Source organism: Crocodylus siamensis, chromosome 1, assembly GCF_052110815.1.
Source record: "Crocodylus siamensis isolate JL-2025a chromosome 1, ASM5211081v1, whole genome shotgun sequence".
Classification (NCBI taxonomy): Eukaryota; Metazoa; Chordata; order Crocodylia; family Crocodylidae; genus Crocodylus; species Crocodylus siamensis.
Genome location: NC_143395.1, coordinates 380,921,800 through 381,065,978, shown reverse-complemented (window position 1 = coordinate 381,065,978; position 144,179 = coordinate 380,921,800). Strand labels below are relative to the sequence as shown.

At 44.5% G+C, this 144,179-nt stretch overlaps 1 protein-coding gene across 1 annotated transcript; it reads right to left on the bottom strand.

Moving 5' to 3' along the window:
* Positions 1-29,429: 29,429 nt before the first annotated feature.
* USP12 (ubiquitin specific peptidase 12) lies at positions 29,430-124,068 on the bottom strand. The gene is made up of 9 exons (XM_090028425.1): positions 123,777-124,068; positions 84,095-84,175; positions 72,559-72,772; positions 64,933-65,162; positions 54,274-54,350; positions 53,926-54,009; positions 47,823-48,020; positions 45,391-45,469; positions 29,430-40,485 (listed from the first exon to the last, which is right to left on the bottom strand). The coding sequence occupies exons 1-9, from the start codon at positions 123,822-123,824 to the stop codon at positions 40,384-40,386; spliced, it is 1,113 nt and encodes a 370-aa protein (XP_089884551.1). The 5' UTR covers positions 123,825-124,068; the 3' UTR covers positions 29,430-40,383.
* Positions 124,069-144,179: the final 20,111 nt, after the last annotated feature.

Here is a 144,179-nt window from a genome sequence, read left to right as displayed (position 1 = left end):
GCAGCCCCCCATATTTTTGGACTTGCCCTTCAGAAGGACTTGGAGGAGTGGAAGGGATCACACCCCGCAGTGACTCTCCTCCAGTATGTGGATGACCTGCTAGTTGCAAGCCCAAACTTGCAGCTCTGTGAGGAAGCCACCAGGTCACTCCTAAACACTCTGGGGGAAAAAGGATATAAAGTCTCTAGAGAGAAAGCCTAGATATGTCAGCCTGAAGTCACATTTTTGCGATATAAGCTCTCAAAAGGAGTCAAAGCCCTGAGTGCAGATCGCATACAGGCAATCCAAGGTCTAACCCCACCTAAGTCACCCAAGGAGCTGCGGGCATTCCTAGGGCTAACTGGGTTCTGTCAACTATGGATACCAGATTATGGTGGGAAGGCTAGACCACTGTATGAATCCCTGACTAAGGAGAGTCTCACTAAATGAAAATGGAATAAAGAAATGCAGCATGCCTTTGATCTGCTGAAGGCAGCATTAACTCAGCCCCCTGCCCTGGCCATCCCAAATAGTAAAAAGCCATATCGATTGTATGTTCATGAGAATCGAGGGGTTGCATCAGGGGTGCTGACACAGCCATCGGGCCCGACCTGGAGACCCGTGGGATATTACTCAAAGGTTCTAGATCCAGTTGCACTCGGGTGGCCAGCCTGTCTTCGGGCTGTGGCAGCCACAGCAGTGGTTGTTGAAGAAGCCCAGAAGATAGTCATGGGTGCGGATATGGAAATACTCACTCCTCATGGAGTTCCCCAGATCCTAGGGACTGAGGGAGGGAAATTTCTTAACCCCTCCAGACAATCACGGTATGAGATATTTTTGCTCTCTAATCCAGGACTTACTTTCAAACATACTACAGCCTTAAACCCTGCAACCTTGCTGCCGGAGCCAGGGAAACTGACGCATGATTGCCTTGAGGTCCTGAATCAAACCACGCAGGTGCAACCTGATCTTGCTGAGGACCCAATTGAGGACCCAGATGTTGAATACTTCGTAGACGGCTCCAGCTCTGTCATCGATGGAAAAAGACGAACAGGATGTGCAGTGGTAACCTTGGATAAGGTAGTATGGAGGGAGTCATTGCCGAGCTCATGGTCGGCACAAGCCGCGGAACTCACTGCGCTCACCCGAGCATTACAGCTGGGGACAGACCAGCGGGTTAATATATACACTGACTCTCGCTATGCTTTTTCTACAGTCCATGCGCATGGACTATTGTGGAAAGAAAGGGGTTTCATTACGGCCTCTGGGAATAAGATTGCTAATGGCCCCCAGATTATCAAGCTACTAGAGGCACTCCACCAGCCTAAGGAGGTAGCAGTCATTCATGTGCGGGCCCATGGGAAGGCTGCTGAGGAAAAGCATAAGCTTGGAAATGTAAAGGCTGATGCAGCAGCAAAGGAAGCTGCATTTATTGGAGGAGAAGCGGAGGAGATATCCAGGCAGGCCATGTCCCATGCCACATGGCCACACGTCCAGGATTTAGTCCCACAGTATTCCCCTGAAGAAGATAAATTTACACAGAAAGCTTGTGCAAAAAAGAATTCCCAGGGGTGGTGGATAGTACCAGGAGGGAAAGTCATGATACCCAGGCCATTGCTTCGGGAGGTGCTGCAACAGCTCCATGCAAGAACCCATATGGGAGGCTTAGCCATGGGTGATCTAGTGATCCGCCAAGCAGTAGCCCCAGGGCTATATGTAGAAGCTCAGCGCATTGCTACCAAGTGCATCACATGCCAGAAAGTAAACCCTCGAAGGAAACCCCCTGTGCCAATGGGAGGTAGACCCTGGGCGGCGTACCCTGGACAGGCATGGCAGATTGATTTTGCTGAGCTCCCATGGTCCGGACATCACGGGTTTTTACTTGTCATGGTAGACCAGCTCTCTGGTTGGGTCGAGGCCTGGCCCACCAGAACTGCCACTGCGGCTACAGTAGTGAAGTATTTGTTGCAGGAGATCATTCCCCGGTATTCCCTGCCTGAGTCCATTGAGTCGGATCAAGGACAACACTTCGTGGGAAAAGTGGTTCAAGAAGTCGCGCAAACTCTCAAGGTTACTTGGAAATTACACACACCATGGAAACCACAGAGTTCAGGACAAGTGAAACGCATGAATAGGACTTTAAAGACTCTGCTCACCAAAATCTGTATTGAAACACGCCTTAAGTGGCCTCAAGCACTGCCGCTCACTCTTACTAGCATTCAAAACACTCCCCGACGGGGCCTTAAATTGACCCCATATGAAATTATGTTTGGCAAGCCGCCTCGAGTCTTACCCCCTGGGATGCGAGAAAATGTAACTTTTGAATTAGGTAATAGTGAACTTCATATGTACGTTATTGCTTTGCAGTCTGTCTTGTCTTCTCTTCACAGGTATGCAGCCTCCTTTCAGCGCCTGCCTTTAGACGTACCGGTACATGACTTCTCCCCGGGAGACTGGGTCTTGGTGCAGCGGTGGAAAAAGGAACCCTTGACTGAGAGGTGGAGTGGCCCGTTCCAGGTACTTCTAACAACCCACACCGCTGTAAAGATTGCTGGCCATGACCGTTGGATACACCATACCCGTGTGAAACGACATCCACAAGCGTCAGAGGACAACAACTCCCAAGACGAACTCACTCCGGAAGCTGAGTCATCTTCGGAACAAGAAGCCAGCAAGTGGAGCTGTGAACCTACTGGTGATCTCCAAGTGCGCCTGAGACGGCTTAATCAGAGCTCAGAAAATTAGTCAAGAAAGTAAAAGGGAAAATATGGTGGGAATTTTAATGTGCCTTATTGTTATCTGCATAATAAAAGAAGCAGGATTGCGTAGCCTTAGCCACTGGCCTATGCCCCCGCTTTCCCAAATTGCTCCCCCAGGGACAAATTTGTATGTTGATATGATGGAAAGAATTGCAGGTACTTTTAATCTTACCAACTGCTGGGCCTGTGGGGGGCTCCGAGAAGCCGGAGAACAGTGGCCTTGGAGGGCTTTTCCTTTGGCCCCAAAATGGTTGGTCAGTGACAAAGCGGATGTTAAGAGTACTGGTCAAGAATGGGATGAGAACCGCAGCTGGGATCTTTCCCAAGTGGCATTAGGAGAGTACTGTATTAGCAGTAATGGTACAGGGAGGAGTTTGGGACATAGTCAGTGTACATGGACATTGAAATGGGCCCGAATATGCAGCAAGTATGCTGATCAATGGAATTCTGCTGCTGTTAGGCTCCCAATCTCCACACAGATGCAAAATCTCAAAAGGACAAGAATATTACCTTTCGATCCTGACCCTACCAGATGTCAGGCATATGAAAAGGCCCGAGGCGAACGATTTACCTACATCTATAAGTGGCAATGGGCACACCCGAATGGCACGGTGGCAAGGTTTAATACATATTGGAGTGCCTTAAATGACACAAATGAAATAACCAAGTGCGAGTATAGGGATAAAGATGGCGTATGGAAATGTCAGTTTAAACTGAGTAACTATCACACTGGCCCTTTAGGGCATAAGGGCACCAAATACTATCCCCTTCTTTTCCACAGCCGTGACCTCCTAGCCTTGGGAGGGGAAAACAGGGCCCTAAAAGGACATTATTGGATTTGTGGAAGGCGAGCCTATACGGTACTACCACGAGGGTGGACAGGAACCTGCTATATTGGAGTAATTGTACCATCTTTCTTTTTGTTACCATCTGAGGTTGGAAATAAGCTGGGAGTCTCTTTGTATGATGATTGGAAAAGGGCCAAGAGAAGTATTGATGTAAATTTGACACAGGGTGGCTCCCAAAAGTGGAAGGAGGATAAGTGGCCTCCTCAAAGGATCATTGAGTATTATAGACCAGCTACATGGGCTAATGATGGGAGTTGGGGATACCGGACACCAATATATATGCTAAATAAAATCATCCGGTTGCAGGCAGTCTTGGAAGTAATTACTAACCAGACCGCCACTGCTCTTGAGTTGCTGGCCCGACAGAGTTCTCAGATGAGGGAAGCCATATACCAAAATCGAATGGCTTTAGACTATTTACTCACAGAGGATGGCGGAGTCTGTGGAAAATTCAACCTTTCTAATTATTGTCTCCAAATAGATGATAACGGGAAAGTGGTCTTAGAGATTGCCAAAGAGATTAGGAAAATAGCCCATGTACCAATACAAACGTGGGAAACCACATGGAATAAGGACTGGTGGTTTCAATTATTTGGAGGACCCTGGTGGAAAAAAGTAGGATTTGTGCTTCTGACTGGTTTGATTTTTATCCTTTGCCTTATTCCTTGTCTCACTAGATTGATAACCACCACAGTAGAAGGAATGCAGGTCGCAGCAGTCCCTTTGAAAGCACAGACTGTAGCAAAAGTCATGGTCCTCAGAAAAATTCCTCGTAATTGTCTTGATATGCCCAAATGAAGTAAAGAGCAGAAAGCATCCTGAGGGGGGAATATTGTTAGAAATATTATCGAAAATGCATTATCAATAGTGTTGTTAAAACAGCACAGCTGCTAGCTCTCATCAATAGTGTTGTTAGAACAGCACGGCTGCCAGCTCTCCCTGTCTCCCTGGTGTAAGAAGGAGTGGGTTGGAGGGGAGGACACTAAGGGCTTTTTATATTAAGGTATCACTCCCTCTTTGTTTTGCAAATTTACTATCTCTTTGTTACAGTAAAGCTTATATTCCTTAGCGTTCTCATGCAGATAAGAGTAATAGCCATCTTGTCCTTGGGTTTGAACTTCTTGTAACCTAAAGTACTTTCTGAGCAAGCGCAATTAACTAATACATATAAGCCTATCCGCCCCGCATACTTAAGTAGTTAATTATAATACACATGCGATGTATGACGTGACGTCGTTTCATATATGTTTGTATGAACCAGAAATGAGTTGTAAGAGTTCCTGCTTCTGTACACGTGCTCAGGAGAGAGGGGATAAAAGCCTGCTGGGGAGTGTTCCCTGCGGGCAGAGAGTTTGATCTTTTGTCTTCTCTCTCTGACCCTATTTGCAAATATATACCTTTTGTATCACCAACAATGTGTGCCTGAGGGATCATTAATATTCATGAGCCTCCAAAGAAACGAACCGTGATTTTTACATCATAACCACTCTTTTTAACACTGGTGTAAATGTATTGTATATCCAAACTTAATACAGCCTCAGCTCCTCAGCTGCAAAGGAGTTAAGATAAAAATGGTTGGTCTATCACTGTTGGGGGAAAAAAGGAAAGTTACCTAGTGCAGTCCATCTAGGCTATCAAGTTATTCCTCCCAAAGGTAAGTTTGGTATCAAAGGAAACCTTAGAGGTCATAGATCCTAAAAAAAGGAGGGGGCTTAGATGAAATGACAGGCTAAGATGACTCACCCAGAGATATGAGGAGGCAATATGGATATAAGCAGGTCAAAAGCTGAGGAGCACCATAAAGGTAGGACCCAGATGAACCTGCTTTGGTACCTAGCAGCTACAACCCCAGTCATGCTCAGAGAATTGGTGAATTAAGGATCTCCACTCCTTGAGAAGTTAAGGCCCAGCTTTTTTTTATTATCCCAACTTTGAAAGCAGGTGACATGGTAGCTCATAACCCTATGGTTGGCATAGTTCACAAGTTCATGCAATATCCTGTTGTTGCCTATTCATTGGTCAGGAATAAAAGTTCAGAATACAGTCCAAAGGTCCAGTACTGATTAGGACTCTAAGAAATCATAATTAACAACATGAAGTATGTATTACCAGTCCTTAGTCTGTTACAATTCTGCAGCTATTCAAAGTAGAGCAAGCTCGGCATATAACTTTACACCATCCTTTTTATAGCTGAATTGTTTATGCTACATAATTCTACTGAATTAGCTCATTCTCATGTGTTTATCTTGAAAAATAAGTATCCCAGAAACACCACCACACTAAGTATGCGAATTATTTTTATCTGTAACTCTCTGGCATTCTTAAAAGAGGAAACAAAAATGCAAGATACATACAAACCATGTGCTTTGAGGTAGAGGTGGGGGGAAAAATGTTTACTAAACCATTTTAAAAATAGGTGACTAAGCTAAGGACACACAAAGTTTTGCTAGGCCCTTGACATGGCTTACAAACCATTATGGGAGATAGGTCAATTATTTCACATAGCATACAGAAGCCCCATCCATTATAATAGGCATACAAGCTAAAATAGATACCCAGATAATAGCATAGGGCAACATTGCTTTCACCCTTTGTGAGAATAGGATTAAAAGGCCCTTTTTTGTTCTACAGAAGGGGTCAAGCATGTAGACCCCTGGGGTCAGAACAACTGTTTGACAAAAAACTTTTCTGCAACGTTTTCATCCAAGAAACCACTGCTGATGAAACAGTCTGGATGATGAAAATATGGGAAGCATGGTAAATAACTCAAGAGCCCTCTAAGCAGTCTGTTCTGCCAAACTGCTAGGTTTGGGCACATATAGAATTAAAGTGAGTAGACAGGGCCTGTTTCTTGACCCACAGCTCAGCAGTAGAGACACAACTCTAAACCACTCAATCTGTTTCATTCATAGAAAAGAGCGAAGTCAAGAACAATGTTGACACAAACACAAATAGGTAAAATTGATCATGAAAATTTAATCTGGACATTAGGAAGTTTCTGACAATCAAAGAATTGAAATACTTGAATAGCTTCCTAACAGGAGTAATGGGGAGTAAGCTGGACCATGAAGTCAAGTATATGACTGCCAGGAGAACAACTAGAACATAGGCAGTCAGGCTTAGCATAACACAGAAGACGAAACAATGGCTGGAGACTGAAGTCAGACAAATTAAAACTAGAAAGAAGAAATGCATAATTAACAGTGAGGGCAATAGACCACTGGAACAAACTACCAAGAGAAGCGATGGATTCCCCTTCCCTCAGTGTCTTCAGATCAAGTCTAAATGCTTTTCATTTGGTTATGCTTTAGCCAAAACACCTGCTATTGGGCTCAGTGTAAAGGTAATTGGGGGGAATTTACTGGCCTGTGATACACAGGAGGTCAGAGCTAAAAGACAGATTGGTCCCCTCTCTCCTTAAGCTTTGGAGAGTTACTTTTGTAGAGGGTTCTGGGTGGCTGTGTTGTGTGTGAGGGGCTGGAGTGGGTGTTCTTGTGGCTCCTTATGAACAAGTGGCTGCCTGTAAATGTGGAAGAAAAAGGACTCAATGATCCAGAAGATTTCCTCCAGTCCTGCATTTCTGTGCTTCAATAAAACTAAGTGAAGTGTTGAGAACAGCCTCTGCTGTTTTACTGAAGAGCCCTGTTTGATCCACAGAATCAAGAGCAAGTAAATGGGATGATACAGGGAGAAAGTCAAATATTTAAAGGAGTTAGCCAGAGGCAGGACATCAGCTGTTCTGGGAAGGAAGACGTGCAGTAACTTCACTGGGCAAACTCCAGCCTATTGGGAAAGGTGCTAAATATGTAGTTACCTCAGAGAAACCTATGATCTTGTCACCGCAAGAGTCTTTTTCAAGTCTCATCTATCTTATGGAAGTGGTACAGACAAGCCTTCTGAGTCTCTTCCTAAAGGACTGTGAGAAGATTTGGCTTAATGCACCTAAGCATTGGGTAGCAAAATCTAGAGAGTTTTCTTCTTTCCTACTGATTTGTGTGGAAAACCAGCCTCCCCCATTTAGGAAGTAAAGATTTCACTGAGATTTGAGACTATGCCTGGACCTGCCATTGGCCCAAGTCCAGGCATAGTGTAAGATAAAAGAAAAATACCCCACCTGAACAATTTCCCTTAGAATCACTGGAGCCAGAAGGGTTTCTCCTTCTTTAGCTCCTTTTCCTTCTTCTTTTCCTTCCTTTCCTTCTTTCTTTCTCTTTGCTCCAGTGGTGCTCTAGACAAGTTCTGCTAGCTTAATGAAAAGCCCTCATAAAGAGGCACAGCTGGAAGAGAGCTCTGACAACCACCCTCTTTCATAGGGAGGGAGCAGGCTCATGGGCCTGTTCTGTTGAGAAAGTTCAGTCCCCAGGCTCTCACAGTGTCAAAGTTGATTGGCCAAGCAGGGGGATGGCAGGCACTTGTTGCTGACCTTTAGCCTTAGCAAATATCTCATATCAAATCACTTAGCCAATTAATATTACTACCTCTGCTTCACTAATCGTCTGTGCTGGTTTATGATTCTCATAAACTTACTATTCTTCCAAAATAGACACCCAGTAATTTCAGGAAAAATGTCTTGGTGTATATAGCTCCTTTGAGGACACTGTATTGGGAGTATTCACTGTGTGAAATTCAAGCTATGTTGATCAACTTGAAGGGAAGGGACTCCAAGCTCCAATTCATCCTAGCAGTTGGGAGTGGTCTTGCAAGGTAAGGCAAGACTCCTTTCATAGATAGTAAGGACAGAAGGGACCTCAGAAGATTTTTGGGTCCAGTCCCCTGCACCAAGCAAGAAAGATAACTGGGGGCCCAGCTAACCCCAGCAAGGTGACTGTCTAGTCTCCTCTTGATTGCACCATCCCTGGAAGAAGCTAATTTCAATCTGGACATCCTGACTGTGAAGAAGGTTTTCCTAATGTTGAGCCTCAATTGGTCTTACAGAAGTTTGTGGCCATTACTCCTAGTTTTCCCCTCAGGTGTCCCGGTGAACAGTTGCTCACCGAGCCCTTGATATACGCCCCTAGTGTAGTGGTAAGCTGCTATCAGGTCCCCTCTCAGCCTTCTTTTCTTCAGGCTGAAGAGTCCCAGGTCCCTCAGCCTTTCCTTGTATGGCTTGCCATGTAAGGCTCCGATCATATGGGTGGGTGTCTCTTCTTTGGATTCTATCAAGCTTGTCCATGCCCATGTTAAAGTGTGGTGCCCAGACCTGGATGCAGTACTCCCACTGTAGTCTTACCAGTGCTGAGTAGAACGGAAGAATCACCTCCTTGATTTTGCAGGATATGCATTGATTGATGCACGCCAGAGTATTATGTGCCCTACTGGCTACAGCATCACACTGCCGGCTCATATTCATACTGTGGTCTATTATTACCCCCAAGTCCCTTTCATTTGTGGTGCTAGTCAGCTTGGTGCCTCCAACCCTTAGGTGTGTTAGGGGCTTCTCATCCTGAGGTGGAGCACTTTACATTTCTCAATGCTGAACTTCATCAGATTCTAATCTGCCAACCTTGCAAACCTGTCTAAGTCCTTCTGTATCTTTAGCCTATCTTCAAGCATGACCACACATCCCCATAACTTGGTGTTATCCATGAACTTGGCCAGTGAGCTCTTCACCCCCACATCCAAAATATTAATAAAGACTTGAAAAGTACTGGACCAAGCACTGACCCCTGCAGGACACTTCTGCCTACTTCTTGCCAGGACAACGCAGATCCATTTACTATGACTCTCTGGGTCCTATCCTGTAGCCAGTTTCTTACCCACCTGACTTCCTTGGAGTTAAGCCCACAATCCTCCAATTTTCTCATGAGGACATCATGGAATACTAGATCAAAGGCCTTTTGGAAGTCTAGGTAATACAATGTCCACCTTCTCTGTCTTATCCAGGTTGCAAATTACCTGGTCATAGAAGGAGATGAGGTTGGTAAGGCAAGACCTGCCTGCGATGAAGCCACGCTGGCTGTCATTCAGAATCTTACCTTCTGCAAGTTTATCGCAGATAGATTGCTTGATGAATTTTTCTAGGATTTTCCATAGGATGGAAGTTAGGCTGATTAGGTCCATCCTCCTGGCCTTCTTGTGAATGGGCACATCCCTCTTCCAGTCCTCAGGGACTTCTCCAGATGCCACGAGATGTGGAAAAGTTTCGCCAGGGATTCCACGATGACTTCAGCCAGCTCCTTAAGTACTGTCAGATAATGATCATCTGGTCCTGCTGACTTTTATATTTCTAATTTTTGTAATTGGTCATACACTAATTCTACAGCAATAGTAGGAAAGTGATTATTCCTACCATGCTCATCCTGTACTCTACCTGGCATTGTTTTTCCCTTGGTCCAGTGAAAGACCGAGGTGAAGTAGTCATTCAGGAGTTCAGTTTTCTCCTAAGTGCCAGTAACCATCTCCCCTAAGTAGTTGAGCAATGGCCCCACACTCCCATTTGTTTTCCTCCTGTTCCCTATGGACCTAATTGCACTTTTGAAGTCTAAGACTTCAATCTGGCTATCCAATTTGTCAGCCTTATGTTGGACAGCAAACATGATGGTTTCATTGTTGCTGTTGCCCAGACATCCCTCTATATTTAAGTTGGTCATGAAGTCATCTCCTTTGGCTAGGACCAAGTCTAGCAGAGAGGCCCATGCACCTCCTGAGACAGGAAGAGCTCCTTAACACAGGTCAGGAACTAACATTGTAGAACAGTGAAAGTGCATGCATGTGCCATATGACTAGATGTGAGAAGTTTCTAGAGGGTTTGAACTCTCAACCTTGATGAAGTCATGACCTACTTTTAAGGTTTGGGCATGTGCAGTGTATAATGGAAATGCAACTGTTTATCAATGTTGATATGTTGCTTGTATTGAGTTGAAATAGTTTGAATTGATTGGTCCTTTTAAGTATTGCCAGTATTTGAATTTGATTGGGTAGTGTGAAAAGGCCGATGATTGGACCACTGGGCGAGTGACAGGTGGCGTTATTAGAAGGCTATAAATCCTGTTCGAAGCAGCCAGCAGGGGCTCAGGCTTGGCTTTGCTCTCACTCTGGCTGGACAGTTCTGACTCTGGGCGCTCGGGGAGTGGGAGTTTGTCGAGTGCAGGTTCCTTGATGTGACCTGGTCATTGGGAAGCTACAGTTGGGTAAAGTGTCACCCTTTCCCTCTGTGGTGCTGAGTACCTAGATAGGGAAAAGCTAGAAATTCTCAGCGACTGTCAGAGGATTTCTAGCTGACTAGGCCCAGAGTATTTTTGCTGCCATCTGTGGTTTCTGGGTTGTCTTTTAAGTTGCATAGCAGTTAACTGTGTAATGAGTGAAGCTCATTGTAATGTGCAGTTGATTGGTTGTCTGACCAGGGACAATGAGTCTGGGATGTGCGTCAGGTTATTTTCCCATCAGGTGTATTTTATTGTGTTGTGGCTCAGGTATTACGGGAATATTGCATCAGATAGTTGTTGTGTGGGTTTTGTTGTGTAATACATCTTATATTGCTCAATCTACCTGTGTTGTAGTATGTATCTACTCTTTCTAACTCTGGGTGGGGTCAGGGCAGTAGATTAATGCTCAGGGAAATTAATTTACTTTAATGCCCTGAACCTGACTACCTGTGGGTCATAGAGGATTAATGACCCTCTGGATTAATTAGTTAATTGGCATCCCCATGGGCGGTCTTTCAACATGACTTAGTTATAAGAAATGAACAGTGCTAAATTAAAACAACCTCCAAACTAGGTGGTTGGACTAGATGATCTCCTGAGGTCCCTTCCAACCCTAATTTTCCACGATTCTATGACATGGCTTCTTCTCTGATTCTGTACTGACCCTGAGCCAGTAATGATTTCCTATCATGATCCCAATCCCTGCTGCTCAGGCTTCTGGCATCTCCAGTCATGGCATGGTCCACATGGCAGAGCTGCTCCTAAAAGCTGGACTCTCCATCCTGAGGGAACTGCAAAGGTTTTTGAGAGAACCACATCTGTGGTACTTCAGGCATATGTTAAAATGGCACTGCCACAAAGCATTTCAATTTGACAAAGCAGCATTTTTCAACAAAAGGCTTTTGATACTCTCAATCAGCTGTAGCACCAATTTTAATTGGGGCAAGTAGGTAGAGTGTAATACAAATAAATAACAATAAAAAGAAGTGTTGTCCTCACTCTGTCTTTAGCAATGTTACAGAGACATAGTTAAACTATGCTAGTACCCTGGTCATTGACAATTCCATCATGTGTCTTACTGCTGGTTCCGCCAGAGAAAGAAATTAAGGAAGGGTAGGTGCATTGCAACTAGGGCTTTGAAGATCAAGAGCAGTACCTTGGATTGGATCCAGTGCTACAGGAAGCCAGTATGGTGATCAGAGCATTAGGGTGATAGGTTTGCAGTGACTAGCATAGCTTGATAGGTGGCCCGTTACAAGCTGAATTAACCGGAACTTCTTCAAAGCTCCCTCTCACAATCCCACTATCTGCCCATGAAAATTGCCAGATTTAATTTTTGACACCAAAAAACAATGATGCATTTCAACAGTATTAGATTCCCCCCTGCTCCAGAGCTCCTTGGACTGCCTTAGTTTTCAAAGCTTGTAGCCCTTACTCAAACTTAATTATGTTTCTCTTCCATGGGACTCATTATCCCAAACAAAAACAAAACATCCCTAAAGCAGAACTCACCATTAATGGGATTCTGGATACTGATCAAATATCTAGCAAGACATTAATATGCAGTTCTAGGTCACCTTATCTTTCATTTTCTTGCCTTGAAAGACCTGATATAAGTGTAATTACTGGATTTAAATTGGAAGTGTCAAACAGATTGCCCACAGGCTGGATCTGGCTCATGGGTTCCTGGACTGATCCCACATGGAGGCCTAGGTGCATGGGCTGGATCCTACAACATGAGTGTTGCAGGCAGCACAGGGAGTTGGTCTGGGGCACTGCATGAGGCCCCCAAGGTCCTCTGTTCTGCGGGTAGCATGCATCCCATGCCAGTCCTAGGAGACACATGCAAATAGAGTCCAGGGCCAGTGTGTGTTGCATGAAGTACATGAGCTCCAGCCTGCAAGAGCTGTTTGCAAACAGAGCAGGAAACCCCCAGCCCTGCCAGGAGGGGAAAGGAGAGGGGGAAGGTTGGGGCCTGAGGCTTTCAGTCAGCCATGGCTTGGCTCAGTTCAGCTCAGCCTCACTCTTTGCTCCTGGAGCCTGTAAGGTAAGTGGGGCTTGCAGGGGGCTGGTGCCCCTCTGGCAGGGCTGCAGGGTTGTGGATCATGGCTGGGGGCACCAGCAGGGCTGGGGAGGGAGCCAAGAGTTGGTGCCAGTCCTGGCCCTGCCCCACCTGAGCAGGCAGCAGCAGTGGGGGAGCTGGCTTCATACTACTTCTGCTACAGCTTTCTGCTGTTGGGGGGAGGGAGCTGCAGACTTGGGTCCATGGCCCCATAGCCTTGGCAGCTCTGGGGCAGGGGCTGTGAGGGGCAAGAGGTACGAGTAGGGTGGGGAGTTTGTTGTGGGGGCAGTGAGGGGCACCAGCAGGGCTGGGGGAGGAATTAGGGGCAAATAAGGGGCACCAGCAGGGATGGGGCAGGCACTGGAGATGAGTGAGGGGCACCAGCAGTGCTGCGGGAGGCATTGAGGGTAAGTGACGGACACCAGCAGAACTAGGCAAGCTGCAGGGGGCTTTTAATTTTAATAACAGATTTGGGGGGTTTTATCAGAGAATTTGCGATTTTTTTATCAGAGAAAACCAGGATCTCTGGACATAGCACACAATGATACTTGGTTATATGCATATACAAATAGATATGCATACCTGAAACTGTCATCTGACTCTTTCATAGAAAATTAGGGTTGGAAGGGACCTCAGGTCATCTAGTCCAACCCCTGCTCAAAGCAGGACCATTCCCAACTAGATCATTCTAGCCAGGGCATTGTCAAGATGGACCTTAAAAACCTCCAAGGACAGAGACTCCACCATTTCTCTAGGTAACCCATTCCAGTGCTTCACCACCCTCTGAGTGAAAAAGTTTTTCCTAATATCCAACCCAAACCCCCCTTGCTGCAACTTGACATCATTGCTCCTTGTTCTGTCATCTGTCACCATTAAGACCAGTCTAGCTCCATCCTTTTTGGAACCACCCTTCAGGTAGTTGAAGGTTGCTCTTATATACCCGCTCAGTCTTTTCTTCTCCAGACTAAATAAGCCTAGTTCCCCTCAGTCTCTCCTCAGAAGTAATGTGCCCCAGCCCCCTAATCATTTAATTGCCCTCTGCTGGACTCTCTCCAACTTGTCTACATCATTTCTGTAGTGGAGGCCCAAAAATTGACACAGTACCCCAGATGCATCTTCACCAGTGCAGAGTAAAGGGGAATAATCACTTCCCTAGATCTGCTGGCAATACTCTCACTAAATCAGCCCAGTATACTGTTAGCCTTCTTGGCAACAAGTGGACACTGTTAACTCATATCCAGCTTTTTGTCCATTTTAACCCCCAGGTCCTTTTCTGCAGAACTACCGCTTAGCCAGCTAGTCCTAAACCTTTAGCGGTGCATGTGATTGTTCCATCCTAAGTGCAGGACTTTACACTTGTCTTTCTTGAACCTCATGAAATTTCTTTTGGCCCAATCCTCCAATTTGTCTAAGTCACTCTGAATCTTAGTTCTACCTTCCAGCATATCTACTACTCCCCTCAACTTGGTGTCATCTGCTTGGGGGAGTAGTAGATACTTTAGTTTCTATTACCAATAGTTAATCTCATCTGGTAAACTGTGCACTGTCTTTACATGAAATTATCATTTTAGATGTCTATGTTTTAACTCAATAACACCTCAGTTAACTTCACTGTTGTGCTGTATGGACTAGTATTGGTCATTGCTTCACTGAGTATAAAACACTGAGTACATAGCTTGTATAGAGAGGTCTGTGGCCATCTTCTCTCTGCCTCTAATTTTGTAACAGATCACCAGATGTGGCTTTATTATTGTGGCTCTCTGCAAATCAGTCTGGGACATATATTAGGAGGAAGGAAGAATATCAACATACTATCCTCAGAGTATTTCACCACAGAAATTCTTCTGTTGGCCAGCCATTTTAAAGTTCAAAGTTAGGCTTGAATAGTGTAACCTGGGTGTATGTGGTTGTGTACTCCTTTCTCCAGTTGAAGAAAGATGCTGGCTGGGCAGGTGTGCTGTGTAGGAAAACTGCTGGCAGCATGCAGTTTCCTTTTTCTCCTATAGAGATCCAGGCCAACACTATATAACTTAACTATATATAAGTTTATTAATATTACAATATAAATAAGAAAAAGATTAAAAGAATATTATACACACACAGACACAGACACAGAGGATAACAAGGATTATAGGCAATATTTACACAGTTCTATACCTCTCTCAGGATACAGTTAACTATTATAATGAAATTCTAACCTAGTTTCTACAAGTGTTTTATAACCTTAAACTCTATCAAAATTTAAATCTACTTAGATATTAAATATAAATCTACAAATATTTTATACTCTTTCAAATATGCATCCTCATAATATGAGATTAAATATTTCAATATAACTCAATAATTTTAGACTTTATCAACTTACACTTATAAAACATGAAATTTAAACCACACCATACCTGGAAACCACACACAAAATATAAGGCGCAACACCTTTGAATATAATTGACTCTTCTGGGAACCTCAAAGCCCAGGCTACTCTGGAGCCTTGGCTGCTTTCTGGTGGCCATGGGGGGTAGGGGAGGAGGGGGAAGCTCCCCCAGTGCCCTTCAGGCTTCCCCCAGCACAGCCAAAATATCCTTTAACCCAAAATAATACTTCAAACTTGGGGAGTCCTGTACTTCTGGGCTTTCCCCTCCCCTGTGGGAACTCACAACTCCGGCAAGTCAGGTGGATGGTCCTCGTCTCTCTCCCAGAGGGTTGCTGCCTTTCCTGCTGAGGCTCCAGCTTTCTCTAGCTCCCTCTGGGCCCACTGGATGGCTGTGGCCCTGTGCACTGTGGTATGCACTGAGGGCTTTACTCTTCTGCTCGAGGTTGGGGCCCCTGAGCTGCCTTGCAGGGTTCCAGGGTCTCGGTTTTGACCAAGGTCCTCCATGTGATGCTTTAGCTTTAGATGCCTGGCCTTGTGCCAGGGGTGTGTGTCCATGCACCCGTCAACGAGTATGCTCGTTCGGGCGTCTACGGATGATTGTCCATTAATCTCCGGTTGGGACCCCTGCTCCGGGGATGTTCACGCCAGGTCCGCCTGCCACAACTTCGATGTTTCTTTGGTTCAGTGTGTCTACAATGGCGCGTGCACATCCGGAAGTGGGACCTCCCGTCGATCCAGGTCCAAGACCCTTGAGGGCTCCTTCCTCCCCTACACCCTCGCCCGGGCCTCCATATACAAGTCCGGGTTGCCCACCTAGCCTCCCCTCTGGTGAGGGGGTGGGACAACGCCTCAAATATCAAACACAAAGTTGGTAACCCGTAAGCCGAACAGTCAGTTCCCATACAGGTGTCTGACTCCGGGTCCCTTCAAGTCCCGCTCGCCTCTTTCGGGAGGCCTTCGTCCCTCTATTGCGGTCCACCGTCTGTCACCGGAGCGTCCCTGCCCCACCTGGGCGGCTCTGCCTCCTGCCCCCAATGCACTGTGGCTGAGGCCCGTAGCCTGCTTCTCCTGGCTACTGGCCAAACAGCCTTCAGCTAGGGCGAGGTGCCCCCCCCCAGCCTTCACAACCACCTCAAATGACTTCGGGGCTTGTCAACCCTGGTGCCTTGCCCCTACAGGGCCTTACCCTTTCCCCAGAACACGCGTGCCGGACGCATGTCAGCAAGCCTCCGCCGCTCCAAGCTTCTGCCGGGAATCCGCTCCTCTCCCGGCCCTTCCGGTCCGCCGCTTCTCCGCGCCAGTGCTGCTTTTGTGCCTGCTGGCACCACCACACACCTGGGAAAGGTAATTAAGCCTCGTGCCCTGAGGCACCACGGGAAGCTCGCCTCCGGAGTCAGGCCCGCTCAGTGGCTTGCGTGCGATCTCACCCCCACCACGGCTGCACCGCCTATATCGCGCCCCACGCCCCGCAGCCGCCAACAATTTACTGATGTGGCGGGACGCGCCTCGCTGCTCCCGAGGCTGCTCGGGGCTGGGGCTCTCTCACAGTATGGTAGTCCCCAGCCCTGCCATGCAGCTCCTGGGGCCTGGGTCCACTCCTGGACCCTCCATGCAGTGTTGCCTGCACCGAGTCTTCCTGGCCTCATGCCAGGGATTGGAGACCCGAGCCACCTCATACAGCTCCAGGGCCTTGGTCACACTTAGACTACGCCATGCACCATCCATGCACCAAGAATCTGGCTTCATGCCAGTGGATGTAGACCTGATCTGCCTTGTGCGGCTCCCGGGGTCCCTACTCCATGTACCAATTGTTTACCATGCCTCTGGCCACATGCCAGGGGTGCAGACCTGAGCTGCCTCCTAGGGTCTGACTCTGGGCAATGAACAGTGCACTGCCATCATGCTTGTCAGAGGCTTGGCTGTGGGCTGCACCACTCACTGCTTCCATCTGGTGAGGAGGTCTTCAGGCTTTTCAGTGCTACTACTTCCCCCTGCTGGGCAGCTCTCCCCTGCTCCTCTTAATTCTGCCCTCTTTTTCATCCCATGACACAGTGTATCTGTGTGCTGGGCACACTGTTCTTTTATACCTTTTGGAGGCTTTGCCCCTGGATTGCAAGAGGACCAATCAGGGTGAAAGGAAGTATAGCCCTCACCCAGGTCCAGGCTCTTTGCCACCTTTTGGAGGCTCTGCCCCTGGATTGCAAGAGGACCAATCAGGGTGAAGGGAAGTATAGCCCTCACCCAGGAAGCATAGCCCTCACCCAGCCTATTACTCCTTGTTTTGTCATCTGCCACAACTGAAAACAGTCTAGCTCCATCTTCTTTGGAACCACGCTTCAGGTAGTTAAAGGCTGCTATCAAAATCCCCCTCAGTCTTCTCTTCTGCAGAGATGATGATGGAGCTAGACTGTTCTTAATGGCGGCAGATGACAGATCAAAGAGCAATGATCTCAAGTTGCAAAAGGGAAAGTTTTGGTTAGATATTAGGAAAAGCTCTCTCACAAGGAGGGTAGTAAAGCACTGCAACAAACTACCCAGAAAAGTGGTGGAATCTCCCTCCTTGGAGGTTTTTAAAACCTGGCTAGACAAAGCCTTGGCTGGTATGATATAGGTGGTCCTGCTTTGAGTAGTGTACTGGACTAGATGACCTCCTGAGGTCCCTTCCAACCTTAATTTTCTATGATTCTATGATTCATATTCATGCAGAGATGTAACAAAGCAGCTGGACTCCTTGGGTAGCTGCGATGCATAAATGCAGCAGCAACTTCTGGCTGCCACCATGACGCTGGCACAATTGAATGACAGCAGCAGCACCTGCTATTTTCCCATCCCCTCTTCCAGGTCAGTGCCTGGGACAGCTACCCTGCTCACCCAACTTTAATGAGGCTGTGTGCATGCTATTTTGCAAGCCTCACCTAGAGTACTGTGTCCAGTTTTGGGCCCCACACTTTAAGGAGGACATTTGGAAAGAATTCTGTGCAAGGGAAAAAATGATCAGGAGCCTCGGAGACCAGGCAGATTAGGAAAGGCTGAAGGAAGGAATATGGTTATTTAGCCCGGAAAAAAGAAGACTTGAGCAGGGATTTATAAGTCTTCATATGCCTGAAGGTTGATTAGAGAAAGGATGGAGATGGATGGTCTTTATTATGTGTCTTTAGGGGACAGGATTAGGAGCAATGGCTTCAAGCTACAGCAGGCAAAATTTAGGTTGAAGACGAAGAACTTTCTGGCTATGAGAGTGGTCAGCATTGGAACAGGTTACCTAGAGAAGGTGTGGATTTTCCATCCTTGGAAACTTTTAAAAGCAGGTTAGACAGACACCTGGCTGGGATGATTTGGTCCAGGATGATCCTGTCTTGAGCAAGGGGCTGGATTAGATTACTTTATTAGATCCCTTCCAGCCCTACTTTCCTCTGATCCTATGAGAAGAAAAGGTACTTCATTTAGGTGAAGTGGTTTATCATTGATAAGAAATTGGAGGTGCGACCTGAAATTCAGGTTATCATTTTACATAGTTATGAAAGCAAAATAAAAAACAAAGCTTTTAATCAAAATAAGCACATTCCCTAATACTGTTAATGAAGTCCTAAAAATATATTCCCACAAATTTTATATACATAAGAACATTTTTGTGGTAGTTTGTGTAAGGTTTTAATGGACATATTAATCACAATGTCATAGTGTGGCTGCAGTTTTTAAATCAGTCCTAAAATAGAATTTGCTTCCTTCAATTTATAAGGAAAACAAACTGTTTTTCCTAAGCTCCAGGACTCATCACTTACTGAAAGCGTATATAAAGAGTTCGCATTGAAGATGCTATCTGATTCCACTGAATATTTTAAAAGTTAATTAAAAACAAAGAAGTTTTTTCTCTCTCTTTTCATGAGAGTGAGTTAGCTCTTGATCTTCAAATTTGTATTTTCATATCAATGGAATTAGTCATCCTAAAGCCCACGCCAGCACAGATTTGTGTTTGAATCTGCTTTCTGGTTATGGCAAGCCTTGAACTTACCGCAAGCATTGGTTACTGCTAGTTTTAGTCTCTAATTAACCAGAGAAAGAAAAAATTTTATCTTCTTAATCAGGGGTGCTTAACCTCCAGCTCACAGGTCACATATGGCCCAAAGAGCAATCACATCTGGCCCATGAGGATTCCCATGAGTCATGAAATTTGCAGTGCAGGAGCAGTGGCAATGAATATGGCCACCCTGTGGTTTGGCACAAGGCCATGTCCCCTCCCTATAGCATTTGGATCAGGGCTGGACCACCCCTTCTCTCTCCACCAGGCCTGGGACAAGTCTTCTTCCCCTGTGTGGCCGGATTGGGGCTGAATTTCCCCCTGCCCCCTCTGCACAGCTAGATGGGACCTGTTGCACCCACCCCAGGCACCAGATTGGGTCCACTAGCTGCATCCAGCCTGTGGATATACCAGTCACTGCCCATCCGACCAGCCAGCCAAAAAAAATCCCACCTACAAGCTACTGAATGGAATCCCCTTACCTGGATTAACTTTTGTGACTCTTTTGTTCCTGTGAGTTTACTGCATGATTGCTTGTCTATCTCTATATTGCCCCCCTTCCCCCACTTCCCCTTGTCTTTTATGTTCTAATTTCTCTCTCCTTACACTCTGTTTTCTGCACGTCCTTTCGCAGTGTCTGATAAAGTGCGCTCCAGCTCACAAAAGCTTATGCTATGTATATATCTGCTTTAGTTAGTCTATAAGGTGCAAGTGTAACCTGCCTTCTATTGAGTGGAAACCAGGAGTATCCTATGGAAGTTTATCCTTCCACTCTCCATTTCATGTAAAACTAACCTGGACCCCTGTGTTACATCAGGTAGTTAAAAGTGGTGTTAGCAAGCTATATGATGTGCTAGTTAAGGCTTAAGCCTCTTTCATGACTCATTTATAGAGACATTTCACATTATAGAGATATCAACACCCGGTACAACAAAACCATCAGAATTTAAGGATCTTATACATGTCTATCATAGAATGTGATATATCTTATCCAACGCACCAGATGTCTTCACAGAAATTATATTGGTGAAACTAAACAACTATACTCCAGGATGAACTCTCACAGAAAAATGATAATGCACAGAAACATCCAGTTACCTGTGGATCTCAGAACAACTGCTCCATTTCTGACCTCACAGTCCTTGTACTCAAGGGGAAGCTACAAAACACCTTCAGAAGATGTGCCTGGGAAAAACATGTTCATAACAGTATGAGCTAAACATAGATAATGGTTTCACAATTTACATAGCAGTTCTTCCAACTGCTGTGAACTCCATAGGTAATAATGCCCCTTTTCCCTTTGAATGGTTTTGCTTTTTTACATAATTAGGAGTGCATCTACATGAAATGCTGTACTGTGCAGTAGAGCTAAAACTGCACAGTAGGAACCCACATCTGCATGTGCAGATACTTATTGCACAGTTATAGGTTCTAACTGTGAATAAATTTGCTACCTGCAAATGTAAGTAGCAAATTTACTTGAGATTACTTACTGTGCAGTAGTGCACATGTAGACTCCTGAATAGGAGCAAAGGTGCTCCCAGTCAGCCAGGCAGCTGGGGGCAAGAGATTGCTCCCTGCCCTGCAGGAGCTGCCTGCTGCCATGGTGGGCTCTGACACCAGAGCCCAGGTGGGGACAATGCCCCCCTGCCCTGGCAGCACAGAGCTCCCAGCCACTACTCTGTGATCATGGGCTGGGGCTGGGAGATTCTTATTTCCCAGTCCCAGCTCTGCAGTAGCAGAGCCAGTACTAGAAGAGCCTTAGCTTGTAGCCCGAACCCTGAGGTCATGGGATCTGGGCTGGGAAATTAGCTCCCAGCCTTGTGCCCCATGACTGTGGGGCTAGGACTGGGAGAAAAGAATCTTCCAGCACCAGCCCTGTGACCACAGAGTTGGTGCTGGGAGATAAGGATGGGAGATAAGTATCTCTCAGCCCTGGCCCTGCCATCATGGACTTGGGGCTGGGAGCTCCCTGCTGCCAGGGCATGAGCATGTCCCTGGCCAGGCTCCAGTGACAGAGCCTGCCTGGGGCAGCAGACAGCTCCTGGGGATAAGGAGACTACTATGTCCTGGGGGATGTCTAGAGCTCCCCCTGACTGTTGCACGGGCTCATTGCAGGGGTCTAGGGAGTGAAAGCAGTCTGCTTCTAGGAGCAGCAAATTGCTTCCAGGTCTCTGCACATGTAGACACATGCTCAGGAGAGTTTTCTTCTGGATTATTTGCACATGTAGAAGTGCCATAAGTTATCTTTTTTACAGTACTTCTTTTGTATTGAAGCTACTTCTCTTTGCTGTCATGTATCCTTCTAAGTGTCTGTTTTTATTTACATATGAAGTTATTCACAGGCCACTGCTTTAGCTGAGGCTATACCTGCTTCTCTCCCAGACCTGAGGAAGGGCATTTTATGCCTGAAAATGTATCTAGCATCTCTCCTAACTACAGTTGACCCAGTAGAAGATACCACCAAAAATACTTGGTTCTTGCATATTCTCTGGACTATCTATCACAACTACAAAACTTCAACCTGACTACCATTTCTGTGGATGCATCTACATGTGTGCCCAACTATGCAGTTGTTATGGTGCAGTCATTTAGTACTTGCTTTAGCAAGACATCCATGTAGATATTCATATAGACTTGCTTTAGCAAGTACTAAATGACTGTGCAGTAACTGCTGGTATTGTGCAGTCCCCCCACTGCCCAGGTCATGTCTGACCCTACTGCACAGTAGCAGTGGTGTCACAGTTCATGCCTGCCAACACTATGTCTCCATGGCTCATTGCTATGGTGACATAGCATCTCATGTAGCATCTCATGTAGGTATGCCCTGTGTGTCCTTCTCTAGAAGGAAACTCTAGAGGGTTCTACTTTATTTGTAAACTGCTAATTTCTGAAGACTGTTCAACTAGAGGCAAGGGAAGTAAAGAAATTTCAAAACAGAGAAAACTGGAGTTGCTCTTAGGATGTATTTAGTCCAATGGCTATAGCCACTCAATAAGGGCTTTCCGGGGTAGCTGACTATTCAAACACATTTGTTTGATATTCAATAGAGGTTCACAAACTTACTGACCATGGTACCAGCCCTTAATTCCTAAGCCAGTGGGAGCTGGGAGTGCTCAGCACTTCTTGGAGAGATTCAGTGCTTTGGAGGGTTGCACCATTTTCATTTTTTGGCAGTATCCATTAGTTATGGATGATTCAAAAAGCTGTACAGAGAATCACTGAATATTAATTATTGTTGACTGACTGCATGGGTCCTTAATATAGACTAAGAGGCACTAACTCCATGTCTAGGTTAATGTTAGTTTGCAAGTACAGCAGAACCCAAAAGATCTGTATGCAGGTGGCTCATAAACAGGTTATATTGCCAAATTAAGGACAAGTCATTCCGCTGATTGCTGTAGCTTTTATTTCAAATTGTGTCATTCTGCTGATGAACTGGAACTCTTTTTGAACCTTCACAGTTGTTTGCTACAGCTCTGACTGCCGCTGGCTAGCTCACAAACACTCATCTTCATTGGGGAGTTTAGTTAGGAACCTAACTTGTTAAGTATCTAGGTTCTATCATATAAGTTGTTTCCATGTTTTCATTTCTTGAACAAATTAACTTCTAACTTTCCAAGCTAGAGCTCCAACGACCCATTGCCAAATGCTAAGTCCAAGCACAAGCACATTCTTAATAACCATATACATGATGGTATAGTGAGGGGTGGTTATGTGCCTAGACACTTTAGTGGTGGCCACATAATTAATGCTTTGTTGCATAACGTGATAAATTCATTGGTGGAACAGATTTTGGTTTTTAAGTCAAATTTATGGTGTGAGAGCAGTTGATGATTGTCACTGCAGTTTAATGGTAATACATTTCCACAGAGCAGATGATTCGAATTTTTTTTTTTAAAGGTTTGGCCAAAATTTCATATATGTACCCAAAGTCAGACTTACTGACCTCGCAGAAAGACTGCTACAGTAGGACTTGACCTATGTAGGTATGACTCGGAAAAACAAAGGCGATATCCCAAATGAAATACAAGAAAATTGAAGAAGGGAAACTTTTTCATCCATTTTTACTTTTGATGGGGAACTCACCCTAGTTTCCTATGTTCCAGAGGATCGTGGTGGAGCCAAGGCCACAACTGGCCATTTTGGCCAAAAGGTGATCATGGGATACCAGATCAAAAGCTTTTTTGAAGTCAAGATATATGACATCAATCTCTTCTCCCTCATCCAGGTGATAGGTCACCTGGTCATAGAAGGAAATGAGATTGGTCAAACAAGACCTACCCGCAACAAACCCTTAGGATGTTAGCCTGGGCCAGTCCATCAAGGATGGCCTCCTTAATAAACTTTTCTAAGATTTTCCCCAGGATAGAAGTCAGGCTAATGGGCCTGTAGTTAGCCGGATCCACTCTCCTCCCTTTCTTGAAGATCGGCACCACACTGGCCTTCTTCCAGTCTTCAGGCACTACACCAGAGCGCCAGGAGTTTTCAAAGATCCGTGCCAGGGGCTGGGCTATGATGCTCGCCAGCTCCTTGAGTACCCTGGGGTGCAGGTTGTCAGGGCCAGCTGACTTGAAGGTATCCAGTTTCTCGAGGTGTTCCTTCACGAGGTCAGCATTGATGGAGGGTAGGGGATCCCCCTCACCCAGATTTCCCTGTCCCATAGCAGGCATGGGCATCCCGTGGGACTGATGAAAGACTGACGCAAAGTACCTATTTAATAGGTTGGCTTTTTCCTGGGCGTCAGTTGCCAGTTGCCCCATCTGGTTTAGCAGGGGTCCAACATTGCCTTTGCTTTTCCTCTGGCTCCCCACATATCTGAAAAAGGACTTTTTGTTGTCCTTGATGCCTGAAGCTAGTTGGAGTTCAGTTGCAGCCTTGGCTTTCCTGGTTTGCTCCCTGCAGGACCGGACCAGCGCGGAGTAATCCTCCTTGGAGGTGAATCCCATTCTCCATCCTTTGTAGGCTTTCCTTTTTAGCCACAGTAGGTCCGCTAGGTCTCTGGAGAGCCAGGAGGGCTGCTGTGCCTTCTTGCTGCCTTTCCTCCGTGTTGGAATAGATTTAGCTTGTGCACTGAGGATCGCTTCCTTGAGAAGCAACCACTCTTCTTGAACTCCCATCTCCCTGGGGTCATGGTCCCTGAGGGCCTGACCGACTAGCCTCTTGAGCTTGTCAAAGTTGGCTTTTCTGAAGTCAAGGACTTCTGTGTTGCTGACTGACTTGCCAGCTTTACAGCAGATGGTGAAGGTGATCAGCTCATGGTCGCTGTCACCCAACTTCCCATCAATCACTAGGTCGCTGATTAGGTCATCCCCCGTAGCCAGTACCAGGTCAAGCAGCGCTTTGCCTCTCGTTGGCCCATAGACCTCTTGGGTCAGGTAGAGGTCATCCACGCATGAGAAAGCTTTGCGCCCCAGAGGTTTCTGTGCTCATTCACTGAAATTCCTGTAAAATAGGTTATCCAGCCCAGACCCTCATCCCCTAACATACCGGAAGCAGGGTCTAGCAATCTCCCCTGCCAACACCTGCACACCCCTGCTTGCCAAGCAGTCAATGTTCACCCCCACCCTCAGGTCTTAACTCTCTCAGGGGTCTACCCTATGTGAGGAGAGCTCACATCCCCTAGCTCTGCCTCCCACCAAGAGCTTACAGCAAGCGGGATCAATCTCTCTCCAGTCCCCCCGCCCCCCTATTGCACCTCACGTCACACAGGGGCTTGGAGAAAAGTCCTCCTCACTGGGGGCTCTCCAGAAGGGCCAGGTGCTCCTCTGAGCAGCTGGGCAAGGCTCCCAGGAGAAAAGGAGCAAGAGAGGGACTGTGGCTGGGCTTCCCAACCCCCCAGCCCGCAGCACAGCCCTTGCTTTCCTCAGGCTCTCACAGCTCTGAAGACAGGACACTGCGCCCAAGCGCTCTCTGAGCTTGTCTCACAGCTCTCCCTTTCCCCAAAATACCTGCAAAGAGTGGGCTTCATCTGCCCTTATCACATGATCTCTGGGGAGTCATTTCCCCCTTTCCAAACTGGCTGCCTCCAGAGAGGGCTTCAGTTGCCAGTATCATGTGGTTTCCCAAGAGCCACTCTGTCCCACATTGCTGCCTGGCTGAATTCACCCTGAGACGTTCTCTCAGGTAAGGTGATTTTATTGCTCATTACATAGGAATTACCACACAACATGTACGTTTCCCCCAATATCTCCTCCCCGCCCTCAATTGAGGTATGTGTGTTTAAGCAGGGAAGATGTTTTCTTTGCTGGAGAAAGAGAATTCCTGGGGAAACTGCATGCCATGCACCTGCCAAGATAGCTGTCACGTGTGTCCACACAGCAAAGTGAAAGGAGGGAGTCTTCTATTAAAACTCTCACCTATTGGTTGAGCATTGTAACTTTTATCCAAAGCAGCAAGTGAACTGCTGGTACTATATTGATGAGGCTTGGTGAAAAAATACTTTATTTACAGGAACTTATGCAAAAAACTATAGTTGAGCTTCAAATTACACAGTATTTTTTTGCACGGTTTCAGTTATGCATGGTCACTTGTGACCCTTTATTTTTGTACATGGTATGGATTCACTTTTACACAGTGCAGCATGGTTGGGCAGCCAGGAGCAGAGCCTGGCAGCTTGGAGAGCTGCATGCAGCTGGTAAGTCTGGTGTGGTGGAAGAGGAGGGCAGAAGGGAAGGGGCATGAATGGGGCAGATCAACACCCCCATGATGAGGGAGGAATGAGGCGGGGGCAGACGCTGCCCAGCCAGGGTGGGGTGGGCATGGGATGGAGCCGTGGCTTATCCAGGAGGTGCGGGGGGAGGGGGAGCATCTCCCACTGCTGAGTGCACCCCAGGAGGACACGGGGGCGGGGATATGCCCCCAGATCTGTGCGGGGTGGGGTGGGTAGGCTGCAGCTGTGGGCTGGAGCCAGGGCTGTGCTGGGCTTTTCTCAGCAGAGGCTAGGCTTGGGGTGGGCAGTGGCAGTGCTGGGAAAAGGCTATGGAAAGTGGGGGCTGCAGCCTCCACAAATATCACTATAGCCCCTCCCAGTGCTGCTGCTGCCCATCCTGTGCACAGCCCAGACTCAACCCCCATCTCCACCCACACGCTGGGAAGAGCCAAAGTGGTGGCAGCACTGGAAGAGGATTACAGTGAAATTTGGGGTGGTTGCAGCCCCTCCCCATGGCAGTGCTGGGAGGGGGCTATCACCTGCCCCAAGCCCAGCCCACATTGAGAAAAGCCCATCACAGCCCTCGCTCCAGCCTCCTGCTGCAGTCTGCCTGCCCCACCCTGTGCAAATCCAGGGGCACGTCACCTTCCCATTGCCCTCCTGGGGTTCACTGGGCAGATTCTGCTCCTGCCCCATTCCTCCCTCACCACAGGGGGCATTGATCTGCTGCCCCCATGCCCCTTCCTTTCCCTTTCCCCTTCTACCACAATGGACTTACCAGCTGCACACAACTCTCCAAGTTGCCAGACTCTGCTCCTCACTGCCTGTGTGCTGTGCTGCACGCATGCATGGGCATTTATCAGCCAAATTATTGGCCACATGTGGAACCTAAGCCCTTGTTTCCCATAGTATCTTTTTACACTATTTCTATTTGCATGGTGTTTTTTCAAGAACATAACGACCGTGTGAATTGAGGCCCAACTGTACTTAATGATAAAGGGCTAAGTCTTACTACTACTCTTTGTGAAGGTCTGGGGCCTAATCATGTGTGAGATAGTGTCCAGGAAGTGTGGCATGGCAGGAAACTGTCTGCCACACCAGGAAGTTCCTGATACTACACTTCTTGGATACTCTGTTCCCATGAGGGGCTAAATCTTTTTTCCTATGTTCTGCCTTCCCAACATGAGACGCATATTTTACATATTTGCATTGTGTGCAAGAAAATATGTTTTCATATATTTTGCACTGCACTTTTTTTAAGGATCTAGACCAAGATGCACAAAGGTATTTAAACTCCCTTTGACTTCAGTGGGTATCAGCCACTTAAATACTCCTCTCCTCTCCCCTCCCTCTGAAATATTTATTCAGCAAGTCCAAGCCCTGAGAAAACTAGATAGATAAAATAATGTTGTCAATTTTAATATTCACCTAAATAATGATGGACAGCAGGAAGTGTCCTCTATTTGCACCTCAGTACATTAGCTTGATGTCTGAATATGTCTGAGCAGTATTTCTGCTTACAGATATTATTCTTCATGGCACTTTAGAATGAGGTTTACATGGCAGATTTTGGGGCTGGTGAACAGCTTACTTATCCAGGTATTATCAAGACTGTGGTTTATGCATTCTTTCAATGACAGACAGGTATTTCTGGACAGAAGAATTTTGACACCCATGACAGTGGTATCATGTGGGCAGCATTGACACTGAACCCTATTAGCCTCAGTTTACGGTCTCACTTTACTTTTTCACCTTATAGATCATGTACTGTAATGATTTCAAATGGCATTCCTGGGTCTAATGTTGCTTAACATGTTTATTAATGATTTGGATGATAGAATAAATAACATTCTGATAAAGTTTGTAAAGGACAAGAAACTGAGAGAGCCTCAACAATTTGGGATAGAACTAAGAAGGATCTTGAAACAGTGGAAAGCTGAGCCAGAGACAAGAAGATGAAGTTGGGTGAAGAAAAATGTGAGGTGATACACCTAAGGAAGAACAATCAAAAGTACAAATACATAATGGCTGAATGGGTGACAGCACTGCTGAGAAGGATCTAGGGGTTTTGGTGGGTCAGACACAGAAACAACAAAAACAAAAGTTTGGACTCATGATCAGAAGTATAAATTATGGGATGATAGTGCCACCTAACTTGGTGCCGGTTAGGCCTCCTCCAGAGTACTGCATGTAGTTCAGAAATCCACATTTTAAGAATCTGGAGAAGTTAAAGAGGGTTCAGAGTTGGAAACAAAAATGATAAATGGGGTGGAAGGCATCCTGATTTCAGTAGAGCTAGCGGCATACACACATCATCCAAAGATGACTTTTTTTTACCAAATACCTAAAGTGTGCAAGCCATTTTTTGATGTTATGATTTACAATTCACTTAATGTGAAGAGTGTGGATTATTCAGAACAGGGGAAAGCATTCCTATCCAGCTGCAAGGCCCAACATGATTCTTTCAGGGTACACCAAAACTAGTTGTTTCCTCTGCATGGACAGTATTTCCAAAATGAAGATTGACTCACGCAGTTATAATGACCTTAGTATGCAAACCCTTGTTAGTTGTTTTCTTTTGAAAGTCTGCTGCTAAAAAAACCGTACTTAATTACTTCTGATGTAGCTTGGTTTTTACTTTTTTAATGAAAGGGAGTAAATATTAGGACAATCCATTCCTGGGACATCTGCATACATAATAAATTAATGCAACAGAACAGACTGCCCACATCAGACAGCACATGGCTCCTCATTATTTCTGGAATATTGAAACAGTTCTGTCATCTCACTATAATTCACATTAATAAGCTTGCAATATCCTAGCTAGTTTTATTTTTAAATATTTACCAAATTTGGCTAAAAACAGTCTTTTGCTAGCTTACATTCTTTACTTATGGAGAGCACATTACTCACTGAAGCATAAAATTATCAAGCACTGTATTTAAATCTGAATGCCCAAGCTCTGGTTAACTACATGCTGGCCAAGAGAAACCTGGAACACTGAAAGCGAAGACGAACGTCTAGAAGCTGCAGTTGCTTTAGTCTCATTTCTACTGGCTGACTTCACAGGAAGTATGAAACACAAGCACATAGGTTTTTCTTGGTTTTCTAAGGTAAAGCAGCTTCCAAACATAGGAGGGTTATTTCGCACTCCTAACTCAATCACAACTCATTAAATCTTGCTGCTGGTAAGGTTATAGTCAAGCACTAGGATAACATGGAAGTAATGTGTGAGAAGAAAAATTTCATTTCGGAACAGATCCTGCAACCCACATTCATAACAAGTAACAGTCATGGGAAGGGTCCTGGTAAGGCTAATGAGACTATAGATACATTGGGTAGCAATAAACCAAACAGACTGTAGAATCCAGTGTCAAAATGCTTTGAGAAAGCTGATAACAGAGCAGTAATTTTACTTTCTGACGCTGTCTCACAATGGTGTTATGTTTGAATTATTTGTTTCATTTGCTAGCGAGTGGGTGACTAGAGTTATTGGGTCAGATTTCATTACTATATTTTTTTAAACTAGTAAAGAAAAAAAAAATCACATGAGACTTGGAGCCCAGATGACTGCAGGGTTCATGGATAAGGAAAGAACATTTTTATTTATCAAGTGAGAACATCTTAGATTATATCACAGACACACAAATAAACTTTTTATGCAAATCCACTTGTTAAGCTGCAATATATTTTCTTTTGCCCATGGTTTTATTTCTTCATAAAGTTTTTTCAGGTACAGGACTAGTATGTCATTAATCCACCTATAAATCACTGATTAGAACAATGTTCAGACATGGTATCTCAGGCATACTTAACCTGTTGGAGCCGACCTCCAATAACAGCACCATATGAGAGTCTAATTAAACACCCAGTGGAATAAAGGCAGCATCTAGTGAGACTACAAGGTTTAATAAGATACTGCATGCTCAGAATCTCAGAGTAGCTGCCATGCATGTGTATGTTCCCTCAACAGGAGTCAAATATTGAACAGATACATATCTGGGAGCAAGAACCCTCCCAGGCATCCAAACAAGCTAGGTCACTTCTGGGAGTCTAATACAAATATGTTGGGTATTAATTTAAACACTTATTTTTCTCACACTAACAGAAAAGATTATAAAAATGAAAACTGTGTTGCTAAGTACTGTCAGTTATTTAGGCCTGATTAACTGTAACAGAGTTACTCTTCATTGACCTTAAAATTATGGGGGTGTACATCAGAAATATTTCAACTTAACTCATTTGGTTGGAATATGAAAAAGGCAGTACTTTTATGCATATACCACTTCATTTTTTTGTTTAAATATCAAACATCAAACTTATATAAATGTTTAAAAATAGAAAATAAAGCCCTAATTGGTGTTGCCCAGTTTCTTTAGACCATGAAATCCTAACATGACAAGCTATTTTGAGCAAACCCTTAAATACATCTGCAAAATACCTGTTTTAATATGTCTAGTTTGTTGTCACATAACTGAAAATTACTTTGTAATTACATTGTAATTATTCTCTGAAGTTAGTATGCTACACAGATCCCATCTGTTGGGCTGCATGACATACAAATCAAGAATGCCACTAGTAAGCCCTTTTCTTGGTCCCACTGACATCAATAGTTCTGTACACAGAACAAGGAAGAAAATGCCCTTAGTTTCTTCAGAGCTTTTGAAATCCCTTATGTAGGCATCAGCCACAAGCTATTAGAGGGAAAGGAAGGCTATGTTGTACTGGCGCATAGGGGAAGGTTCTCCAGTAGAACAAGACAAGCCACCTCTACAGTTTGTTTCAAAGTAATGCAATAATAGCTCCAAACATGCCTGATCAAATGGTAGTTTATTTAGATGTAAATCCTAAAACAAGGATTTGAGACATGCTGTTGAGGAATCATGGGCTTAAGCTGACAAAAAACCCAAACAAAACTTTATTTGAAGAAGTGTATTTTACGGCCAACTTGCTCCAGATTCAAGCAAAAATTTTAACCCCACCACTTTTTTTTCATAAAGAGGGAAATCTTCATTATCTTTGAAAAGAGTGATGGAGTCTCTCAGGTATCACACAGCAAACAGAAGCAGCTTATGTTTATCTGTTTTTATTGTATTGGTTGATTTAGCGCTCTTGTGTCTACATCACTACTATATGGGCTGTAGAATGAAGACTGTGGATTATGCAAAATCCTAATGGGAAAGGACAATTAAAAATACATAATCTAGTCTTTTTCTACTGAGAAGTTTCCTACATATCAAAAATCTTTAACCTCAGAGACTATGGCCATTATATGCATTTAAAAAAGCCAACTTATCCAAAAGCCCAAAAGAGGAGAAGAGCAAAGCATAGAAAAGGGGAAATATTATAAGACAATTTATAAAAAATATAGGTAAAAATTAAGAACTCAAGTCAGATAACCACTGGGGGCATAGTGGGATATCCAAGCCTAGGAAGCCAATCTTGCCAAATAGGTAAACTGTATTTAGATTAAGCATCTATACTGTGCTCACAACATGTGTCTATCTGTTTGTACTGTACTATGATTGTACAGTACTGCCATTTTAGCACTGTACAGAAGATGGATATAAAGTTTCTTTGAAATCCATTTTCTTCCTTACAGGTCTAATGAAGTAGAGGGGACCTGACTATAATAGGTGTATCATTGTTAACCTCTTTAATGGAATAATTAACTTCAAGTGACAGTCCCAAATTATGATCAAATGAAGACATTTTGGTTTGATTTTCGGGCTCAGACTGGTGAAAAAGTCAGCATCTGGAGATAGTTGAACCTGTCTGAACTACATGGATAGTTGAAAAATTAACACTAACAGGGCACCTCTACCCGTGCAAGTGATGTGAAGCAAAAAACTCTGTACCTATTTGCTCTGGAGTTTATTGCACCTGGGCGCACTATTTGAATGTGCGCCTGGGACCGCACCACATTGAGCTGGGTTGGAACAGCCCTGGCTGGCAGGAGGCCCCAGGAGTCAGCCGGTCAGCCTGACACTGCTCCCCCCACACCAAGATACTGTGGAGAAGCTGGCTGAGGCATGAGGTTGCTCCAGGGTGGGGCTAGCTGGCAGGCAGCTTCTGCACTGAAGCACCCTCATGCCCCAGTCAGCTGCATCAGTGTCTACATGTGTGCTTCTGCGAAATAAACTCTGCAACAGGATAGCACTTGTATTTACAAGTACTTATATATACCAGAACTATTGGGCTGCAAAGTTAATTAATTTACTCCGGCCTAATTGCCCTGCACGTATAGATGCCAAGACATTTACTGCAGGGCTAATAAGTCAACTTCCAAGTAAATGTCTCATGCAGACGTGCCCACGAAGATGCAGTTCATTTCCTTTAGCCAGATTTTAGCAAGTCAAGGTATAGCTTAGCAGGACCTAGATACTGGAGCTCATATATTCTTTTAGGCTAATTATTACTACTACAAGGAACATCACATAATCTTGTTAATTTATGTAAATAATCTTGTACTACATACTGGATAAATTTATTCTGGTATTGTGCTCTAGGCTGCATCAAATTAACACATTGAAGTATGCATGAGAAAGTGTTAGACGTTAAATAGGTGACATCTCTTTTCTATTTAAAGTGTATTCCCTTCCAATTAACTGCATGACTGCACAGAGATTTTTAAGTGCACAACTCAACTCTTTACTAATGATGTGCAGAAAGCAAGGCAAGGTGCCACCTTAGAAATAAACCTTTCAACTAGTTCAGAGAGGCATAAGTTGCACAGGCAACAGCCAATTGATGAAGTAGGCTATTGCCCATGAAAGCTTATGCCTGAACCAGTTGGTCTCTAAGGGCATTTATACATGTGCTCTAGGAGGCGGGGGGTGGGGTGTGCTTTAATTAGAGCTGCTCCGTGAGCCACTTTACTAAAAGCACCTGGAGCATCACATATACCAGCATCCCTATGCTGAAGAATGGCGGCAAGGGCTGTTTAACTAAAGCTCATCAAATTAGCTTTAGCAAAAGCACCCCCACTGCCATTTTTCAGCATGGGGACACTGATGCACATGACGCTGGAGTCTGCTGGAGTGCAGTAACTACTACACTCGAGCAAACATGACAGTCTGCTCCAACGTGTTGTAATTACAGCACATTGGAGCAGCTTCAGTTTACGTGTAGATGCCCTAACATGCCACCCTGCCCTGCCTGACTCTAGACTAAATGACTAACTGCCTCTCTCTAATGATGCTGTAAGGAAGATGCTGCAGTGAATGAAATGCATTGATTTTGAATGATCACTTAGTGAAAATTTACTAATGCTTCACAAAACTGAACCATCAAAAATCAGATTTTGTGTGGTGCAGTAAGTAGTATTGACAATACAGTTGTCTTTAATTGCAGTATGAGGCAATGGATCTGTTTTAGGTAGATTCTGTTGGGTTTTAAGTTCTACACTTCCCAGTATTTATGTAAAACTAGCCAACTGCCCATCAAGAATGGGGGGGGAGTGGGTGGGGACAGAGACCAGTGTCCACCCTGCTCTGTCCGGGCCCACCTTCCCCTTCCCTCCTGCCACTTGGGGTCCGGGCCTACTCCCCGCTTCCCTGCGGTGGGGGGAGGGGAAGAGTGGGCTCAGGCCTGACATGGGGATGTGTGGGGGAGGAACAGGCCTGAGGGTGGGGAGAAGTTGGCTCACCGTGGCAGCCAGGAGACAGAGCAAGGGCCCAGGCCAACGCAGCAGCGGCAGGGGGTGGGAGGAGCGGGCCCTGCTTCTCCACCCCCGTCTTGGACCTAGTCCCCACTGCTGTACCACATCCAGGACCATTTTTCTCCCCCTTGGCACCCAACCGCCTCAGGCAGGTGGGGGGAGGGGGAGGCCATTGCCATTAGCCTCACCCCTGCCCCCACACCATTCTCTCTGTTGCCACTACCTCAGGGCTGCTTCAGGCCACCTTCATTGAGGGGGTGCACGCGCTGGCCAAGCCCAATGTCCAGCCCTGGAGCTGGTCGGTGGGGGAACAGGCGTGCTCCCCCTCCCCTCCCCACCTGCCACTTCAGGGCCAGTCCGCTCTCTCCAGCCTCCTCTGCCACCTGGTGGGGCAGTGGGGGGCAAGACCAGCTGTGATGACCTTGTGTCCCCCCCCCCACCGCCCTGCTGTCATGGTAATGCTTCACTGCCCTGTCTCCTGTCCCAACGCTCTTGGAGCACTTCAATTGGCTGTTTTAGTCAGCCACTCGGAGTGCGAATGAAGAGTTATGGGCAGACAGAGACAGACAAAACTTTTATAATATTAGAATTATATTCCATTCTAGTAATGAAGATAATGTTGATAACTAACCAACAGCTATGAAAATGCAGTAAGTGTACAAGTATGCGTATGATGCTCTTCCGTGAATTCTGATGGGAGATTAACAATTTTGGTTATCACATAGGAAGATTCAGTTGTCGTTTTAAAAGATAAGATATTACAAAGAATAACCAGAAAGCAACTATAAGCAGATGATCTACTTGAGCTTAAGGACTGCTGCACAAAACAGAATTTAACCACCTCTTACACATACACAAACTTCTAAATGTCCCAGTCCAACGGGAGGTGGTCTCCTCCAGATTGACATGATTTTCATAAGCAAAAGCTCTATATTGGGTTTAAAGTCAGGAGCAAGTGTATATAATTCAAAACACTTAAACACTGTGCTATATCATTTCTGAGTCCACATGACATATATCCATGAAAGCATTCAATGAATTGCTGCATAATAAGTGTTAGATTTCAATTCTTTATTTGGTTGCCCACCCAAGTACAAACTTCACTTTTCCCCTTGGGTTAAAAAAAACCTTCTTGGGTAATTCAGGTCTGTATTCTACATCAAGATGCCTCATTATTTGGGTCCACAAAGGACAGTCAGGTTACATGAAATCTTTTTTTTTTTTTTCAGATTGTCTTGAACTTTCTGATGAATTTGGCAATCAGTTTATTGACAATACAAAGACTTTTCATTTTATTTTCTAGTGGCCATGCATGCTCTTCTTTGTGGGCTTTTCTTACACTTGAAAATTATGTTGTGGTGGAAGACATGTTTGTTAATATCAGTATGTTAAAATCAGTACTGACATTTTTGCTTAACAATTATATCAATTGGTCATTCATAGAATCATAGAATCAATGAGTCAGAAGGGACCTGGACAGATCATCAAGTCCAACCCCCTGCCATGGGCAGAAAGGAGCACTGGGGGTGGCAGGGGTCATAAGACCCCAGCTAGGTGCCTATCCAGTCTCCTCTTGAAGATCTCCAGGGAAGGTGAGAGCACCACCTCTCTCAGAAGCCCATTCCAGGCTCTGGCCACCCTTACAGTGAAGTAGTTCTTCCTAATATCCAACCTAAACCTATCCTCCCTCAGCTTGTGGCCATTGCTCCTGGTGACTCCAAGGGGGGCCCTGGTGAACAGATTTCCCTGAGTCCCTGCTGCTGGCCCCTGATAAGGCTGTAGGCAGCCACAAGATCCCCCCTCAGTCTCCTCTTGTGGAGACTGAAGAGATTCAGGTCCCTCAGCCTCTCCTCATAGGGCTGGGCATGGAGTCCCCACTCATACGAGTGGCCTCCTCTGGACCCTCTCCAGGTTCTCCACGTCCCTCCTGAAGTGCGGCACCCAGAACTAGACATAGTACTCCAGCTGTGGCCTGACCACCACCACATAGGTCCAGAGAGGTCTTGCTCCCCCTCTGTTAGTGATGCCCCTGTTGATGTATGACAGGGTGTGGTTGGCTCTGCCTATTGCTTCGTCGCATTGCCGACTCATATTCATCCTGGAATCAATCATGACTCCAAGATCCCTCTCTGCCTGTGTGCTGCTGAGAGGGTCAGCCCCTAACCTATAACCATAATGCTGGCTCCCTCTCCCCAGGTGTAGCACACTGCGCTTGTCCTTGTTGAACCGCATCCTGTTCAGATCTGCCCACTTTTCTAACCTATCCAGGTCTGCCTGGATGCGGTCCCTGCCTGCCAGTGTATCCACTTTACCCCACAGCTTGGTGTCATTAGCAAATTTGAACAGGGTGCTCTCCACATCCTCGTCCAGGTCGCTAATGAAGATGTTGAACAGCACCGGCCCAAGGACCGAGCCCTGGGGGACTCCACTGCCCACACCTTCCCAGGTCGACATCAACCCGTCCACCACCCCCTCTGGGTGCGCCCCTGGAGCCAGTTTGCCACCCATGTGACTGTGCATTCGTCAATGCCGCAGTCCCTCAGCTTGCCCACCAGAATTGGTGGGACACTGTGTCGAAGGACTTCTGGAAGTCCAAGAAGATGACATCAACATCCTCCTTCATATTTAAGCTCTTTGTTACCTGGTCATGGAAAGAGACCAGGTTAGTTAGGCAGGATCGGTAACCCCTCAGCTGGTACTCCTCAACATCACTTCCCCTGCAGGGCTCTCACAAATGTGGCCCTTGATAATTTTTTTAAAGACCTTCCCCAGGATAGAAGTGAGGCTGACTGGCCTGTAGTTGCCAGGCTCTTCCTTCCACCCCTTCTTGAAAATAGGGACCACACTGGCCCTTTTCCAGTCCTCAGGGACTTGGCCCCAGCACCAGGAGTCCTCAAACAGCCGTGCCAATGGTTCCGTAATGACACCAACCAATTCCCTCAGCACCCGTGGAAGAAGGTCATCCGGGCCTGCTGACTTGGACACATCTAAGCCCTCCAGGTAATCCTTAACTAGGTCTGAACTAACAGTTGGGGGACTTGCATCCTTCCTGCACTTCTCTACGCTATCGCCTGAGAGCACCCCATTGTTAGCAGACACAGAGGCAAAGAACTTGTTAAAGAGTTCTGCCTTTTCTCACGCGTCTGTCACCAACTGCCATGCCCTGCCCTGCCCTGGGGTCCAATGTTACTCGGAGTCATTGCAACTCTTCATGTCCTCTGGAATGACAGGGAACAATGAATGCAGCATCCTGAGTTTTTTTCCTAGTAGAAAAAACTTACCTGGAGATCCCTGAACAGACGTTCAAATACTGAGCCACTATACAGTCAGGGGGCCTCTGAGCACACATCTCAATGTGCTCTGTAGGGTGTGTCACCCTGCAGTACAATGTGAGGATTGTGAAGGGCTCTCTGCTCAGCTGAACCAAAGAAGTCCAGCCCCAGTGCCTCTCTCGCTCTCTCTAGACCTGTCGGAGGGGAGGGGGTTGGAGGGGAAAGGGTGAAGAAGACTTGGGCTGAAGCAAAGCATGCTAGGAAGCCAGAGCACTATGCTGCAGTTTCTCTTGGAAGGTAAGTTTACAGAAGTTCAGTCTCCTGGGAGCCATTTAACCCTGGCTGCCCCTAGGTTATTTTTGTCTTGGAACAGCCATTTTTGCTCTGGAAGAAAAAAAATCTCAATGCCTCTACACTTGTGGTTTCCATTCAGAAAGCAGTGACTTTCCCAGTTGAAAGTTAATGTCTATTCATGTCCATGGTGTCATTTTCCAGCATAGTTATTCTACCCCTTATGTATCCCAATGTAAGCTCTCAAACATTTAGGTCTTGACAGCTCAAGTACATGCTAAAACAGATCTTTCTTTTAGAGTTACAGTTCACCTTAAAGGTAGAACGCTGAACCAGAAAACAGCTGTTAAAGTAAAATGTCAGGTTTTTTTCCTGATTTTCATCAGTTCCAATAATCTTTTCCTCTATTTCAGAAAAACAACAGAACTATCTACGTCACAACCAATTAAGTGTAGTACCAATGTGAAGTAAAAAATCCTTTCCTTTTATAAAAGTAGAGTTTTTTAAGTGTTCCTTCTAAAAAAATCCTCCTTCTCCTGTGTGGCTCCTAGCTGTTGCCTTAAAGCAGAAAATTCCAAACAAATACAGTTTACAGAACAAGATAAATGACACTATAGGCCATGTAATTCAGCAGTAGGGATCTACATAGGATACAGTACTTACCTTTAGAGAACATACTTTATTTAATAGAAGTTTTTGCTCCAATATACAAAATAGGGGACCGCAGTCCCAATTAACATTTACATAGTTACACAGCAGTTATTTCCACGATTTACAACTGAAGAGTTTCCCCACACTTCCCAATGTAATTACAACCAAGACATAATCCTATAATACTTTATATATATTGTTCAGTTATATTTTGTACTTTCTTGTCTTTTATTTTTAAGTAAGCTGCAGTTTCTGATATGGATTTTATCAAGCAGTTACTTATATTTTCAGCTGCACTAGAAGAAAAATGAAATACATCATTTGGAATACTATCTCAAAAACCCTATACAAAATTAAAAGTTAACATTTATAAAAATAAGGTTGGAGGAGTAAAACAAAATATCTTGTGGTTACCAGTGAAACAAGAAAAATGCTTTAACGTTAGTCACTGTATAAAATATATAGCAACTAATCTTGGCTTTTAACTACAGACAGTTTTAAAAGTGTAAAATAACTAAACAAATATTTGTCAGTTAAAAAAAATGCGATATTTGTTTTACAATGCTTGTACCTTTATGCAAGGGACTTCATCTTCCTAGCACACTATGGTCCAACTGATTTTCCCTCACCCTTTTTTCCACTGGAAAAACAACTGTAGAGTTGAAAATAATTTGGTATAAGCCCTTAAGAAAGTAAAATCCATTACATTTCCCACCCCCTCAGTATTTGTTAAGTTTTTCACTGCAGTGCTGGTATTTTGTCAAGCTACACAATTTATATAAAAAATTCTAGCCAAGCCAAGTCTTTACAAACTTCATATTTTATAAAATTAATGTTGAATAATATGCCAAGATTTTTCTTCCACAATTGTTATAATATCCCAATTTACTTAGTGATCCTGTTAAAGATGTGTTCAATTGAATGAAAAGGTGAAGTCATTTCCTGAGCTAAAAGATACAGGTAAGTAAAAATGTTAGGTATAGCAGCAGACAGGAGACATTCTTTTAAAACATTTTAACAGTATCAAGAGAATAACAATAAAAAATGCAATAAAGTAAAAATTAGCATCTGAATAGGGGTGAGACGGACAACCAAGGCCTGATTGCCATAAACTGGAATAGGTGTTCCACCATTTTCCAGAAATTACATTCAGCCACTGTCAGACAACATACTAATGCATGGAAAAAGTGTCAAGTCACAATAGTCTACATATTTCTTACTACACAAAGTATTTTGTGGTGCCAAATTTAAATCTTAATGCTGATTTATAACCCTAAAGCAAGGTACATTTTTTAATGTCAGAAAATTTTACTTCAAACAACTTGCAAAACCTTAAAATAATGAACTTATCTTTTTATATATCCAAGTCATTTATTACTCAAAGACATGTCATGTTTAAAGAATTTTCTGAGACAGGCACCCAGGTTTCTGGGAGTCAAAGTGGCTCAATTTTTTGAGGAGGGAAAGCTATTCTTAAAACGATTTACTTTGATCCATGTTTTCCTAACGTCGTTTAGAAGTATGCACCATTAACATTATGATTAAAGAACTGTAAATACTGGTACACCGTCATTGCACCAACATTGCTGTGATAAGCAGCCCTGTAATCAGCAGTCATTCAAACAACTACACAAAAGTTTGTTTTATCACTTGACTTTTTAAGAATGAAAATAAAGAACTTTAATTTAAGCAAATAATATTAAATACTTAGATACTAGGTCTTCCTGAAAGGTTCTCCTCTTGTCTTTCTTCAAATTTTGAAGACATTTTAGGCATTGCTTTTAGAATTTAAAATCCTCTCTCTCAAATACACAAACACTTAAAAAAAAAATCAATCTAATTCAAATTAATATATAAAATTATTTTCAAGACTTGTTAGAACCAAGGACAATACACGAGAACCTAGAAATAACAGTAATTCATAAATAAAAATAAACTATTATTATAAAACTAATCTTTCCCCATAGGGAGATTCAGAACCATAAATTTTGATTGATTGTTCCCGCCTTTATAAGTATATATTACTATATAGAAGCTTCTCTGGAGAAGCAAAACATTCTTGCCTCCTTGACACTAGTTTATGTTTTCAGCATATTGATTACGTTCAAGAAGGCAATTGTGTTAGGCCCAAATATCTCTCTTGTTTTCATAAGAAAACCCAGTGGGAGGATAGGTGAGAAAGGGAAGGGGGGTACCAGACATGCATTCTTTTAAAATTGAACACAAGCAAATCAATGCACAAAGATTCCTCTCCCTTTCACTGTAAGTCAGTATAAAATATTATACTCGTATTGCTCTTATTGCATTGCCAGAGCCTGATCCAAATTCCAGGGAAGTCTTTCCAGTGACTGTAACAGACCTTGAAGTATGACCTTAAGAGAGAAATTCTGTTGTGATCTATCCGAAGGCTGCTCCTGCAAGAATGGCTGGTATCTCTCTTTTCATCTAATAGGTGTGGTAGAGTAGTGTAGTCAGCATGATACCTGAGCAAATAAAATTAATGTGATATGGAGGGTTTAAAAAGAAATCCAAATTCTTTCCTTCGTTGTGTGCAAACTGCGCTACTGCCCCCGGAGCTCCCTGCATTCCATTTTTAAAAATCAGTGCTTGCTCCATTCCACGATAGCCAGAGAAGAAATGAGGCATAACACCTTTCTCTCCACCACAGGTTCCATTCAATCTCGAGACTGATAGAAGAGGATATAACCAGATTCAGAGTTCTTTGAGATGTCTGATGTCAACCCATAGAATTCTTCAATAGCTTGTGCATCAATTTTCTATATATAAACAAAACACAGATACTGTAATTTTTTAAAAGGAAGAAAAGCTACAACAAAATCTTTATATTCTATTAAGGCACATTTGGGAAAGCAGTGGGAAAAAAAACTGACTATTTGGTTTTATCTGCTAAACTCTTTCTATGTTACATAGATACAAGCAATAACATCCAAAAGATTGTGAGGTTTCTCTATTCCCAGACCTTTCCTCCACAGCAACCTCCTTCCTGTCCAGTTTAGGCTTCTATTTGTTTAATAGTAAGAAATGGAATGTGAATGTAATGTCTTTCTGAACACTGCCTGGTAGGTGACTCATGCAGAAAGCCAATCTTTAAAAGGTAACACCAAGGCTAAGTGCATCCAGGGAGGCTAGGGGGAGGTTAGATGACTTTAAAAACTGCCACCAGATCTCAGGTCAGTCAGGATGGGGGCAGAGCTAGGGGTAGTTGGGAGGATGGGAAGGCAAATGGCCTCGGTGGGGGGAATCAGGAATCCATGGGAGATTGAAAGGGGAGCAAGAGGGATCTGTAGGGGGACTGAAGGCACAGGTGGGATCCACAGGAGTGATGGGGGGCAGGCAGTGTCTGCGGGGAGACTGGGGGGCAGGCACAATCTGCAGGAGTGATTAGAGGAGTAAGAGTAATCAGCAGTGGGAGCAGCACAATCCGTTGGAAGATGTGACAGGCAGGCATGATCTGCGGGAGTGATAAGGGGTGGGGGGGGCAGGCGACATCCGTGGAGGGTTGGGGGGGCAGGTGTAATCCATGGAAGCGATCATGGGGGTGGGCATGATCCACAGGGGGGTGAGGGTGGGGCAGGCAGAGTCTGGAGGAGCTGGGAGGACAGGTGAGATCTGCCAGGATGACCAGGGAGGGAGGTGCAATATGCAGGGGATGTGGGAGGCTAGCTGGTCTGCGAGGGGAAAGTGGTGAGAGTTTAAGGGGGGCTCTAAAAATAGGCCAGTGCCATGGGGGGGCAGGTTGGAAACATGCAACCTTGAGACTGGGGCGGGCGGCTGGGCTTTCCTAGTCCCTGGGGTGCACATACAACTGTACTGAAGTTCAATGCACCAGTAACCTACATAGATTAAGTCTGTGTATATATCCATCCAGATCTAGCCTAGACTGGGTTCTGCCATTTTTAGATTGGTCTACATGTGCAGAGCTTCTGTACGAGTTTAGCTTCTGTTGCAGGTTTAGACTGACTTCTGATCACTGAGACTGGGTCTAAGTGTAAGGTCTCAGTCTGGGTGAACTAAGACTGGGTGGCTATTTTTAATGCAATCTAACCTCCTCTTTAAGCCCTCGTGAATGGCTGCACTTAGCCCAAGATTTTCTTTTCTTTAGATACCTCAAACAGAACATGAATTTATCATGTGAATTTTATCAGCAATAACCAGAGTGCATGGAAGTGAACCAGGTTCCCAGCAGAACAAGGAGTGAGGAGAAAGTCAAACACAACCTGTTCATTAGTTAACAGCATCGGACTCCTAAGTATTGTATGAAGAGCCTAAAGATTACAGTGAGTCTTGGAAGAGCCTCCTGGGCAGGGTGTGAAACAGCTTTTATTGGTAAACAACTGCCAGGTATTACTGTCTTTATGATTCTTTGCAAACATAGGATAAAACATAAGCAGAGTAAAAGCAACAGGGCAAGAGCGCTCTGAATTTAGAACAAATTACAGATACATTTTACAGAACAGAAATGTGAAAATAAATATCCTTTCCCACAGATAGGTAGTTTGAAGTCTACTCTTGGTCTCTGATGCAATAATGACTAACTGGACTATTTCCATTTTGACACATCCATAGGCTTTAAAAGCGTTATGCTACTTCAGATCTAATATCAAACTTCTTGCTACTGCTTTGGCACCGTAAACTGCAGAAGAAACTCCTAAAAACACTTTTGTTCTAGTACTAGTGAGAAGACCCCCAATGTTTAAGAAGGGCCACAAAACATGTCCACATCATCACCCTTTTTCAGGGGCAAAGCGAACAACAAACTATATGGTGGTGTCTCAAAATTCACTGAGTATTTTGAGAGGGTACAGAGACCACTCATCTACATTCCTGCCCTCCTATATAACTGGGAATCATCTTGTGCATCCAAGTTCCCTGAAGTGATTTGAACATCCTGAGGAAGACATCAGTATCCTGAGTGGTTGTAGAAACTGAAGGGGAAGACCAACCCCTGTACAGCGCTTTTAAGCGAGAAAGTGTACTTCTTACAGGCCTTATAAGTGCTCTGTGAACTATATGAACTCAGAAAAAGGATTTAGGCATAACTGTGGACTGAGCTCAAGAAAGACTTCTGTTCAGCATGAATACCAATTTGACATTGACTCCAGAAAGACATGCAAGCCTGTGGCAGAACACTTTAACCACCCTGGACCTTCCATCACTGATCTCAAAGTAGTTGCTCTTAGATAGTAAAAATTTAAAAACCAACTTCAACAGGAAATTATGGAACAAGAAATAATCCACTTGGCCAGTTCTGGAGTTTCTGGATTATTTTGTATAACCCCTATGTCTCTTAATGGGTTAACTGCTTGTTTTTCTCTCTCCTACCCATCTTGCCTGTCCCAGCAATGTCCCCTCCTTTTTGATTCTTCTTCCCTACCCTTTGTAATCTAATCACTAATTTCTATTTTAGAAACTCTGCATCCTGAAGTCCCTTTATCTGATGAAGTAAACTGTTGCTTAAGAAAGGTCATGCATCTCTGATTTACTTAAGACTGTAAGGTTCAAATCTATCTTTCCTTTTGCCCGATTTCAGATCAATACCGCTAGCTACCTCTCTCTGCTCTGTTCAATATGCAATTGCGGTGAAATGAAAACGATGAAGCAAGATGACAAGAATATAAAACACTAGAAGTTATTACATGGTATTATATAATCTTGTTTACTTATCATCTGAATACTATGTGTAGTACTAGTTTACTCAATCTTAACAAGAATATTGTAGAATCAGGAAGAGTTTTGGAAATGAGATGAGAATGATTAGGAACATAGGAAACCTGCCATAAAGGAGAAAGACTGAAAAGACTGGACTTGTTTACTATAGAAGAAGACAAGTAAAATGGGACAAAGAACAGTATGTTGAAGCTGGATCAAGAACTTCTATTGTCTATGTCTTATAACACAAGAATAAAGGGATATCCAATATAAAACTGAAAAGTAGGAAAATAAACAACAACAAAAGGAAATACGTTTTCTGTACAACATCTAATCAGACTGAAGCATATGAGGCCAGATGTCCTCCAGGTCAAGAACTTAGCAGGATTCAAAGTGCTTGTGTGAGCAGTATCTGGAATGTTAGTTAAATCTTAACAAGATTATTAGAAAGGGGAAAAAATCCCACCTTTGAGGAATTAAACCAACCTTCAACAACTATAGTTTAGGATATAACCTTCTTGAGGGGCAGATTATAACACATTTGTCTCCTGTGGCATTCCCCATCCCTTTTGCTGAAGCTACTGGTCTTGGCAACTGTCAGTGACAAGATATTTGATTAGATAGGAATCCACGGTGTGTCAGCTTTGCCTATAGTTGCACCGGCTTAAGATAATGCTAAACATGAGTGACAATAAACCTTTTATATACATTTCAGTCTTTCATGTCCTATGGCCACAGGAGCTTCTTTTGAGATTGTTAGTAAACAGAAGGCAAAGCTAAGAAAACCACATCCCAAAGAGACATTAAATAAGAGACATAAAAACAAATGAAAATGTAACATTTTATCTGTCTGGAACATCCTGATACTGTAGAAGAAAGAGCTTGATAACAAATGTTCAGTATTTAGATCAGAAGACAATGGTAGACTCTGCTGATGACATACTCCTGCTTTCCAAGTCCTGGATGCATCTGAAGTTTGCTTCAGTTTTCTTTTTAGTTACCACTGGAAGGCCTTGCCTTTTCATAACCTGATGTTTAAATGTCTTTCTAAGATAGGCAGCTTGTCAGTGCATCACTTGGGAGAACACAGGCTGAGTTTAGCTTTTTCCATAGCTTATTTGCAAGGCCTTGAGTAATGCGACAGTAAGCACAGGCCCAAAGGTTTCACAAGCTGTTTTCACATGGGCTTGGGAAAGGAGAAGTCTGAATCCTTTAAAGAACCATTGGTAACTCAAGATTAGAATTAGGGAAGACAAAGTGAATTCCTCCTTAGAAAAAGCCTTGGACAAGTAAGGTCATATTACTACTCCTTGACCTGGTATTGATGATGTTGGAAGAAAAAGAAATGATAGAAGGATTAGCTATCCTATTTTCCCCTCTTTAAAAGTTGAATTAAACAGACACTGCAGATGCATTCACTTTGCATATGGAGTAGCCACAACCTCAGAGAGGTGATTTAATTTTGGCGGGTCTTCTCCCTCTCTCTAGAAAAACTAAAGTTTACAGGTGACAGGAGCACAAAAAGGCATCATGTTCGATTCAGATTAAAAAAACCCTCAGGTTCTTTTCTGCATACATCTCATCTACCTTAGAGATTGAGAAATGCTGGGGAGAAGGCAGTCTGCCACAGAGACAGGTACAGTAATCTATGTTTATGGGTCTTTGGATCACACTTACCTGTATCTAGTCTATGACTGCCTGTAACTTCCTGAGTTTTTTGCTTTCTTTTTACCAAGAAAATCATGATTCTTATGGAAGGTAATCTAGAAATATATGCATCATGAAGAAACAGCATTACCTCCTCTGTGATACAAAATATTTTATCTACTGCCACATTTCCCTTCTCTTCTTGATCTAAAGTTCAATTCCCTGAATGTGCTAGCATTTAGAATTGTATTTGCATTACTAATGCAAATTATTATTAATATTAATATTAATATTAATATTATTTTTAATTCTTAAGCAATCACACATACAGAAAGAGAGAGACACACGAATTACTCAATACTTACCTCTACAATGTCATCATCAAAGAGAAGCCAAAAATCATGACTCTTCACTATTGCAATATAATGTCCCCTGTTAGGACCACTGTGAAGGGAAAAAATATATGCATAATATTAATAATTCTTTCATTAAATTTCTGCTTTTTCACAAAAAAAATGTAGCAATTATATTCCTCAATTCTATTTACTTATTCCTGCCCCCCTCTTTGTTGTTACTAAGATCATTTACATGGAAACAAGATCTTGGACATCACTACACCAAATATTGTACTAAACAAAGGACTATGACTTCAAGTGAGATATGAATGGTACACATATAAATATTAATGTGAGTGTTTCCAGGTTAACATCATCAGAAATATAACTAGGGACAAGAAATAAAGAAAATACTTCTTATTTTGAAAGTGGCAGAATAATTTTCTTTCAAAATCAACTCTCCAAAAACAAATCTGATTCTGGTCTGAGGCTGGTACTTAGAAATTTAATTTCCAACAATATGGTAGTCACTGCCTTTATGTTCAAGGCAATTTACAGAAGACACATCTGGGAACAAAAGGACACTAGTTCATTGGACACTAAAAACCTGGGATTTACCACAGAAAGGCTACTTACAGACATTAAACACACAAAAATCCCTCACTTCATTGGAAGCAGCAGCACATTAGTTTGACCTGGCTCCGCAGAGTCTGTATAGATCAGGCACTTCATTTGGGCTTTTTGGTGCTTTTATCAGCTATTAGATAAAAACACCAAAAAAGGCCCACTAAAGCACCCAATTTATACTATACTGTGGAGCTGAGTCTAACTAATGCATTGCCTGTTTTGGGCATGTGCTGGGCTGGGTAAGGGAGCATGCTGAGTTTAAAGCGCCATTTTATTGTATTTTATTAACATCTGCAAGCAGCCATATTGACTACATTATAATCTACCAGATCCCCACTAATCTGTTTGCATTTCAAAGGTGATAATGACCTTCTTGAATGCTTTTGCTCTTCTGGTTATCATGTTATCCTTTCTACTGCATTTCTCCTGTCTGTTAACTATCTGCTACTATTTCTTATATCCTGTTTTTATTTACATTGTGTTGTGTACAGACCTTTGTTCTATCTGTTATATAGCTCATGCTGTGTCTTCTTTTTCTCAGAGACCTGAAAAAGGATACTTCATAACTGAAAGCTGGTTTATATCCCTCTCAACTATCACCCACCCACAAAAATTAATCCTTGAGAATATAATTGTGAATATTTTTTCTAAATCCATAAAGATGGTGAGATTTAGAACAGAAGTTCCACCAGTGATTTGCTGATCTGTCTAAAGAGAATGCTCTCCAAAACATTATCTGCATTAGCAGTGGCTTTGGACCATCCCAGATGAGTGAGGTCTCATTTCAGAATCCACAACCTGAAAAGCCCCAACACAGTCAGACTCATAATGAGACACAACCTTAAGCATAAAAGTTTGTGTATGTGTTCTCAAGAAAATGTACTACTCTGAAAACAGCTGAATTCAATTTGAGTATTTTTCCCCACACAAAATATGAGAACTTTTCAGAGCAACAAGTTGCCTATGTAAAAAAGAGAAGCCACCTAAATTAGTTCACAGTGCTCTCCCATTTGTCTTCTAGAAGTCATCTGTAAATCACAGTAACCCATGACAGGAAAGCTCTGGGGCAGAGGACATTTAGAGGACTCCGCTGATTGTCCAACCAGGACAATAGTATTTTTTTTCTATCAGAAAAACAGCACAACCTAAGAAACAGATGGAACCTCACAGGTGCCATTAAGTGCTTGAGTTGACTATTAAAATGGGTCTAGTATTGCCTTGGCTGAATAATGGCACCCCAGCCTGCAACCACGAGGTCTTACTATGTCAGGTCCATAAAATCATTGTGTTTTTCTTGGGGCCTCTCTGCTTCAAAAATAAAACAAATACCTCTCTCTTTATTTTAAGGATTGAATAAACTTAATAAATATTCATCAATTCACATTAAAAATGACACTCCTAGGTTAGACACAAAGTGGGGGGTGACAAACCAGTCTATTTAAAAACAACTTAGTAAAACGTTTCAAGGGAAATTTGGTTATTCTCAGAGTCAAAAAGAGATACTAAGGAACTGTTTACGTTCTGCCACTCTTTTTTGTGCCACATACAATCATATGGAAGTAGGTTTAGAAAGGACCTCATAAAGTCATCTAATTCGGCCCTCTACTCAAGACCAGATCATCCCAGCCAAGTGCGTGTCCAAATCTGCTCTTGACAATTTCCAGGGATGGCAATTCCAAAACTTCTCTAGGTAGCCTGTTCCAATGCTTGGCCACTCTCATACTCACCCACATACTTTTAGAAATTTCACAGACCCTTAACATTTAGTGATACTAGATTTGTTAACAAGGTTGAAAGTTTCATGCAAGAATACTGGTGTCACAAACATGACTTACCTTCCACAGTGAACAACCACAGCAACCAGGTCATACATTCTATCAGGATTGGTGGCATCTCCTGAGGTGTTAAATAGTCGAAGCTCTAATGGAAACACTACCCTATAAGAGAGTTTTGTATACCGATGTAGTTGATCCATATATTTAAATCTTTTCAGATGGAGAGCTAGAATCATAGGCAGTTTTTTTACTTTCATCCTGAAACAAAACAAAATACATTAACTTAAGATTTCCAACCTGTCAAACTTTTAAATTAATGCTGACATAGAAAACCAGACTTCTGAAAATTGTTAACATATGTTCAAGCATTAAAGTCAGCTTCCCAAATGTTTACATGACAGGTAGCTTGATATTTATCATGTCTGATAAATGCTGCAATGCTTAAGCAATAAAACAAGCTGCTGTAAGTTAGAATTTAACTCTTAAAGTAAGAACGGTAAATGTGGGTTTGAAAGTAAGCTAGATGAAAGGTTGTGGAATCAATGCCTTCAGTTACATATGCTGCAAGAGATGTGTAGCAGAGAAGCCAATCTTAAAACGTATCTCCCCATATTTTTCCGAGTTGGGATCCTAAATGCAATATTCAACTCTCGCTCTTTAGTGATACCTCTAAACACACCAAGTTGTTTCAGAGCTAACAAGGAATCCAACTGGAACAGGGACTTGTCCTCCAGATAGATGGAGTCAACATGCCAATTTTCAAGTAAATGGCACTGTTTTACAAGCTATAATAATCTCATTTTATACTTCCTAGGGACAAAAATGTCAGTATATCTGTGTTTATCTGACCTCACCCCTTCCAAATAGGTTAACACTATGCTCTAGCAGAGTAAATCAGAAGGGAGTTACAAAAGCCATAAATAAATGTGAAAATGTGACTCTAGAGTCACTAGGTGCACAGTGCTCCTTTACCTTGTTTGAGACATTCAGAACATGAACATACACAATCTAAAGTTCCTGTCGATCCTGTCTTCTACAATCTAAAGTGACTACAAAACTCCATCAGCTTTCTACAATTACTCTCTTGGCGAACAGAGACTTCTGTTTACTATATGATGCAAAAAATTAAGTGGGCAAAATATCCTTTCCCTTCATCCAAACATCCATTTGTTTCACCTTGCCATAACCTTAGTTGTAAAGTTTGTTCAGCAATCATCTTTTTACTACTTGTTGGTAGAGTGCCTAACATAATGGAGCTCCTAGACTAGGGACAGAAGTAACACAAACTGGTTTAAACCTATGACAGTACTGAAGTTCAGTGCACATAAACCAGTTTCAGAATGACTAAAAGCTGGTTTACAATAAACCTGGTTGAACGTAGTATCAGACTTAACTGATTTGGGTCAAACCAGTTTATGAAACTTCTGTCCCAGGCCCCTTCCTTGTTCAGGTTAAATCACAGCCCCCAGCATCCCAGCATGCTTTCCAGCCCTTGACTGGGCTATGCTGCCTGCTCCAACAGAGAAGGGTTGTGGAGAAGGGGGCAGGAACTGCCCACCCCCCACACAAACCCTGGCTGGGGTCTGGGGCAAGGGAAGAGGGTTAAACCCTCCTTCCCCTGGTTAAGCCCCACTTTCCACAAGTACAGAGCTGCCCTGCTGCTAAACTTATGGAAAGTGACTGCTGGTTGTGACTGTGGACTACAAATCCCAGAGGCACCTGGAAGCAGGAAGAGGAAGTGATGAGCAACCCCGCAGAGACTGGCTGCTGTGATTCTGGACTGCAAATCCCAGAGACCTTAGGGGCAGCGGAAATGCCAGAGAGCTTTGCTCTAGCAACCTGACTTCTGAACTACCTACTGCAGGCATGTGGCTGCATTTCCTGAATCAAAATGTAAATGTCTGTGCAGTTGTTCCTCAGTTTAATTTTTGAAGCTTAGACTAACCTGCAAAGTCTGAATCGATTCAGCCTCGGGCTTTTGACAGTCTGTACTTAGCCCTAATGTCATTGTAACTACAAATTGGATGGACAAAACATACCTTGCCTACATCTTTGGAAGAAAGATGCGTTGTTCTCCGTAATATTATTCTACACAGGCATAAACACAGGGTAGCACATACAGATTGCTACACAAGATCTTGACTAAAGTTTTTTTCAAAGACATTGTTGTCCTAAGCATTCTATTCCTATACTTTCATAAGAAATTAGAATAGTTCTGTGGAATGAAGGCCAAATACATTATCCTCATTAGCAATCTTCCGGCTAGTGAATTGGTCAGAGGACTTACACAAACAGACAGACAAGATATCTACAAATCTACCTGGTTTATCATAGCTTTTTCTTCTTATAATCATCTCTTCACACAGAGATTTAACTCAAAAAACATCTTTTGAAACGTAATTGTGTTGACAATCTGATATGCCCGCTTTTCTGTCCCCACACTAAACTTGACACCTGCCTTTTTAGCAGAGTTTCTCATCTATAATAGGTAGCTGTACAACTGAACCCAGATAAAAGGGGATGACACCAATTGGTCAAGAGAAACAACTGGAAGATAAGCCAAGGTTCTTACTGATCCACTTAAATGAATACTTGTATCTCCTATTTAAACTACCAAATGTAGTTGGGTATCCAGCTGCTATCAGAAACATCAGAGCAGGTCAGTTCCAATAAGAAAAAGGGGGATTACAGTTTTCTTTAAGATGCAGGTTGTTCAACAGTCATTCATGTCTAACACATGTGGAATCTGGTAATCTTAAATAAATTTCCACTTAGAAGAACATTAATACAGTGCTTTATTATCGGGACTTTCATGTGAGATCCTACCATATTTATAGTCAGTAGATGAACCTAAGCTATATGCCTGAGGACATATTTGTCATAGAGAAAAGTTGCAGGGGGAGATGAGTTGTTAATAAACTCAGGCGGTCATAGACCTTTAGGGCATGCTGCAAAACTTACTTTCTCCTGGCTTGTACAGGATTAGGTAATGGGCTGAACTGGGGAAACACAGAAAGATGACTCAGGTTATGATTTTTCTGAAAAGGACTTGCTGCATTTTTGTTATATTGCTGTTGAGATTTAGGCATAATTGCTGGAGTCTATTTTAAAACTGCATAAAAAGAGACTGTAAAAAGGTACTCTGGGGCTCAGAATATGTACTCTTATCAAATGCAACTAGCCTAAACATTATGGCTGAACCCAGTCTCACAAATGTACTGCTTCTAGGATAACTAAAAATGTATGGAAGGTTTGGAAAAGCAAATTCATACTATAATTTTATTTATTATGCATCAGTGGCTTCATATTTATGCTCCCAATCCCAAAAGAAGCTACTTCAAAAAAGCCTGTCATTAAAATGGCATTCTTTTCCTTTTTGTTCTTCATTTAAATTAATTACAAACATTTAGCTTCTGTGACGAGTACAATGTCATTAGATGACGCTAAATGCCTTTTTTGTCTTTTTTTTTTTAGATAGTCACCTCAAAAGTCTCAAAGGATATGCCTGATACTAGGAGCTCTTTGTTAACACAACCTCATTATGTTCTACCAACAAAGTATTTCTAGCTCTGTGGACATAAAAATTCCAGCAAGGCAGTGCTTATATATTTCTGCTAACCCTCCCTGCCTCTCCAGAAAATTAAAATATAACACATAAAAGCATAATCTGGCTAGTACAACTGCATCTGCAACAGCTGGTGCTGGATGGTCAGGAGCATAGAGGTATAATCCCTGATTAAAACATGTATACTAGCAGGAGTCACACTCATCAATAACTATTAGCAAACTTCAGCTATGAGGCCATATGACAGCTACATGTTGGAACTATGATAAAGCCAGAAATATCAACAAGAATCATCTCCACAACTATGCTCTAAGCCCCAGACAATATTTCTGATGAGAAAGATGAGCAGGTAAGAAATTAATCCAAAACCTGTTCTTAACAAGTAGAAGTATGAGAATGAAAATACTTTTTTGACAGAGAGTAACACTGTTCTTACTCAAATTCAAGAACCCTCCCCCACAATAATAGATACTATATGTGGAAAATTATCAATTTATTGTAATTTTATTATTTTCCACATATATAATCCAATTATTAGAGGGTTGTCTTAAATACTTCCCTGCCTTTGCTGTGGCCAGCCCACTACCCCTTCACCCCTTGCCCTCCCTGCCTGCCTGCCCCCCCATGCCTGTGGCTAGCCAGAAGCAATGGCAGCAGTTCTGGTCCTGGGTGGGCTGGGGCTGTAGCCAGAACTGAAAGCAAGAGGCTAAAACAGGGGTGGGCAAAATACAGACCATGCGCCAGATCCAGCCCGCAGAAGGGCTTTCTCCAGCCCACAGTGGGTCCCTAGGTCCCATCTGGCTGAGGTGCTGCCCATCCTGCCACCCCCTGGGCATGCAGTGGGGCTGGGATGGCTATGTGGCTGGACTGCCTTTCTAGACAGCCTGGGCTGGCCCTAGCCCCTCAGTAGCAGCAGGGACCAGCATGCGCACAGCCCCGACCCCACGCGACCTGCACCTGCTCTGGGCTTGCCCACCCAGGCTCAGCAGCAGCACTGTGGAAGAGAAACTGCTACTCAGTGTGGGGTAAAAGCAGCCTCTCCTCCTCCAGTCGCTTCTTGGTACAGCTGCCCAGAGCCCGAGCAGGGCTGCTCTGCTTCTATGCCATGTCAACGCTGCCTCTGGACTGCCCGGTGCAGCAGTAGCAGCACTGCAGTGCAGATGCAGGGCAGCCCTGCATAGGCTCCTACACCAGGAAGCACAGTCAGTGGGAGGGAGGAGCGGCCGCTTTTACTCCACGCTGAACAGCAGTTTCTCACCCACACCACTGATGCAGAGCCTGGGCCCCAATGCTTGCTTTGGGCTGTTGTGGGATAGGGATGGGTACTGACCAGCTCAGGGGGATGCACCATAGGGAAAGGGGAGCTCCCATGCACAGCCCACCATACCCAAAAACCCCACAATCACACTTTCCCCCACACATAATCACACAACCCACAAACATCACACCCACCCACACCCCCCCCCGACACCCGTCACACACATACAGAAACCCCCATATGCCTCTGGGGGGAACCCCTCTTACTGCTGCATGCACACATACCCAGGCAACCTCCCCCTCCACACATCCCACAGCCCTCCAGAAACCCCATACCCACCCACATCCACACATACCCCCATAGCCTCCCCCACATCCCACATACACCCCTCCCATACCCCTCACAAGAGTAAGACTTCATTTTGAGCTATTATGGAATCACTTAAATATATATATATATATAAATGAACACAAGTCAGGACAAAATATATATTTTTAAATAAAATTAAAGTATGTTATTATGGATGCTTTTTAGTATAGAATTTGGGTTTTTTGGTTCAAAGATGGCAACTCCCCTTTCCAAAATGAGTACGTCCAAGGGCAAGGGGAAGGATTTCTGGTGGCAGAGGTCAGGGGCGGAACTTCTAGTCCCAAAATGGCAACCAGGGGGCGGGACATTTGTCAAGGGGCAAGGCCACCCTTGTGGCCCTTGACAGCTCGCTAAACTCGTTAAGTGGCCTTCCAGGCAAAATAATTGCCCAACCCTGGGCTAGAGGGAGGGAAAGGCAAGTGGAAAAACTGTTACATGGCTATTTAATACACAAGCTTTACATTTCTAAGACAGAAAACAGTAATAACTTATTTTTGTAAAGCTGTAGCAAGTTGCATCATAGGAAAAGGGAGGTTTTTTGTTTTTTAACCTACGGTTGCTATGAAACTGCCTTGTGACTATGGTTAAGCACTATAAAATTAATATGAATTATTCTATTTACACTACTTACAACAACACATTTTTCTGATAACATGTAATGTATATAGCTCTATTGTTTTACATGTATGCTCTAATTATTATGTCTTAAATATTTAATCTTTTCAGTTTTTTCGTTAGTTTTTATTCCTTGAAGCTGTATTCATTCTTGGACTAAATCAAAATCAAAACCCCAAAACCTGTATTCTGTGGGTAATATTATTCATACAAGCAATTCCACTGTACTCAAAGTGGAATACAATTGAATAAAAATTAATCTTGGTAAGTGTCCTGAATGTTGTACTCCCAGACTGTGAACCTTAAAAAAAAATCATAGCATATTCAGAAAATAGAAATGCTCATTTCTCAAGTACCTTTTATGTGCTTCCTGCTTACTGCGACATTCTTCACAGTAATATTTGTATTCACTGCACAGAGTTTCTGTATTGCTGAAACCCCTGAATATAAAAACAGAAATGAAAATGCAAGATGTGGAATTCATTCTTTGATTTTGAAATAAACTGATCTAAAAAAAAAACATTAAAACCCACACAATTTATTTTAATAACAATCTAGGACAATATGCAGGCACGTTAAGCATCTGACATCAATGTAACTGCAGCTATTAGTTTCTCACATTTTCATCTTAATGAATTCAGTAGTTAACATATGAAATAAGGTCATAAATAAAAGAAGGTGGTATCAGATACTTTTGCATGTACCTTAAACAGTGAGTAATTGATGTATTCTGTTCCACGTCAACAGAAAGGTCTAAGAAATCTTCATCTTTGCTGCTTACCTGCAGAGAAAGACCAACTCTTCAATAAACTATAGTCAAGTTTAATTAATGACTAATCTCACAATTACTGAGCAATACTTTTGACTCAGACTACATCTTTCAGGTTCATCTAATACAAACAAGTTCAGAATGATGGCACTTATATTTTAAGAAGTTTTCTCTGGAGTCAGGAGGAAAGGGAAAAGGACATTACAGTGCCACTTGCAAATTTGCTTTGTGTATGTTTTCTTACAGATAGCACTGATGCTGGGTTCCTCTTACCTTTACAAGCAGAATGACAATCAGCCACAAACTAGGACTGCCTTTCCAGTGCTCCTGCTACTACTCTTCCACTGAGATTCTTTCCTATTTGAAAAAACCTGCTACACATCTCAAATTAAGAAGGTAAATCCCTGAAAACTTGGCTTAGAAAGGCTGATAGGGCTGGACTTTCCAATGTCTCAAATGATCAAGAGAAAGCAAGTTATTTGATAAATGGGAATATGATTTCTTTCTCTGTGACTCAGTTTATGGACAATCTATGAATCCACAGCAATTTTTTGTGAGAAAATACAACACAATACAAAGTACTCAAAAACCAAAGAAGAAAAGGAGACCTGAGGACAAAACATGTCATATCCACAAACGTTTGTAAATTTAGCCAACTGTGCCTAGTAAAAGAGTGTAGGTATACAATGGTATAGTTTACAGGTTTGTCTACTGACGTCTCCAGTGGAGATCATTTATTGTCACTAGAAAAGAAACTTATGCCTTGTAAGACTCCTGGATCCTGGTCCTAACATAGTTAGACAAAACACCTGGCTTTTTCCTTCATAAGATGAGGGAAGATGATACGTGCTCCTGAAAATACTTTAAGCACATCTTTAAAGGCCAGGAGAGTTCTAATGTGACATTCTCTCAGTCCTGTACCAGAAAGGGAACAGAAACTTGAAAAATGGCATAATGGTCCGTCCTGCCAAGAGAAAGAAATTTTGACATAAGGAAAGGCAATGGCAGAAGATTATCTTGTCGCTAGAAAACAGCAAAGAGAACTAAGGAAAGTGAAGAGTTCCAATTCTTCTGGCTAAGGTAGCTGCTGCCCAGAACTACCTTCAGAAGCACAGTCCTAAACTTATTAAATGCAGAGCACTAAGGAGAGGACTGCACTCAATGGGTTATCTGCAGAGGAAAAATCTACCACTGTGCTGGAACTGTGCCAACAAGCAATGAAATCTTAACTCTACAACACTTCTACAAGACTATTTAAGAAGCTGAAATGCAAAGGCTTTAATGCTAAAGGGGTCTTAAGAGTTTCTGTTTAAAAGAGAAGTTTGCCTATCATGTAAAGTTATGATGCCCTCTCCAATACCCACTCCTGGTCCCTACCACCCTCTCCCCACTCTTCCCCACCTCCCAAAGAATTCATTCACTTTCACCTTTTTCTGAGTGTGGCATGTTACGGACACCTGGAAATGAACAAGTCCTTCAGGGCTGCCTTGTTGCAAATCACTTTAAGAGTTGATATATTTGAGTCTGGGGATTTACTAGGCCCATTGGCAATGTGTTGGGGGATGCACTGATTTGTGCACTGATAGTATGGCACAAGGCTGCAGCCTAGCTGATGCCAGGGCCTGGCAGCAGCAGGGACAGTAGCAATGATGCGATTTTTGCACTAGCCACAGGGTGCAGGGCTGCAGCCAGAAACTGGCAGTAGTGGGGGCAGCAGTGGTGCAGTTGTGACTCCCCACTGTCAACACTTACATGTGGGCAATGGCCAGGCCTGGCTGAACATGTTCTCAGCATAAGATCAGAGTCATTTACAACACCTCAGGAAGCCTCAGCAGATCTGAGCAACTCCTTGCCTTTGCCAGTGTGAAGTAATTAGGAATAAAAAACTGTGATGGTGACTGTTTTTCAGGCACTCCATGAAACCAGGAAAGGAAGAAAAATGTATGAGCCAAGGAAAGTTCCATGGAGTAGTAAACATGCCCTAAGAAAGGTTTGCTGGGGCTAGAAAATTGTTATAAAACAACAATGGAAGTTGGCAGCAAAATTTATTGGCAAAAGTTCATAACAGGGATTCTTCAGCTCCTGGGAATCTCCTGCTAGATTTGTTTCTGTAAGGACATCCCTCAGTAAAGCAGGTTCACTGATTATTTAAGGTGACCACAAATAAATAAATAAAAGCAGATCTTATTAAAAAGGAATACTGCAAGAGCAGAGTGGGGTTTTTCATTCCATGCTGGCAGTTCAAGTACATAAAGTAAGGCACAGCAATAGTTAAGAGGATATACCTTCTCAGAGTTAGCTTTATGAACATCAAAAATGGTAATTCAATTGCCTGCATCTTAAGGAGGCTTTTATGAAGCTTTCTTTCTGTTGGAGGCCACATTTTCTGTGCTGAGCAGATACACATATTCTGGCCTGAACCTAAGGAGAAGAGGATGGATAAAATCAGGGAAGCTCATCTCTTGCAAAAGCAAATACTGAAGTGTATGGAAAGTTAGGTGAGCATCACGACTCACTATAAGACACCTGTGAATAATAGCTAAGGCAAGGAGGATGGGAAAAGACTTTCCCAACAAGATCTTGACTGTCTTACACCAGATGTGGCCAAATTTCATAGTTCAGAAAACGAAGGAGAATATTCATTAAAATTAAGTGTCAGCACAGATTTCCTCATCACTGTTTGTTACCTTTTCCACCTTTTAGGGAAGTTGAATGGCTGGATTTATTAATTATGGGTTTTACTGAAATAAACCAGTAAGGCACAAAAGCACTCCTGAAAGACATAGTTCAGTAGGACTTTTTAAAGCCTTCCCCCAGAGACAAATGGTAGCCAGACAGTCAAGGAAAAAACACAGCCATGGAAGTTGTTTCTCTGCATGTTACTCTCAATCAAGCAGAAATCAAATGAGACACACACAGGATGCAACAACAAAACACAGGCAAATGCTGGATGGGAATCCTACCTGTTAAGAGCAAGTAAGGAGGAAGAACCCTGTCTTGCTACTGTTAAGTTAGTTATGTAATGAGGATATCAGGATAAGATCTAGAGTATAAAGGGTCACCAAAGCTGCACACATGATTTGCCTATCAGGCCACTGGCTATTAAGTTGGCTACTATTTTGATGGTAGGGGAAGTCACACTATACTATAGGGAACTGAATCTAGGGGTCTTGCAGTCCTAGCTCACAACCCCACCTACTGGACCCTCTTTCTTTTCACCATATTTACCCTTTCAACACATCCTGCAGAAGAGGGAAGTATTATCCTTTGTCCCACTTTACAGAAGTGGAACTAGGATATAGAACAATTACACATCTTGCACAAAATTACACACACAAGCAGTGGCAATGGTATAAATTGATGTCTTGACTCCTGAAGTGTATGGAAAGCTAGGTGAGCATCCAAATTCATTGTAGGATGTCTGTGCCTCAGCCTAACACCTTAGGTCACAAGATCATACTTTTTAAAACTGTTCACTTGTCTACATATATGTAGTTGAGACCATATGATGCTTTTGTCACTGTTCTTCCTTTAAGACTTGAGGAAAGATCCAGGAGGCAATTAGTATGACTTATTTTCCAACAGCTACAAATTCACAACCTGTACACATATAACCTCAGCCTCCCTGCCTTCCTAGTCTCTCTCAAAAAATGAAGAAAAAAAAGCAGAGCAACCTGAAAAAGAAAATAATGCTAGCTACTAACTCTGGAGTTCTTTATAATCTATGAAATTCTGTTCTATGAGTGATAACATTTTATGCTACAGCATAGCAATTTTAGTCTCACCAGCCAAATGAATTCATAGATTTCATAGACATCAGGGCTGGAAGGGACCTCAGAAGATCGAGTCCAGCCCCCAGCCTGAAGGCACAAAGTCAGCTGGGGTCATAGGATCCCAGCAAGATAAGCATCCAATTTGCTTTTGAAGGTGTTCAATGTAGGTGCTTGAACCACCTCCGATGGCAGACTGTTCCAGACCTAGGGGGCTTGGACAGTAAAGAAATTCTTCCTTATGTCCAGCCTGAAACGGTCTTGTAGTAGTTTATGACCATTCGACTCGTCATCCCTTGGGGCACTCTGGTGAACGAATGTTCCCCCAGATACTGGTGGTCACCCCTGATAAACTTATAGGTGGCCATCAGATCACCCCTGAGCCTGCGTCTTTCCAGGCTAAAGAGCCCCATAGATCTCAGCCTGTTGTCGTAAGGTCTGTTTTCCTGACCTCCGATCATGCACGTGGCTCTTCTCTGGACTCTCTCAAGCTTCTCCACATCCTTTTTGAATTGTGGAGCCCAAAACTGGATGCAGTACTCCAAGCCGAATACAAGGGGAGAATGACATCCCGGGATTTGCTTGAGAAGCATCTATGGATACAAGCCAGCATTTTGGTCGCTTTACTAGCCACAGCATCACATTGCAGGCTCATGTTTGTCTTGTGGTCAATGATGACCCTCAAGTCTTTCTTCCATAGTGCTAGCCAGTGTGCTATAAGGGTGCTGCAGGTTTTGCCTCCCAAGGTGGAGAACCTTGCATTTTTCAGTGTTAAACACCATCAGGTTCTTGTCTGCCCATTTCCTGAGCCTGTCCAGGTCAGCCTGGATCGCCCGCCTGTCTTCAGGTGTGGATGCTTTGCCCAAGAGTTTGATGTCATCGGCAAACTTGGCCAGTCCGCTTCTGACTCCAATGTCCACATCATTAATGAAGATATTGAACAATATGCGTCCAAGGACAGAGCATTGGGGGACCCCACTGGTCACCACGACAATTGATTTCCATCATTTACCACCCTCTGGGTCTGACCATGGAGCCAATTTCCCAGCCAGTGGATCGTGGTGGACCCAAGGCCACAATTGGCCAGTTTCGCCAAGAGATGATCATGGGATACCAGATCGACGGCTTTTTTGAAGTCAAGATATAGGACATCAATCTCTTCTCCCTTGTTCAAATAGGCCTGGCTGGGTCGCTGCATGCCAGGCTCATGCCCCGCACACCACCCTGTATGCCTGAACCAACATGAAGGGCCATCACCTGTGCAGCTCCCCACAGAGCTGATCTGGGGGTCATATCTAGCCTGTGGGCCAGGGGTTGACCACCTAGATGTAGCCTGTTCCAGAAAAAAAAGAAGAGTCATTCTACTGTTTTACACTCCCCTCACAAAATTATCATTTTCTTACCAGAGGAAGAGATGTAGGAGTTTAAGATTTAATCTGATCTTCTAGACCAGAGGTTTCAAATATTTTTGGGTTGCCTATCCCTTTCTATATTACACTACTTTGGAATTACATGTTAATGTTACTTTTTTATTAGCAATCTATTTCTACAATCACACTGTAACCTCTCCAGCAGCCTAAGAGGCACTGTAAAACCACTGGGCATTTATATACATGCTCTGGGAGTGGTAGTGGGGAGGTGGCTCTCGACAAGCTGCTCTAATTAAAGCACCCCGAGCATCTCATGTATCAGTGTCCCCATGCTTCAAAACAGTGGCAGGAGTACTTATCTGAAGCTTGTCAAATGATTAACAGAGTTTGCTCTAATATGCTGAAATTACAGTATTGGAGCAGCCTCCTTGCTTCTATATAGGCACCCATTGTTCCTCCCCCCCACACTTTCTCTTCCTTTTCTTTCACTTATATTTCCCCATTCCCTTTTTCTGTTTTCACATTCTTTCCTATCCATACCCCTTAGAAATTCAATTCATGTCCCCAGGGATACCAGTACCCCAGTCTGAAAACCACTATTTTAAACCAAACATGAAATGGTAACTTTCTGAAAATACAGTGGGAGGAAGCATTTATGTAACAAGACTTGGTTATTAAAATAGTTCAGATAATGGGCCAGATTCTGACAATGAAAGGCATTCTTGAATCCTACCACATTGGTTTTAATACTATTAAGCAATTCTGGCAAATTAAAATGTTGATCAATCTCACTTGGCAAAAATATACTAAGTGCATACTAAAATACAGTAATATCTTAAATAAAAATAGGTTAGATACAATAGCTAACCTTTATAGAAAAGAAGCTTAGGTATGCAAATAACAGAAGGTAAATTATTTATGTTGTATAATCAAGCACTTCCAAGATTTTATATTTTATTTTAAGCATATTCCAGAAGTTCTAAATGCTAGCATCTTCTATTAATTAAACTACATGTGCTCGGCATCTCTTCTAATCAGGGCACGTAATCTATTTGAGTATCTTTAAAGCAACCATGTATAAATATTTTGTTTTTCTTTTTTTCAATACAAAGCAGCTGACATTAGTGGTTTCCATATTATCAGGATTCAAAAAACAAAGCTCCTAAATTTTATTTTTTTATGTTAAAAGGGCACATTTTGGTCTGAGCTATTTCTTCTGCAGGCAGAACTGACTAAGTAATCGATATTGCTAAACAGGACATGTCACGTAACTGACTTAGACATAAAGTATTATAAAAAAAGATCTATATAGATGAAGCAATGGACATTATGGTTGGCCTGTTAGATAACTGGAAATTCTGGCCAGGATCACATTATAAAAGATTTATTAAATGGCATTGAAGACTGGGCGCTGATCAAAAGCCTGACAAAACGGCATTATTCATTTCTCCAAAGTAAGTGAACGTAATCAGGTAAGTCATGTTGTGAGAATCATATGGCATCAGTTAACTTATACTTATGATATTTAAGTTAAAAGGAATTAAATCAAGAATAAGAAAAAGCAGTTATTAGGAAATACGTGTTATATTAAAATGCTACCCCAAAGAGAAAAAAGCTGGTAATTGGAAGACATCACACATCTATCTCAATATATTATGAGCAAATTAAGGAAGTATAATGTCATACTAGTGACAAGATGCTTTGATATCTGCAAGAGGCTGGCTCACATAGGTTACTCTTGTAAACCTGGAAAACAGGAGGGAAACACAGTGGAAGATCAAGAGGTTTAAGTTGATATCAACCATCCTTTCCCTCATTGTTTCATGTGGCTGTGATACTTCAGTGCATCACATTTTAAAACGTAATGTTGCACAAGCTCTCAAAAGATTATTGTAGCAATCAGAAATAAAATTTTCTAAATCAATAGGATGCTACAAATGAAAGGTAAGATGATGAATGCATAGAAAAGATGATGATACAAGAAAAAGTGTCATAACTAAGATAAAAACAAAAGGTAGGAAAAGAATTTGTGACTTTACAACACACAGCAGTTTGTGACCTCTACAACCCATGGACCAGATTGAGCTCACCAGGCCATTCTATCCAACCCACGGGGCCCCTAAAAAATTTAGAAAATTAATATTTATCTGACCCTGGCTGCCTGTCAACAATGACAGGGGAAGCCAGCAGCAGGATACAGCAGCTGCAGCAGCAAGTCCCACCCAGCCCTACCCTACCCCCAACCCTGCCCCCATTCCCAGCTGGAAGCCTCTGCCTAACAGAGGCTTCTGGCCTGGGACCCTGGGGCTGTTCGTGCCTCCCTCTGCCATTAAGGGAAATTCAGTGCTGCAGCTGAGAACTACATAGTGCTGGAGCGGTAGGCAGGAGGGTGGAAGAGAGTGGTAGCAGCAGCAGGCAGGGAAGTCAGGAAATGGTTGTGGTAGGCGGCAGGGGAGTGGCAGTGAACAGGCGCATGGAGCACAATAACAGCTGGACAGAAGCACCAGTGTGGCGGAGCCAAGGCCAGCGAGGACCCAGGGTGGGGCAGCAGGAGTGCAGTGCCTGAGTCAGCAGGAGCTCTGGAGCTGGGCAGGCCCCCCCTCCTCTCCCTGGTGGCGCAGCCCAGCCCGGCTCCATACAGCCCCTGCCAGAGCCCTGTGTTCCTGCCACCCAGCTCTGGGTCCCCAATGGCCCTGGCCCCCGTGCACTGTTGTGGCCCTATGTTCCCACCCAGCTGTTGCTGTGCTACACACACCCGCTCGCTGCCACTCCTCCTCTGCCTGCCACAGACATTTCCCTGCTTTTCTGCCTGCTGCTGCTGCCACTCCCTTCCATCCTTCAGCCCACCACTCCGGTACCACACAGTTCCTGGTTGCAGCACCAGGCTGCAGGACTCAGCAGGAGCTGGTCTGGCCCCTGCAATTCTTGGCTGACTCCATGAGGTGCCAGCCAGGCTGGTCTGGCTCTTGTGCATCCTACCTTCTTCACTGTGCAGTTGGGACATGGTGCCGGAGCAGCAGGCTGTGCAGCTGGGACATGGTGCCAGAGCAGCAAGTGGGGAAGAGGAATGGGAAAACAGCAGGAGAAGGACAGTAGAGACAGGTGGAGGAGGAAGTGGTGGTGAGCAAGAGCACCAGGCCTGCATTGGCGCCCCAGGGCCAGGAGCATGGAGCTCAGGCTTGGACAAGCACTGGCAGGGCTCTGCCTCCTAACGGGGGCTGTGGGCAAATGCTCCTCCTCCACACATGCCACAACTCTCCCCAGCCACCCTCCCCACCACATACATCCCCCCACAAACCACACACTCATCCACATACCCACACAAGCCCATACCCACCTCTCCACAATATATAAGAGTAAGATTTCATTTTTAAGCTATTATACAATCACCTCTATGTACACTACACAAGCACATGTAAATTAGGACAAAAATATTTTTTGAAATCAAATTAATGAATGTTGTAGTAGATTTTTGATTTTTAGAATATAATTTGGTATTTTTCTGATTCCGAGATGGCAAACCCCCTTGCTGAAAGGAGTACTTCCAGGGAGCAAGGGGAAAACTTCTGGTGGCAAAGGTCATGGGGTGGGACTTCCGGTCCCAAGATGGCAACCAGGGAGTGGGGCACCTGTCAAGGGGTGAGGCTAACCTTGCGGCCCTTAATAGCTTGCCAAAATTCAGTAAGCAGAACCTCCACCTGAAGTAACTGCTCATTCCCTGGTCTAAGGAGACCCACACCTGGGGTATCACTTGCCCTGAAATCACTCTTTACCACAGGAATTAGTAAGATGGTATTATATAGGAGAAAAAAAATATGAACAAAACTGACCATACGTTTGAAGACAAAACAAAAAACACAAATCAAGTTTCTTACCCTCTCATCTGACTACCAACTCCTTCAGAGAGACCTGCCAGTATCATCAGAGATCAGCTTTCCTGCTGAACCTGCCAGCCCCGAACTTCAGGGACTTGGACTCTTCTCCAAAGTCCTCCCCAATCTCCAAGATAGTTCTCTACATACCTACAATCTAATCCCTCCCTCTCCCCACCCCAATCAGCATTGTCCAATTCCACATGGGTCTCAGAATGGTTTAGAAAGTTCTCATCTACCCACGGTACCTGGAATTCCTCTGCCTATGAACTATTTCTCTCAGATGCTTCCACTATTGTGGGGTAGTTTTCCCCCTCCTGCATTACAAGCAGACAATACCTTGGATGCCTATCTCACCAGTGGCCCCTTCTGTCCATGATCAGGAGTGGCAACTGTCCTTGGTCTAACAGCACAATGTCCTGAGATACTTAGCAGTTATGCCACTCTCTTTTCCTTAAGTACAGGTTTCCCTCAATTTATGCTGTACATGCATTCCCGGAGAATGGTGCATAAATCTAATTCGCGTAAAGCAAACCCACTTTACTACGTTCAAACAGGGATAGGTTCCCATGGCAGTGAGGGAGGGAGGAAGTGAGGCTGGGACTAGGGAAGGGGTGGGGAGGAGGGGTGCCGTCCTTGGGGCTGCACAAGGCAGCAAAGTAGAAGGAACAGAGTGGCACTCACCCCAGCCCCAGCTGCAGCAGCCCTAGGAACAGCCGGCACCAGCTACGTGCAGCTGCTGGACTGCACCATGCTCTGCCTGTCCCCACCCACCTCTGCTCCTGTGCCCTGCACTGTGCCCTGGTGCAGGCAGCTGGTGTTGGCTGCTCCCGGGGCTGCTGCAGCCAGGACTGGGGTCAGTGCATCCATGGCCCTTTCCCCTCCCTCCACAGACTTATCTGTTTGGGTGGAGGAGCATCTATTCTGATCACATAAGAGCAAATTCACATATAAAGAACCTGCATAAATGGAGGGAAATCTGTATTCATCCCTCAGTTCCTTTAATTAAACCATGACTAAAATAATAAAGATACATATAGACAGCATAACATATTTTTAAAATGATAAAGTGACATAAATGGATATAGCATAACATTGGCTTTCCAGCAAGACCACATACGCCATATCAGAGAAATAAACACAAGAAAATATTCATGGTATTCCACAAACACCCACAATTTGGTGGGGTCATGACAAGGTTATACTGATATAAATTCTGAATCCATTTATAAGATTATGGCTCAAAAACATAAATGCATATTTTCCATTCCAGAGTTTGTTCAGTTCTTTCACTGAGCAATAATAGTTTTCTTCCTAGAGTTAGTGACTTCTTATTTAAATAAACTGTTTATTTTTTTAAAGATATTCTTATTATTATACAAGCGAGAAATATAAGTAGGCCTTGGTCACATTCAAGCTTACATTAAAAAAAAACAAATTATCCTTGCACGTTAATCATGTGTACATATCCAAAAAATAAAGAGAGTATAAATTACAATTTTAAAATCATTTTAAATGCATATGAAAGAAATGGGTTTTGAAGGTGGGAAATACAAATTTGTCTTATAAAACACAAACTTACAGTTTCACAAGTAAGACATCTTGTTTCATTAGTTAATGTTCCCTGAAAGATCTCATGAACCCAGGTTGGGTCTGGTGTGCTGCTGTTGTTTTCATTGTCAATACTGCCATTAGGTAGGCGGCCATTTTGTTTTTCCTGTTTTCTTTCCTCTTGCAAAATATCAGCAATTGTGTTTAGTAGATAGTTTAAAAACTCATGTGCATCCTGCTGCATGTAATTGTCAAAGAGCTCTATAAAAATAGAAACAGATTAAACAAGTAGCTAAAATCTAGCATGAAAATTCCAATGAGTTTTCAAAACACCAGATAAAACATGGCATCGGGAAAAAATACAGACTTTCTTGGATATTTTTTGTAAACATACACCATCAATTTTAACTTTTCAAATACTGGTAAAACAATGACATTAGAACGTTTCAGTAGAATGGGATACTCTACATATTTTTGACAGAGCTACATATTATATAAATGGAAGGATTGTTAGCAAAAGTTTCCTAATATCAAGTGTGGTTATGGAAATGGCATGAAGTATAAATGCCTTGAAATACCAGTATTATTAGGATGTTTTGCAATCACTTGTATTAAGAAACTGCAACATCTTTTTGATCCTTCTGTTTTATGAGTCTTTAAGACTTGACTAACACTTTTTCATTTAGACTCCACTCATACATACTTGTTATAAAACACAAATAAGATAAACTATTAAAATGATTACACAGTACTATCTTAAAAATGAATGGTTAAGAATACTACAAAATACAGGACAATTTCACAGATTACAGTCAGACATATAACAGGTCCTTAGATTTAGACAAAAAAATCAACATTGGTCTATGTTTTCAACTATGTATGACTAAGCACTTGAAACATGACTGTTTCACTAAGGAAGTCTTAAAATGAGAAAGGTCAGTGTCTGTAAGAAAAACCTTACTGCAAGTATAAGAAAATATCTGTAGAATGGATAGCACACAAAGGGCACCTTCATGTATAGGGGTTTTAGACAGGGTTGAACAGAGATAAAGTACCACAGCCATTTTGGCCTCAGAGGCCAAGTTTACATCAGCTTTTAAAAACAAAAAAAAAATAAAAAAACAACCTACCATTGCACTATCATAAGTGCAACCTGGCAGATTCCAACATGTAGTTCTGATAGGTGCTAATAGAACTATTATATACAAAGCACCTACACATGCAGGTACTTAGAATGAGTGTTCTCCAACTTTGAGAGCAGTTTTAAAAAAAGGCAGTGCAGAAGCTGCATTAACAGATTAGCATAAAAATTGAGCTAAGACTTCCAACTAATGAGATAATGGCAAATGATCATCACCAAAACATCAAAATAGGTTTTGACACTGCAGACTCAATCTTTTAATGTTTACAATACTGTACCTTGGTTTGGGACTGTAGTAGTCTACTTCCACCGTGGGCTACCTATTAATGCTGGACAGGTCGGTAAATTAAGTGGATAATATTATGTATTACTATTCATGAACTAAACAATTTTCCTTTTTCTGGATCTCTCCAGATTCATTTACCTAAGGAGATGACGGCTTCAAGGGCACATGCTTGTAATTTACTCTTATTTGTAGAAGTAGGGTTGCTACATACACTTGGGCTTACTCCTTCACAAACCTCTATTTTTTCACACTGCATTCAGAGTAAATTTTGATTTCAGGAGGGCAGTACTTCGATTACTGCTTTGACAGTCCTTCAAAATACCACCTCAAGAATGTCTTTGCCTCTATCAGATTTCACTCTAGGAAACAAATTAGCAATTTCATGAAGAAATAAATGCTTATGTAGCAGACTCACCTTCTGAGCTCCAGATGAGTCCTCGGCTCAAGATTCTGCAATTCTGATTGGTGGAGCCCATCCACCAAACAGAAGCAAGCCAGTGTAAGCAAGGCCATGTACTTTCCCTGAAGGGAGAGGTCAAGGATCAGTCCAGACCTGCCTGGTCCTGAGAACTTTGGGGATGGAGACCCTGAAGTATATAAAAGGAGCAGCATGCCTGGCATGTGGGCAGACATGACAGGGGAGCTGAAGGAAGATCGGAGTGAGAAAAGATGGGGATGAGCTGCCCCAGTGGGGAATAGCCCCGAGCTCCTAAAGAACCCTAGGAGGGTGTGAGACCCTTGGGCTTGTCACTCTGCAGGGACCCGTTGCATGTAGCAGCACTGGGAGGGTGAGACACCTTTGGGCTCGTCATGGTTCATAGTCTGATGCACAGAGTCCAGGCCCTAGGGGCACAGCAAGGCAGCTCGAGCTTGCAGACCCCAGCAAGTGGCTGGCAACCACTGTGCACAGGACTTGAGCAAAGTCCATGAGTGGTGAGCAGTGAAAGGCTGCTCAGGTTAGCCACCCGGTATGAAACTGGAAAGCCACAGCCCTACATAGGGCCCTGGTGAGCTGAAAGAGCTCCAGTGCCGAGCAGGGCATGGAGAACGGGGACGGCTGTCCCGGTGTGAGGCAGGTGCTTGGGAGCCCAGCAAACTTGCTGGGTGAAGCAGCTAGCCCTTGGTGTTCAGAATGGGGCATAGAGCCGCGCAAGCAAATCTGCAGAGCCCCGTAAGGACTGAAGCAGGAGACATTGCAAGGCTTGGGTGCCCAGGCCAGGGGCACCAGGCCACAAGGGGAGTCTGGAGGCAGCATGGGAGAAGAGACCCCACAGGGGAGCATCACGCTGGGACAAGCCAGGCCATCAGAAGGGCCATGAATTATTGGAGCACTGGGGCCCTGAAAAAGAAGGGAGGTATTAGGAGTGGCCTCGCTAGAGCTGGGTGGAAGTCCCCTCCCAGTGGGTGGGTCCCAAGGCCCTGTTGGAAGGGGGTGAGGGGACCCCTGTTCTCCAGGCTTTGGGAACGAATTCATAATTAGATTCCTATGTAGCTGAGGTTTTGAGTTTATGTTGCACTTTATATTTTATAAATAATGTTGCTCTTATTATTTTAGTGTTGTTAACCATGATGTTGATGGGTTTGAGAGCTTGAAGAAATCTTTTGGTCAGTTGTATACATATTTTTAAGTACTGGGTTTTACCCACTGGGGTGAATATTATTGGTTTCATTGGGTTGGGTAACTCATTTCTTGCCTTGGAGATTATGAAAGTTATTTTGTAATATCAGGTATTCAATTAGTTCTGCCATGTAAATGTTTTAATTATATCTGTAATAATAAACCTGTATATAGTTAAGTGTACACTTGTGGGATTGTCTCTACAGGAAAATGGAGGGATCTGCATGTAGGTGGTGATGTCCCTCCCTCAATATCCTAGCCTGTCACCACTTCCTCTCTATTTGGCTGGGAGGGCACGCTGTCCCAGGGGAAAGCAGTGGAAAGGACCCCAAACTATAAATGGGGACCCCGGGGACGAGGACCACACAAAAAAAGGAAAGTAAACACAAAAGCAACACAAAGAAAACACTTACCCACAACAGGACCTGTGGCACAGCTGGAATGAGGGAAGAAACCCATGTGGGTCGCGAGCCGTGCCTTCATACAGCTGAAGCTGACTGGTGACGTCATCAGCAATCACCAGCCGGCAGGGATAAAGTGAATCACCAGGGAAGGTGGAGCAGGATGGAGAGCGGAACCGGGGAAGGCACCAACACTGGATACCACCCAGGATTCTCTCGGAGAGGGAGAACCAGCAGAGGACAGCTTGCCGGTAGGACTGAGGAGTCAAAAGAGGCTCCTGATGCCGGCAAAAGGCAGCAGCGCCGGAGGGACAGGTGAGCTGGACAAGGCTCTCTACTCCATTGCAGGTGGGATCGTCGGGGGCACCTGGGAGGCAAAGGAGACTCTCCCTCCAGAAGGTACCAGGCGGAAGCAGAGAGAGGGGCTGCGAAGCAAGGCAGCAAGAGGCTGGGTGCCGACTCTTAATGTAAGAAGCAGCCAGGCTTCTGCAGAGGTGCTGCAAGACACCGGAAGAGAGACGTCCCTAACAGGGGAGAAGAGCAGCAGTGCCACAACCCTCAGAGGGCCGAGTAAAGGGGGAGACAACCCCAGGGAGAGGCCACAGGCTACCCTAGCCACACACAGGGTCTAACCCCTTGCAGGTTCATAGGGAGTAAGGCATCCTGTACCCCTGGCGGAAGGAACAGGGAGGGGACCGCATGGGTTCCTCACGATAGTAGTGTTTTTTGTTTTGTGGGTTCCTTGCGTTTCCCCCTTTTGGAGGGGTTGAGGAGTAGGACAAGACGACACTGGTTAGATAGCTGCATCGGAGCTCTTTTTGTGCTCCACCTTTGTTTTGGGGGCATGAGTCAGGTGTTGTGACCTGGGTGGAGTTGGTCTTCGGATCAGAGTTAGAGATCGCAGACAACTCAAGGCTAAGTGAGTCACCCTTAGGGAGCTAGTACTCAGGACAGGAAAGTGCTACTAAGGCTACCATAACCAGGAGTACAACAGTATCGGGGGTATGGCCGAGAAGACTCAGCGATCCGCCGAGGGTTGCCGTGAGGCCAGGGTGTATGGGAGGTGGAGCCCCGCAGACGACTGCCAGACAGACTCCACACTGCAGAGGGACCCCGAGTGGTCAGCCCCCTCACTGGTATAACATTCAAAGTCATGGCAGGCGAGATTAGGGGAGGCCGCTCCAGGAGTAAACATTAACTCAGCGGCCTACAGGAGACCATAGGGCGAACACCGCCGGCCACTCAGGCCAAGGCCGCACGTGACCAGATGTTCGAGACCAGGTAGTCATATACACCCTCGGTGTACCTGGGTTACACTTATTAACCAACAACTTGTTCTCTCTTACTGAGTAGTATGTTGCACAAGGGAAGAGAACAGTTCTGCTTTGCTGCCAATATAAAAAACATTCATGGCCACAGAGTAAGCATGTCATTCTTCCAGGTAAGCTTCTGTAGATGTGTCATGTAAGAGAAATCATGTTTGTACCTCAATTATAGTGGGCAATATGTGCTTAGTTAAAAAATATACATAGTAAAAATCAGCCCACAGTGAAAGGATGGCTGCCACAGTTAGGAAAATGAATAAAAGAAAATACTTAATGAAGCCTGCTTCTTTAGGAAAGTATTTTTGAGGCTGTGCATATGGAAATAACTATGAATTTTAGAGGGTCTGAGAGAATAACATTTCTTTACAGAAAGAAGAAAAATACTGAGAGCTGCTGGCAGAACAGGGAAAGCAATGATAGTTTCAGATTACTTGGAGGCATTAAACAAAGAGTACCACATATCATGAGAACCTATGAACCAAGCAGCTTACATGCCAAACCACTTGTCTCTTGACAACCACGCAAATATTAGCTGCCAAAACAAACCAGGCATAAACCCTCTATTTAATTAAAGAAGTTCAGGTGGCACAAATGCTGCAAGTCTCATGAGGTTCTTAGCAGCATTGCATTACACATGTCCTTGGGCTGCATGCCCAATGCATAGTTTGGCATTAAAGCACAGTGAATCGAACCCCATAGATGTCCTTGCTATTATTCATCTACAATTAAAAGTGGTTTGAACAACAGAAACAGAACTCTTCAGTCACTCCTTAGCTAACTATAAACATACAGAATGACATGCTATAAGATCATTATCTTATATTCTTAATTAAGAGTCCAGAGATGATAGAAACAGATCTTACAGGAGACTGAAAGACAGACAGTAAATTCTTTATGATTGGTCCTATGTGGCTAGAGATTTGTAAAAGCAGAATACAGTTTGGATATATGGTATACAAATACAAGTCTAAACACTGGGCATTTCTGCAAAACTATTACGAACATGTCTATACCTCTGAAGTCATTCATCTTAAAGTTTAATATTCAGCAGTGTACAGAACCTCCAACTAACACCACCTGGCAAGTCATCCATTGGCTCCTTAAGTCTATACTGAAAGGAATACAACTCATTCTTACGATTAAGTCTTTCTAGTTTGTACTTGGCTCTGAAGGTTATCCAACTCCATTTCTGTCCCCCTGGAATTCCTGTTCAGTGAAATGAAGTGCAAACAATTTATTCTAGAAACAAAAGGACTATATGGCTCAAGGGACCAAATGTTCACCTTCTAGATCCTCATTTCAATAGATTCCAAGATCAGTTGTAATTAGAAGTTGCTATTCAGTGATGTAACAAAAGGCCATAACCTCTATTACTTGTAAGAGTGAGAAAACACTATTACAGGGATGAGTTCTGTTACGGCAGCTGAGCTACAGTCAGCTGCTAGCAAGCAAGCAAGCAGTCCAGGAAAGACAGCAATAGGAGTGATGAACCTAAAAGTAACTACTTGGGAGCAAGCTGCCCTACAACCAGCAGCAAAGAGCAGAGCTCCAGATATAAAGTAGAGACTGAAGAGCAGCTGGGTAAGCTGCAGCAGAGGGGTGAAGAGTTATTAGTGGGCAAAGGTGAAAGCCCTGTGCCTGGTTTGGGGAATCAGAGATCAGATGACTGAAAGGAGTGGAGCCCATGGAAATATATGCCCGGCTCCTGAGCCAGAGGAGTCAGTCTTTACATAAAGAAGAAACTGAACTTTGCAGGAAAAGGAACTTTTAGGAGTAAGGCTCGAAGAGAGGGATCCACAGGCAACACAAAATGTAGCTTAGAGAGCTGGAAGGAGACAGCTGGGAGTGGGGTAGGAGTTACCATAGTGCAAAAACCCAGAGGAAGGTTTAAATTCAGTTTGGCTGATTTTTTTGTTAGCCACTTTGCCTGTGAGGCATGAGTTTGGCTGAAGGGAAAGCAAGAAGCCATGGCGGGGGTGCCTAGGAAGGCACTCTGTACTCAAATTAGTGAGCTTACAGCTTGTTGGGGAACAGGCTAGCACAGGAAAGCCTAGCAGGACTTCAGTTTATATGGGGGGGTTTATACAGAATTTTTACAAAAATTGTTCTGAACACCAAGCATGACAACGACAGCTCTATAAATCTCTGAAAATTATAAGTATTCATAACACTAAAAGGACTGGTATTAAGCACATTACTGAGTTTTAGAGAATATATTAATCCTAATAAATAAAAAAGGTTAAAGATGCACTAATTGAACTGAAATTGAAGTCAGGACCTTCCAGACTCAAAGCCTTGACATGGAAAGATAACTTTTTTGTACTTCAGTTGCTACATTCAAATATTCTCTCCTTGGCGCTAAAGAAAAATGTCTTGCGTTTGAAAACTTGTGTGACTATCTGAAGTATGCAGCTGGTCCAATAAAAGATATAAATAACCTAAAGAAAGCACTGCCTCCCCCTTACATTTAATTAATAATCTTCTTGCAAGTAAGATTTGGAACAAAAAAAAATTCAAATATTTCATTTTGATATAAACCAAGACAATACATGAGAGAGAAACAATTATAGTGGAAAAGCTTTAAAAATCTGTTTTTGTCCAAGTCTACTATTATTAAACAGCCAAAACCACCTCTATTACTTAACAATGTGCTTAAATCTATACAAGACAAAAGTGGAAATAAATCCTGCAGATTTCAACTTTGTTCTATATTTTGATTTTGTCCTGAATAGCATCAGTTGTATTCTTGTGTTTAGCAAATTATACACACAGACACAATACAGGAATAATTAATTACTTTTCAGACCGAGAAAACAGTTCAATTTCAGTTCTAAGGCACAGCTGATACAATTGCTACACAAGGAAAAAAAAGAAAAATGAAGTTACCATTTTCTTTTCGTAATCTTGTTATAAATTTCTTTGGAGGTATTACTCCAACTTTTTTCTTCTGGGTGGCTATGCTGTGGAAGAGGTCAGCTAAGCATGTAAGAAGGTTCTCTTTTTTTCTTGGTTGACTCTTGTATGCTAGAACGTTTTCTCGAAATGGGCGACAAAAATAAAGTGCCTGAAGAACTGAATTGCAGTAGCATGTGTTCCCAAACTATAAAATAAGAAAAAGATATATTAGCTTCTACTGTATTTTTTTACAGTGATGCAAGCTTAAGATGCTAGATGTTTAAAAAATGCAGTCAGGGACAATTTTTTCTAAATATAATTTCTTGCTGATTTTTCAGTTGGCAAAAGTTTATCTTACTAGTTTTAACAATGAGTGATACATGTGTTGTACACCAGTAGTAGATTACTTATTTTCTTTTTTGGAATTATGCATCTTTTACAATAGTATGGAACCATAAAATGTTCAGTAAGTACCAGGTATCTCACTGTGTCAAAAGACACACAGCAACACATAGCAGGTAAATTTGGGTGGGCAGGGCGGTCGATCATCTGCCCAGCCATCAATCAAAAACACCAGCAATACAATAAAAATCAGTATTGTATGACCTTCTTATCATAAAGAAATTTAAAAACATTGTGCAGGCCTTCAGATACATTTTACAAACTGGATTCTCCCATGAACTTTATTTGTGGTCCAAGTCAGTAACAACTGGCTTATTTGGTTGTATGTACTGCTCTCATGCAGTATAGAAAAGTCACACTCAGAAATAAGCTGAGGGAAAATCATTGCAATGCTGGGCTGAAATCATGGTGAATGTGATGCTTTCATTTTTAGGACAGAGTTATGGAAGAAGGAAGAGAGCAAGTTTTAGCTGTACACATTGTGAAGGAGACATACCAGTGAACTGATCTTCCGGCTCAGAGTCAGTGACCTCATACAGACATCCTGTTTCTTCTGGGAGAGTCGCTGCTCTCCCAGCAAAAAAACATAAGCATACATACTTGCGTACATGTTTTCTCCCAGAGTGAAAATGGAAACTTATTCCCAGGAAATCACTCCCAAAAGAGTTTCTCCTGGGAGAGCAAACATCTGTACATGCTGTGGTTCCTCTCAGAAGAGAGCACAGTTCTTTGGCATTCCCCCTCCCTCTACCCTGGGAGACTGTGTTGCTGCTAGACTCTGCTGCTCCTGGAGGACTGTGGTGTAGCTTCTCTGAGAAATGAAGGTGTACAGAGTTTGCCTACAAAAACTTTTTTGTGAGTGATTTAACCCTTTCTGCTCCTAGGTTATTTCTCTCCAAGAGCAGACATTTTTTGCTCTGGGAGGAAAATCCTAAACATCTGTACATTCATTGTTTCTCCTGGGAGAGTAGCAATTCATCCAGGGGAAACTGAACATTTGTATATGGCCTCAGCTACTTGTACCACTACAGAAGCATGCAGAGGTAGGAATTGCACCAAAACAGCTGATGAGTACTCCCCAGCATCAGATCTTATATCCCTTTAAAGCAGTTAAAAACTACATTTGTTGAACATCAATTTGTTGCTCAGCAAGTCATCCAGCTTATCTGCTTTGGCTTCCCCCATCTGTAAAATATATAGCTGCCATAGATATTTTGTGAAATGTTGCCAAGTTCTGTGCAGCAGTTAAAGTGGAATTCTAATTTTACTATTGTGTAAGTGCTATGTATGTATCTGCGTATACCTGCAGCAGCCCAAATGATAATGATACACTGTATCACTCTCTCTAGGAAAAACAGTCACATTATACAGGGAAAGGTCAGAGCATGCTCTTGCTTCCAAATGACTGAATTGAGAACATAGGAAGAAATGACTGCCTTTAACATTTCCTGTCTGGAAGTCCATGACCATCAAAAATATACTATGCAGTATAGCTAGGAAATGAGGCCAATGAAAGAATCATTTTCTCAATTTTTGCTGAATCTAATGTACAATATCATCTCTATTGCTGCAGTTGTAAAAAAATCAAAAGTAATTTGAAGTAAGAAGAATAAGTATGACCAGGTGACCTTAAAGCAGGAAACGATGATTATAATATTTCATTTGTTGCTCAGTGCTACTCCAATTTTTTGGCCAGTTTTAATATGAGCAGAGTGGTCTCTTGAGAAGATGCATGTGCCATTGAAATATTTACACTGTATCACTGAAAAACTCTCTTTAACACAGCATCCAAAATACTGGCCCATTTACAAGAGACATCAAGACAAAGAATTACATGGTAATACATTCTGCAGAACATTCCGTAGTTACTGAAATTTATTCTATATTAAATAATATATCTTTTTCAAATTTGCTACAGGGGTGCAAAGTTAAAGATCTGGTAGTATCCGGATTCAAAAAAAAAAAATGTAGTGAAACATTGATTAGAAATGCAGCCAACATGAAAGCCTGCAGAACAAAACACAGAGTTACCAGGAGAAACTGGAGCACTGGCCCAAAGTTAGAGAGAGGAGATGCAGTATGCATAAAGATTATAAATCCATGAACTAGAAATAAGAGCAGATTCTGAAAAGCTGAATGTCATTGTATCTCCAGCCAATTCCAGGAGAAAATGAGGCAGCAATGGATGTATTTGACAGCACCAAGGCTGATTGATGACTACAGAAGCATTTGAGACATGAACTAAATATAAGCTATTTTCACAACCCAAGAGCTAGCAATTATGTTTCTTTCAAAATTTTAGGTTTAGTTCTTCAGAAGCTGATTATATAGCTGCCCTCATTAGTAATAGCTGATTTTTTCCAAGAAAACCAGTTAGTTATTCTCCATCTTCACTGCCTTCTTCCCCCACCTTTGAATCCAATCCAAAATTTGTTCTCATTTTCTTATTTTTTCCCCATGAAGTCTCTCTCTCTCTAACCTAGGATTTTGTATTCTTCTACAAATTATATATTTCATTCTTCCAATAAAGGAATCCTATTCTTATTCAGATATATTTTTTCCCACTCATACTGCCTCCAACCTAGTTTGAGTCAATCAACAGAGAGGCCCTATGGAAGATCCTGCTGAGATCTGGATGCCTGCCAAAACTTGTTACCATTACCAGACTTCTTCATGACAACATGACAGCAATTATCCTAAACAATGTCATAGAAATGGACACCTTCACTATTAGAACTGCAGTCAAGCAAGGATGTGTGATTGCACCAATACTCTTTTCCAGCCATATCACAACTATTCCACATCTCATTGCTTGTAGGTTTCCATCTGGAATCAGGATCCAATATCACAGACAGGAATCTCTTGGTTACATTACAAATCTAAGATAACCGATACCACCCTTACTGATCTTCAGACAATTGTGTCATCTCTGCCCACTCAGGTTACGTGTCTGAAATACTTGGATGCACTGTCAACTTCACAAACACCAAGATACTTTACCAACCCTCTACAAACCAACCAGCTGCTCCTCTGCACATTACAATTAGAGGGCAATCCTTGGAGAATGTGAGCATTTCCCCTATTTGAGTAGCCACATTTCCCAAAAAAGTAAACGTAGGTGACAATATTCAATACCAGATAAAATTTACCAGTTCTTCCTTTGACCATCTCTGCAATCACATATTCAATGATCATGACATCAGGACCCAAACCAAGCTTCTTATTTTATTTACCAGGCTGTTGTCATCTGTATCCTGTTGTATGGATGTGAATCTTGGATGACATATTGGAACCACCTGAAACCTTTGAAACATTACTATCAGCAATGACTAGAAAATCTTTCATATCAGTTGGAAAGACAAAAGGATGAATGCTGGCATTCTGACTCAAGCAAAAACCACCAGTATTGAAGCTATGTTTATATGGCAGCAATTCTGTTGGACAGGACATGTCATAAGGATGCCTGGTAGTGATAAGTGGATCCCAAAATAGGTCCTGTACTCCCAAATCACTGATAGTCACCACTCTAGAGGTGGGCAAAAAGAAGAGACTCAAAGACACCTTGAGAGCTAATCTAAAAAAATACAATATTAGCATCAGTACCTGGAAGACTCAAGCACTGAATCAGCCCCAATGGCACTATGGTGTACAGTATAGAATTGATCATTTTGTGGAAACTCGCCTCGCTGTGGAGGTGGATAGGCAAGAGAGACAAAGAGGAAGAACTGGTACCTGACATCACCAAGATCAACTCTTTGCTCCTGAAAACATTTGCCACATCTTCAGTTGAACATGTGGATTTCAAATCTCAGATTGGCTTTCTCAATCATCTATAGACTCACCAATGACTGCCCTATTTACTAGAAGACTGAGGCAGCTCGTCCAAGAGATCAGCATGCCAGCGCTTAAAATTGGCAGTGGGGGCACCTGAACTAAAGCTCATCAAATGAACTTTAGTTCAAGCACCACCGCCACCATTTTTAAATGCCGGGACACTTTTAACCAGAGCAGAGTCAAGCAGTGTAAGGGTAGAGGTGGGCTGCACACTGTGGGCTCAGTGCTGTCTGCCCTGCTGGCTTTTCCCTGGGATCTGCATGCTGGCCACAAGCCCCTACCTATCTGGCAGCAGGAGGCACAGCTCACTGCTGCCACTACCACCTGATGGGCAGGGCACATGGCATAGCTAGTGCGCAGCTCCCAGGGCAAAGGCAGCAGAGAGCCCTGAGCCCACAGTGGGCAGCCTGCCTTTGTCCTCCCACTTGGCTCCGCTCCGGTTAAAAGCTTCCCGGAGCTTAAAAATGGTGGCAGTGATGCTTGAACTAAAGCTCATTCACTGAGCTTTAGTTCAAGCACCCCCACCACCATTTTTAAGTGCCAAGTTGATCCCACAGACAAGCCATTCATAGCTCCGTCCTGCTTCCCACCCCAAATCCTGGGTCCCATTCACTGCCCTGCCCCAGCCCCAGCCCCAGTCCCTACCCCACTCCTGCACTCACAATGGGCCTTGAACTGTCCCCATACTCCCCTTCACCTCCACAGACTTATCTGCAGGGCGCTGCTCTCCACACTGCCCAGCTGCATTCCTGTATATCGGTTACTGGATTGGTATTGGCCAATATGCCTGGTGAATAAATTGGCTATCGGTATCAACCAAGAAAATCTTTACTGATGCACCCCTAATAATATCAGATGCACTACATTAACTGGGAAAAATCAATGTCTTAAATTAAATGACGCAATCAGGAGGAGGTAAAATGATATTTTAAAACAAAAAATAAGTATCAACAGTGATAAGCAAAAAATTTAACAAAACTACCCAAAAACAGAATGTTAATAGTAAATCCTATAATATACCAACCAAGAGAAATACTAATAGACAAAAATCTGCATCTACACCCAATCAAATTTAATTACAGATAAAAAATAAATTTGTGTATTCAGGATTTTTTTTTGGTACAAAGCATAAAGAGGCATCCTGGTTTCCTTTCCCCACCTCCTCTTTTTTCAATGGATGAAGGAAAAGAGAAATAATTGATTTCACAGTGAAGTGATTTAAAATAAAGTCATTTACTAACCATTTTAAATTATTTAAAACAGCAAGAAGTAATCCTTGATTTTAATTTGTTATGCTTTTGAGTTTTAGTTATTTTTCAAAAGACACATTTGCATAAGCTGTCTGTTGATTTACAATTAAATTTATATAGCTCTTGCATGAAGTTAAGACTTCTTTCTGATGATCATTCATTGAATGTTTATTTGAACAATATTATTTCTCTATATTCAGATTCCTAATCTTTTACTCTTTTGATCATGCTGAAAAATGATGCATCATATATTTCTTTTTTAGTTGGTGTTTTTTCCACACATTTTGGCCAGGTACAGACATTGCACATAAAGTGGTTTAAGTGATTGCAAATCAATCTAAACCCGTAACTGTAAAAAAGTTCAATGGACACAGACCAGTCTAAAAATGGCAGAACCTAGGCTAAGATAGACCTGGTTCGATGTGCAGTCAAATCTAATCAATTTAGGTTAGACTGGTGAATCAAACTTTTGTATCTGATCCTCTACCACAGGGGTGGGCAAATTTGGCCTGCCAGGCCATTCTATCCGGCCCACGGAGCCCCTAAAAAGTTTAGTAAATTAACATTTATTTGCCCTGGCTCCCTGTCAAAGCTGGCTGGAGCAAGGGGCAGCAGGATCCAGAGGGAGCCCTCAGCAGGCTTGCAGGCTTGAGCAGCCCAGCCCCGCCCAGCCCCAGCCATTCCCTGCTTTCCCGCCCCCGTCCTGCTCCATCACCACATGCCCGTGGCTCCCAGCTGCATCCCCAGACTGCAGAGCATGGGACCGCACTGGTAGGGGTGTGTATGTCTGTGCGCACATGTTGGCAGACACAGGGGCAGAGAGAGAGACAGAGAGAGAGTGTGTGTGCGTGTGTGTTCAGAGGGTCACTCTTACACACACACCCCTCCAGAGACATGCGCATACACCTACGCCTCCCCTTGCACTGCTATACACAAACATCAGCCACTCTTCTCTCACACCCCCTCTCCACAAGAGAAGGCTGAGAGGTGATCTTGTGGCCACCTACAAATTCATTAGGGGGATACAGCAATGGATTGCTGTTCACCAGGACACCTCTTGGGGTAACAAGGAACAATAGTCACAAACTGACAGAGAGCAGATTTAGGCTAGATATCAGGAAAAACTTCTTCACAGTAAGGATGGCCAAAATTTGGAGTGGGCTTCCAGGGGAGATGGTGCTTTCCCCTACCTTGGGGGTCTTTAACAGAAGGCTGGATAGGCATCTGGCTGGGGTCATCTGACCCCAGCACTTTTTCCTGCCTAGGCAGGGGGTTGGACTCTATGATCTGTTGAAGTCCCTTCCAACCCTAGCATCTATGAATCTATGAGTACCCACCCACACCCCACATACCCACACAAACCTATACCCACCCCCACAATATACAAAAATAAGACTTTGTTTTAAGCTATTGTGCAGTCACCTCTGCGTGCACTACACAAACAAATGCATGTAAATCAGGACAAAAATATTTTTTGAAATCAAATTAATGAACATTGTAGATGATCACTTTTTAGTGGATGATCATTTTTATAATTTGGTATTTTTCTGGTTGAGATGGCAAAACCCCTTGCTGAAAGGAGTACTTCCAGGGGTTAGGGGGTGGGACTTCTGGTCACAAGATGGAAACCAAGGGGCAGGGCACCTGTCAAGGGGCACGGCTACCCATGTGGCCCTTGACAGCTTGCCAAAACTTGGTAAGTGGCCCTTTGCCCAAAATAATTGCTGGCCCCTGCTCTACCAATTCAAGTTAGACCACTGTCCTACAGCATCCCTGACTCCTTTGTAGTCCCCCACAACTCTCTCTTTGCAGACAGGCATGCTAGCACTAGACCTGCACTTAGCTGCTCTAGTCAAGCTCCCAGTGGGCCCTGTACCACAGCTCTCCCAGAGCTGAGCCAGCACAGACTCTTTCCCCAGCCTCCTATCAGCTGCAGGTAGGCAGTGTAGGGTGGGAAGGGAGGCATCTGTGTCCCCTATATGAGCCCCGAGACCTGCGAACCAAAGTCCATAGGCCATGCCCCTGCACCCTCTTATGAAGCACCCTACATACACATATGACATGGAGCCCAAGAGAACCTCCGAAGTTTTGTGGGACTTCGGCACAGTCCCACAAAACCCAACAGACCCTAACTCCTGCACTTCCAGCCAGGGACTCTCATGCCCCTGTGCTCAGGCACAGCCCCATGGAACCCAACCCTGGTTTCTACACACATCTTGGTGGCCAGAGCCAGGTACCCTGCCACCCTGACCCCAACATGGACCACTCCCAGAGCTAGTATGGGCAGCTTGCCTCTGGAGGGTCAGTGCAGCAAGGGGCAGAACATCAGGACTGGCCCTGCATAGAGGCAACCTTGTGACCTCTGTGGCTTGGCCACTGACAACAGGTACATAAGCCATAGGCACGTGGAGTGCTGCAAAGCTTTTCTGGCCCACAGCTACAGGGTCCCAGAGTACTAGAGTCAGGAGAGGTATGAGGGTGTGCCTGCTCATGCCCAGCAGCCAATCAGTGGTGGCCTGGGTGCATGGCTGTATTTGACAGTCTCTGGCAGTCGAGGAGTTTGCGGGAGCGCCCCCAACCTGCAGACCTCAGCCAGTGCAGGCAGCCTGTGTGCCTCACTTCATCCCCACCCACCAAAGACTGTTTACGAACGTGTATACTGTTTGCTACCCATCTACACTAGGCCACTTACAGAAAACTGCATAACTTAGATTGATTTCGCCTTAGGCTTTTTGATTGTCTGTACTTAGCCTTTGTGTGTACCTACATTTACCATAAAATATTGCTACCAGAGGTTTTTTTGTAGTTTTGTAACTATATAAAAAAGGCATTTTAAATTATCTGTTACACAAGTCTACCTTAGATGTATTGGGTGTATAAAGAAATAACGTAGGTGAATTTAGGAAAGCAGACCTTTGCCTGATCTACACCTCACAAGAATGTAATAAGGGAAATAACCATACAAAATGTCATTACTAAATAGGGAATTACTATCTCCAAATTTCATGTAGAAATGGGACCAAAGAGAAAGCTCCTTTGCTTAGACACTGTTCTTTCAGCACCTCTCCCAATTCCCTGAGGTTGCGTTATTAGTATTTTTCTTCATATATCACTCCCTACTTAATCTGGAACTCTTGCTAGCTGTAGGCTTCTGTTGCTCTTAGATGCAAACTTCTCACAGACAATTCCTATATGGGAGACACAGGAAGGAAAAAGTCTGGAAGTGAACTGCTAGTAAGTAGCAGAAGGTAGAGTATGAGGCTTTGAATCCATCTTTTATTGGGATAGTAGTCTGTACAGCGTGAATATCCACACTCAGTGGAAGGAAGACAACCTTCTAGGGGACAGGAGGATATTAAGCTAATAAGAGAAAGGGTTAGTAAAACACAGAACAAGTAAATACTAATTTAGCACAAAATCATCATTTTGAAAGTTAAATTAAGCAAAAACTAAACTAGAGCAGATTTGTATTTATATATTTATCTTAATTTATACACGTCATTGGTAGGAGCCCAAGTATACAGGAGATTTGCAGCAGTTCTTACAACTACAGCTTACTATGACTGTAACTGGGTGGGATGATTCTAGGTTCTATCATGATCTACCTGTGGTCAGCTTATGTTGCATTTTAATCTATTTTTTTAAATCTTTGTCTTTAGTTATTCTTTTGTTCACAATCTGTTGTTCAACACCTTGCACACTACAGAGGTCAGTCTTATACCCCTGCAGTAGGTCAGATTTCATTTTTAAGTATAGAAACTACATTTACTATTTTCCTATCATATGGTGTCAGCCTGACTAGCAATTCCAAGTAGCATTTCCACCATTCCATTCTGAAACGGAAATTGTACAATGCACTAAGCTCTGAATTTAGCTTCATGCAACCTGGTAATTTCCTTCTCCATTTTCTCAATTCTATTATCATCTTGCTTTTCCCCCATGGCCAGCATCACTATCCTTGTTAAAACTGAAGAAAAGTACTTAGTTTCTGGCCACACCAAGGTTCTCTCTCTCTACCTCAATGTCACTGCATAGTTGCCCAACTTCTTTCCTCAGTCTCTTACGTACATAACTGAAGAACTTTTACTGTTTGTTTTAATATCCTTCACAAGATCTAAAATCAGCCTGACTTTGCAATTCTTACTTTAGGCTGATGCTTCTTGATCTGATGCATACCATTCTCTGCTGAATGCTCTTTCCTTATTTTTAATAAGGAAATCTTGAGGTGGCCATTCATCCACTTAGTTCTGGAGCCCCTTCCAGCAAGTTTTCCTGCCCCTCTCTCTCTTTCTTCCAAAGATGCTAAAACTGTCAGGAACTTGAATTGACAAGAGAGGTAGAATTTTCAAGTCCCTGAGCTCCCCAGTCCAGTTGATTTTAGCTTATCTTTGTAATCCCCTGTGAAGATGTGAGTTTGCAAAACTAACCAGGGGCGTATATAATCACAGTAAACAGCTGTGAGCTGCTTCAGATGCCTGATGTGGTTTGTATTTCTAAAGCGTGGTGCTTCACTCAGTTTTTCAGGACCATTGCTGTGCTCCAGCTGAGTAGAGAACCAGCACTCTTGAAAGTAAAATAGTCACAGCAGTTAGCTGAGTAGCTAGTCCTTAATTCAGCAAAGTGCGGTGAATTATTAAGCAAGTTATAAACCAACTGAATGCACAAAAACCAGGTTCTACTATACAAACATTTTGCTTGTTTTTTACCGACCATAATCTGTACCCTAAACAAGCTGAACATAATCCTGTACTGCCTGACTATCTGTTCATACACGCACAACCTGCGTCCAGTCAGTCTCTGCATTCGTTACTGGTAAGCTGCCATTTCCTTCCTTGTCCCCGTCAAACCAACCACTACAAACTCTCCATAAAAACTTCATGCTTGTGGTCTCATTTGCAGGCTCCTAATATCTGATGAGTACTTGGCTTTTAAAGTCATTTGCCAAAGTCAACCCTCACCCTTAACCAGAGATCAAGCCTTCAACCCCTAAGCAGTGAGGTCTATCACTCTCATAGCACACAAAAGCAAACCACTTAAAGTCTCCTATGCTACCTCAAATAGTTATGCAAGAATTCTTAACACAATACATTTTTCACTCAAAAGCATTAATGGTTTATTACACCAGACACTAGATTTTCAGATATATTAAAATGTAATCATTAAATTGAATAAAAGTGAAACTTTTCATACTTGCTCTCTTCTTGGATTTAATATTTTTCAAAGTTTCAACAAACAAACCAGCACTTTATTTTAAGCCCAGCGTGCCCCCATGTTGAGCACAGTGCGTGCCCAGAAGAGGCATCGTGTTAGTTGGACCCAGCTTGCCCAACAAAAATGTAACCCTTGCCTCTTAAATCTTTATTATGGCATTTACGGCACTGACAGACATGGAAAAAAAACAAAACAAAAAAAGCAGCGCTTTCCCAGGAAAGGAAGTGCACTAGTTCAACCCAGCTCTCCAATGTCTATGCATATCGGATGCTTCAGTGGGGCTTTTTGGCACTTTGAATCAGCTATTAGAGAAAAGTGCCAAAAAGCCCTTTGAAGTGTCAGATGCTGGGCAAGCTGGGTACAACTAACATGATGCCTCTTCTGGGCACGCACTGTGCTCAACATGGGGGCATGCTGAGCTTAAAATAAAGTGCTGGTTTGTTTGTTTTTTACATCTGTAACCAGCCTCAGTTACTGAGTGCTTCAACTTGAAAAGGGCAGTGACCTTTTAAGTTTTTGCATGTAATTCTTCATTCAGACTGTGATACTAAGTACTTCCCTGCTTTAACATACAGTACTCTGAAAAAGCAGTGTTAAAAATGAATATAACATGAGAAATAGTTCTATATTTATTCTAATATACATACTGTACCTTTATGCAATGTGATACTTAAGTTTCAAATGTTAAATACACAACAAGTAAGATTTCAGTAATTTCTTTCCATAGAAGTTGAATTAGTTTTGTAAACTATTCACTCCACCTCAACACTGTCACTTATCAAACCCACACTTGGCATTTCAAAGCAATCAAATTATCCAGTAAAACTTACATTAACTAGACCAAAATAGTGCTCGTTGACTGGAAACTGTTCTGGACCAATCTCTTTCTCTAAAGCCGAGGCATTGGCGCCCTAAAAAAAAATAAACAAAAGATAACATTATAGTAGTTGCCCAGTTTTTTCCTATGTCCACAATGTGGTTTTACTGCTTTACCAAAGTCTTTGAACATGAAAGACACATTTTAAACAGTTTCTTCAAGTACTTGTGGCCACCTATGAGTAACTGCACACACAAATGGCTGATTATCTAACTGTAGTTTGTGTTCATATTAGGCACAAACACAAACCCACAGTTCTGAAATTCTGGCACAAAATGTCTAATATGAATCAGCTACTTGTTTAAAACAAACAAAAAAACCCAACAGGTACTTAATTGCTTTTGAAATAACATTCATCAGTGTGGAACATTGCCAATCCATATGCTCAGCATTAACAGGTTATATTCCACACTATATTCTACCAAGATTAAATAACTGCTTTCTAATTGTCTCAGTCCAATATGTTCCTACCTACCCTTCCTCCTGATATATTCATTTTTTTTATTCAAGTTAACTTTTTGATCAATGAGGAACAGAAAGAGAGAGAAGAGAGAAGTTTGGTCGTGTTTATACCTGTTTTTAGGTACACTTAAAATTGGGCTAATACAGTCAACACACACGTACAACCCTCTGGCATTAAATACTGTGGATGCCCTGGGCTCTATTACAATAAAGGGTACTCCCTTCCTAGATGAAAGGAAAGTAAAAAAATTATTCTGACCACAGTCGCCAACTTTTATTTTTGTGAGGGGGGCCTAAAATGATGCCCCCCTCCCACCTCTCCTGGTGGCACAGCCAAAGCAGATCCAAGTGGAGCCCATGGGGGGGAGGGGAAGGAGGAGAGTGGGGGCAGATGCAGGCTGGCCACTGTGGGTTCAGGGCTTCCCACCCTGCTGCCCTCCCCCAGGAGCCCCACACCAACTGTGCCATCATGGCATGGTGCTCCCTGCCTTCCCAGCAGTAGCACAGGGGGCACAACTCTGAGATGCGATCACTGCCACTGCTCCCACTGGTATCCGGAGGCACCTCACCATGGTGGCATGGCCACACAGCTCCCGGGGTGAGGGCAGCAGGACAGGGAGCCCCAAGCCCGCAACAGGCAGCCCACACATACCCCACACACAAATCTGGGCACATGCCCCCCCCCAATACACCCCTCCCTGAGAGTGTACACAGTGGCAAGGAGTGCCCCATCCCCACCTCCTGGACAAGTCACCTGTGGCTCTGTCCTGCTCCCTGTCCTGGCCCCAGGCCCCATGCACCACCCTGGCCAGACAGTGCCCCCAAGCCCAGGCCCTGCACCAATCTCTCCCTCATCATGGGGGCCTCAATCTGCCCCCCATCCTGCCACAACAGACTTACCTGCCGGCAGCTGGGGGAGTCATGCAGGCCAGAACCAGGACTTGATGGTCCCATTTTGGGACTGACCCACCAATTACGGATGCATGGTCACCCTACCCTCTACCCAAGGGGAGTCAGGGCCCTCGGGCACCCACGTACCCAGTGCCTGTGATTCTGACATTAAACCTACACAACAATGAATTAAGCATCTATTTTGCTCGTTTCCCAAAAGGTGTTTTTTTGTAACCAACTCAGCCATCACATATAACTCAAGCTCTGGAACCACAATTGCTCTAGATAGCTCTGCTCCACAGGAATCCCAAGATCCTTTATTACAAGGGTGAGGGCTCTTGTATGTGGGAGATGAGGCCTCTACAACAGCCAACTCCAAAATATGGATCTTCACCCAGTTAAAAGCAAGAAATACAAATGGCACCACAATATAGTAAAAACACAAAGCAGATTTCATTGACTTAAAAGCACACACAGCATATTATCATACTCACTTATCAGACAGTTTTCTAAATCCACTAATTAAAAAATGATTTTCTTCTCCCACAGGTCTCTACATGCCCATTCACCTTTCTTAAATTCCTTTATTAGCTTCTTCCTTCTTATTGCATCTAATTTAGTCATTCCATCATCTTCAAAGCCCTTATGCATGTTTTTTCTCATTCCTTATTTCATGACAGTAAGCTCTAGTTAATCTACCTAGGAGAGGCTTAACCACTATGGTTTTATTTATGATCATCCCAATTCCCCACCAATAGCCCCCTCCACTTGCCTGTGAAATTACCAACTCCTGATACTGGCCGTCACTGGGCAATTACCATTATCTGCTTTCTCCTTGGAGTGGTGAATTAACAAAACGTTATTGTCTCTGCATAGCTGCTGACTTATTGCTTACTTAGACATTCATGCCTTCCCACTAAAACTTTACTCCTTTTCTTTACAATTAAAATCTGCCCTAGTTCCACCTTTCATGAACTGGTTACTGGTTATTTTGAAGTATTATTGGTCTCCCCACCACACATTTTTCTATAGAAGTCTATCCCTAGATATGCTGAGAGATTAATCGTATTAGAGATGGAAGAAGCTGGCACTTTTTCTGAGATAGTTTTTTGGCTGATGTGGGTAAGAAGATCTCTTCTTGAATTAAATACTTCTAACTGGGGGAAGACTCCAGACTAAAATATCCAAGCACATTCAGAAGTTTACTATTAAAACAAAAGCACTGATATAAACTGGCAGACTGCTTAAGAACATACGAGCTGCCATTTCCTGGGTCAGACCATAGGTCCATCATGCCAGGCATTCTGTGCCCGCAAGGGGACACCACCACTTTCCCCTACCTGCTGGGCTAGGGAGCAGCAGGAGCTCTGCTGAGCTACTGCAGGCTTCTGCTCTTCCCCGCCCACCCTACCTTCACCTGGACCTACAGCTCTCCCCACCACATCACCAGCCACCAGCTGTTGCCTCCCACCATTTGCAAAGAGAGGGGACCCTACAACGCCAGTGGGGGCCCTCCATCAGCAAACACTGTCTGTTATTGCTAGCTGCTCCAACAGGAACCCTGTGTTTACCCTCCTGTGTTGAATCCTGTGCTCCACTCCTCCTCTCCTGGTGTTTTGCGTTCAGCCGAGTAAGCCAGCAGCATGACTCCCCCCTGCTCCTGTGCATGCCCTTGCATGACTTGTTTTTGTTTTAGCTCCCAGCCTCACACCCCCACAACCTCAGACCCTGTCACCCAGTACAGGTGGAGGAGGCACCCCACAGCAAGTCACACACTCTCTTCCAGGTGGAGCGGGAGCCCATGGCTCCTCTCCCATCCCACCTGACCCCTTCCCACCTACCCTTCCATGGAAGGGCAAGGGCCCCCAACCAGGGGGAAGCTAATGAGGAAGGAGAGAGCAGGGGCTCCCCCTGGTCACTCTCTCCTGGAGGTGGGCACATGGCAAGGGCTCCTCCTGCTCCACAGAGGGTGGGAAAGATGAAAGGGCCTGCAAGCAAGAACAAACAATCAACACTTGTAGGGATCAGTGGCACCTTGTTAGCAGGCACCCTGCCCACTCATCCTTCCCCTAGCCCAACTGCTCATGCCAGAAGCTAGGGCTACACCCTGGTAGCCTGGGCCCTCCACTGCCTCCACCCACACCACCTTAGGCACTCAGGGCCCCCTCCCCACCATCAGCAGGCGCCAGAGAGTGTGCAGTGATATCCCCGAGATAGATGCCCTCTCTCCCCACCTTTGAAACATACATGTGGGCTCTTGCCTGGTCAGTGGGGATGGCCTCCACGCATTGCGGCAGGGAAGTATTTTTCCTTGCCATGGAGACCAGTGCAGAAGGTGGTGGAGAAGGATCTTGCAGTGGCACAGTGGGGAGCAAGCACATCTCCCTTGAGCCCCTAGTAGAGCTGAGGACCCAGGTGGTCCTTATCCCCAACCCCTGCTACCTCCCTAACTGGGCCCTCATGCCCTTCTCTCAAGGCCTGGGGAAAGTCCTGTCCCTCGTCACCACTTTCCCATTGGGATACTGGGACCCCACCCTCTGTCATATTCAATCCTTTCATCATCAGGTCACCATCCAGCTGTCAGCATGGGTGGAAGCAGGAGGTGCCTTTATGGTCCCCTTCCAGGGGATCCCCAACAAAGCTTCTTACAAGGTGGGGAAGGTGAGGTGTTTCCAGTTCTGGGCACTGGGGTACTTCTGCCAAGAGTGACCCCCCAACTAGCAACAGGGGATACCACAGACCCCTGCTGAGGAGAGGGGTGCGACTGCCACCCTTGACACCCTGGCTCCAGCATCCAATTCTCACGCTCAGGGTACCCAGTGCCATAGCCACTGGCAGAATCCCAGCATGCGGAATCACAGGCAGGGAAGGGTGGTCAGGGCTGCCCCCGCCACTAATGCTGCCACTCTTTTCTAGCCCCACACCACTCCCAGCAGGATGATCCCTTCTCAGGCCACCCCAAGGCTGCATGGGTGCTGGTCTTTTATGGGGAGCAGTCTGCCACCCAAAGCAAGATCAAATGCAAGGCCCAAATGCAGCTCAGGCCCTCCAACATGGAGAAGCCCCGCTTCTCATCACCTAACAGGGGAGCTGACACTAAGGTCATGCCCACCACCTCCCATGCTGTACCAGAAATCCCTGTCCCACAGGCCCCACCAAAAAAAAGTTAGCCAGCACGACCACAGAGGAGGGCTCGCATATATCCTGCAGTAGGAGGATGTAGGAGACTCCCAATTCCACCAGCCAGAACCTGCCCCTGCCCCACTGCAGATGCCGAGATCCAGCCTCAGCCACCTCTGGGGCAGGTCCAGTGCCAGAGCCCTCCCCCTCCAACCCTCTGCACAAGGTGGGAGTTCTGGGGCTCATTCTGGTGGGATCCCAGTGGGGAAGAATCCCTTCTCCAGGGCTCCAGAGAGGGCACCAGTACCTGAATGATCTCCTCCAAACCCCACTGAAGTTACCCCTGCCACAGACCCCAGTGTGTCTTGTGGCCCCTGCACAGAAGGGAGGAAGAAGCAGGGTTCCCCACCAAGGAGGACCCTGCATTCCAACCCCAAGGGGGACCCTGCACAGCTTCCGCTGCTGTTTGCCCTGCCTCTTCCTGTGCTGTCACCTTCCTGACCACGGGGCTGCAGCTCTCCCTCCCCCGGAATTGAGGGATGTAGCAGACCAGGTGGTTCAGGCAGTGCTCCACTGGTCCTCTGCCCTCATGGTACAAAGGAGGGGGAAAACACCCATCCAAGCCAGTAGCCAGGAGAAGCCCACAAACCACAGGACCAGGAGGAAGATGACCAGAAGGAAGTCTGTGGGCTTCATAGAACATGCAGATCTCTCAACCCCAGCGGTACCCAGGAAGGACCCGCAGTTCCAAGAAAATACAGCTTGCTCTGGACTGCAGAGAGGATTTCCACTGAGTCCTCAACTTGGTGGCAGCTCTGGTGGGGGAAGGCAACAAGCATCAGCTGGGCAATGCTAGGAACCAGCAGAGGGCCCTCAGCTTCCATGATGCCCTCTACACCTATGGGAGGGTATCAGAATTGCTAAGGAGCCCTGCAGCTGGCACTGTCTCCTGCAAAAGCCCCACCAAGCCTAACACTCCCCACACCCACAACCAATGAGGTCCCACACTGTGGTGACCCTCTGTGTGGCTGCAGGATGTGTCTCTGCAGGTGCCAGGTACTCTCTTTTCTCCAGAACAGGAGAAGGGTACTCTGTGTTTTTCCTGCAGGAGACCCACAAAACTCCACTTGCTGAAGCCAAGTGGCAGCTGGAGTCGGGAAACACGAGCTGCTTCAGCCACCTCATGGACACATCCTGTGGGGTGATGATGCTGTTCTCCCTGACCCTGCAGCCAAAGGACATTCTTGCCATTGAGGTGCTGCAATTTTCCAGGTCCAAATACAGGGGCTCACCTCAATCTGGTGAACATGTATGCCCCTGTGCATGACCCAGAGATGTCCTGTTTCTACCACCAGGCAGCCACCTACCTCAGGACCTTAAGGCCTCACGAGTGGCTGTACCTCGGCAGGAACTTTAGCATCACCCCCAAAGCACAGGACTGCACTGGCAGGGAGTGGAGCCAGTCCACCACAGACATCCTCCAGGGGGGTCATTGCTGACACTCCCTGGTGGACATCTGCCTTCAAGCCATGCAGAGACTCCTGTACAGTGCCAGTAGCCGGGTAATGTGGAACCTGATGAGCTGCACCTTCCCCACTGCCTCCAAGGGATCCAGCAGCTCTTCTACCTGTGAGATCTCTCTAGGCCAGACCTGGAGGAGCTACTGGATTTCTACTACAACCTCCTCAGGAATTTGGTCTCCACCTCCTGGTCCCCAGAGACAGTCAGTTGCCCAACGTGCCAACCTCCTCACTAAGCTCTTGCTAAAAAACCTACAGTTGATGGTGCTGGCAACAGAAGTGCCCTGGGTGCACCAGAAGGTGGTCCTGGCCAACACCACTCGTATCAGTGACCTCCTGGATTATGCCAGACAGAGGTGGGCAGATCCCTCTGCCCTGGCTCAGGCCACAGAGCTGTCTATACTGCATGCTCCAAGAGGCAAAGGCTGCCCTGCCACCCACTGCCCTCACCTTTATCAACCAATCCTTTGCTTCCAGGATTTTTTCCTCTGTTCCTCTCTCACTTGCAGCCTCCAGCATTTAAAGTCAAAGAAGTTCTAATTCAAAGGCTGTATCCATAACTCAGCAGCTACTGATGCCCATTCCCTCCAAGAATTTATCCAATACCTTTTTCAACTTTGCTAACCTGTCAGTTTCCAAAACATCTGGGAGCAGTGAGTTTCACACTTCAGTGACATGCTGTGTGAAAAAAATTTCCTGCTTGAAAATTAGTAGTTTCAGTGGTCATGCGTAGGGGGTGCACGTGCACCCCTGTGAGGCGCTGGTGCATCCTCTGACAGGCCACACTCCCTGCTTAGGTGACAGGCGGTGGGGGGCGGGGGGGAGGGAAGGCGCGAGTGCCAGTGCCCCCCCCTGCAAGTGCCTGCTGGGGAGTGGGGGTGCCACTTCCAGGAGTGCCGTGGCCAGTTCCTGGTTGGTACAATCGGCAGGACTGGCCACAGGAGGACCACCCCCCTGGCCGCTGACTGGTCGCTTGGAGGGGCACCTCCCAACTCAGGTGGCATCAGTCACCCATGGCTAGTTTAAATTCCAAAACCCAGAATCCAAACCATGAAACAACGACCTTGAATCAGAAAATTTTAAAAAGGACTTTGTAGCTGTATCATTTCTCTTGAGAGGACAACAATATGAACGGTATAAAGACGGTACCAAGATTTTCTTTATATAATTTTGAACCCAGTTTAAAGTCATTTGCTCTACCTATCAAAAACATGGGGCAATCTGCCATAGATTGAAAGAGTGACATCAGGGGAAAGTATGTTATATTTGCTTAGTTTGTGGATTATAAAGAGGCTCATCATTACTCTTCATTTGGTGACTTCATTTAGAAGGAACATTTCCTCCTAGAAAAGTTCATGAAGTCAGGAGCAGATTAAACAATATGTAGTCCACTGAGAGATGTTTTTCCTCCTTTGTCTTTTAATATTGTGAAACATCTTTCAAAGAAAATTGTGCTCCCTCAACGAGGAGCTTAACATACAGCTCACAAGATTAACTTTCCTATGTATGAATTAGAAGACATATTGGAAATTTAGAAGATTTTCTTTAAAAAAAAAAAGAATCAATATTTGACTTTTCTATTTTACTACTCCGTGAAATGACTTCTGATATTAACTCAGGTATCCAGGTTGTAGCCATATGGGTCTAGAGGAAAAAGCAATCAGTGATATCTTTTATTAGACCAACAAAATGTTTTCAAAAAACCCATTTTTTCTTTAATTCTTTTCTCTTTCATAGCAATTAAAGATTTTTTTTTGCAAACATCTTGTTAGTCTAAGAAAAGATATCACCTCTGTCCATAAGCCCTGATTGCTTCTGACGTTAACCCCATTCAGACAAGTTTCCTATCCTTACTGTTGTAAACTTGTTGAATCCTAATACACAAAGTATTAACATACTTTTGTTACCATAGCTACTGTGTACCAAAGCCCACACACTGCAACCTTAGCTTAACCCTTATTTTCAGCTTTCTACATATCCTTCTTTACCATTATACTCCTTCTCCCAATACTAGCAGCTATAGATGTCTGACATAATGGTTGTTTGGGTTGGCAGAGGGTAGTCCAGCCAAAAAAGGTTTTGTTTAGAAAGACAGTTGGAAAGAAGAGCATCCTTTGGTTGGAGCATATACCACATTTATTCAAACATAAAACAAAGTCGCCTCCCCACCCCCCTGTCCCAATCAGCACGAAGGAAAAAGCACCTCATCTTACTTTTGCATTCAAAGAAACTTCATTAAAATACACTGTGTGTCATTAAATTTCTGCTAAAAGCAGTATGTCATCAGTAATAGAAATCAACTATAATGTTGATTAAATGCAGCCAACACTAAGCACGACTATAAAACACATGGCCCATATTGGGCAAACATGCTGATGGGAACCTTTTGTGTAAACAAAAGGGACTGTTGCTCCCCCAGGATGGAACAAGTACCAGGCCTGGAGGTACTGCAATACCAGGCCAGCCCTAAGAGGACAGAGCAAGCTCCAACACCCTCTCCTGGTTCCAAAAATGCAGATCGGAAACATTCCCCGCCCAAAATTTATTTAACATACACTCACACTTATCAACCAACACTTACAAAGCTTCACATATTGAGCATCCTTGTTTTACCAAAATTGTATATCGTAAAAACAACTACACATCCAAAAGTATACAACTGCATATATTAAAGAACATTACAGAACTCCAATTCTTCATACTGAAACCCATGAAAAACTATAATCTCACTAATCACCTGAAACTCTCATAGATTCACAGATGTAGGGTCAGAAGGGTCCTTGCAGATCTTCTAGTCCGACCCCCTGCCCTGGGCAGGAGAGAAAGCTGAGCTCAAATGACCCCAGCTAGGTAAATGTCAAGCCTCCTCTTAAAGACCCCCAAAGTAGAAGTCAGCACCACTTCCCTTGGAAGTTGGTTCCAGATCTCAGCTGCCCTGACTGTGAAGTAGTGCCTTCTAATGTCTAGTCTAAACCTAGTCTCTACCAACTTATGGCCGTTACTCCTCGTTACTCAGGGAGGTGCTCCACCCCTCTCATCAGCCCTCTCTGTTGATTCAGTGAAACAAGTGTGTCAACTCCTTTCCTCCACTTCTCTCCCTCTTCTTCTCCAATCTCTTCTTTATTAATGTTAGCATTTCAGTTCATTCAGCCCCAGCTTCAGGCACTGTTTTTCACTGAAAGCCAGTATCTTAAAAAAACCCGGAGGTTTCTTACTTTCCATAAACTACTTTTAAAAGATGCTAATAAAGTCCCTAATAATGTTTCCTTCGGTCCCTTTGGTACGAGTTCATATAGTACCATGTCCTGCACTAACAACAGGTTTATTTTGGTGACACTCAAGTGATGGACCCTTTCCCACACCCACTTTGCTTATGTATACTCTCCACGTCTGTTTCTTCTTCTTTGCATCTCTTCCTTGGGCACCTTGATGAGTTTGTCAAACCCCATCTGTGTTCCATCTCTCTCACCAGTAAGACATTTCTTACAACCATCCAAGCTAGGTCAACACATTCCCCTTTCTGTTGTTACCCACCACTGCTCCCTTCACTTACCCTTCTGTGAAGTTTCCTACCAGCACCTTCTTGTCTCTCTCCCTTACCACTTTCAGCATTTTTTTTAGTGATCTAGGACCTCCAGCCCTACATCCTTTTTATATCTCTGCATGAAACCTTCCATCCTGATGTAATGAATTAGTGGCTGCCATGCCCATGGACTCTTTAAAGAGGTCCAATATACTCTCCATTTTCTCAAAATTTTACCTGTGTGAAATTGGATGACATGCATGCTGCTTTCCCTTCTCCTTCTGTTACTGCCTTGTATACCACATTTACAGATTTCACATACACAATCCCAAGTCCAGCAGCCCCTATCCCCCATTCTCTCTCGCTTTGTGCAGTTCAGATCTAGCCAACCCTTCTCTTTTGGCATTCCAGAAGAACGCACACATTTCCCTCTACACTTTTGCTATCTGCCACCATGTTGGTGGATATACGATTCCCAGATTTGGAATAATCAGCAGTAGCACAGCCTTAAACACAACCACTTTTCTGGCAAAGTACAGCATCTTTCTGGACCATAACCAAAATATTTGCCATATCATTGCTATTGCCACCTTTACCCATGGTGTACTGCCTTTCCCCTCAGCATCCATTGGGATCCCTAGTTCTCTAATTTCACTCTCTCATTTTAAGACCCAGTTTCTCCAAATCCATCCAGTTCCCCACTCCCATTTATGGTGCTTTTCCATATATTTAGTTTAGATCACTTCTCCATACTCTGATGTACACTTTAGCTCCCTTTCCATCAAAAAAGTCTATATCTAACTACTACATTTATATCATCCGTATATAAAATGCATTCTACCTCTCCCCTCCTGGTATCTTTACTCCACTTAACGACCTTGTCTTTTCTTATTCTTTGTGCCAATGGTGCCATGCCACACAGAAATAGTAGTGGTGACAGGGATCACCCTTGCCTCACTCCTGTATAGATTTTAAAAGCCCCACTTAAATGCCTATTCATTTGGACTTGACTTTCCACTTCTCTATACAATAACCTTTCCAACATATACTTTTCTCTGGGAACCCCATTTTTTCTAGCACCTTGAATATGTAATTGTGATCCACTCTGTCATACACTTTTTCTAAATCTGGGTTTGCTATAACTGTGTTTGTTTTCCTCTCTTGGATGTGAGATGGTGTATATTTGATCACTCTGATGGCTTCAGAAATCCTTCTACCTGGTACTATGCATACTTGGTCTTCCTGTATTATCTTCTGGATGTTTTTTCCTCATCCTCAAAGCCAGCATCTTAGCCATTAACCTGTAGTCTATATTAAGGAGTGTAATCTGTCTCCTGTTTTTCAAGAGTTCCTTTTCCCCTTTCTTGAATAGTAAGATCAGAGAACCTCTTGTAAAATCTTTCCCTGCCTCTTTCCCCCTGCTATTTCCTCAAAAGCTTCTACTATATCTCTCCCCACCCATGCCCAAAACTGCTCATAAAATTCCATGGGTAGTCCATCTGCATCTGCCAATTCCTCTCTTTTACAAGTTTTTAAGTAGTCCTCCACCTCCTTTAAGCTTATCCTTTCCTTCCATCTTTTTTGCTTCCTCCTCCCCTATTTTCTCTTCAAATATCTTCCAGCAAATCTGTCATCTTCTTCCTGTCTACTTCCTTTTTCTGATATACCTCTTCATAAAATCTTCTCATTGCCTCTAGCACCTCCTCCTGCTTTTCCACCCAGGTACCACCTTCTTCCCGCACCATTTTTAATTCTCCTTTCACCATCGTCGCTCTAGCCGAAAAGCTAGAAAAGTATTAGGACCCCTCTTTGTTTTCTCACACCCAGGGTGCTTGTGCTAAAAACATTTTCTCTCGTCTTTCTTTTAAACCAGCTTTGTCTCTCTTGTTTTGTAGCTCTTCTGCAGCTTGTTTTAGCAGCTCCTGCATCTTCCTTTGTAGCTCTCTCAGCAATTTCGTTCTTTTCCCCACGGTTCTTCAACCTTCCTTCCTGAAGAATGCTCCTGTCCTCTTCTTCACCATCATCCAGAGAGTAATCTCTCTGGTACTCTTAAAATATTTCTTCAAAGTTTACCACACCCCATACCATCTCATGTACACTTGATATATTTCATCTTGTAACAGCTGCATATTTAACTTCCACACTCACCTTCCCCTTCTGGGGCTCTACCAAGACTCAGTTCTGCCTTCAGCATCCACTGATCACTAAAGGTACAAACAGAAGTGACAATTTTCATCTGATCCGGCCACAGAAATAAGTTTATAGCCATGACCAAACACAAGAGCACAGCTGAAGAAGACAGCTTAAAAATGGCTGATCAGGTGAAAAATCTGAACCTTATTGCATGAGGGGTCTGATGAAAAAGTTTCAAAACAGAGCATCTTCCATAACTTTCATCTGCCTGCTTGACAACCTGTTGCTATTTTCAGAATGGGAGGGAGGAAAAGGGAATGGAGGAGTGCAGTCTCGGGGGTTTTCAGCTCCCTCTAGAGTGAGGCAGGTGTATTAGAGCCCACCTGCCTCCCCCTCCCCCCAAGGTGGAGGGGGGCTCCAATTCACCCATTCCACACTCCACCTGGGGAACCCCTAAAACAAGATCCCTCTCCTCCTTTTCCCCTAGCATGCCTAGAAGAGGAAGTACATAAACTTGACCTGGCTCGCCCAACGTCTATATAGACTGTGTGCTTCAGTGGGGCATTTTGGCACTTTTATCTAACGGCTGCTAGGTTTTCTTTCTCTCTTATCCCTTTTTTTTTCCTGATATAAACACAAAGTCAGTTCTTGACTGTTTCTCTCCCCTGTGGTCTGTTCTAGTGAAAACTTTCTCCCCTGCCCACACATCTCTTTGCAACTCTTCTTTAATTATATTTGTTAACAATCTGGATGAACTGTCTAAAGTTCTGTCTCCTCCTTCCCCTGTTCTGTCACCTGCTTCTATTATGCAACTGAAGTCCCCTGCTATTATCCAGTCTCCCTCTGACCATACAAACTGCTTGTTTTTTAAGCAGAGCCTTCTTCCCCTCCCGTTCTGGTGCTGCATATACATTGAAACTTCTAATTCTGCTCACCCCAACTGATATTATCATTCGCTGCAGTCTGCCACTGATGATGTCTTCCATCAGCTGTGCTTTCAGCTCTGGATACTTGAACAGTACGTCCACCCCAGCCACTTAGAGACCATATTGGAGGTCAGGGACAAATGAGAACAATCTCCACCTCTTCTCAAAATGGTGGTATACCCTCTCCCCAGTATCCCACATGCTTGTAGACAGATGTTTGTCCATTCTCGTTTTAACACTGATTCAATCTTTTCTCTTCTTTTCCTTGTTAAGACACTCCTGACATTAACTGAAGCTATAATCTATGCACTTGTGCTTGTATTAAACTGAGTGTCCCTTTAAGTCTGTGCCACTGCTTGTCGTGGTTGACTGCCCTCCCAGCTTCGCATGCCTGATGCTCTTGCAAGCTTCCTGATTACTTTTGCAATTATTAAGGTTTCTGTTTTCCTGCCTCAGTGCCCCTTCCCACCCCTGCTCTCCACTCAAGGCTGGAGCCCAGGAAAGTTAATGGCAGGAAGCTGTTCTCCAGCTCTGAGACTGACTCACCTCCCTCTTTATCAGGTTTCTTTTTCCTGACTTACTGTCCCTGCACTTTCTTCCTTTTTCCTACCTGTCTTTGTGGCTCTTTTCCTTGCTCCATCTCCACTTCTGGTGTCTACCAGGTTTCTTCCTTCTTCCCCTCCCCTACTTCCATGTCTTTTGATCCACTGTTTGTCACTCCCTCCTCCCCTTCCATAGTCTCCAGTTCTCTCTTGTGCAGCCTCTTTTATAGAGGCTTCCTTCCATCTCTGTTTCTCCCCCCCGTGGAGCCTGCTCTACCACTTCTATCTTGGTCTCTCGCTCCTCCTCTTCCTCACTGTCTCTTTCCAATTCTTGCGGTTCCTTGCGGGGGGGGGGGGTCTGACCTTGATTGCAAAAGCTGTTGTACCTATGGTACAAATGTCTCTCCTCCCCACGGTAGATTTTTTGAACTCCTGGCACGCTGCTGCTCTGTGCCCCATCCCTTCACACCTGTAACACTACAAGAGGACAGTGTGCAGCCAGGTGTCCTTCCTGCCCGCAACAGCAGGCTCAGCCCAACACAGCTGCAGCAGCCCGCTCCGCCTGTCCCGCTGCTGCTGGGTTAGCTCAGGCCCGCTCAATCTGAATCAGAATTTTGGAACATATGCTGAAATGGTACTGAATATCAGCATTTTACCACACAATGTGCATATGTCTGAAATATACTAAAGGACCAAAACCCTTATTCTAGCCTATGTTAAGAGATCTTTTGCTTACTCATCTAAAATATTTCAATACAGAAAAATGTCTTTTTTTATTCCAGTTCTTTGGAAAAGAGAAATCCCATTGTGCCTAGAAACAAACTCAAATGATCTTCATAGTTATTTAACACTGTTAATTTGCATGTAAAATTATAGTCTTCTCACAGGTATAGTCTAGCACTTTGACATATCTGATTTTATAAGGAACACTTCCATCTCTGTTTATCACTATTTCCAGTCACATGCAGCATGCTGAAGCTGTATTTCTAGTTTTGGAATGGCTAGACAGCCTAACCAGTCACAGAGCAATTTTTTTTAGTTCTTAATATATTAATACTTAACAAATCTTCCATTACTATGCCCGCCTTTTTCCATTCAATACATTCCTTGAAATATAGTTTCAATAAGATGGTATTCTTGAATATAACATGGTATTATTCACAAACATAAAGAAAGTGAAGTGTAAATCTGAGCTATTTTTTAAATTTATTCTGTGGTAAAACACGACATTGATATAAGCAAAAGTATAGGTATAAAATTTATCCAAAATTTCTTTTTTTCAAAAGCTATGATACAGTTTGTCCCTTATTTTCTTAAGCTAAATCAGAGGATCTCGCTATGGTTTGTCTACTATATAACAACTAACAAATTCAATAATGGCAAGTGGATTCTGCCTTGAAAGACAAGAATCCTCGGCCAGTAATTTCTGCAGAATCTAAATTTTAAAAAAAACCTATTATATTTGAATTTGTCATCTTTATCTCACAGATGTTCTCAATGTTAATCAACAGTGTTGTCTTGTTTCTTACTTTAATAGACTCCAAGGCCAGGAGGGACCATAAGATAAGCTTGTCTGAGCCCTAAATGCTCTACTTAAACTAAACCATCTTAGCACTCAGGAGACTAAATTACTGTGTGCCACTGGCAAAGAACAGAAAAAACAAAGGTGTCAGCAATGCCTACAGCTCCAGCTATGTCAGAAAATTGATTAGGCAAGAGCACTATTTTAGAGGAAGGGTACCTGTGAGCACAGGCCCCTGCCAAATGGACCTGGGGGAATATTATCAGATCTGGAGGATGGAAGCAATCAGGCAAGTACTAAAGAGGACCATATGAACCACTTATAAATACTGATCTACCCCATTTTATGAAATATCACTGATGCTCCAGAGGAAGATGAGGAAAAAATCCCAAAGTATACACAGTGCACTGGGGAAAAGTTTTCTTCTGGACTTCTGCAAACAACTGACTGAAGAATAACATTAGATTATAATGGCTGTTTTAACTGAGTACTGCAACATTAGGAGCGTGGCAAGTGCATTGCAAGCAACCTGTTTTCTCCATGGCTATGAAGATAATGGGTGAAACAGAGGGAATCTAAAACAGAGTCCAAAAACAGACTACCATGAGCAACCAGCTTAACCCCTTCCCCAGGCACACGCAGACCACAGATTTCCTCCCAAAGTGGGATTAAGGCATACTTTATAAAAAGATATGCAATCTTATCTTAAAGCCTCTAAACATCAGTGGGCCCACCACCATCCCCAATAAGTAATTCTTACATTTAAATTACCGAGAATCATGTCTCTTCAAATTGAATTTGTAACATGGGCACTAGAAAAGACTCATAGTTTTACATATGGTAAAAACCCTAGGTAATTTTTACTGAAGATAACCCAGAATGACATAAACCTGATTGATGAAAGCCACCAAAGAAGCTGCAGGCATTGAAGCTTTCAATGGGTAGTACAGCTCAAAAATGGAGGCCAGGAAGGGAGTCCAGATGCAAGAACAAACAAGAGACTCTGAATAATTAAGAGAATGACAGATTCCTTTTTTCCCAGCAGCTTGTTATACAGTCTGAAAAGCTGGTGAACACTGTATCATGTGTCCATGCCTCCGGACACCTGAATGCATTTATATAATGTACATATTTATGGGTGTGTGGGGAGATGTATAAAACAGAAGTAGCGTGCATTTATGTTTATTCAAAATTTAAATGCAATCATCTTGTATTTAAATGTAAGTTGCTGATTTTTACAATTAAACCAATCAAAAGTAAACCTATTTCTATTCTTCAAATAGATGGGTGCTGCTACTAGCACCAGTAATAAGGACAGCTGCCAATTAATAGGGCAGCACAGGTGAGGGTTGCTAGGGCAACTAATGTTGGTCAGCTGCCTAGAAGTGGGCCGGCCGGGCCTTCATAAACAGCCCAGGCAGGAGCCTAGCTAGCAGTTCCCCTCTGGCCACTGCAGGAGCAGGAGCAGGAGCAGGAGCAGGAGCAGGAGCAGGAGCAGGAGCAGCGGCAGGGCAGGGCAGGGCAGGGCAGGGCAGGGCAGGGCAGGGCAGGGCAGGGCAGGGCAGGGCAGGGCAGGGCAGGGCAGGGCAGCAGAGCTTATGGTGTCAGTCTGGCTGCTGCAGTGATGTGAGGGGAGGGAGAGAACCCCTGAGAAAGGTACTGGTGAGAGCCAGCATTGGGTCTGGTTTATGTTATAAGCCGGTGGGCTTTTTCCTTATGTTGCAGCCACTTGGCTCATGTTTTGTTATCGTTATACCGGAGGACCAGGTGAGGCTGCAGGGTTGTAAGGAGGCCTCACGGGAGCTCCCCAATAATTTGGGGGCCCTGCGTGCCCAGTAGTGGCACAATGAGCGGTGCCAGTGGGGCACTGGTGTTTGCGCCGGAGAGGCGCGGTGTGTGGGGTTTCGGACCCCAGCCCGTGAGGGCGGTAGTTTGCCCAGTGGGGCATACAACCCAGAAAAGGGCCAAGGGGCCAGGCACAGCTGCAGCCACCTGAGCCCCAAGCATGGGAAACGCACGAGCGGGGTCCCAGAGAGGGCAGCAAGTGCGAGATGCATGGCAGAGACCCCGAGAGGTGCGAGATGCATGGCAGAGACCCTGAGAGGGGTGGGAAAGCCCAGAGGTGGGCAAGAGGCCACTGAGGGGACGAGGTGCATAGAAAAAGTAAGACAGGCTCCAGTGGGACGTAGCCTGGGCAAGACAAACCCAGAGGCACCAGACAAGGGGGCACTGGTTATGAGACTAACCCAGAGGCACCAGGCAGGGCGCAGGGAGACAGAAGGACCAGATATCGTCCACGAAGAACTGCGAGGCTTGGGGCATGCTAAAGGGGAGGTTGGAGGCATGCATTGCCCATAAGGCAAGGGTGCACTGGGGCACCCCAATCTGAATGAGGCATAGTGCGGAGTAGTGTCCAAGGCAAGACAAGGTAGCCTCTCTTACTGAACTTAGAACATCAAAGATGTGGCGGGCGAGTTGAGGGTGCTGAATCACCTAACTGGACATGGCAGGGGGTGCTAGCAGGATCACAGCTGCCCCTGCACCCACTCCATGACAAAGTGGTGCATTGGCTGGGAAAGTAGCTGTGCACGGGGGTAGAACCCATGTCCCTGCAAAGGGGAACGAACCCAGAGGGCTAGAACAGAGACGGATGGATAAAGCCAGATATGCTCACCACAGCTCATCAGTTAGAGCTGAGTAGAGTACCCATTGCTCAGAAGTTCCACAGCAAAACTGAGGCTGAGCCAGAAGGTACGGGTCGAGTAGATATGGCCCAGGAAGGGTTTAGAGAAGGCCAGGGGCCGGATGAGCTGGGATGGTGTCTGAGAATGGGGAAGATGGGAGAGCAAGTGGTTCAGCTGGAACTTGCTAAAATACAGAAGGAAAGCGCTGAGGTGAAAGTAGCTGCCCTAGAGTGGCACTTGTCACCGGGCAAAAAGGAGGGGACGGTGAAAGAAATCAGATGCCTCTTGATAGCGGAGGCAGAGAAAACTAAAAAGTTAGAGCAGGCGATGGCTCAAGAAGAGCCAAGATAGGGAGGACAGGCTGTGCCACATGCAGGCGGAGCTGGAGGCCTAGATGACACAGTCTCTGAAGGCCTGCATAACCCCGACAGGGGAGCAGTTAGAGGCACAACAAAGACTAGAGGTAGCCAAAAACCTAATAGGTGTCTTACAAAAAGAAATCCGCAGCCAGGGGGACCAAATAGACGGTCTGCAGAAGGACCAAGAGGAATGGCAGGAAAGGGTCAATCAATTACAGGAAAAGTTGAGCGAGGGCCGTGTCTTAGCCAAAGAGAATAGTAAAATTATTGCACGCGACAGGGAAACAGTAAAGAATTGTATAAAGAATTATGAAGCGTTGAGCGATCAATACCGGGAGGGAAAAGAAGAATGGGAGACCGAGAAGAGGGAGCATGAGAGGCTAAGAGCTCGGGTACAGGATCTGGAGGTAGAAAGAGATCAACTCAGTAAGCGGGTTCAGTCGGGGGAGGCTCTGCTAAAGGATGGCTAGGCGAGAGAAGCAGACTTGGCCACAGAAAATGAACAGATACAGTGGGAGAGGCAGGCTCTAGAAGAAAAGATACAGGGGCTGTAGGAGTTCAATACCCAGCTGAACTTAGAAGTGCAAGAGTTCAGGAAAACTGAGGCACTGAAAGAGACAGCCCTAATGGAGCGTGAATTGCAGACCCAGGAGATCATGGTCTCACTAAAAGAAAAGCTGGAAGAGCTTGAATAACGATTAGCCAGAGAGGTGAAAGCTGGTGAGACCGAGTTCAATGAGAGAGAGGTACTCATAGAGCTGTTAAAATGGGCAGAGGCACTCATTGAGGATACTGGGCCCAAATTAATGCAAGGCCTAAGGAGGGAGGTACTCCCTGTTGCGGGGAACCCTGAAACCCCTAAAGAGGGAGCAGGCCCAGAACAGCTAGGGAAGAGTCCAAACGAAGAGGGCTCTATAAAGGAGAAATAGGCGGCCTTAAAGAGGGAAGCTCTGTCAGAGGCTCAGAAATACTGGGACCTGAGATGTGACCAGTGACGAGATCGCTACGTGTAGGAGATGGACCAGTTAAGATGGCAATTAAGGGAGCTGTCCTTACGGCAGAGTAAGGTAGAAGGAGTCATATATGGGCCACAGCGGTTAGAAACAACTGGGACAGATGCAGGCATTTCCCCTCAGAGGGAACCCAGCTCGGTGGAGGAAGGAAAGGCAGCAGAAGTCCCTAAGTCAAGACAGCAAAAGGCCGAAGTAGGCCCCGTGAATAGGGGCATAGTTCAGCCAAAGGAAAAAGATAAAGCTGAAGGTCTGGAGAGAAGGAGGAAACAGCAGGTAGTTAAGGAAAGAACAGAGGCTAAGAAAAGACCTCAGCTATATATGAATGGCTTGCCCCCAGACATCCGATGGCAGACCCTGAGGAGGATCCTTGAGGCCAAAATAGGCTGAGTGGCCTATGTGAAAATCTACAAAGGGCCCGGAGGGAAGTCCACGGGCCAAGGGAAAGTGGAATGTTGGAGAGAAGAAGATGCTAGGAGAGCGTTGAGCTGCCAGTGGGAGATCTGGGGAAGGCTCCAGGACCTTCAGGGAGATGGGGAGAAATCAAGAGCTTGGCAATTTACGGTAAGGAAAGGACCCAGGCGAGGTGGGAAGAGAACAGGCCGAAGAGCAGCCGGCGAGGTAGGCAATTTACCAAGGTCAGCTAATGTGGGGGGTCTACCTGTGGTGGGTAAACCCCAGTAAATCCCACACGATGCGCCTTTGGGTAAAAGGCGAGTTGGGGGCGCCTTAAAACCTCCGCCCCAGTTTAGGTGCTGCTGTATACCGGTGAAAGAAAAACTAATAAGAACACCTCTGAGAAATGGGACATCTCGCAGAGCAACAGAACACCCCGGTGAGTTGTAACTGGAGGGGGGAGGAGTGTCGCAGGACACTTGCGTGCCCCGATCCTGATGATGGTGAAGAACTTAAGGGGGAAGGTGTGTAGCAGAGCACTGGAGTGCTCGCTACTAGCACCAGTAATAAGGACAGCTGCCAATTAATAGGGCAGCACAGGTGAGGGTTGCAGGGCAACTAATGTTGGGCAGCTGGCTAGAAGTGGGCTGGGCCGGGCCTTTATAAACAGCCCAGGCCGGAGCCTAGCTAGCAGTTTCCCTCTGGCCACTGCAGGAGTTCTGTGGCAGAGAGCTGAGCAGCAGAGCTTACGGTGGCAGTTTGGCTGCTGCAATGATGCGAGGGGAGGGAGAAAAAGGTATTGGTGAGAGCCAGCGTTGTGTGTGGTTCGTGTTATAAGCCGGTGGGCTTTTTGCTTATGTTGCAGCTGCTTGGCTTATGTTTTGTTATTGTTACACCGGAGGACCGGGTGAGGCTGTAGGGGTGTGAGGAGGCCTCACGGGGGCTCCCCAATAACCTGGGGGTCCTGGGTGCCCAGTAGTGGCACAGCGAGTGGTGCCAGTGGGGCACAGCTGTTGGTGCCGGAGAGGCATGGTGTGCGGGGTTTCGGACCCCAGCTCATGAGGGCGGTATTTTGCCTGGTGGGGCAAGTGACCCAGGAAAGGGTCAAGGAGCCAGGCACGGCTGTGGCCACCTGAGCCCCAAATGCGGGAAACGTGCAAGCGAGACCCCAGAGTGGGTCGCAAGCGCGAGAGGCACGGCATGGCCCCAGAGGGGGCAATGACCATGGGAAGCACAGGGGTATAGGCCCCAGAGAGGGTGGCGAGCGCGAGGAGCGCGGTATAGGCCCCAGAGAGGGTGGCGAGCGCGAGGAGCGCGGTATAGGCCCCAGAGAGGGTGGCGAGCGCGAGGAGCGCGGTATAGGCCCCAGAGAGGGTGGCGAGCGCGAGGAGCGCGGTATAGGCCCCAGAGTGGGCAAGGCCCCAGAGAGGGCGGCAAGCATGAGGAGCGCGGCAGAGATCCTGAGAGGGGCGGGAAAGCCCAGAGGTGGGCAAGAGGCCCCTGAGGGGACAAGGTGCGTAGAAAGAGTAAGACAGGCTCCAGTGGGGCGTAGCCTGGGCGAGACAAACCCAGAGGCACCAGACAAAGGGGCGCTGGTTGTGAGACTAACCCAGAGGCACCAGGCAGGGCACAGGGAGATAGTTCTTCGTGGACGATATCTGGTCCTTCTGTGTGGCTTGGGACGTGCTAAAGGGGAGGTTGGAGGCACGCATTGCCCCTAAGGCAGGGGTGCACTGGGGCACCCCAATCTGAAAAGGGCATAGTGCAGAGTAGTGTCCAAGGCAAGACAAGGCAGCCTCCCTTACTGAACTTAGAACATCAGAGACGTGGTGGGCGAGTTGAGGGTGCTGAATCACCTAACTGGACACAGCAGGGGGCGCTAGCGGGATCACGGCCACCCCTGCACCCACTCCATGACAGAGAGCAGGAAAAAGCTGCCATACACAGAAATAGCTAGAATGTTTTAAATATTTTTCCGTGCGGGCGGGGGGGGGGACAAGACTAGCACCAACTGTAAAATAGCATTAGCTCTTAAAAAAACATTTTCGCCAGCCAGAAACAGACAGACATGTAGACAGCATTTCTCTCTACCATAGAGTTGATCATGCTGACCAACTTAATATGCTTTTAACAGTGACTGCCTAAGATGGTCACCCTTTTAGCAGCTACACTTCTAACTTCTCAGCATGATTTAATTAACTTTTTTTTTTTTCTTTCCAGTCCCCTTTTTCTTAGGCCAAATGAGAGAAATTTCTCTATTCATCAATTTAGGGACTAAAGCAGTAATATTAAAACACATGTAAAGCCAGGAAAATAGCCTGGTTCTGGAGAACATTCCAGATTTCAAAGCAATATATATTTACAAACTGAATCCTATGAATCTCACTGCTTCACTGGATTCTAGCCTTTCTACTTCCTCCAAAATAGGAGAGCAAGTGATTATAGCTGACCACCAGCATAGAGTTTCCAAAATGCGGTTTATTCATGTAAATACAATACAAACAGTTTTTTTCCTAATCTGACCTCAGTCTGAACTGAAGAAAAAGTACAACAGAACCATGATTCAAACATTAGGACCTTGCAAAAATCAGTAACATTTAAAGAGAAGAAGAAAAATTCTCAAGCAATAATCTTGCATTTCAATGCATGTTGCTTTTGGCAACTAATGTTTTTTTAAAGGATGGTTGTTTCTTAAATGCTTCTCACTTGTGTTATTGTGGAAAGGAAACACAAGGAAAATAGATGCCAGCTACCTGAAAGGATTAATCATGAAGGCTTGTAAGATTCTGAAAAGATCCCAGATGGGTCAGAAAGCAATAGTATTGGTTTAGAGATATGCGTTTCCCTGAAGGCCCCTGATCGCTGGGGTCTAATGCCACTGTGACCAAATCTGCATTTATGATGGTAACAAAAAATAATTGTGATTTTTAAATTTCTTTTAAAAACTGACATGACAGAGCATTGACTGACTGACCTCTATTTAATAGTGTGGACGGCCAATGACAAAGCATGATTAACAAAATATGCATGCAACTTGTTCATTCTGAGTTAAAAACATAATTGCAAAATTGCAAGGCACTATACACTGTAAACGTATTTTCTTTTTCAGGGAAAACTAGATGCAGATTGGATTCAAGATCTTTATTTATTTTATGTAACACTAAGTTAGCCTCATCAGGATATAAATGTTGAAAAGACTGGCTTTAATAATGGCCACAGCAGAAGTGTCCGTGTCACAGACCCTGTCAGATTCCAACAAATTTGCTAAAAACCTTGTCATCCGCAATCTCAGAGATGGCATAATGCAAACCTGTAACTTGCAGCAGGTTGACCTGCTGTGTCACAACTACAGGCCGTTTTCAGGGATGACACTGACAATTCTCTCTGTAATCATTGAGGGACTCAGGAGTGAAATAGGACTGTCTTTCCAGGATTTGCACTGACTGCAATGATCATGTGCTCAGTCTCCAGGAGAGGCACAAAGGGTAATAGGCTGGGGATGAGATTAGTCATTGAAAGCCAGCACAAGAAATACAGTAGCGCTATCTTCATAAAACTTGAACTCAATGACTACAAAATGACATTAAAAACTTGACCATCCATATGGACAACATCTGAATAGCATCTGTTTATAAGCCTCCAGGGAAATGCGTTGTCTTTGTAAGTCCAGGAAACTTAGACCATGAAAAGGCATGTGTGATCACTGGTGACTTTAATAGCCACAGCATCACATGAGGTTACGGCAAAAACGATGTGAATGACAATTTAGTTGAGATGTGAATCAGGCTTAGGTAGTATGCTCAGCCCCACAACTCATAGCTATCTGGATCTTTGATTAGCTCCCAGTAGAGATGAAGTTGTAATCCAGACCTTGCCTTTGCTGAAAACAATATAGAAGTTATGTGCAAAAAGGCATTTTGGAATCCATACACCCATTGCATATACCAACAGATTGGTTGCTATCAAAGTCATATTTATCATAACTTCAAATAAGGTACCAATGTGTAGATGCTTCAATTTTAAGAAATCAGACTGGAGAAGCTTTTATGAAGACCTTGACAAAAAATGACACGCATTGAACCAGTTTCGAATAACTATGACCTCTTTGTGGATTCATTGCGCAAAACCTCCAAGAAATACATACCTCAAGGGTGCAAAGCTGAGTATATACCAGGGTTTACTCCCATGATAGCAGATGACTACAAAAAATACCAGAACATGTTTCAAAGAGATCCTTTCTCAGAAGACGCTAGTTTAGCAGTCATAGTCCTAAGTGACAGGCTCCAGGAAGAAAGGTGGCAGAAATGGAAAAAAATAATCAAAGGTTAACCATTTGCAAGCTGAGTAATGACCTGAAGAAAGTACAGCAATCCCACAACATCATAACCAGGTGGCTCACCAGCTTCTGTTTAATGGTAAAGCTTCGAACAAACATCCTAAAATACAGGTTAGATGGCAAACTGTTCTGGAGCAAAATCATTTTAGCATGCCATACACAATGGACTTGACACCAGAATAAGTCACTTGAATGTTAAAGCAGCTGGTCTCGACAGCTTCTACAGAGTAGATCAAGCACTTTTGTCCCACAACCAAGTTATGGGTATTATACCTTTTTAACAATTGCTCATCAACCCTTAGAATACCTAAATTGTGGCGATAAGCCTGTGGAATACCTCTATTAAAGCCAGGGAAGGATGTCTCTGGCCCAGAGAACTTAAGGCCACTGTCACTTCTGAGCCATCTTTATAAACTTTATGGATGTCTTAATCTCAATTGCCTTTTACCTCATATCAAACAACATCTAATACCAAATGAAGCTGGATTTAGACCAGGCAAGTTCTGCACTGGCCGAATACTAAACATCACCCAGCATACAGAAGATGGATTTGAGAAAGGAATGATAACAGCTGTTGTGTTTGTAGACCTATTGGCGGCATATAACACAGACAGCCACTGAACCTGCTTGCCAGAATCTGATCTGAGGCATGACTACCACCTAGTACAGTTCATCTGATCCCTTTTATAGATAGATGTTTTTACTTAGAACTGTGCAAGAAATGGAGCTGCTGGAGACGACAACGAAATGGCCTCCCACAGGGTAGCATGCTAGCACCAGTACTTTTTTAACATGTATACTAACGACCAACTCAGCCAGCGTAATACAAGGAGCTTTATATATGCTGATTATCTATGCATCACGTTGCAAGAGAACGACTTCGCCACTGTTAAGAACACACTGGTATGTGCACTGAGCAACCTGTCAGATTACTACAATAAGAACCAGCTTCGCACCAACCCAATCAATATGCAGATTACAGATTTTCACCTAAGATATAGAGAAGCAAAGTGGAAATTAAGCATCACCTGGGATAGAATCCCACTGACTAATCACACCAACCCCGTGTACTTGGGGTTTACATTGGATCAAACACTTATGTTCAAAGCACATGTAGAGAAGACAAGGGGAAAAGTCAGTGCCTTGAACAAAATACTTTGGAAGTTGGTCACCTCAAAGTGGGGAGTGAACCCAAGCTACATTATGAACCACTGGTATTGCCTTGTGTTACTCCACTGCAGAGTATGCATGTGCAGTGTGGGAATAATCAGTTCATGCCAAGAAACTAGACCCAATTTTAAGTGACAGTTGTCCTGAAATAACAGGATGTCTATAGCTAACTCTAAAGGATAGCCTGTACTTACTGGCTGGCATTGCACCACCTGATATCAGAAGTAAAGTGGTTAGTCAACAAGAAGGATCATGGCAGGTGGCAGATCCCAGGCATCCACTCTATGGTTACACAGAAGTAACTAAATGGCTTAAAGCACAAAAGTTTTGTGACCAGTGTTGTGCCCTCGGACATGGCAGATGACAGGGCATGGCTGAGATGATGGAAGGAAAAGATTGGGTATAATCAGGTGCTCTGAAATAGATCTGGAACCCTAAGAGGACCTTCTCAGAGTGGTTGATATAGACTACCCAACATGGTGATGCCTGAATTGCTTGTGCACAGAAGCTGGAAGACAAAAACAAATATGATCAAATGAGGCAACTTTGATGACACCTCCATATGTGAATGTGGAGAAATGCAGACAATGGACACCTGCTCATTTACCACTTCCTTGATGAGACCTGTATGAAGGAGCACCTTGCTGCAGTAATAGAAAGAGCCATTGCTTCTGCATGATTCTGGAAAAACATCTAGTTTATGACAAGGACACAAGGAGAAGACAATGGCACTATATCATTCTTAGACTACAATTACAATGCCTTTATGTAACTGTTCAGGAGTACAAATAGATTAGTCTTATCGGACCTAATCTAAGTTAGACTACCTTGGAGGTACACTCACTTTGGCTAAGTACAGACAGTCAAAAAGCCCAAGGCTGAATCAATTTAGTCTTTGCAGATTAGTCCAAGCTGCAAAGATTAAACTGAGAAACAACTGGACATACATTTACCATTGTTTCAGGAAATCCAGCCACATGCCTGCAGTAACTCAGTTTAGAAACTGGGGGACGCTAGAGTACAGCTCTCTGGCACTTCCTCTTCCTGCTGCACCCAAGGTATCTGGGATCTGTAGTCCAGCATCACAGAAGCAAGACTGCAGGGTTACTCATTCACTTCTTCTTCCTGTTTCCAAGTGCCTCTGGGATTTGTTGTCCACAGTTACCACCAGCAGTGGCTGTCAGTATGTTCAGCAGGGCAGGGCAGCTCTGTACTCAGAGGAAGCAGGGTTTAACAGGGGAAGTAAGGTTCAATCCCCTCTCCCTGGCCCCAGGCCCCAGCTGGGGTTTGCCTGTGGGGGACAGTCTTTGCCTCTCTCTCTCTACCCCTCCAACCCTTCTCTGCTGAAGCAGACAGCACAGCACAGCCCAGAGCTGGAGACCATGCTGGGATGCTGGGGGAATCTGATTTAACTTGAGTGAGGAAGGGGTCTGGGACAGAAGTTTCATAAACCAGTGTGACCCAAATCAGTTAAGTGTGATACACTCAATCAGATTTACTTTAAACCAGTTTTAGCCATTTTGAAACTGGTTTATGTGCACTGAACTTCTGTTCTGTTACAGGTTTAAACTGGTTTATGTGCAACTTCTGTCACTAGCCTTCTAGATTAATCTGAACTTCCTGAACTTCTGTACAGTTTGCACTTAGATTCCTAGTTAGGTCAATCTAAGTGTAAGGTCCTTACCTAAGTGAACTAAGTTAGATTGAGTGGACATTTGTAATATGATCTAACCACCCCCTAACCTTCCTGAACATCTGTATCTAGCCTTGGAGACTAAATGGTTCAGAGGCATAAGCTTTCGTGAGCATGTCACAGGGCTCCTGCCCTATTACTTCAAGAGGGAGGGAGCCCAGAGCCCAGCCCCTTGAACAGACATAATGGCAAAAAGGTACCTTAAATAAGATGGCTGCCTGCCCCAGTGTGGGTGTTGATTGTCTGGCCTGGAGCAGAAGTAGAGGGTCAGGTGATCCAGGGAGAGGCACAAAAGCCCAGGGCTTGGACCACAAGTGGCATCCTGGCCATAGAAGCTACAGGAGGTAGAGCTCCAGAGACAAGCCAGTCCAGATTGCCTGGGAGAAAGGATTTTGTGCCACAGAAGGGCAAAAGAAACCCCATACTGTAAGCAACAAAAGCTAAGTACCTTGAGCCTTTCACATTGGTGCTACCACAAGGTAAGATTAACCCCAACAGGGAAGACTGTGTTTTATGATCCTTATGTTTTGGGAGCAAATACTCATAGTTTTGGCTGTAAGAGGTAGATTGGAGGCCACTGGAGTGTGGCAAGGGCAACTAGCTCAAAATGCTCCTGGTGCCCAGAACCCTGGAGTATTGAGTACAGAGTCCAAATACATTCAGGGGGAAGATTGTGGTGTGTCAGAGGACTGCATATCTAACAGCAAAAACTGGGGAGTGTAACTCCCATGCCTGCAAGGGGCATGCTTGGGGGCCTTGTAGCCCAGACCCGATAAGGAGCTAAAGCTGGAACCCAAGAACTCAAGTCATGATGGATGAGATAACCATGAGGGCAAAGGACCCAAAGAGTCTGGAAACAAGGTTGAGAAGGTCAGAGCCCAGCAGCAACCTTGTCATGCCAGTACCAAACATTCTGGTTACAGGCAACAGCCTACTTTGTCAGATGTTTCTACAAGTCCATTCATGAAATAAGCTGCCACCCATGGATACCTATGCCTCTCTAAACCAGTTAGTCTCTAAAGGCACTTTTTACACGTGCTCTGGGGTGGGGGCGCTTTAATTATAGCAACTCCGAGAGCTTCTCTAATTAAAATGCCACACACACTGTCTCATGCATCAGCACCCCCATGCTTCAAAATGGTGGTGGGGGTGCTTGAACTAAAATTTGTTCTATGAGCTTTAGTTCAAGTGCCCCCACCACCATTTTAAAGTGCAGGGACACTGATACACGAGATGCAAAAGGCTGCTAGTAAGTGCAATAATTACCAAAGTCCAGCAGACTCAATTAATCAACTCTGCTTGGATGCATTATAACTACACCTTGAACCAACTCCTCATACACTGCAACAGTTCTTAGTAATTCAAAATGAAAATCTGCAGTGTCCTAGAAAGCTGCAGTGAAGAACCTACATATACATTAATTAGTTCAGAATTCTGTTTCAAAGCTACAGCACTAACTTTGAAAATACCTTAGAAGTCTGAGTTTGTTTGTTCTAAACAAAGCAAAGCAAAACACTACTAGCATTTGTAAACTGTCCTGATTTGTCAAAGTAACAAAAACAAAATAGAGCAAGATTCCTGCTCGTCAAAAATGTCATTGCATGCACATCTGAGGCCTGAAGCTTCAAACTGAACAAGCATGCTGAGAAATTATCAAAGGGAAGCTTTAAAAGCAGTTAGTTAAGTAGGTCTGCCCCAAAGCATCATTCTCTCCTTTACAAAACAAGCTTTACATGATAAAAACAAAACACCATCTGTCTGAAATGAAATACCTAGTTGTGTATGTATGAGCTATCACTTTCCCTGACATCTGTGACAAATAGTTTCATCATGCAAAGGGAACTTTGTTAGTTATCATTGAAGGCAACAGCTACTAATTTATTTTTTAAGAATGGGAATTCAGTTTCAGGGTAATGTTCAGTTTTGATATAAAAATTTAAGCCAGTCAACATTGAGGCCTACTACCAAGTTACTCTTTTAGTTTTAATTACTGTTATCTTGTAAAGTATCTAACACAATAAGGGTTGGGCCTCAAAGCATTACCAAGGGATTAATAAATGTTTGCAACCAGGGTGAAAAATACCTGGAGTACCCCATCAGCCACCCTTCTCCAACAATTTTTAAAGGATAAACTTTTTAAAACTTTATTTAATACTTTTTAACTTTCTTTAAAAGGTTCCTTGCTACATTTAGCTTCTCCCGCATTTGGGTTTCATTTACTTCCCCTCATTTCCTATAGACTGCCACATATGCTTTCAGCTACTATCAGCATGTATTTCCCTCGATGCCTTTTCTCTTCTTCCATCTACCTCTTCCCATGGTTGTTAGGGTTGTGCAAGGCTTCAGATCTTGAGAAGCTTCGGACGCTTCAGCGACCGAAGCAGCATGTCCGAATCGAAGTGCTGGTTTCATTAGGCTTTCCAAAGCGGTTCGGAGCTTCCAAAGCACTTCGGAGCTGCCTCAGAGATCTGGCCATAGGGTATAATGGGGACCATAGGGTATAATGGGGAACCAATTAAATATGTATAACTTTGTTGTGTTTTGTCTGATTTGGATTAAATTTGCAGGGGTGGTAGCCTCTGCCGAGAGCATGATGCCTGCCAAGTTTCAAGAAGATCTGTGCAGGGGTTTGGGGGAACTGCACCCCAAATTCTTGAAAGCAAAACGTGTGTCATGTCTATGTGTTACAGCACGGGGGGGGGTGAAAACTGCCTGGTGGTGGCCACAAAGCGTGCCAAGTTTCAAGAAGATCAGTGCACAGGTTTGGGGGCAACTGTACCACAAGCTGCGGACAGGCAAAACTCATGACATAGATGACCCTGTGTGTGTTAAGGTGCAGCGGGCTGAAAACTGCAGGAATGGTGGCCCCTGCTCAGGCCATGAAGCCTGCCAAATTTCAAGGAGATAAGTGCAGGGGCTTGGGGGAAAACTGCACCTCAAGCTGCAGACAAGAAAAACTCATGACATGGGTAACACTGTGTGTCTGTGTGTCTTAAGGTGCAGCAGGGTGAAATCTGCAGGGACCAGCTCAATACACAGTTGCTAGCTAACGTAACCAGTTAATTAGCAACAATTAACACCTACAAAACCACAGACTAAGGAGAGGAAAGAAGCAATATAGACAATCAACTGCCCCAAGACAGAGACAGCTAGTTGCACAAGCATTCTCGGCTTGAGTTTTGCCTGTCAGCAGCTAGAGGTGCAGAGCCCCAGAACCCCTGCACCTATCTCCTCAACAGCTGGCAGGCTTCATAGCCTGAGCAGGGGCCACCACCCCTGCAGTTTTCAGCTTGCTGCACCTTAACATACACAGGGTCATCTATGTCACGAGTTTTGCCTGTCAGCAGCTTGAGGTGCAGTTGCCCCTAAACCCCTTTCAGATCTTCTTGAAACTTGGCACACTTTGTGGCTTCACCAGGGGCTACCACCCCTGTAGTTTTCATCCCTCCCTGGTGGTATAATACATAAACGTGACATGAGTTTTGCTTTCAGGAATTTGGGCTACAGTTCCACCTAAACCCCTGCACCGATCTTTTTGATACTTGGCAGGCTTCATGCTCTCAGCAAAGGCTACCATCCCTGCAAATTTCATCCAAATCAGACAAAAAACAACAAGTTATATTTAATTGATTCCCCATTATACCCTATGGGCAGATCTCTGAGACAGCGCTGAAGCTTTGGAGCTGCTTTGGCCGGATCAAAGCAGGAACCTGGTCTCGAGCTCTGGATCGGATCCCTGGCACCTGAAGTGGCTGGATCTGAAGCCGGATTGAACAGTTGCCTACTCACACAGGCCTAAAGGTGTGTTCCCTTAATTTTCTTATTATCCTTCTACATACCTAGTTGTCTTTTATAATGCATCTCTTTCACCTACTGTCTCCCTTGGATACTATCATCAACCTAGCCACACAGGTTTTGGAAGTCTTACAGGGCTTAAGACTCTTACAGACTATCCCTGTACCTGAAGAAGGGCAATTTGTTCCTTGCAAGCTTTCAGGCACAATTTTTCCAACTATTTAGTTGGTCTAATAAAAGATATCACACATCTACCCAAAGAACCTTGTCTGTCTATGTCCTTAGACTAACACAGCTACAACCAACAACACTAAGACTCCTAACAGGCAGAAGACTGAATTTACCAGCCTAATATACAAGGTTAATAGCGCCAATCAGTATCAACAAGCAATTTGTAAAGTTACCTCATCCTCCTCTAATTTTCCCTTTCTCTGTTTCTTTCTGATTCCTTAGGATCTTCTAGCTCCTACAAGGGAGAAGCATTTCCACTACTCTAGCCTCTCCCCGTTCGCAATTTCTGCTATTCTATTCCTCCTCAATACAATGGCAAGTGCCCAACTCAGTTTCTACTCAGAGCTTCCAAGCAGTACAAAGCTGACAAGAGGTTTCTGAATAGCAATAGTGTAAAGTGACAAGTTTTTGGTTAGTTTTCACTCTGCAAGCTGCAGCAGAGAAACTGGAGCCATCCATCAGGAGGCTAGAATAAAAAAAACCACTCCATTAATTATAATCTAGTCAAATTTGGAATGTTTTCTTTGCAATCACAGAGGCTAGACGCTTATGGTCTACAAATGCTGATGGCACTCAACCAAGCCATGTACTCCCCTGTGTGATGGATTTCTAAACCTCCGATTAAGACACAATGTAGTTATTCCAGCATCTTCCTCTCACAGAGCCTTATTCCCTGCAAAGACATCAATTTGCAATGGTAAAATCATACACAGCTTATTTCCCAATTAGAAGCAAAAAACTTCACTTCAACCTTCAGCTCCACCATAGAATGGGAAGAAGGTTCAGTCCCTGAAATTTGCAGGGACCTTATGCATCAATAATTCTTCCTGGGCAACTACAATATGCTGCTGTGAAGACAGCCAAGTTGCCATAGACTTTCTTACTGATGATTACACTCAAAGCAAAAGCAGTTTCCATTGCCAGAAATAAAGATACCAGTAAGTATGTTGTGGTGGAAGGAGAGGGGGAAAGGAAGGGGTGTGGGGGCAGATGGAGGCCCCTGCCGTGCAGTATGAGAGGGAGTGAAGATGGGACAGTTGCTGCCCAACCAGGGTGGGGCAGGACAGGGCTCAGGATGGAGTGGGGGATGGCTCCCGTCACTGTATGCACCATAGGAGACGTGGGGGGCATGTGCAGGGGTGCAGTTGGAGCGAGCAGCCTCAGTGGTGCTGGGAGGGAGCTACAGGGGGGCTGCAGCCACCCCAAAATTCACCACAGCCCCCTCAACCCCTCCTCCCAGCACCACCACTACCTGCCCCAAGTGTAGCCCGGCCCAGCCCCCACCGCTGGGAAGAGCCCTGCCCTGTGCAGATCCAGGGGATGCCCTCCCAAGGTGCATGCAGTGTTGAAAGCCAACCCCTCCCCAGTATCCCCTGAACAAGCCATGGCTGTCCTGCACCACACCCCACCCTGGCTGAGCAGCACCTGCCCCAACCCCAGCCCTACTCCCTCCCACATCACGGGGGCCTTGACCTGCCACCTCCACACCCCTCCCCTTCCACCACAAGAGACTTACCAGCTGCATGCAGCTCTCCAAACTGACTGGCTGTGCTCCTTGCCACCTATGTGCCGCGTTGCAGCTGTATACACGGAAGGGGCATTTTTTAGCCACATCAGGCCAATTTCTGATAGTCAGTTTTCTTTATATCAGTGCCAATTCGATATCAGCCCAATGTATCAATGCACCTCTACTATGGATCTAAAACTGGAAATCTGTGGGGAGTATTTAATGGCAGCATTTGCTGATAAGAATCTAAAAATGCAGCTTCCACCATAACACACACTTTTATCAGGCATCATATAACATTCAGAAATCAAACAGATATCACCATGAAACGAACAAAAGAGCTTGGCCAAATAACAGCAAGCAGAGCATGTGATCCTAAAACTTTGTGTAAGAGCTATTTATTTTACTTCATATTGCACAGAGTTTAACAGAACCACCTGGTTGAAAACAATGATTTCATGAACAGTGCAAACACAGCTTCTATCACAAGGTTTCAGGGATGCTGGTTATAGCCATATCAGTCTAAGAACATAGGCAGACAAGGTTCTTTGGGTAAATGTGACATCTTTTATTAGACCAACTAAATAGCTGCAAAAACTTGTTCTTTGCAACTCTGGGTCACAAACACCTTTTCTTCAGGTATAGGGAGAGTCTGCTGGTATTTTGTGTGCTCTCCTGAGCGGAACAGAAGCCATTATGCAAAATGCAAGTCTGTGAAAACGCAAATGTGTGGCAATGAGATCAGAGGCAATGGGAGACAATAAGTGTGAGACAGGTAGATGAGGGGGAAGTGGAGAATGTTGACCTGATGATAAAACATAGCTGGTAAAATATAGAGAGGTTACCTGGGGTTATCAGATGGCAGATGGGTTATAACGTGCCATAAATTCAATGTCTATATTTAGTCCATGATTTTTTGTATCCAGTAGTGAAGTTCGTAGGCTCATCTATGAAGGGTATTTTGTAAATTCCCTTTGAGGATTAAAACTGAGAGACTAGAGAGACAGTGGTTGTCTTGTGAGAAGTGTGCACCCACAGGTAATTGGGTATTTCTGTCTTTGAATGCAAACCAAAAATCTATCATTCTGGTACACAGTTGTTTAGTTTCTCCTACATATTTTCCACTAGGGTATTTAGATGAGATGTATTACATTTCTGGAGGTGCAGGTGTGAGATCCAGGAATGATGATGGTTTTGTTGTGGGGTGTAGTTATTGTAGGAGTGGTGGAGATGTATTGGCAGGTTTTAATCATTAAAATATGGTGGTGGGGGTTGCTATTGCTTTGGTTTGAGTTGGGTTTTTTCAGTGGCTGTTTTTTCTTTGGTTTTACAAAAATGAGAAACAGGAAATTAACACATTATTCTGAAATTTGCCAGTCTGGTAGGAAAAGTTGTGGAAATTTTGTCAAAATGAGAAATTTTCCTTGAAACATATCTGAATGGTGGCATTTTCACTGAAAATAAATATCAATAGTTTAATGAAAGTACCCGACTCAGAAGGCCTAACTCCCCTTACCATCTCTAGACAGTGTGCTCCAGCATCTCATTCCCTCTAAGATGAGCACCTCCCCCTCCAAAGCAACTCTCCAATAACTATAATTTATCTTCTCTAATTCAAATGGAAGTTTCACATCCACCTTTGATAAGTGTGCTAAACCAAACCAAAACCAAGGTTTTACTACATATTTTTCTTATGGGCCTAATCCAGTGAAACCTCAGTCTTTACCCAAGTAAAAGTCTCCACTGGACTAAATAAAACTAGTGCTAAGTACAGACGGTCAAAAAACCTGAGGCTAAATTGATTCAATCATCGCAGGTTAGTCTAAACCTTATAAACTGAACTGATAAGCAAGAGAACAGACATTCACCTTTGATTCCAGAAATGCCTACAGTGGCCCAGAGAGCACTAGAATATGCCTCCCTGCTGGGCTGGAGCAAACAGCATGGGCCAAGGCTAGCCTGCCCACCCTGTGAGGGAAGAGGTTTGCAGAGGAGGTGCAAAGCATCCTGGGATGCTGAGGGATAGTGAGTTAACTTGAATCTGGAGGGGATCTGGGACAGAAGTTCCATAAACTAATTTAACTTAAATCAGTTAGGTCTGATACTATATCCATCCAGGCTTATCTTAAACCAGTTTCAGACATTTTAAAAGTGGTTTATGTACTGAACTTCTGTTGTATTACAGATTTAAACTGGTTTCTGATCACTTGCATCAGTCTGTGTGTAATTTCTGTCCCTAGCCAATATGTCTAAATAAAGACTATACAGATGAGTAGGAGTTTTCAACCCCTGAACCTGCAATAACTTTGCAGTTCCACTGAAGTACTGAAGGTTGATTATTGTTGAAAGATTTAAGGCCTAAATTTGTTTTACAGGAATCATTCATATTTTAGAACTCTGCATACTACTTAAGTAAAAAAAATTACTAAACCAAAACAGTTATATAATAAGTTACTCTACACAAATACTAGAAACATTATTCTTTCATTGATTTCCTGTATAAAGGTTGACATCTCTAACCAATTTCAAAAAATTAATGAAATTTTTCTACAAACATGACAATTTTTAATTTTCCAGTATCATACTGTTCAATACACTGTTACTCGTTTCACAACTGGGACATCCCTATTCACATTTTCATGCAAGTTTGATAGATATATTTTAAAGCTAGCACTTGCAGACTTAAAAAAAAAAAAAAAAAAAAAATCAATGGGCTTAGTTTTCACACTAACATAAGCATCTTTGCTTATATACACAAATAATTACCGCAAATGTTACTAGGCCTAGAATTATCCTAACCCTTTCCTTAAACAACAATGTTAAGTGCATCTTATAAACCTGTCCTGTCTCCCTGCGTGACCCCTTTTTTGTGTTCAACCTCACTTGGGTGCATGCATCCCCCTTACAAAGCCCTACTTGCATTATGATGTCCTTACTGGTTCTACATCAGCCCATTTGTTTTGAAGAGGTTGGGAGTCTAGTCTGTTTTGTGAATTATGTATTTTATGTATCAACACTACTCCACTAATTCACAGGATGATTTTTTTTTGTTAGCATCATGGTACAACTCAATCTCCAGAAGTACTTAGAATGACAGAGCAATAATAAAATGTGTATGAAACAGGAAAAAAATTAAGAGGAAGTAAGTAAGAGGGACTCTCTAGTCTAGTGATTAGGACACTAACTGGTTCATATAAAATACACAAACAGTCCTTATAGCGGGGACTGGAATACAGGTTTCTCTTTTTCCAGGTGAGTGGAGTTCTTGGACCATAGCAAGTCAGGGTCTCTCTCACTCCATCCTACTAAATCCAATTGTTTTCTGCAAAGCAAAACCACTTCAAAATAAGGGTCTGAGTATGTCCTCACCCCAGAATGCCATATAGCTTAGATATTAGGACCCTCCCCTGAGAAGAGGGAGATGTGGGTTTGAACACTCCCAGAATGAAAAGAAACTAAAATTTGGGTTTCCCTGGAGGAGCGTTCCATCAACAGAGCTATTGGATAGGGTAGGGGAAAAACTTCAATGCCTCTTCCGCCACCTGTGTTTTAAAAGCAACTTCTGCATTTTGCACAGAGCTTCATCTATTAAGCAGGTCCTGAGAAGCTCTGCGGGGAAAATATTTAAAGAAGTGCCTAGTTTATGAACCCCAGTTGGGGCCTGGAGTTTGCTAGGTGATGTACTGCTTAGCCCTGTCAAGCACTTCGGGGATATATGAAGAACATTAGGCATCTGATTAACCTTAATATTAAGAAAAAATGAGGCGTCTGTGGTGTTTAGGTACCTCCCGAGCTAGACAGCATCTGAGAAAAGGGATTTCAGAGTTTTGAGAATCAACACCTTTCTTCCTTGATCTAGCAAAAAACTCGTTGTTCAGTTAGTACTGTGTAGTCATGTTTAATGACAAATATACTCCCTTTTCGGCTCTGGCTATTTGTGTTGTTTCTCTTCCTTTCCAACTTTTTCCATTATTGCGCTCTTCTGTCTTTCCCATTGCATTTTTCCCCTCCTGAGCAACTTCCAATTTTGACTTTTCAAGAGCTTTACTACTTGACCCTTTCCTATTCTAGTTATTAAACTGATCAGCAATGATTTAATATTAATGCTGCGTGTCATTAGGCTTCAGAGCTGATGCTCCAATTAAATGAATAGAGGACAGAAGTTCACACCAGTCAAAGTTTCTGGCTGCCTACCAATATAAGCAAACATCAGCTTACATTCAGTTCTGGTTTGGAAGATTCTGTCTGCAGGGAGATGGACTAGAAACATTTTTTAAAATGAAATTTAAGACTCCACACACTCTGAGCCTGTTGTAAATGGCACATTAATACAAGCCATATCTATCTCTCTTGCTGTCCAATGTAAAGGCTAAAACATCAGTGTTAAGGTCTAGGGTTTATAGGGTATAAGATTAAAACAAACTTCCTTTAGTGATATTTAACTTCATGTGATTTCTTTTTTTAAATACTGGAGTTGTGTACTTATGGTGCTAATAAGCGGGTAGAGGAAAGGAGAACAAATAGTTGACACACAAAGCACATGCACTTTGGAGCACCAAATCATAGTTTACAGATTGCACAGGTTCTTATATTCTATTTAAAATATTTTTGTTATACAAATATAATGAATGAGATAAAAAAAATTAAAAACAAGCAGCACAACTATAACATTGTCTCATGTGCTTGCATACATATTAATTAGATTTTCTTTGCTTTAGCCTTAAGACAGAACTTGGTACTTGCCAGGTGCTGACTGAACTGTTTGCTGGACAACAGACTGAAACTCAGGAATACTGGGCTTCTCCAGTTCTAGAAGAAGGTAGTTTGAGGCATGTCTTCACTACAGAAGAAGTCTGCATAAAATTACTTCTAGGGAAGTGATACTAGTGACCTATCAGCCTCAAACACAAGGCTTTCATTGGGCTTTCACCATAAGCCGTAAAATGCAGTACCAGTTTATGGCTCTGCTTTCTAGGGATCAAAGGCTTAGTCAAGAAAGGTAAAATACATGGAAAGATCAGTAGTCAGAACAGAGATCTGAATTCCCTCTTTCCCAGAAAAAGGAAGGAGATAGAGGTGGAAGAGCTTCTATGACAGTGGGGGCCAATCCTTTTGGCAGGGGTGCCACAAATTGACCCTGCACCCTCAACTGTCACTGATCCTCTTCCCCTGCCCGATCTGCTGCTCTGCTCCCTGCCTCCACTGCTCTCCTTTCTGCTTCTGTGCTGCCTGTCCCCTCCGTGTGCAACAGGTTGGTCACCCTTGTCCTATGATGCATTGCTTCCCTAAGCAGCTATTTTAATTGATCATCACTGTCAAATACAGCAAATCTGTCTTACAAGTTCTCTTTACAGTTACAGAAAAGTAGTGCCAAATCATGATATAAATGCACATAAGCTATGTACAACTGATATGCTATAATTAGTACAGAAGGAACACAGCACAGATCCCAGTTCTTGAGAGGTGTGGGACAAAAGGTTAACAAGCATTTGCTGAAAAACTTCAAGAAGGGTTTGAAAACTTGTTCCCTCAAAATTGTATTGCTAAGACTGCCATAAAATGTCAGTGGTGCTCAAAGTTTACATTCAATTTCAGACACCTACCTATGTTGTTACAACCAATTATAGCACAATAAAGTGCATCTTAACTTATCAGTCTCTAAATAGTTTTACAATCCTAGATTACCTATTAATCTTGAATGCACAGCTTTAAAACGGTATCTAAATCGAGCAGTCCCATCACAAGATCCTAATAAAAGCTCAGACATTATAAAATTAATTGTGTATTTTAGAGACTTTCATCCCAAAGTATCATGGGTTAGGTATTATTTACTGTCTGATTTTAAAATCTCAGTTACATGTATCCATATATATGTTATTCCATCATAAAAGAGGATTAAGTGAAATAAAATTACTTCAGAGACCACTGTTTCATTCCTACATCACTAGCTCAATTCAATCTCATATCCGTATCTATAATGCAGTGGCTGTTAGCCTGTGCAAAAGGACTAGTGTTTTTGTAATACTGCAAAAATCCATAACCAGAGTCTACTAACAACCTTAGGAGACAGATATTCAGTGTACTCCATTTATACATAAACAGTGAAGAAGACAGTGTAGATTTATACCTTACAGAGTACATCAGAGATGCATAAACTTTGTAAGTAGCAGTTTACTTCATCAGAGGCTAAATGACTGGAAGAAGCAGAGCGAAACCATAATGCCAGTTCTAGTTTTTTGCCTATTGTTTATTCTGTAATGACCATCAGTTATTTGCTCATGAGTTAAACTGCATAGCATCTTTCAGCTGCACTGTCTCCTTGTAACATGGCTCTGTTTGACTGCATCAGAGACAGAAACTGTGAAGGGGAAGCAGCTGTCAAAGCGCTACTACTAGAAACACTGAAATCCCCAGAAGCTTCTCCATTTGTCAGCTACGTTCTCTCTTTTTCAAAGTTTCAAACAGTGGCCACAAAACTGACTACTGGAGACCAGTAAAATGATCACCACCAGTTAAATGTGGAGCTCCATACTATATAATTGCACTGCCAGGGCTATGTACTTCATGAGCACCACTTATGTGAAGTTTGGGTAAGTGGGTTGTATGGGTAAATGCACTGCCTTTTTTCAGTCCCGAGGCATTTAAAGGGAATTGACTGCAGGGAATTAATCGTTTAACAAGAGCTGAGCCTCCGTGGAAGCTTTTGCTTGACACAGTATGATAACAACAACAAAAAAGGCTTCCTTAAAGAGAGATTTAAGAAATTTGCACAAAAAAAGTTTCCCCATGGGAAGTGTGGAGAGGCCCATTGCTTGAGGTTCATTAATAGCTACACAGAAAAGAAAAAAACCAAGAGAACACCTTGTAGGAAACAGTTTAAACTGGGAAATGAACAGAAGGATCCAGGAGATCAGGGATGCACAACTCAAACTTCAGAGAGCAACATATGGTCTGCCACTGGATCTGGTCCAAGGACCTGGAAGGCTTGCCTCTGCCCGCACGGGTGCTGGGGCTGGGCAGTGAGAAGCTGTGCTAAGGCCAGGCCAGGCACCCCCTTCCCTGGGGGTGGGCAGCTTCTGGCTACACCCAGGAGGCAGGGGGAGGCAAGGAGTGGGGCAGATGGGAAAGGGAAAAGCAGTGTTGCCAGGTGTATGATAATTATCATATCCCTACAATAATTTCAACCCCTGTACAATGTACAATCAACAACAGCACAAGTGTGCAAAAAGGTACGATCGTTTTAGAGGCAGCTAATTGCTGCAGCAGATGCAAATCCCAAGTCACTCTCAGGGGTCTTTGCCGACTTTTCCAGTTTGTTGTCAGCACTTTCTTAAGACTGCTTGCCTTGACACAAACAAACAAAAAATGCTTCAACTCTGATGACCCCCCTGCTCGCTCGCTCGCTGGCGACCGTTAGCGAGCCATATCAAGTAAAACACGACTTATTGGCACGCTTTTTTTTAAGTGTGCAATAATTTTGCAGCAAACACGATCCTTTGAGGCTTCCAATACGAGAAGTTCACGTTTAAGACCCGGCAGCGCCGGTGCGGGCGCAGCCTCCAGCTGCCAGGCCCCAGCTGCTCCCCACGAGCGGGGGGGCTCCCCGCCGGCCGGGACCTGGGGCACAGCAGGCACCCCCGGCCAGGCCCGGGCGCAGCAACCCGCCAAGCTGTGGCCGGGGCGGGGCCGGCCGGCCGGCCGGCGGCGATGGACAGAGGTCCCGCCCGCACGTGCCGGGGGGCCGCCCGGGCGCTCCCGGCTCCTCCCGCTCCCCCGGGGGCCGGCCCGGGGCGCGGGGCCAGGGCAGGAGCTCACCATGATACAGGCGGAGGCGATCCTGGACACCGTCATGAGGATTTCCATCCGCCCCGCGCCATCTTCCGCGTGCCGCGCCGGGGCCGCCCCCAGCAGCTGGTGCCGCGCGCGGCGGCGGCGGGAGAGCGGGACACCCCCGCGCCGCCCCCCGGCCTGGTCCGGCTCGGCTCGGCGGGGCGCGGCGCGCGGGCCGCAGCGACAGGCGGGCCCGCCCGGCTCCCCCCGGGTCCTGGCGCCGCCGCAACCGGCCCTAGCGCCGCCGGCTTCCTCGGTCCGCCGCGACGCGACCCCGGGGTGTGCCGGCGCGCACAGACGTGCCACATCCGGGTCCCCTCTCCCCGCTGCTTCTCGGGCATGGGGAGGCAGAGGGGGCGCAGCCAGTGCAGAACAAGTCCTGGGGCCTTTTCTGCCGCAGACTGGGCAACAACAACACGCTTTTCAAAGGAAACCAGGGCCAACCCGCTCGGTCTCTTTAGTCTAGCGTTACTAACCCTTGGGCGCTGTCTGGTGTGCTCTGCCCCTGTCCCCCCCCAATCACCCCTGTTACAAGTCTTTGACCTCCACTCCTGTCCCTGCTTTTGTTATCATCTGTCCCAAGTAAGGGAACTGTCACCTATTGGCCTCCTCTCTGGCCAAGGGAGGCTAATAAGCAGAGAACCTGCTTTGCTCTGATAAAACATCACAAGTTCTCTGACAAGAAAATCGTGAAGTCTCTGATAAAAAACCCAAAATCCATTTTTTAAATTAAAAGCCCCCTGCACACTCCTCCCCAGCCCTGTTGGTGCCACTCACTGCCCCCACAACAGCCCGCCCCCCCCATCCCCAGCTGCCAGGGCTATGGGGCCAGGGAGCCACGTCTGCAGCTCCCTGCCCCAACAGCAGGCAGCTGGAGCAGAAGCAGCATGGAGCTGCCTCCCCCATTGCTGCTGCTGCCTGCTCAGGTGGGGGCAGGGCTGGCTCCTAGCTCCCCCCAGCCCTGCCGTTGCCCCCCAAACCATGACCCGTAACCCCCCAGCCCCCTGCAAGCCCCACTGACCTCAGGCTCCAGGAGCAAAGAATGAAGCTGAATTAAGCAGAGACCTGGTCTCAGGCCCTATCCTTCCCCCTCCAGGCAGGGCTGGGGGTTTCCCACCCTGTTTGCAAACAGCTTTTTCTGGCTGGAGTTCAAGCAGCCTGCAGAGCTCTTTGCAAAAGCAGGGAATCCACAGGTTTTTCTGCTAAAAAGAGGAAATCAGAGGTTCTCTCCGTTTTTCTGTGGGAAACAGAAAACCAGGATCCCTGCTAATAAGTTACTTGGTAGGTCTAAGCCCCCCATGCTCAGGGTGACAAATAGCCTGTAGAGCTGCACTGATACATCAGTCCCATATCAGACTGGCACCAATCTGAGGAAAATCGAAAGTATCAGTAATTGTCTTTTTTTTTTTTTTGTCTGATGTGGCCAGTAACATGGCCAATAAATGCCCCATGCATGTGCACAGCTGCAGCATGCACACAGCCAGAAGCACAGCCCAGCAGCTTGGAGAGCAGCTAGGTTCATCTGGTAAATCTGCTGTGGGAGAAAGGGGGGGGGGCAGATTGAGGTCCTTGTGGAAAGGGAGGAAGTGGGAGTGAGGCAGGGAAAGGGGCGGCTGCCCCCACAGTTCACACCCCAGGAGGGTATGCAGGGGCATGTGCCCCCAGATCTGTTTGCGGGACAGGGCAGGCTGCACTGCAGGCTGGGGCCAGAGGCTGCACCAGGCTCTTCTTTGCAGGGGGATGGGCTGGGCTGCAGCCACCCCAGAATTCACCATAGCCCCCTCCCAGTGTTGCTGCCGGGCACCCTGAGCACAGCCTAGCCCAGCCCCCTGCTGGGAAGAGCCCAGTGCAGCACCCAGCCGTAGCCTGCCTTCACCCCACATGAAGATCCAGGGGCACACCCTGCCAGGGTGCCATGCAGGAGTGGGAGCTGGCCCTCTTACCCTCCCTACACCCATTGGGCAAGCTGTGATTGTCCCATGCCCTGCACCACCCCATCTGGGAAGCACATGCCCTGGCCCAGGCCCAGTCCCACTCCTTCCCCCACTGCAGGGGTTCAATCTGCTCCCCACTCCATGTACCTTCTCTCTCCCACCCCTTCCCCCACAGCAGACTTACCAGCCAGACACTGCTCTTTACACTGAGGGACTGCATATTTGGAATTGGATTGGCATTGGCCGATATGGCTTGTTAAATATCAGCCATCGGTTTCAGCCAAAAAAAAAAAAGAAATCTATCAGTGCACCCCTAATAGCCTATTATTGGTCATGTTGAGTTGAGTATCAGATGCTTCAAGAGGAGATGAAAGAATTCCTAGGGATTTAAACAGCTAGGGATACATTATGGCCAGGGAAGAATATCTGCTAAGAACCAAAGAGCTAGAAACTGGCTGAAGCCCTGAAGAAGGAGCTTGCTCCTCGGGGAAGCCTGAGATCATGATCCTGAGCTCCCCCAGATGCATCAGATCCCATTGCACCTTTACTTGTACATGAGCTTTATATTCCTTCCTAAACTCTTAGGTATTTTATGATATTTACTACAATACTTTTGTATAGCTGTATAAAAGTCTATTAATTTTTGCCAGATCTGGAGTTTCTTTTAACAAAAAGATACACAATATCAGTAGTGTAGCTAGCTGGGGAGGAAGGGGGATGAATGAATGGGACACCAGTCTCAGAGGAATAACTGAGAAGGGAGTGGTGCCTCCCTAACCACTGGTAATCTTTACCATGGCAGCCCTGCTATGACAACTCCTCTAGCCTTCTGGAGGAGCCAGACTGGAGCAGATCTGCGCTGCCCAGGTAAAGCAGATCTGTATCACACAGCCAAAGAAGCCATGTGCTGGGATACCCCAGGGAAGTAAGATACCTCTTTCTCCCCTACCCTCCACTTCCCTGTGCTCAGCACCTCCAAAACTCTTCCCCACTAGGACAGAGGAGTTCCCCACCCCCCCAGGTGCAAACCTCATTATTTATACTTATGTCCAGTATAACTGTGTTTATGTGAAAAAATATTTTATATCAGTTTAATATTTGACAGTGCTGAGGTATGGGCTGGCTGTTGAAAAAATATGAAGAGGCAACAGGATGAACAAAGGAAAGAGTATGAATGTGAATATATTTAGGTGAGCAGAGATTTCCAAAGCTCACCTACAGATCCATTTCTGGGAGGAGAAAAGCTTATTCTCAGCTACTAATGAAGTGGGGATGATAACTGGAGATACAGTATAATATATTTCAAACAACAACTATGACCTAAAAAAAAAATAGATCTAACAGAACCTGTGTTTTCACTTTTTTAAATGAATCTCTTTCCTTCATCTGTTGTATTTATCTCTTTATAATATCTACTCGTTAGTGAAGTGTCTGTCTTTTTCTATTCATTTAAAAAATACAGATTTAAGAGGTTTATTGAGCAATGTTAACATTACAGTTTTGACATGGGTTGGTAGATTCTTTAACAAAGCAAGCTATTGTCATCAATAATTCTATGTGAAGATGAGACAGAATTCAACTAAGGACACAAGGATAATAATGGGGCAGTGTGCTGGAGCAAAGATACAAAATGTAACTGCAAAACTGGACAGGATGATGAAATTATCTGGCAAATCTCCACAGCTGTCAGTTCACCTTGGAAACAACTGTATGGTGTTAAATGGAACTACATAAGTAACAGAAGACAGGGAAGAAAACTCAAAAGCAAAGTCCAAGTGACTGTCTTGAAATCCAGTCCCATAAACAAAAAACAAAGGAAAAGAAAGAATGTACTAGAAGTGAACAAATGGCTGTGTGATTAGAGCATTGTTCTCAACTTTTTTAGACTTCAGGCTTAAGCTATGCCTTGGAAAATGCCAGTCAACACCAGCATCATGTAAAATTGCACTCTGGGTGAACCTGTAATGTTGCACTCCCTTCCCTTTGCCCCCAGTCAGTGGTGCTGCTGCATGCAGGGGCATGAGGCACAGTCAGGTAGGGAGGCATGATGCGCTAGGCAGGTGAGCAGGAAGGCACCACTGCTGCTGCGCTGGGGCAAGGTGGGTGGACTGGAGAAGGTGCCACTCTGCTCACATGTGCCCAGCACAACTCTTCCTAGGCAGCAGCTGGAGGCAAGGAGCAGACTGGGTTGGACACTGCTCTTCCTTCCTGGGGCAGTGATCGCTGCTATGAGCACTGGCTGCTTACATATGTGTGCGTGCGCATGTGTGTTTGGTGCCACCCTGACCATGGCTTCCTGAGCAGTCACCCATGTTGCCAACCCCTAATGCTGGCTCTGATGTCCATTCTTAGCTTTCACTCATTTCTTGACTATAGAAGAATAGAGTAATTATTCTGTTGCAAATAACTCAGAAAGACCAAAATTGACTAGAATATTTTTGATGCTATGGATTCCTATTTGAATTCTGAGTTCATCTTATGAATCCTGTATACATGTTTATACCTCTAACACAGTAACATTGCACAGCATTCGATGGCACCCTTGAAAAGAATCTCAGAGCACCCCACGGTCGAGAATCATTGGATTAGAATAAAGCAGAGGTGCACCGATACATCGGTCCGATAAAAATTGTATACATCAGAGACTGGCCTAATGTGGCCAGTAAATGCCCGTGCTGCGCGCAGTCCAGCGCAGAGCAGAGCCTGCAGCGTGGAGAGCTGCCTCCAGCTGGCAGGTCGGAAGGGGAGGGGGCAGATCACCACCCCCCGTGGTGAGGGAGGGGGTAGGGCCGGGGCGGGGGTGCAGCTCCCGCCACTGCTTGCACCCCAGGAGGGCACGGGGGCGGGGGGGCCTGTGGCCCTGGATCTACGCGGCGAAGCCGGCACTGCGGGGACTCTTCTCACCGGGGGCTGGGCTCGGAGTGGGCGCTGGCGGCATTGGGAGGGGGCTGCAGCCACCCCAGGTTTTGCCGCAGCTCTGCTCTGCTCCGCGCCCCGTGTTGCCGCCGGTGCAGCCCTGGCTGAACGCCCCACTTCCACCCGAGCACTGTGACAAGCCATGGCTGCGCCACGCGGCGGCACGGAGCTGGGAGCGGAGCCGCGGTGAAGTTTGGGGTGGCTTCAGCCTCCTCCCAGCACCACCGGAGCCTGCTCCGAGCCCAGCCCTCCAGCAGCGCTAGCTCCGGCTCCACTCCGCAGCTGCAGCTCGCTCCGCGCTGTGCCAATCCGGAATTACACGCCCCCTCCCCCGCAGGGTGCAAGCAGCAGTGGGAACCGGAGCCACCCATGAGCCGCGGCTCCATCCCGTGCTCGCCCCCGGCTGGGTAACGCCTGCTCCTGCCCCCGCCCCCTCCCTCACCACAGAGGACCTTGATCTGCCCCACACCCCCTTCTTTCCCCCCTCCACAACAGACTTACCAGGTGCAGGCGGCTGTATTGGATCGTACTGGCTGATACGCCCTCTTAAATATTGGCTTTCAGTATCAGCCCCCAGAATCGCTATCAGTGCACCCCTAGAATAAAGTACCAGGTTTGGTTTTGTAGAGTACTGGGCCACATTCCAGAAAGCGTATGAACTGAACAGCTTTCATCTTAGAGGTACAGAGGAGCCAATTTCTACTGAAGAGTTGGTGGGGTAGCCAAGGCATAAAACTAGCAACATAAGCGCAGCAAAATGTGACAAAAAAAATTAAAAGCCGTGCATTACCAGAAAAACCAAACTGATGTTGCATAGGTTGGAAGAACAGAAATATTTTAGTGGTTTCTATGCCAGTAATAGAAGCCTGGATAACAAGCAAGAACATTAGAAGTTGACATTTATGAGAAGAAATTTTATATAACCGGTATTACTAAAACCTAGTTTCATAGTAGCTAGAGTTGGAAGGGACCTAGGTAGATCATCTAGTCCGACCCCTGCCTTGGCAGGAAAGAGCACCGGGGTCAGATGACCCCGGCAAGGTGCTCATCTAACTTCCTTTTAAAAATCCCCAGGCTAGGAGCCTGCACCACCTCCCCTGGAAGCCGGTTCCAGGCCCTAGCCACCCTGACTGTGAAGTAGCGCCTCCTGATATCTAATCTAAACCTACCCTCCGCCAGCTTGTGACTGTTATTCCTGGTCACTCCTGGCAGCACATGGGGAAACAGGGACTCCCCCAATACCTGCTGATCCCCCCTGACCAGTTTGTAGCAGGCCACAAGGTCCCCCCTTAACCTTCTCTTGTGGAGGCTAAACAGGTTCAGGTCCCGTAGCCTCTCCTCATAAGGCCTGCCCTGCTGACCCCTGATCATACGAGTGGCCCTCCTCTGGACTCTTTCCATATCGTCCACGTCCCTCTTGAAGTGTGGTGCCCAGAACTGGACGCAGTACTCCAGCTGCGGCCTGACCAGTGGGATGTTTGGATTACTTGTAGAATTGAAATATTAAAAATATTATATACAATCTGTTTGGAAGGACAGACTAAGTAAAAAGGGTTGTGGGAGATGGCACCGATACTTTTCTTTACAGCAACTGGTAACTCAGCACCACATGATCTTGAATGCATATAGATCAACGGTCTAACTCATGGCTGTCCAACATTCAGCTCCCAAAGGGTTAGCATGTGGCTTGCAGGTTCCTGCCAAATTCCCACCCCCTTAGTTGCTTCTGCCCTAGTGTTTTGGTGGGGGCTGTAGTTCCCCAACCTGCAACCATGGCAAAGAAGAGAGCTGGGCTGCCCACACTATCGGTGGGTGGTGGGCATGGCCAGGAGAGGGTGGGGGTACATGCCTGTGCTGCCCATGCAGTGGCACGGAAGGGGCGGGGGGTGGCACTTGTCTGCCTGCCTGCACAGCATGCAGCTCCCACAGCATGTAGCCCCTGGGTCTGCAGCCCTCATGGTGTGCAGCAGCCAGCTGCCCTGAAGTTGACATTCCTAGTCTAACTAAGCCAGGAATTAATATGGAAGAGATCTATTAGAGACCACCAAATCAAACCAGAGAATAGGATAAGTCACTTCTTAACACACATGGAAAGAAACTTTATTGCTGTGGTAGAGTTGTTTGGCAGACATATGGTAGAGGTCACCTACAACAAAAACTTCATGGGAACTCTTTAAAGTTATAGATGATAATTTGCTAAAATAAAAAGCATTGCTGTAAACACTTGATAACTCCTTATGACCATTTAAGGTACGTTAGTCACTGGACTGGAAGATGGTGGTGGACTAGGGACCAGCAACTACCTCATATTCAACATAGGCCAACAGGATAATTCCAGCAAGTAGTATATGTACTTGGCACTTCCAAAAGTTTAATATAGTCTAAAGCTAACAAAAATTTTAAGCAAAATTGACTAGAAGGAGAAAAATCCCAATAAAAAAAAATTGGTGGTTCTTTTAATTTACAGTACAAGAATGATTCTTCTGCAAGCCATGATGTCACGATCAAGGGAAAAAAAAACACTTTTGGCTAAAAGCCCATCCTGATTCTGTCTTGCTGTGAAGGAAGCAATTAGAAATAAAAAAGACAAGAGGAAGTGGATAGCAAGCAAGATATATTAGAATGTATTATGTATAGAAAACTACAAAGAGAAAGTACAGCTGGGGGGAGGGAAGGGGAAATCATGACTGCTAGGGAAAAGGCCAATAAAAAGAGGATTTGGTTTTTTATTTTTTAATATAACAGCAACAAAATAAGTGGTAGCAATGATACCAGCCCATTACTAGTGGTATATGGAGACTGAAACAGGCAGAACTGTTCAATAAATATTTCTGTTCTGAATTTGAAAAGAAATTATATTCTTTTCAGATGAGGATGATGAAGTACTTTTCAGTTCCTTAGGAACTAAGAAGAATACAAAGCATTATCTGCTAAGGATAAATATTTTTATTTAAATCAAGAAGCTTGTATAACTTGCACTGAAGACCTTCAAGAGTTGGGTGAAAGATTTTTGCCCCATTATATCAATTTTTAATAAATCTTTTAATACTCAGGAAAATTCAAAATGTTGGGAAAGTGCTAAAGATTCTATCTCTAGTCAAAAAGAATGTGTGGTATGGCTCAGATAACTATAGATCAGTCCTGGGCAAAATAACGAAATCGTGATATTGGATTCAAATAATGAAGAACTTAAGAACAGTCAGTCAACATAGATTTATGGCAAATACACAGTTCCATTTTTGAGGCCATTACAAGTTTGGTTGATAAATGCAGCTAATAGATGTAATTTAGTTCAACTTTTGTAAGGTATTTAACTGAGTATTATATGACATTCTGATTTTAAGACATTACACTACAGTATTAAAAAAAGCACACCTTATGTGGATTGAGCACTGGCTAATTGGCATATAGTAAAAAGTGTTTCAGTGGGAAATAATCACTGAATTTAAGAATCGGTAGTGAGGCTCCCCAGGCCAAATGCTATTCAGTCTTTTCATTAATGATCTGGACGCAAATATGTAGTCACTGCTGATGTTATAGACTGACACAAAGAATACCTGAGTAGTAAATAGTGATGAGGACAAGTTGGTTATAGGCAAGCTAGCTGCTAGTCCCAGGCAGGCTGGCTGCTAATGCCATCCAAATTAAATATGTTTTAATGCAGCCAAATGCAAAGTTATACATCTAGGAAAAGGAATGCAGAGAGTACCTAGAGAATGGGTACAGGTTTCTCCTCACTTTATGGGGGTTCTGTATGTGTGAATTCAGTCTTATGCATGGACCCTTTTTATACCAAAACATCATTATATGTAAGGTAAATTCATTGTATGTGGGGTAAGTTCACTCTTATGCTATCAGTGTGGTGGATGCCTGCAGTCAGCTGCTTTGCTGGAGTGACACGCACCAAAATATAGTCTCCTGGGTGGATCTGTGCTCCTCACTAATTGTCTGTGATGTGTTTCTGTAGCTGCCATCCTCATTATGATAGTGCCCTGTGCTTGTGTGTATTGTCTGCTGTTGATGAGCACCAAAATGGTCTTGTAAAAGTGGTAGAAGTGGGTCTGGGGGTCAGTAGAGTCGAGGTCTTGGAACATGTATCCCTATTTGTTACATAGTAAAGTGAATTCCCTTTATGCAAATTTGAATTATGCACCATTTTCCAGGAATGCATCTACAGCTTAAAGTGAGAGAAACCTGTACTACAGCCCTCAAATCCTATTACAGCTCCTTTCCAGGGTATCATGGATAAGCAACTTATCATATGCTGCCAGTATGATGCTGTAGATAAAAGGCTAATGCCTTGCCTAACTATAAACAGGGGAATAGTAAGTAGGAATATGTAGATTAACTCACCTCTGTCCATGGCATTGATGTACACACTTATATTTATCCTGTCCACATGTTAAAAAGAATGTTGAAAAGTTAGAGAGGATGCTGGAAAAAGACTAAAACCATTCCAGGAGTAGGGAAAAAAATGCCTTGCACAGCTCAAAAGACATAAATAGCTCAATATGGTTAGCTTAACAAAAAGAAAATTGGGAGGTGACTCGATTAGTTTCCAAGTACCTTTATGGGGAGAAAATGCTGAGCATCAATGGGCTCTATAAATCAAGCATAGGAAATTGAACAAGAACCAAGGTCTGGAAGCCGAGACCGACAAACTGAAATTAAAAATGAGGTGCAAGTTCTTAACCACTGGGAGAAAAACCTCTGGTACAAGCTACCACAGAGGAGTGGTTGATTCTACATCCCTTGATGTTGTCAAATAAAGACTGGATGCCTCAGTGGTGGTTGTGTTTGATCTAGACACAATATTGTAAATGCCTTAATGGCTTCTTGAGACAGTGAGACACAGAGTTATACACATACGCGGGTTGTGCAAAACAACACCATTTCATTTAGACTTCCGTTTTACCATTTTGACAGGACAGTATTCTATTTTGAGTTTCATTTAGTTTCAAAACTATTGTTCTATTTCATTTAATCAAAACCGTTTTGCTGTTTCAATGTATCACCTATAGCCTATAATTGGGAAGCACAAAACTGCCTATAACTTCATCATTGCTTGCCTGATTCAGATGCAACTTGCAAGGATGGTAGCCCCTTCTGAGGCCATGAAACCTACCAAGTTTCAAGGAGATAGGTACACGGGTTTATGGGAAAATACACCTCAGGCTGCTGACAAGCAAAACTCACGACATGGGTGACTATATGTGTTAAGGCATGCCATTACTGGTGCTGGGGCCGTTACATAACACAGTAGTGTGCCCCAATGAGGTCTACTCCTCCCCTACAGCCTCAGGTCTGGTCCACTACTTTAAATGGCAACAGGTAAAATAATAACTTAGTGAGAAGCAGCACAGTAGTATCAGCAGCATATTAGGCAGCCAAACTGACACCCTTTCTTTTCTCTCGTAGCTGCTGGAGAAGAAGCTTCTCTCCTTGCCAGCCCCAGCCCTGGGGCTTAGATGTGCCCAGGGCCCTGCCTCCTTTCAGTCAGGTGCTAGGGGTGTGGGCTAAAGCAGGGGTGGGCACAGTGCAGCCCACCAGGCCATTTTATCCAGCCCACGGGGCCCCTAAAAAAATTTAGAGAGTTAATATTTATCTGCCCCGGCTTCCTGTCATGTGGGCCTCGATGCCTTGCCAAAACTCAGTAAGCAGCCCTCTACCTGAAAAAATTGCCCACCCCTTGTTTAAGCACATGGCACTGACAGACAAGTTCTTTTGGGTCAATCTAATCTGGTATCTTTTAGCAGATCTACTGAACAGTTACAGCAATATAAGCCCTTTGTCAGCATCTTCACTTGGTGTGTGGGGGTGGGGGGTTGTTCCTGGATGGAAGGAATAGCAAGAAGCCAGAGGCTGGCATGCAATACAGGCAAGGAAACCACTTGGTGAAAATGGAAATAGAGGCATCATAGGGTGCAGGACAGGCTGGGCGGAGGAAGCAGAATGTAGCAGCGCAGATAAAAAAGTGGAGATGTACCTGGGGACTCAGATGTCCGGCAGGTTGTAGTGTGTCAGAATTCCAATGTCTATATTGAGTCCATGAGTTTCTGTACCTAGGAGGTTTATAAAGTGCAGTTAATAGGCTTGTCTGCAAAAAGTGGTTTGTAAATTCAAACAAGCACTGAACCTTGCTAACCTAAACTCATCATCAGAAACCAGCTTCCTACAGCCCCAAACGCACTGAATAGATCCAGGCCAGGCCATGACAAAACACACAAAACTTGCCAACAATATCTCCAGTGTGGCGATATCTTCATACATACATACCTCTATCAGGGCACCAGGTATTCTGATGGAAAATACGTGGAGACACCAAGCAACAACTGCACACCAGAATGAGCACATGCTGAAAACCTATCAAAGACAACAACAGAACACCACCTGTCTCCAAACTCTCAGGCCTGATCCTCAAAGAGGATTTATAAACCACTTTCATAGACCTCCTAGGTACAGAAACTCAGACTCAATGTAGACATTGGAATTTTGACATACCTGCTGGATATCTGACTCCCCAGGTACCTCTCCACTTTTACCTGTGCTGCTACATGCCCCTTTCCCCCCACCTCAGCCTCTCCATCATCCCCTGATGCCTCCATTTCCATTTTTACTGACTGGCTTTCTTGCCTGTATTGCATGCCAGCCTCTGACTTATTTACTATTCCTTTCATCCAGGAACAGCACACACACCAACTGCAGGTGCTTCCTCAGCCCGACAAAGGGTTTTTCCAACCCAAAACCTGGCATCCCAGGCAGCTAAGTTGAGCTTACCTGGAGTCTCATAACTCCACTGCAACCAGCAAGCTTCAGGCCTGTCAAAGACATGATGGGTCTGGGCTTTCCCCAGCCAGGACTCTGTGTGTGTGTGTGTGGGGGGGGGGGGGGCTAGAGTTATGATGTCTCTTATCCACCTTTCACCAGGGGGATCCTTGGTCCTGGCATTTCTTGGGGCTAGCACACCACCAGCAGTCCCACCAGATCACCCTGGCAGAGTGCAGTTTTACGGGTCATGCCCAGGAACTGGGGCGTCCTCCTTCTCTGTAGCCCCAGCTCATACCTCCAAATTCATCTTGGCACGGAAGCAGGAACATGTTCTTCCATTGCTGATTGGTGATGCAGTGAGTGCCCCCTCCAGCTCTAAGGGAGGCATTAAATGGCTTTTAAAAAATGAAAAAAGGAAATAGGTGTGGATGGAGTGAGGAGAGTGGCATTCACTCCATCTGCACCTGGAGCTTGGGGAACCGCAGCAGCAGGAGGTTCACCTTCAGGAACACCAGCTGCTCCACCAAACCGGGATCCAAGCAGGTGCAGTGGGGTGTGACTACATCCCTAGTAATGCTGAACATCCTTTCACTTGGAACACCGGTCAGGGGACAGGACAGGTGTTCCCAGGCAACTGTGACCAAATCTGGTCACATCTGGCTGTGGCTTGCCCAGTAGGCCAAGGGGTCACACAGCAGGAGCTCCACATCCTCAGTAGGATAGGCAGCCACCAAGGCCTGAGTGCTAGCTGTCTGATGCTGAGGTCTGGTGCCTCTGGACCCCACCATGTAACCCATGTCCTTGGCCCACATTGGCAGCACCTGTGGTAGAGGAGGACACTAGCTAGTGGATGGCATTGCTAGCATGGGACAGTGGATCCTCCTCTTCCACGTACCCCTGCCTCCTCCATTCTGCCTCTCTGACTGTCTTCATCCTCCATAACTCTCTCCATCCACTGACCAAGGGTTTGGCTGCTGCATACACTGCCCTTCACCCTTGGGTCACACGTGGCAACCAGCACATGAACCATACCAGACTGCAAGGGATCAAGCTGTTTCCTGATGCCCTCCTGCAGCCGCCTCACCAGTGCTTGCACATGACAGCAACTTGCCCCAGCCAGGAACATTGATCCCCTGGAAGCTCTCCATTTGGCTCTGAAGTTCCCTCACTACAGGAATCACCTGGCTAAGGAGGGCATTGCCAGTGCTGAGGGTCTTGGTGGCCTTGAGGACCAAGATCTGAGAGATGGTATCCCACTCAGCTCTGTTAAGGGGGCTGCTGATCCCAATATCCTTGAGCATGGCCATCTCATAGATAGCCTTTTGTTGCTCCACCAGCCTCTCAAGCATCAGGTATGCAGAATTCCACTGAGTCTCCACATCCTGCATGATTTTGTGCTGCGGGATGTTCAGCTCTGCTCGTTTGTCCTGCAGCATCTTGACCCCCTTGATGCTCCGGTGGAAGTAGCCTGGCACCTTCCTGCAGTTGGGAATGAGCTTGCTGGAGGTGCTGGCACCATTACTGGCAGCCCTGTCCCCATCCAAGGCATCCCTGACAATGAGGTGGAACTTGTGTGCCACACAGTGGATGCCAACAAAGTTGACATCACAGACTGCCTTGACCATATTGGCCCCATTGTCAGTGACCATGAGCCCGCGGGTGAGCTCGCTGTGCCCAATGAGACACCCCTGCACCAAACATTTCATGGTCCCCATGATCTCTGTTGCAATGTGGGACTCATCCATCACCTCAGCTTGAAGGAGAGCCCACCAATGGCCTGACTGGTCCCACCAGTGCCCTGTGAGGGAGAGGTAGGCGTGATCTCCACCCTGGCTGCTCTAGATGTCCAAAGTGAAGTGTAAGGCCACCTACGGACTTCCCTTGCACAGATCCTCCCTCAAGTACTCCCTGCATGCCTCATACAGGGAGGGCACCACTTTCCTGCTGGAGGTGGTACATGCAGGCACTTCGTGCTTGTGGCCCCATCCTACCATGAGCCACCTGAACCCTGGCCGCCCAACTAAGGAGAAGGGCTGGCCATCAACAGCAAACAACTCCCCAATGCTCTGGGTGATCTCACTCGCCCTTGCAATGTGTCCCCCTTTGCCCCATTGTTCTAGGGTGGCCTGCTCTGCTTTGGGAGGGACGGAGGCTTTCGAGTGAGAGGAGGACTTCCTTTTCGGCATGCTCCCACTAGTGCCAAGCTGAGGAGGAGCAAGGGCAGGGGAGTGGTGCCTGCGGAGATACATCAGCGTCCCCATGCTGCTCATGCATTTTGTTCCCTTCCCCCAGCTGATTTTGGCTTGGCAGTGCAGGGTGATAGCATACGAAGGATCATTTGCCAGCTCAAAATGATTCTAAATCACACTACCTGCTCTCTTCTGGGGTGCAGGTACATGTGTGGATGCTGCAGTTTTCCCCTCCTCAGCAGGCAGAGGCACAGAAACAGGAGTGGACTCAGCTGAGCTGCTTGCCTCCGCAACCTCTATACCTCAGCATCCCCAAGAAGGCACTTCAGAAAAGGAGACCTGGCTCTATGGGAAACTTGAGGGGTGTGGAGCACAAACTCAGATATTCTGAGGATGGAGGAGGAATTTTCACTTGCTAGGGCACTCAGATCCAGATCCAGATCCAGATCCAGCTCTAGCTCTTTATCTGGCACTGGAAAGCTCAGCATGGGAAGTGAAATGGGGGTAGAGGAGACTGTCATGCTGATGCTACTACTTATTGTCATGGTGGTGGTGGTGGTAGGGAGGCAGGGATTATGGCGGGTGCTCTTGGAGGGGATGGAGACTCAGGCATAGGCAGTGGCACTGGCACTGTTCCCCTCTCCTTGCTGCCTGTAGAACTGGAAGCCTCATCCCTGCTAGTTGTAGGAAAGAGGCTGCATCTCAGTTTGAGGGTGGGGGGGGGCAAAACTTACACCTTTCCCTCTACCCCCTCTTCTGCCCCTCCCAGAAGGCTTGCCAGCTGCCTTTCCACCACGCTTCATGGTGCGTTTCACAGTGTTTTGTCTTTATAAAAATATATATATGCATATGTGCCTTCCTATATAAATTTTATAGTATAATATGCTACCAGATATAACTGTATAGAAATAAAAATATATAAATGTATCTGTCTTCCAATATAAATTCTATAGTATAATATCCAATATAATTATGAAATTGAAAAAAAATAAAAATCAATGAATATAAAGTAAAAAAGAGTCTAGGAAGAAAGCAAAAGGTATCATAGATTCCCACTTGCTAGGCTGGCAAGTAGGAAATCAAATAGGTGGTAGTAGTAGCCTTTGTTTTCCAATACCCCTGAGCAGCTGGAAGGTAGCTCAGTAACTGTCAAACCAAGGAAGAAAGCAGGCCAGTTCAAACAATGCTGCCTTTTATGCTGTTTTTCCATTCCTCCCCAGAGCACTGGGATTGAAAGGGACCTCAGAGAAGATGCACTGTCACTGGCTAGCTACACAGTCAATATGAGAGCAGTCTTTCCCTTCTCTTCCCCCTCCCTCTTTACTTTGTTTCTCTGCTGGCAAGCCCAGTTTCAATGTCAAAAACTCAAAATGTTTCAGCTACCCTCGTTTTGTTTTGAGGCTGTTTTAAAGCTATTTGTTTTATTTTGATTTTTCTGTTTCGAGCTCAAAACAAGTCAAAACAGTGCCGAAATGAAACAGCCAGTGAAATTTTGCATAGCCCTAATACATATGTATATGTAACACGAGCACTCAGAAGCTACATTACTACTACTGCTGCTACCAATGCTAGTATATATTATTGCTAGTATAAAAGTAGTAACTAACAACCAGGAGCCCTAGTCATTTATAGGCAGGGTAAAAGAAACCCAGAGAAGTTAAAAGAAATAACACCATGAGTGAATGGCAGTCAGAATCAGAGCCAAAGTCTGACAACAGCTTTACACTTAGTTCAAGATACTAGAGCTGCCCAAACAACTCTGGTCTTTTTTCAGGAAGTTAATATTTAGCTCTCTGCCATGTTGCAGAAATGACACATGGGAATATCTTGATCATTTTACTTTCATAACCCAGCTGACGCTGGGCATGTGGCCACATATACAACTGGCAAATAAACAGACCTTATTATACAAGAGATTCTAAACATTTGAATAATTAAAAGTGTAATTAGAAGACAAAAAATTGAATTGCACACATTGAATTGCAATGAGTGTTTCAAGCAACAACATTTTTTTCAAATATCAGCAGTAGACAGAATGCCAGAAAGCAGCAAAAGGCTAAAATGAAAACAATAGATTTTTAAACTGTTGTTATAAGAATTTTATAAAAGATGGAGATCTAGCTAGAAAGAGGATGGTGCACCCAATTCTAGTGTGCAGGGCTGGGAGGGGGCAATGCCATTTCTCCAGGATCCAGTCCCAGCATGAGAGTAAGGGAGGGAGGCAGTGCCAGGCCCCAGGGACTGATCTGGCCCACAGATAGGCTCTTGCCACTCATCTGGTCTGCAGGGCCAAAAGGTTGAGCACTGCTCTACTACATTATTCATAATACCCAAGTTTAGTTGCTCCATATGAAAGGTGCCTAAATCAATACCTCAAAAGACTGACTTCAGCTGTTTAGCTTTGGAACAGTATGACAAGTTCAGGTCCCCAAGGTGGCCAGGATGCCCCCTGATGGCCATGCAATTCCTGTCCTGGCTCTAACTGTAGGGGCCCTAACCTTCTTTATTTGTCCACCACTCCTTTGATGTTATTATTTGGAAAGGAGGGAGGCCGTCTGAGGGACCTAGAGAAAGCTAGTCATTGCTCCCAGGTCAGGCTTCAGCCGTCTCAGCCTCTGCCCTTCTTGCTCTCACTGAGCCCTCTAGCTCTAGTCCGCTGACCGAACTGAGCTTCAGGGTTCCTGGCTTTCCAACGACTTTGTCTATGCCCTCTCTTGGGCTGCTGATCCTCCCTGGGCTCGCTCTCTCTTCCTGTATCTCTGTGTATCTGGGCCCCAGGCCCTGTCTCTGTCCTCCTCTGGGCTTTGGACCTTCTAGCTCCTAAGTTCAAGTCTTGCCTTTCTTCAGCTCTGGGCTCCCTGACCCCAGTCCTATGTCTTCCAAGGCCTGCCTCACCCCTCCCAGGTGCTATGAGATCACCTCTCCTGGGATCTCTGAGATTGCCCTTCTGGGCATGCCAGGTGCACCCCTACAGGCATTATGGTATCACCCCTCATGGCCTCTATGCAACCACCCCTCTGGGCATGCTAGGTATGTCCCCACAGGTGCTCCAGGATTGCTGTGCCCTGCTAGGCACCTGGGACCTCTAAGCCACCCCTCACAATCCCTCCAAACTACCAGGTCAAGTGTCTAGTCCCCCCAGATCACCAGACCCTCCTGGTCTTTCCTAGGCATTGGACTAAACTGAAAGCAAACACAAGCTCTTCTGGCTATGACAAAACTCCTACCCAACCCTGAGGCTTAATCAGCTGCTAGCCCTCAGCTGCCCTTGCTCTCAGGACCTAGTGTACTCACAGTTTACTTCTCAGTTACAGGCACCGCTAGAAAGCCCTTCCCTCCTCAACCTCCACAACCAGACTGCCTACCCTAGCTCTGGCCCTGCCTTATACCTCTCCAAGGCCCTGCCACCTTCAGGTCAAGTGACTCCCCTGGGTTGCTTGCAGGTGCCTGCTAATTAATCCTATTAGCCATCTTTGTGGCAACCAAGCCCCAGCTGCACCCTGCCTTTCCTGCAGGGCTGTCCTTAGGGTGCTTTGCTCTCAAGTGACATAGCACTCCAGGTGCTCTGTCCCAAACAAGAACATCAGAAGCCAGTGATAGTTCAAGCTTTTCTACACAAAACCTTTTACTGTTCTCCAATCCAAATTTGGAAGAACTACTATTTACAAGGGCAATTCAGCCCTTGGGGTTTTTTTACTAGATTATCTACTAAGGGTGTCCAGGAATGCCAGTTGGGATGGTGGTGTTTGTGATTTGGGCATCTGTTCTCTAAGATGCCCAAAGCCTTGCTAAATATACCGTCTATCATTAAACTGCTGCCAAAAGCAGCATGTGCTCAGTAAAGCAAGCCAACTATAAAGTTAATTAAATGCAGCCAACACTGAGCATGGCTATAAAACATATGGCCCATATGAGGCAACCATACTGATGGGAACCTTTTTTTATTACAAATGTTATTAAAAACACACATCACTCTACACTTAAAAAACTTCACATACTGAGCATCTTTGTTTACCAAGACTTCATATCACAAAACAAGTACATATGAAAAACATACAACTACAAATTAACTTCCCACAAACCCCCTCTATTTCTTCATACAGAACCTCATGAATATCAACTAGCCCTCTAAAAAATAAAATAAAATAAATAAACAATTACCTCAGTAACCATCTAAAAGTCTCTGTCCCGCTCATCAGTCCTCTCCGTTGGTTCAGTGAAACACATGTGCCCAGTTCTTTCTCCTTCACCACTTCTCCTCCTCTACTCCAATCTCTTCCTTGTCCTGATCAATGTTGTATCTCAGTGCATGCAGCTCCAGCTTCAGGTACTATCTTTTGGTGAAAGCCAACCCCTACTTTCCATATACTAATTTTAACACTTGCTAACAGTGCCCTTAATACTGTTTCCCCAGGCCCCTTTGGTATGAGCCCATGCAGTACCATCTCCTGTGTTGACTGACTTATTTTTGTGACATTCAAAAAACAACATTCTTTCCTACACAACCTTTGTAAAGGTACACTCCCAAATTGCATCCCACCGTTTATTCATCCCTGCACTTCCCCTTGGACGCTTTGCCGTTCTCGCCAAGCTCCATCTATGTTGTGCCTGCCTCTGTTACTGACAAGAGACTTTGTATAATCAGCCACACTAGATCAGCATGCTTCTCTTTTTCATTTGTCAGCCACCTCCCTCCACCTTTTTCTTTTGTAAGGTCTCCCACTGATGCTATCCACACTTTCTGTCTCACTCTCTTAAATTTTATCAGTCCCTTGCGAGCTTTCAGGACCTCCAGGGCCATCTCTCCTATTTTGTACATCCTTATAAAACTTTCCATTCTTGTGTAATGAACGGGAGGTTGCCATGCCCATGGCTTCTTCCAAGAGCCACTATAGATTCTCCATCTTCTCAAGATCATACCTCCCAAAAATCAGCTAAAGCATGCTGCTTTCCCTCCCCCTCATTGCTGAATTACACATTGCACTTCGAACAGTTTGTGTAAACAAACAACCCTATGCCCAGCACCCCCATTTCCCTGTCTCTCCTGCTTTATAAAGGTTGGTTCTCCTAGCCTTTCTCATGTTGCTTTCAAAAAGAACAGACTTATTTCCCTTTGTACTTTTGCAAACTGCCATCATAATGGTGGAAACATAATGCTGGGATACAAAATGATCATCATCAGCACCACCTTAACTGCGGCCACTTTTCAAGCAAAGGACAGTGTCGTTCCCATCTACAAATACTTGTAGCCTCACTGTCATGTTTTCCCATGCTTTATTTCCTTTCCCTTCTGCCTTGATTGGATCCTTTAAACTTTGATATCTCCCTCCACTATTTGTAGTCCAAGCTTCTCTAAATCCCTCGAGTTTCCCATGTCCATTATAGTGTTTTATGTTTTAATTTAGACCCAGTTTCTTCACCATACTCCATTGTATGTTTTAGTACCCTTTCAATTGGTAATTTGTCTCTAACCACTACACTGATGTCATACATATAGAGCGCACATTTTACTTGTCCCCCTCCCAGCATTGTTGCCCCATTTATGATTTTATCTTTCCTTATTCTTTGTGCCAGCAGCTCCATTGCACATACAAACAATATTGGTGGCCATGAGTACCCTTGTCTTACCCATTTGGATTTTAAAGGCTCTGCTCAGGTTTTTATTTATTAGCACTGTCCACCTCTCTATATAACACTCCTATCCATCCTATCAAATGCGGGAAACCCATTTTCCTTAACACTTCAGATCATATAAAATCATGATCTACTCTATCATGTTTTCTCCAGATTCAAATTTGCTATTGCTGTATTTAATTTCCTTTCCAGAATGTGAGTCAGTATATCCCTTATCAGCCAAATCAAGTCAGAAATCCGCCTGCCTGGGACCACATAGGTCTCTAGTTCTTCAGAAGCTTTTTCTCCCCTTTCTTGAATAATAAAATTACTATTCCACTTGTAAAGTCCTTCCTCGCTTCTCTTTTTGCCACTGTTTCTTTAAAAAACTCACTATATCCATCTCCACCATGGCCAGAATTCCCTGTAAAATTACCATCTGTTCCTGGAGATTTTCCTCTTTTATAAGTTTTTAAGCAGTCTTCTACTTCCTTTAAACTTACCTTTCCTTCCATCTTCTGTATCTGTTCTTCCACTACTTTTGCTTCAATCTCTTCAAGAAAATTCTTCATTTTCTTTCTATTTCCTTCTTCTGGTACAGTTCTTCATAGAATCTTCACATCACTCCCATCATGCCATCACTTCTTACTTTTGCACTTAGGCCCCACCGTCTATGTGTACTGCTTTTAGCTCTCTTTTTACCTTCTTCGCTCTGGCTGAAAAGTATCGGAAACACTTTTCATTTTCTTCCACTCACGGTGCTTGTGCTAAAAATATTTTCTCTTTCACCTTCCTGCTAAGCCATCTTTACAGATCCTGCTTTGTCTCTTCTAGTTCCTCTTGTACCCATCTTCCTTCTGTGGCTTCCTTTGGCAGCTCCTGCATCTTCCTTTGCAGCTCTCTCAGTTATTTATTCTCACATTTCTTTGGCCTTTCTTGAAAAATTCTCTTATCCTCTTTTTCACCAC

Bases quoted from the DNA above. Each gene is read 5' to 3' on its own strand.
- USP12 (XM_090028425.1), bottom strand. From the start codon at position 123,824: ATGGAAATCCTCATGACGGTGTCCAGGATCGCCTCCGCCTGTATCATG. The intron at 65,163-72,558 runs GTAACTTCATTT...CTATTTTTATAG, and splicing joins AAGATTACGAAAAGAAAATG to AGCTCTTTGACAATTACATG. The intron at 54,351-64,932 runs GTAAGTTTGTGT...CTTTCTCTGCAG, and splicing joins GATGTCTTACTTGTGAAACT to GTAAGCAGCAAAGATGAAGA.